This window comes from Emys orbicularis, chromosome 12 (assembly GCF_028017835.1).
Source record: "Emys orbicularis isolate rEmyOrb1 chromosome 12, rEmyOrb1.hap1, whole genome shotgun sequence".
In the NCBI taxonomy this organism is placed as follows: Eukaryota; Metazoa; Chordata; order Testudines; family Emydidae; genus Emys; species Emys orbicularis.
In genome coordinates this window covers 29,862,003-30,004,793 of record NC_088694.1, presented here as the reverse complement: position 1 = coordinate 30,004,793, position 142,791 = coordinate 29,862,003, and the positions used below count along the sequence as shown (strand labels likewise).

The window sequence follows — 142,791 nt, the reverse complement described above, 5'->3', positions numbered from 1 at the left end:
AAAACCCTATGCTCCACCTGTGCCCTGTGCCACTCCATTCCATCTCCTCCATCACTCTCCTTGAGCCGGACCTCCCATTTCCCTCCATTCCATGATCCCCCTCTGCAGTAGCCCTCCCCCAGAGCCGCCTCTCCTCTCACGCTGACTATGGTCACTGCCTTCCTATGGCCTCCCCTAATCCCAGCTCGCCAGGCTCCATGGCGTGCAGAATGCTGCTCCCCCTCTGCACACGGGCTGGTCTGAAACGGGACCCCTCCCCTCACTGCTATGCTCAGTCAGCCCCTTGGTTCCCCATTCGTTTTGTGCCCTCCACGTGCACCAGGACCGGACAGGAAAGGTTCTTTATCCTGTAACCACTCTCCTGAGCCACTCAGGTCACCTCTTATCTTTGCTTTTACCATCCCACTAATGAGCCTTTATCTAAGAGACTCATGTGGGCTGCACCAGCGCTGAGGTTGAATGAAACTGCTAGTGACTGACCAGTCACATTTCTCAATGGCGCAATGTGACCTGCTCACTTCTCCCAGCGGGGAGGAGTCGGACACCACTTGGCTGGTGTCTAAAGCAACTCCAACAACCTGAGCCAGTGCACAGCAAAGCCACCGCAGGAGCCTGGCTTAGGGATGATTTACTCCTGCGAGCAGGACCAGCTCTAAGTTTTTTGCCGCCCCAGGCAAAAAAGAAGAGTGCCGCCCCGCCGAACCCCCCCCGCGAGCGCCGCCGAAATCCCCGCCCACCCAGCACCACGCCGCCCGAAGCACCACCCCCGTCCAAGCACCGCCCCGCCCTACCCGAAGCCCCCACCCCTCCTCCGAGCGCCGCCCCGTCCGAAGCCCCTGCCCCCCCTCCGAGTGCCGCACCACACCAGCCCCCGCCCCCCCTCCGAGCGCCGCACGGCGCCAGCCCCCACCCCCCCAAGACCCCGCCCCCGAGCACCACGCTGCTCGAAGCCCCGCCCCCAAGCACCATGCCGCCCGAAGCCCCGCCCCCCAAGCGCCGCGCCGCCCGAAGCCCCCTCCCCCTCCGAGCACCACGCCGCCCGAGGCCCCGCCCCCTCCAAGCACCACGCCTCCCAAAGCCCCGCCCCCCAAAGCCTTCCCCCCTCCGAGCGCCGTGCCGCCGAAACAAAAAAATAAAATTAAAAAAATAAAAAATTGAGCGCCGCCCTGCCCCAAGGTGCCGCCCCAAGCACGTGCTTGGTCGGCTGGTGCCTGGAGCTGGCCCTGCCTGTGAGGAGCTGTGACTTTCTTTTATTTACACAGTTATGCTGCATATTACTCCACAAGGGCAGAGAAGTGGCTGGAGATAAAATTCCTATGTTTGTGTGCAAGGTGCTGAGCAGCCTCTACTCCCACTGGTATCAGTGGGAATGAAGGACACTGAGCACCTGGCAGGATTGGGCCCCCAGGCTCATAAAGTGGGATTTCCAAGCGCTTGTCATTGGCCTGACTCTGCTCCCAGTGAGGTCAGCAAGGGTGTTACCAGTAGATGGGTTTTGAGTAACAGTTATAGTAGGCAGGACACAACCCACGGGTTACCAGCAGTGCTGGATGCCAGATGCCCACCCATCTAACCGGGTAACCATTAACTGAGCCCTGGGTCCCCTTCTCTGCACCCAGGCTCTCCCAGGTGCAATGTGGCTCCCGTGTTCAATTGTACAGCCTGGCCCAGCGGTAGGCTCGGAGGGAAGGAGTCAGTCTCTGTTTGAAGGGGGGTTGATAAGGCTGATCTTGTTTCCCTTCTTTCCCCTGAAGTTTGCTCCAGCAGGAGCTCTAAAACCCAGCCACACTCCCCCACGGATTGGTTCCAGCCCAGCATCCAAAGGCCTCTGCAGGCGAGATTCCAAATGGAGTTAGGAATAAAATCATCCCACAATCAGCTTTGTGATGGCCAGCTGGAATGGGCAGCACACAGGGCCATGCTGCCTGCCAGGGCAAATGTCCCATGTGCTAACAAGTCAACTTCAACCCCCTCTCCTGCTGAAAACGCTTTCCCTGCTCTTGTTACAAGAGATCCTCGTAACACGATTACAGGCACAGCCCACGCTCTTTCTTCCCCTTTACTTCCTCTGCCCTCAGTTCATGGTTCCCCTTGGGCCAGCAGTGCCCTGTGCTTCTAGCTGGCTCTGCACCCATTGACTCCCTGCATGAGCCCTTGCATGGCGGCATTGCTGGGTGAGGCAGGGGCGTTCTGACATGGCGGGAGGGTGGCCACTGCTGGTGCTAGGCCTTTCTGGCCAGGGTGGAAAAAATCCCCTCAGCCTGCTCCCTCCCCCGGCGGCCGAGCAAAAAGAAAAAAAAATCCCAAACCAACAAACCAGAAAGCCAGCTGGCCAGTCAGCAGTATGGTGCCCCTGGGAGTTGGCATCCAGGGCAACCATCCTGTTCCCCCCAAGGCCCTACCCCTGCTCACTTCTCTCCCCCTGCCCTCCGTCGCTCGCTCTCCACACACCTCCTCGCTCACTACCCCCTCTCCCGTGACTCACCTGCTCCCTGCAGAGCCGAGCTGGGAGGAGCTGACGCGGAGCCTGTCCAATCAGGGCCCAGCAGGTGAGTCGATCCGCATAGTGAGGGGCCAGGGCCGAGGCAATCGGGGCAGGGTGGGGGTCGGCCCCTGTAGTGAGGGGCTGGGGCAATCGGGGCACAGTGGGGGCACCTACCTCTTGGAGCTGGTCCGGAAGCCAGCCACTGCTCTCTGTCAAGCATCAGCCCCTCAGCAGAAAGGAGCTCCACCCTGCGACTCCAGCCACAGCTGCTCAGTGGTGGAAGCCGGTTACTGCAGCCAACCAGACTTTTAGTGTCCGGTCAGTTGTGGTGACTGGACGCTGCCAGGTTCCCTTTTCGACTGGACATTCCGGTTGAAAACCGGACACCTGGCAACCCTAGGTGCACAGTCAGTCTCCCTGTCCCCCTGTAGAGTCAGCCAGGGCCTGAGGCTCCTCATGTGCGAACACGTGAGGGGGCTGGGCTCAGTCAGTCCCTTCCCCTGTGGACGGTCAATGTGCACACAGCGACAGAGGAGACAAAATGAGCTTTAACAGACAGGAACACGCGGCTGGGAAAGCACAAATGGTCAGGGGGCTCCGGGGCGGGTGGAGCACCTGAAACAACTCAGCTCTTATTTGGACATTGCCTAGTTTCACATCCCTCTGCCCCCCACAGGCTGTGGCACAGCCCGATTGGTCCCAACATGTACCAGCTTATGATCTTCCAAGTTTAGCGCTCACACCACATCGGTGCATTATTGTTATTACTGATCTCTATGCCAGAGGCACCTAGCGACCCCTACTGAGATCAGGGCCCCATCGAGCTAAGCTCTGTACAGACAAGTAGGAAGAGACCGTCCCTGCCATGAGGAATTTACAATTGAAGCAATCCAGGCAGGTCACATGCAGACAAAAGGGAACCTTAGTTCCTCCCATTACAGAGAAGGGGAGCTGAGGCCGGTGAGCCGCAGGGATTTTCCCAAGACCACAAAGGGCGTTCAGTGGTTCTCAAACTTTTTTTTCCGCGGACCACTTGAAAATTGCTGAGGGTCTCGGCGGACCACTTAATAATCTTTCCAAATGTTGTTTGTACCATTAGCTAACTATTGTAAAGCGCTTTGGATAAAAGCGCTATATAAAAATAACCTTAATAATAATTAACGTTTTTTTGTTCTGCAAATAAAAGCACAATTCATATTTTAATATCAGTAGTCTTACCTTTCTAATGCGATGGATGTGCCCTCTCTCCCCCGACGCGGCAGCCCCTGAGCTGGGGCTGGGAAGGAGGGGGGGTCTTTCCCTCTCTCCCCTGCCATGGCAGGCCCCGAGCTAGGGCTGGGAAGGAGGGGGGGTCTCTCCCTCTCTCCCCTGCCGTGGCAGGCCCCGAGCTAGGGCTGGGAAGGAGGGGGGTCTCTCCCCTGCCACAGCAGCCACAGAGCTGAGGCTGGGGAGGAGGGCTGTCTCTCCTCAGCAGCCGCAGCCTTGGAGCTGGGGAAAGTCACCTCTTTCTCTGGCCACCGCAGCCCTGCACAACTCAAATTCCGCCCACCCCCTCTTCTCACCCCACTGCCCCCTCCCACCTAGCCCCTACTCCCCCCAAGGCCACAACCTCATCTTACATGTGCGTCTTCTCCAGGGTCCAGGCACCTAATTAGGTGGGTGGCCCTTCATTCTCTCGTGTACGGCCACCCAGGTGTGCACCTTAGAGGGAACTATCCGTGGACCACCTGAATGAAGCTCGCGGACCACAGTTGGAGAAGCTCTGTGGTAGAGCCAGGCACTGAACCCAGCTGGCCTCAGCCCTAGTCTGGTGTTGTAGCCACAGGACGGTAGCTGCCTTTCCTCGCCCCCTGAAAGGCACGCCCTGCAACCTGCCAAGCATTCAGCCTGCACACTTAGCACAATCTCCTTCCTAGGGCCGGGCTCTAGCTCCCTCCAGCTTCTCTGTGCGTGCAGTGCCCAATGCCCCTGCTACCCACCTGCAGTTTGCCTGGCGTGTGTGCAGTTTGTCAGTACTTGGCCTCTGGGCCTGAATTTTTACCCAGTCCCAGAGCTGCTGAGTGTGTGAATGAAAAAGAACCAGTGGTCCCCACATCACTCCTTGTCTTAATGAACGTCGCTAAGGCTTGGGCTGAGTGCCAGAGCTACAGCGTATCGATGGGGACAGATATATAAATATAGGGCAGCGTCCTGCACAGAGGTGTGTGTAAAGATTCACCCATGGGTGCAACATCTCTATTGGCTCCCTGATGGGCAGGGCATGATCTGGGGGCTGCAGGAGTCTCTGAAGGTCCCATGGGAGCCAAGTGATTGTACAGTCACGGCTTGGCAGCCTCCCCAAGGAGGAATGAGTGATTTACACTCTGTCCCCAGGGGCGACCCATTGTTTCCTGATGACAGTAGCCACCACTGGGGCAATTCACCTAGCTGGGTTCTCAGCTGGGCCCCTCCACGTCTCCCTCCTTATTTCCTTAGTTCTGTGCCCCACGCTATCCCACGCCCTCCTTGGGTTCACCTCTGCAACCTGTAACCCGCCCCGGGCACTCGCCCAGCGGAGACACACTGAGCGCGCTCCCTCTCCCCCCTCCCCCCCAAACGAGTGCAGCTTTTCACTAAACTCCCCGGGCTTGCTGACAGCTTGCTGGGCTGAGGAGGCCAGAACTGCCAGCAGTATCCCCACCCTGGTTCCTTCAGAGGGGCTCTGGGACGTGATGCCTTTGTGGCTGCAGCCCCCCCCCCCCCCCCCCGCGTGCTGGCCTTGCACATCAGGCTCCTCGCCAGGACACCTATTACGCCCAGGTTTGCTAGCAGGAGAGTAAAGCTGCTCGTGAAGAGCCCCCCCTCCCCCCCACTTTCACCACAAACGTCCTCTGCTCGCAGGGCTGCTAAAGATCCCAGAATCGGGCCTCTTTGCACCCCTCTGGCAGGGCACGTGGCCTCTGTGCCCTCTCGACATCCCCTTTCCACTACCAGAATGATGTAAAGGGCCCTGAGCATCAGTGAGAATCAGGCCTCCAATTTAACGGTGACCTGCAAACGGTACAAAGCACCGGCGCAGGGCCCTGGTTTGCTGTGGCTTGGCAGAGAAGAGAGGGGGGGTTAAGGGTTTTGTTCCTGTTATTTTTTATTTTAGAACTATCAGGACTATCCTGACACCCTCCCCTGACTTTGCTGGAGGAGTCTTTGGAAGGAGCTTTCCTAGCCCTCCATTGAAGGGGGAAGGGGGGATGTCTGAGTCTTTCACAAAGCGCTTTTCTCCCCGGTGTTCGTCAGGAATTAGAATTAAGGAGCAAGGAGCAAGTTTTAAACTGTGTAACCCAGGCAATCACTTATGTCTCCTCCCAATTCATCACTTTCACCAGGGCCATCCTTAGGTATACGCAGCACATGCAGCTGCGTAGGGCACCATGAAATTTGGGGCACTGAATTGCCCCAGATTTCATGGTGCCCTAGGCAGCTGCATGCTGCATACACGGCAGCACCAGCCCCGGCGACCAGCCCTATCCCTCGGCCGGCGCCCCCTGCAAGGGGCAGGGCCGTCCCTAGGGGGATATGGGGCCCTGGACAACTCCCTCCACCCTGCCTCTTACTCTTCCCCCCTGCTCTGCCCCCGCCCCGCCCCCATTCCACCTCTTCCCCCAGTGACCCTGCACTCACCAGCAGCGGCGGGAAGCGGAGCAACCCGGCCCCAACCCACCCTACTTCGCCAGCTCCCAGCCGCGGCGCTCCGCTGCCGGTGAGTGCGGGGAAAAGATTGCCCCCGGCACTCACCGGCGGCGGGAAGCGGATGCGGCCCCAGCCTGCTCCGCTTCCCTTGCCCTGGCCTCAGCCATGTCGCTCAGGTTGGGGAAAGAACCGCCCCCAGCTCTCACTGGCGGCGGGAAGTGGAGCACCGCAGCTGGGAGCTGGCGGAGTACAGCGGGCTGGGGCCGGGCTTCTCTGCTTCCTGCCACTGCCAGTGGGGGGGGGATCCCTCCCCCGAGTGACACGGCTGGGACCGGGGCAAGGGAAGCGGAGCGGGCTGCTCCCGGCCCCCCGCTAATCCCCCAGGCCACTTTAGGCCTGTGGGACCCCCAAAAGTGCTGCCCCACAGCTCCTGCCTCCCAGACCCTGGCGGGGGGGGGGGAGGCCTGGAGCCCCACACAGCCCCCCCCATGGGGGGCTGTGTAGGGCACCCAAATGGCTAGGGAAGGCCCTGACTTTCACTTCCTTGCTGCTTGTGATGTCACAGTTCCATCAGATTTCCATTCCCCCTGAGAGTCTGCCAGAAAAACAGGGGTGCTCAGACCTGAATGTAATGTAAGGACGAGGCAGAGCCCTCCACCCAACTTTGTATCTTAAAACCCCTCACTTCCAGCCTTCTCTCTCCACCCTAATGTAGTAAGAGAGGCCCCATCCACTCTCCCCCGTGGTAAGTACCTGTAACACATGCAGAGCCCATCTGAACTGCCCCCGGCCCATGTTTTATCGAAATGGAAAGGCAGCTTTTGTACCGAAAACTCCAGCTTTCCTTTTTTGTTCCCCCACCCCCGGGACTGAAACCATTTGCACTGTAATCCTGGGCTGCTGGGAGGGATCTGCTAATGAACCCAGCCCCTAATCTCCATTACACCCGCAGCGGGCTGCAGAATAGCTCAGGGAAGGTTAAATGATAAACAAATATGGCAGACATGGTAAGTATTTGGCACGTATCTGCAACAAAAGATGAACAACAGCAACTGTGACATTATCTTTATTCACTAAAAATAGCGTCCGGCAAAGTGTTAAAAAAAGCACATTGTGCTGGTTAACCTCTCCTCTGTCTGTTAAAGAGCCTTCAAAGCCAGGCTGCGTGGCACTAGGATGCAGCGTCCCCTTTCAAGGGCCGCCGAGTGCTCAGACAATGGAAGCTCAATCTAGTGTCTGCAACAATAGGGAAGGAATGAGTAGCTGTCACATGACCCTGCTTGTCTTAAACACCACAGCCTGATGTGTTCGTGTGAGCTTTGCCACGTTCACATGCCGCACACAAACGGCTACCCCACAGCACATATAGATAACCCCACTGACAACACACACACCCCAGAAACGCCCCCGACACTGATCACACACACAGAGCACAACAATATGAGCAAATAGTTCCCCAAAGACACTGCCAAGTTCTGCAAAGGCATCTGACGCAGGAGCTGACAGGTGTCTCTTGCTGGGCTATGCTCCTGATTCCAAACAGTGACACACACACGGCAGAGGATGCATTCCCCAGCCAAAACACCCAATAAAGGAAAATGCATATAGGGGCAAAAAGAAACAACCCCCTGCTTATTCACCCTGCTGCAGGGGATAGATCTTAATAACGGCCATTTCTCTGAGGTTTCAGATAACACTGTTATATTATTGTATATTAAAGCAGAAGATATTTGGGCCTCTATGGATTTGGTAATAAATTCATTAGATTGATCACATAACTGGAGAGGATGACATCATGTTTGACTCCAGCTAAATAAAGCCAAAACAATTGTGCTATTTTTGCAGGAGAGGTTTCATATCAATCCACAGGGAGCCGGATCTTTGCGTGGCCAGTAATGCAAAAGACAAACAAGCAAAAGCTCCTGCAATCTGAACTCTCCTTTGTGTAAATACCAGCTTGATCGAGGGCATGAAAAGAAACCCATTGTCTCTAAGCTGCATTTCAATGTGAAATGTTCTTGTAAGGCCAGCAATCTTAAACCCCTAATGCATGTGCCTATTGTTTGAAGTGCAGGACAACAATTGGAGGGTGCTCTAATGAGCTAAAGATAGAACGGCAGCTGGTGCTGTCCATTTCCCAGTAACTGAGAATAAAACAATGCCCAAGTATTGTCTGCATTACTGGAGCAATGACATTGGAAACTCTGCCAACAGAGCAGCTAAAAGATCAATGAAATCTGAGTTATTTATAAATGGGTCAGGTCATTTCTTCCCCAAAGTAATTTCATTTCCTTAGCCTTTTCCATCAGGCCTCTTCCGTGACATTAAGAGGCAGTGAGCACTGTTGCAAAGTATAAATAGAATGGAGAGGGAGAGAGAGAAAATGGGATTCTGACCAAACACAGAAAGCGTCTTTGCAAACCACACTCTTGTTCACTGCCTTGCCACTTCCCGATACAGTCCGAGGAAGCGCCTGGCTACCTGCATTCCCATTGCAGGATGTAGCTAGCCATCGGAAATGTGGGCTTTCAGGAGTCTCCCCCAGTCTCTCCCATGCAGTGTGATCATCAGCACAGGGGTGCGGTCACACAGTGGTCAAGTGAGGTTCTAATCAAAGGTCAAAAAGAGAACAAATAACCTGCCAGACTCCCAAAGGAGTGTGGCCCCCAAGAAGTGACAATGCAGACTGTGCTGTGCTGTCAATGGAGCGTGTCTGCCCACAGTCCTGGGCACCGATTCTCCTCTCATTTACACCAGTGTAACTTCAGGGAGTTACTCCTGACTGACACCAGCTCTCCTGGCTGCAATGATGTAGACAAGGAAGAGCAATGAAATCCCTCATCCCAGCTGTTCACCTCTGTGATTCCCTCCAGGGCGACCTGAAGGTTTCACCCAGCAGCTAAGGGCAGGGGGCGTTATCTATGAGTCACAGTGACTGCTGCAGTCTTGACCCACAGAGCAGTGGCTTCAGGTGTTCTCATTCACAATGGCATCTGGATAGCGGGGACCACGACCCCACGTCCCACAAGCCAGGGGACTGGTGAAACCCAGTGCCATGCCAGGACCTGATCCCATCTGAGCAGAAGGGAAAGGGCAAGCCAAAGGCCAGCCCACCATTGCCTAAATGCAATCCCGCGTGCGTTACTATTTCATGTACACCGATCCCAAGTGCTCAGCCAAGCCTGGCACGAGCGGGCGGGGAGGGCATCGGCTGTGTCATTTGTGCCCATATGAGACTGCGCGTACAAAGAGGCCACACTATGCAAACGTATCCAGTGCGGGGGCATGTCCTAGAATGGGTGATCTCCCACAAGGGGCACTCCCCACTATGCTCAAGCAGGCGGGAGTCAGGCATTACCTGCAGGCTATCTGCAGTGTGGGAAATGCCAAGGATTCTTCTCAGCCTTCACTGCTGGAGACATTCCCCAGAGTGAGAACAGGAACAATGAAATAACTCAGGGTCCGCAAAGGTGACCCAGACACCAAATGGAGCCGTGAGATACCAGACAGACGTGCCTGGGCACCACGACATATTGACTGCAGCGCCTGCATCAGGGCCGGCTTTCCTCCCTCTCAGCCAGCGAATTATGAGTTCAAATCTCCACACCAGGACTGGGCTTGTGCCTAGCATGGCCCCTGATGTGCACTGCGGGGAGAGCTAACCCTAGATCCTTGCTCCCTGTCTCTTGCTGGCTGTGCTCACGTGAGTTAGGGATCCCTAGGAGCTGGCCAGCACCCCCTTCAATGCAGCAGGTTCTGCTCTCTTGACTGGTGTGAGCTATTGCCATTTTCTGAGTGTCATAGAATGGCAGAAAAGCAGGGCTGGAAGGGACCGTGACAGGTTGTCAAGGCCAGCCCCTGCACTGAGGCAGGACCAAATAGACCTAGACCATCCCTGGCAGGTATTTGTCAATGTGTTCTTAAAGACCTCAAGTGTGGGCATTCCACAGCCTCCCTTGGAAGCCTGTTCCAGAGCTTAACTACCCTGAGAGTTAGAAAGTTTTTTGTAATATCTCACCTCAATCTCCCTTGCTGCAGATTACGCCCATTACTTCCTGTCCCACTGTCAGTGGACACAGAAGCACAGTTCTCTTTGTCAGAGGTCTTACTTACCAGAGCGCTGGGGCATGCAGGTAGGGAGTGAAGACTCAGGGCCAATAAATGTAAAGCCCTGCACCGGGCAGAGGAAATAAAGCACAAAGCCAAGCAGCTGTGCCCAGCCCAGCCCAGCCTTTACCTGGATTGTGTTTCTTTCCGGCTTCTCCATGGAGCTAAGAACAAGAACCGCAGCAGGGGAGTTCAAGTTGGGAGGGCACCAGGGTGGATCCCCCGTTAAGGAATGGTCTCCAGTAGGGAAGTGTGTGAGAACCAGTGCGCTCCATCTGTACTTTGGGGAGCTGCAGGGTGCTGGGTCACTGGGGCTGGTGTGTTTGAGTGGCCCGAGCAGAGAAGAAGATGAGATACGAGAAAGAACAGAAAAGGAATGCTGCCCAGATGGCGGTGTGCAGTCAGAGGGGTAAGGCCTGGCTGTGAGAAGGGGAGTGCCAGTTCCCTCACAGGTCCCCACAGTGCAGAGGAGACAATGGAATCTCTTTGGAACACAACTGATACAAGAGCAGAAAAAGGTAGCAAGCCACAACTGTGATGATGTCCTAACTACGGACTGGAGGCAGCTGTGGTCTGGGCCTTGGGCATCTGTGGAGACCTGGGTGCTAATCTGAGCTCTGTCACTGCCTCTCTGTGTGACATGCCTCAGCGTCTCCATCTGTATTATGGGGATAGCACTGTTTAAGAAGCTATTACTACGTGAGATTAATTTGCCCCAAGATCCTGAAGCAGTGACACCAGGTCATATTATCAAGTCCACGTGGCAGCCCGCAGGCCCACTCCTTGGGGAACTGACTGTGTCTCCCACAGACAGGCAAACTGGATCCAAGGGCTTGGGCTCAGCCTGATCGCATATGCTGCATGGAAGCATCTCTGAGCCCTTATCCCAGAGCTGGCTTGATGCTGATGACACTCTGGAATGGCTAGATGTAGCTGGGAGGACTCCCTGCTCTGGAGCCCGTGTCTTGCCCGGACACTCATTGAATAACACACGTGACATGGCCTAGGCCAGGCTGCTGCAGCTCTAGACGTGGCCCTTGGATGCATCCCACCTCCTGCCTCCTCACTCAGCACAAGGCCAGCAATGGGGGAGGGAGCCCCCACCTCTTTGTATTCTTACCTGCCCACTCCCACCTGGGTCTGGGCACTTCCTGGGATGCTGCGTGCTGCAGGCAAACACAAAGGCAGGATACTGAGTCAGGAAACCAAGGGCCAATAAGCAGGATCAGTCATGGGGGTGGGGTCAGCCCATCCCAAGAGCCCCATTGAAGTAGCTTTTTGGGGGTGATGTCACAACTGGCTTGCCCAGGGGGCTGTTTAACCAGCACAGGGGCTGTGGCTGAGCAAAGACTACCTCTGTGCCCCGCTCGGTAGCCCCGCGTTGGCATTGCATGCATGATAATCTACAACAACTGTATGTTTTACATGGATGACACCCGGCTGCACTCCTGGAATCTGACACGGGCTGCTATTCAAAATAACTCTGGAGAATGGAGACCTTAGAATAACTGCGGGTCTTCAGAACAACAGTGGCCCCAGCCGCAAGTGTCTGCAGCACAGGCCTTAATTACACTGTCCAGACAGGAGTTTAAGGTGCTTAGCTGCCGTTCCCCAATGAGCGAGCGAGGCGCGTTAGTGGCTCGCTTTCATTCTGTATCAGGTTCCTAAAATAAAGTTGATTGACCCCTGGCCTGAACTACCCAATCTCCCCCTGATCCCTGGGTGTCTAACCCAGATGCAAGGCTTTTCTCCCCTTCTAGTCTACTTGAATTAAAAGGAGAATTCCTTTAGCCAAGTTTAGAGTCCACTGAGAAAATCACATGGGCTAGAGCTGGACCAGAACCTGAGCATCACTGGTTCTGGCCAAAGACTGAGATTAGACCTGCTGCCGTGTGGGGGAGCTGTCCTAGAAGCAGGACAAGAGTCTCTTCAGACAAGAGACTTGTTTGCATGGCCCAGAATTCTCTTTAGTAAAAAGACGTTTTAAATAGACACCGTCAGCTTGGAATAGAATCAGTTATTTAGAAACTGACCCGCGCCTGCCTTCGGGTCCCCCTGCTGAGCTTTGGGGTTTCACAATCACAGTCCTGTATTTTTTAAAATGTTTCCTGCCCCCTGCGCTGTGTGACAGTCCCACCCAAAATTCACCCCAGGAGAATCTGCCTGGCTGTAGGGGAAGCAGTGACACTGACTCTCACAGAGTAGCTGGAAAAACCACAGTAATCTAGTGTCTTCCCTCATCTCTCTAGGGCTAGGTCTACACTACCCGCCTGAATCGGTGGGTAGAAATCGACCTCTTGGGGATCGAATTATCGCGTCTCGTCGGGACGCGACAATCGATCCCTGAATCGACGCTCTTACTCCACCAGCGGAGGTGGGAGTAAGCGCCGTCGACGGGAACCCGCGGAGGTCGATTTTGCCACCGTCCTCACAGCGGGGTAAGTCGGCTGCGATACGTCGAATTCAGCTACGCTATTCGCGTAGCTGAATTTGCGTATCTTAAATCGACCCCCCCCTGTAGTGAAGACGTAGCCTGAGATATAGCGCCAGATCCTCCGCAGGTGCAATTCAAAGCAGCTCCATGTCAGTCATCTTGTACCAGGAGCCAGCAACAAACATTTCCGACAAATGTGATTTTTAAATTCAGTTTAACTTCACAATTTCATTCCCTTGGGAAAATGTCTCACGAAACCAACGTTTGGCAAACTCCCCCTCCCGCCAAAGATTTCACAAACCCCAAACACGCCCGGCTTCCCCTGCCTCATAGTCACTTTCTGGGAGTGTAGCTTAGCTGCGTCAGCTTTTAATGTCTCACAGAATTTCTCTTCCATGTGTTTTTCCTGCCTGTTAAAACTAGGACATTTTCAAGGGCCTCGGGTTTACAGTGGAGGCTCATTTGTGCACCTACATTTATATGTGCAATTAGCATGTTGATGTGTGCAAACTTTGTGCATGTGCAATCACAAGGATTGCATGTGTAAATGTAGGCATGCACGTGAGCACACAAAAAATGCACACAGACCTCGGGCTTCTCTTCTTTTAAAAACCCAGCCCTCACTGTGAGGCCCTCTGGGCCTATGGGGGCTAGAGCCGTGCATGTTTCTGGACTTCATGCTTGAACTGCTTTGTGCCTGACAGTAAAATTAACTATTTAAGGAAACGACCCCTCATTCTATTTAGCCAGGGTCTGGAGGTGTGGGTGCTGCTCACGCACTCAGTGCTGTTGTCATGGGAACACCAAGGGCAAGAACAACTTGGGTTTATTACTATTATTCTTCACTCTTCGTAGCACCTAGGCGCCCCACTTAGGATCTGGGCCCCATTGTCCTGGCTCTTATTCAAGCATGATACCCAAGCTATAAAGCAAGACAGTTTCTGTCCTCAAAAGCTTACACTTTAATTGATGTAGCATTTCTCCCCTCCCCGCACCCCGCCCAGCCATCATGAAGCTTTATAAAGTTAACCCATGAATATACACACAATATATGGATCTCTTCTCTCGTGACCGAAATGCAGCCACCTCTGGGGTGAGAAGCGGCAGCTGATTAACAGCACACACCACCACCACCTCACAACAGCTAGGATAAGAAAGAAAGGCAATTGCATTCTGCCAGAGTTTGACCTGGGTAGGACTCCAGGGGTAGCACCCCCACAACACTTCTCTGGGAAGTGCCATGAGATTTGTAATGACCACAGGTGATCTTCAATTTTACATTTCACCTCTGACAGCACATGCCCCTTTGGCCCCATGCTGGGGCATTGCACCCCACACCTCAGAGGACCGGTACCTCTTTCCAAGTCCTCAGCACTGTTTCCTACAGCACCAGCTGGCTGCCATCAAAGGACTCTCCCCACCCAACCTTGCTTGGTTTGGGAGCTCCGATGGTCTCAGCCTCCATGCTGGTGGGCCTGACCGTCCTGCACAAAAATCCACTTTTCATTCTCTTATAATCAAGAGCTTGGGGCCGATTCTCCTCTCACTCTGTCATAAGTCAGGCGTAACTCTGTTGATGTCAATGGAGTGACACCAGCTGGGAAGATCCAAGCCCCTTATCTCTTATTTTCCCTCTGCCCCAGTTCCCATGGTCAGAAGGGGCAGGGACTATGCAAGGTATATGAACGGAGCAGCCCCTGGAACAGGCTGCATTCCAGGCACTGGCACCTGTCATGCGGCGTTCCTGGAAGGTGGGATTGTGTTTAGGTGCACAGGGGTTTCCTAGAAACCACGGGCCAAGGTTTTGGGGGGCATTGGGTTTTTTTTTTTTTTGCAAGAATCCCACCTCCACTATCGCAGCTGCACATTAGCTGGGTCAGGATTCAGCCGGCTTGTCAGCCTGGCGCAGCGTTGGGGAGCTAGTGCAGGAATATATCACCCCAGCCTTGTCTCCCTTGAAGTAGGTACTCTTACTAAATGGAAATATGCCTAAAATAGCCCCGCTGCAGATTGGGTCTATCTAATCAGCAGCCTTAGCACTTGCTCGCAGCACATTTCATGGCAGCTGATACCAGCGACATGTTAAGTGTGGCGCTCTTCAGAGAACTGCCGGACACTTACAGTTTCTCCTTCCTGCCGCTAATCAGAGATGTCTAATGGGAACTATTTCTCCAGCAGGGATTCGGGGAGCTAGCCCTGGCTCAAGGGTGCCCTGGGAATTTCACGGGAGAGGTCGTTCTTATTCCCATCAAATGCCAAAGTCCCTCAGACACTAACTCTCCCAGAGGGATCGAAACCTATTTCGGGGCACGTGGCAACTGAGCTGATGGGAAAACATCTTGTTGAGCAGGGGCCTGTCTGGTCTCCTGGCCACTGCCCAGTGAAGCGCTAACTGAGGCTGGCCTCTTGTGGGAGGAGAGGATTGTGGGCCTGGTCATGTTCTGGAAGGAGAGGCCTGTTTGCTCCTCGGGCGGGGGGGAAATAGCCCTGTACCATCCCACTCACGCTACTGTCATCATCATGAACCACAGGCTTAAGCCAGGTGCCAAGCAGCTCCTGGGGGAGGGAGGGCCTGTCAGCCAAGACGTAGGGACACCAGACCCGCTGAGGAGAGCCAGGAGAGGTGAGTGAGAAGCAACTACTGTCTCCGGACAGGCTGCTCGTCCCAGGGACAAGCCCCAATATCACGAGTTCTTCTCCCCCCAGACCTGGAAGCAACGGGCCGGATTCCCCTCTGCATTGTCCCAGTGTCACTCCGCTGCTTTCAGTGACATCGCACCAGCATGAAATGAGAGTGCTGCAGCGTCAGCCGCTTCTTTCCCTTCCAACTCCTGCTTCAGCGCCCCCCACCCTGCCCCCAGCCGCAGCGACAGACCCCTACAAGCCCTCACCCTCCGGCCCTCACCCAGATCCACCCCCAGGCCTGCTTTTCACCACTCGCATGATGAGCTCTTCCCAGCCACACGTCGCCGAGCTCCCCACAGCGCCAGAACCACATCGCACATTCCGGCTTGACCAAGCCTGACGCCAAAGGGATTCCCTCCCGCAGCTGCTGGAGTTCCCTTTCCCACTCCCTCGGCCCAACAGACCGTCTGTGCGGCGGGGAAGGAACTGGGCTTAGCGGTAACAGCAGCAGGAGTCACCCAAAACACATTGACCTTAGCACTAAAGCAGTGGAGGGGCTGAGCGGGGGATGGTGGCTGCTCAGCCACGGTGCATGCGCCAGGGGAGGCAGCAGCGCCTGGACTGGGCTGGCTCCAGCCCTGAGTCTGCAGCTGATGTGCTGCACGACCTCGCGAGAGGCACGTGCCTCCCTGTGCCTCAGCTGCAAAGCGAGGCAAAGTGTGACCTGCCCGTGGGGGCTGGGCAGCTGGAGGAGTTAGCGGTAGGACAGCACTTGGACCCAGGCTTTACAGGGGCTCAGCCTAAACTCCAGCCGTCCATGGGATTTTGGTGCCCAAACCCCTTTTGAAAATGAGCGTTAAGCTCCTAAATCAGTTAGACGTTGCAATGCTGAGCACAGCGACACCTAAATACCTTTAACTATCTTAGCCTGTGGCTGTATAGGACGCAATTCTCCAGTGTAACTTCAGCAGTGTTTCTCCCACGCTCTGACAATGCAACGTATCATCACCATGTACCTTCTGGTGGGGGGGAGCCCAGGGCTGGGGCGGGACGGGGTGCGGGTGGGGGGGAAGAGAGAGCCCAGGGCTGGGGTGGCAGGGGGTGCGGGTGGGAGGGGGGAAGAGAGAACCCAGGGCTGGGGTGGTGGGCAGCCAAAAATTTTTTTGCTTGGGGCGGCCAAAAACCTAGAGCCGGCCCTGATCCCAGGATGCAGAACCTGAAGGCTTGGCAATACTCGACTCAAAGCCCCAGTCATAACAGAAGGTGTAAACCAGGAAGCAAATATTTCCCAAGGTTCAGTGGTAATGCTGCCTGTGCCACGGGGACATTGGGAATACAACCAAAGCCGGCACAGGAGGAAAAGCACATGGAAGAGCTGCAGGATGTGTGTGTGAGAGAGACAGAAAGACAGGGGCTGGAGGCACTATGTGGGGAACTAGAGCGACAGCATAAGAAAAAGTGATAAGAAAAGAATCTCACACTGAAGAGTCTGAGATGCATTTTCTTTGTGTCCGATTATTAGAGTGCCTTCTGGATCCTTAGACAGGAGTGTTCGGAGAAGGGGGAGAGAGCTGATAAATGTGTGGTCTATAGATTAATTAAAAAAAAAAGTCAGTTTCAGTGTGCCCCTTAGCAGAGACTACAATGGAGGGAGACCAAGAGGAACAGGTCACCTCTGGGATCAAACACCCCACCATAACCAGGCAAGTTATGGGCCTGCTGCCACCAGCCGTACTCCCCTGAGTAGCTCTCTGAGAGGGGCCCACTGGGTGGCCGCAGTGAGTTCTGCAGTGCATTCAGTGGCAATTCAGCCTTACTCCAGTAGCTCCTGGCCTTGGGTTGGGCAAAGTCTGGGCACGGCCCCTGCCACGCACACTCGTAGCCATAAACTCTGGGTTAAAAGAGGTCTGAGTGGGCAGCTCTGCTGGTATTTGCTGCTTCGGCGGCTGCTGCTGTTTGTTGTGCATGTGTCTGGGTCAGGGCCCACGTGCCCATGGACACACGTGGGTAAAAACATCTTGGTATCAGCCAAGAAGTGAAGCTGCTTTGCAAACAATGCCCATCCTCTGACTTGCCAGAGGATGTGTCTGAGTGACAGATGGTGAGCAGCAGCCACTGGAGCAGCTGGATTCACACCCCTGACTTTTTGTGACTGGGGCTGGATTACAAAGGGTGCTGCTCTTTGCCACATGACACCATGGCTATTGCAGAAGGGCCTGGCTTTGGAGGAGCAGGTACATTTCTCATGTGCTGGTATACACTGGTGGAAACACGCCTATTTTGACTTCCTTCTTAAACACGCCGAACCAAAGGTGCTAAAACCAGCCCAGCCCCTGAAATGCTAAAGGCTGCCCTGCTGCCAGCCCAGCAGTGTCTGTGTGCCCCTCCCCCAGGCAGTGCAGTGTGGGGGAAGCCTGTGGGCCAGCCTGCCAGCAGACATCCAAGTGTGTGGGCAGCCCAGCAGGGGCCACGTTTCACTGCCAAGGTCCAGAAACAGACTCTGGCCTGTTCTGAGATTGGGATCAAATCTAGCAGACAGATGTAGCTCCAGCACTGTGGGTCAAGAAGCCTCATGGCGCAGGGAGATGCAGACCTGACGGACTGTATCCCTATGCCCCATGGCTCAGGGGATGCCAGACCTGGGGGACTGGATCATAAGAATGGCCATATGGGTCAGACCAATGGTCCGTCTAGCCCAGTATCTTGTCTCTGACAGTCGTCAGTGCCAGATGCTGTTGGAGGTTTAGAGATGTTCGGAGCATGGGATTGCATCCATGACCCTCTTGGCTTATAGCCACTGATGGACCTGTCCTCCATGAATTTATCTAATTCTTTTTTTAACCCATTATACCTTTGGCCTTCACAGCATCCCCTGGCAATGGGTTCCACAGGTTGACTGTGCGTTGTGTGAAGAAATACTTCCTTATGTTTGGTTTTAACCTGCTGCCTATTAATTACATTGGGTGACCCCTGGTTCTTGTGTTGTGTGAAGGGGTAAATAACACTTCCTTGTTCACCTTCTCCACACCATTCATGATTTTATAGACCTCTATCATATCCCTCTTTAGTCCTCTCTTTTCTAAGCTGAACAGCCCCAGTCTTTTTGATCTCTCCTAGTATGGAAGTTGTTCTATAACCCTAATAATTTTTATTGCCCTTCTTTGCACCTTTTCCAATTCTAATGTATCTTTTTTGAGATGGGGTGACTAGAACTGCATGAATTTATACAGAGGTATTATGATATTTTCTGTCTTATCTATCCCTTTCCTAACATTCTGTTTGCTTTTTTGGCTGCCAATGCACATTGAATGGATGCTTTCAAAGAACTATCCAAAATGACTCCAAGATCTCTTTCTTGAGTGGTAACAGCTAATTTAGACCCCATCATTTTGTATGTATTGTTGGGATTATTTTTTCCAATATGCATTACTTTGAACGTAACAATGTTGAATTTCACCTGCCATTTTGTCACCCAGTTTTGTGACATCACTTTGTAACTCTTAAATCAGCTTTGGACTCAACTATTTTGAGTAATTTTGTGTGGTCTGCAAATTGTGCCACCCTACTGTTCACCCCCTTTTCCAGATCATTTATGAATACGTTGATCATCACAGGGCCCTATACACTATTATGTATCCCACTATTTACCTCTCTCCATTCTGAAAAATGGACCATTTATTTCTACCCTTTGTTTCCTGTTTTTTAACCAGTTACTGATCCATGAGAGGACCTTCCCTCTTATTCCATGACTGCTTAGTGAGGGACCTTGTCAAAAGCTTTCGGAAAGTCCAAGTACACTATATCCACAGGATCACCCTTGTTCAGATGCTTAACTCCCTGAAAGAATCCTAATAGATTGGTGAGGCATGATTTCCCTTTACAAAAGGCATGTTGACTCTTCCCCAACACATCATGTTTACCTATGTGTATAATTTTGTTCTTTTGCTATAGTTCAAATGATGCTTACCAGCCTGTAATTGCCAGGATCACCTCTGGAGCTGGTACAGAGGCTGATTTAAGCCATAGGTTACATACTAAAGTTAGTAGTTCTGCAATTTCATATTTGAGCTCCTTCAAGAACTCTTGGGTGATGCCATCTGGTTCTGGTGCCTTATTACGGTCTAATTTGATCTGTTTGTTCCAAAACCTCCTCTAACTGATACTTCTTTCTGGGACAGTTCCTCAGATTTGTTATCTAAAAAGAATGGCCCAGGTGTGGGGATCTCCCTCCACATCTGCAGTGAAGACTGATGCAAAGAATTCACGCATCTTCTCTGCAATGGCCTTGTCTTCCTTTTTTTTTAGCACCTTGATCATTCAGTGGTCCCACTGAATTGTTTGGGTGGCTTCCTGCTTCTGCTGTACTTACTTTTTTTTCTGTTAATTTGTGTGCCCTTAGCTAGCTGCTCTTCAAATTCTTGGCCTGCTTTATTATACTTTTACACTTGACTTACCAGCGTTCATGCTCCTTTCTATTTTCCTCACTAGGATTTGACTTCTAATTATTAAAAGATTCCTTTTTGCCTCTGCTGTTTAGCCAAGGTGGCATTTTTTTTATCCTCTTACTGTCTTTCTTTTTATTTAGGGTATACATTTAGTTTGAGCCTCTGTTATAGTGTTTTTAAATAGTTCCCATGCAGCTTGCAGGCATTTCACTCTTGTGACTGTTCCTTTTAATTTCCATTTAACTAGCTTCTTCATTTTTGTGTGGTTCCCCTTTTTGAAGTTAAACACTACCATGGTGGGTTTCTTTAGTATTTCCCCCCCTAAAAGGATGTTAAATTTAATGACATTATGGTTACTATTGCCAAGCAGTTCAGCTCTAGTGTCCTCTTGTGCACCACTTAGACCTAAATCCCGAATTGCCTCTCCCCTGGTGGGTTCCAGGACTAGCTGCTCCAAGAAGCAGTTGTTTATGGTGTCTAGAAATTTTACCTCTGCATCACAGCCTGAGCTGACATGTACCCAGTCAATAGGAGGAGAGTTAAAGTCACCCATTATTACTGCAGTTTCTGCTTTTGTAGCTGTCAGGATCCTAACAAGGACAGTTCTTGGGACCAAGCATCAGAGCAGGATCAGACCTGAGGCTAGAAGTAGCAGCAAAGTTTATAGTCAGGTTCCAGGCCAGGGTCAATACCAAGGGTCCGAGTCAGGGTCTGGAGGCAAAGTTCAACTCAAGCCAAGGTAAAACCAGGGGCAGGAATGGTCATAGCAGCTACAAGAGAGCCACACAGTAACCTGGACACTTCCTGGAATGCCCCTTGGGTTTATTAGGGCAGGGGGCCAATCAGGGGCCATGAGGCTGCTGCCTGTCAGACCCCTTGAGGTGGAAGTTCCCATAGTCTGTGTCCACTGTGGTTGTGGGCTGTAAAATACAAGTTGGTTATAGTGGCAGCATATAGCTGTTAGCTGCCTAGTAGCTTTACAAGTCTGGGGCTCTAGACCTGTAGGGGCCTCTCTGTAGCTGCTCTAATCTCCTTTAGTATTTCACCGTCACTGTTACCAGCGTAGGAGTGGTTGGTGATATATTCCTACTGCTGTACTCTTATTATTCAAGCATGGAATTTCTATCCCTAGAGATTCTACGCCACGGTATGGTTTGTTCTATCTAAGATTTTTGCCTTATTTGACTCTGTGCCGTTTTAGCACATGGTGCCACTCCCCCACTAGTACAAACTACTCTGTCCTTCCTGTATATTTCGTACCCTGGTATTAAGTGTGTCCGAATGATTATCCTCATTCCGCCAAGTTTCCGTGATGCCTGTTATATCAATATCCTCATTTCATACTAGGCACTCTAGTTCACCCATCTTAGTATTTCGATTTCTAGCATTTGTATATAAGCACTTGTACATTTTGTCAATATTCAGTTGCTTCCTTCATGTGTTATATTTAAATGGGACGCTTTTATGTTTGACTGCTCCTCACTGGCTCCTACCTGTACTTTACCAGCTTCTTTCCTATCCTCTTTACTAGGATATAGAATTCCTCCTTTAATAAATTCATCCCTAAGGGATGTCTGCACCCAGACCATGTGCTCTCCATACCTGTTGGCTTTCCCCCAGCCCTTAGTTTAGAAAATCCTCTACAACCATGGGTGGAAGGTGAACCCTGGGCTTGGGGAGGCTAGCCCCTGGCGCGGCCCACCCCTTCTGCCTGAGGCCCCACTTCCCTTCTGCCGCTGGAGCCCAAAGCCCCTGCCAGCCCTGGCCGCCCTAGCGCCCCCAGCCCCGGAGTGCCCCCCCCAAGCCCTGGACCTCCAGGCAGGTGGGTGGTGCTGCCTCCCCACAAGTCCTGGAGTGCTGGGCAGGCAGGTGGTGTGGCCCCCGCTCCAGCCCTGGAGTGCCGGGTGGGTGGCACGGCCCCAGCCCCGGAGTGCCAGGCAGGTGGGCGACATGGTCCCCACCCTCAGCTCCGGAGTGTTGGGCGGCCAGCCAGCGCAGTCCCCCCTCCCCAGCCCCAGAGTGCTGGGTAGGTGGGCAGCGTGGTCCCCACCCTCAGCTCCGGAGTGTTGGGTGGCCAGCCAGCGCAGTCCCCCCTCCCCAGCCCCAGAGTGCTGGGCAGGTGGTGTGGCCTCCGGCCCCGGAGCGCTGGGCAGGTGGGCAGCGCGAGCACCGGGTCTGGCTGCCCGGAGTCCCTGGCCACAGGCCGGCCCTGGCCCCAGCCCAGGACTCTGACCACGGGGGAAGAGCCGCAGAGCGCTGGGAAGCAGGAGGAGGCCTGGGAGCAGAGCATGTGTGGGACCACACAGGGCTGTTTGGGGAGGCACAGCCCTCCTGCACCCCAGGCTTCGATACCTGCCACCCATGTCTACAACCTTCTTAATTTTACATGCCAGCAATCTGGTTCCATTTTGGTTTAGATGGAGACCATCGTTCCTGTATAGGCTGCCCCTTTCCCCAAATGTTTCCCAGTTCCTAATAAATCTAAACCCCTCCTCCCTACACCATTGTCTCATCTGCACAGTGAAACCCTGCAGTTCTGCCTGTCTAACTGGCCCTGTGCGTGGAACTGGAAACATTTCAGAGAATGCCACTATGGAGATCCTGGCCTTCAGTCTCTTACCTAGCGGCCTAAATTTCACCTCCAGGATCTCTCGCCTACATTTCCCTGTGTCACTGGTACCTACACATACCACAGCCACTGGCTCCTCCCGAGCACTCCACATAAGTCTGTCTAGATGTCTCATGAGATCTGCAACCTTCTCACCGGGCAAGCTGTTCTCCCGGTCATCAGAACTCCCAATTCTCTTTATTTCTAATAACCAAATTCCCCATTACTATTACCGGCTCTTCCTGATAACAGGGGATCCCCAAACTGGGGTAGTGAATCCCAATGCCCCACAGCCCAGGGGGATCCCAGACCTTAGCTACTGGTCTGGACCAGCCCTATTATCTCCTTTTGATATGTTTTTCAGGAAGTGCAGTGACTGAACTGCACTCATTTATGCAGCTACCCTGTTGCATGTTAAATGTCAAATCTTTGTTTGTTAGTTGCCCAGTGATCTGTTCTTATATGACCACCCAGGCAGCGTCAGGGTTGGGAGAGCTTCAGTGTTATCAGCTAGACCTGGCCACACAGGACAATCCCAGATCCCAAGACCCCTCTGAAATCTGGGGCAGTTTGGATCCAGAAGCCCAGTTGGATTTCACAGCTGCCTGGTATATCTCCAAAGGGCTGAGCCAACTCCCTGGAGCCCATCACTGTCGACAGTTCACATCTGGGTGCAGATTTCAAGGCTACAGCCCATCTGTACTGCAGACAGTATCTGGGCGCATGGTGCTTTCATTCAACTGGCCTCACTGAATTCAGTGGGGTCGCCATGGTGCCATGGGAGATTCGGTCCCTTTTTAAAATATCACTTAAGGCGATTCTGCTCCAGCAAGAGAAAAGGCTCTCAGGTGTCTAACATTGGGTGCCAAACGTTCCGGAGTCAATTACCTTCCCAGGAACCAACCCGAGCCCTGTGAAAAGGAAAGCAGAAAAGAGCTAAAACGTATACTCCTTCCTTAGTTCTATGCCCATTGAAATCAGTGGGAGCTTGGCCTTGGGAAAGGCAGAGGAAAAAGCTCAGGGCGTGTGTGGCTTCGAGATCAGTGTGGGAGCAGTTGCGCCCGCCCAGGCAGTGCTTCTCCTGGCACTGAGGAGTGTGGCAAGACATAGACAATGTCAGGTGAAGGCAGAGGAGAGAGATAGAGCCCTTGTACCTCTGCTCCATGCTGCTCCCCTGCAGATTAGCAAGGCACAGGCTGGCTTGGAGAGCGGTGCTGACTCCCAAGACTGGAGCCTCCCTCTGCCTTTGTACTCGCCTGACAATACAGGAGTAAAAATAACCAGCCCGCATTCGCAGTGAGATAAAAGCGAGGTTTGCCTTTTGTGTCTCTCTGGGCAGGAGGACAGCAGCACCAATGGAGCTGCGTGGATGTGACACATGGGAATTTCTGACATATCTCTTCCCACTCTGACCTTGACAGACACAATAAAAAGGGGCTTCACTGCACACCCACAGCCAATCAGTCCTATATCCAAGGTTGGTAATAAAGAGCATGTCTGTGTGCATGCTTCTCTGTGCTGCTAACCCGCTTCCCCGCCAGCAGGACAGGAGCTCGAGAGGGACAGGACTGGGTACTAACTGGGGGGTGCAGAGAGGGTGGGTCGGAGCAGCCTGAATCTGAGATAGGTGGGACGTAGGAAAGAGCGTATTTAATGAGATCTGGGGAATCTGGGAAGTTCCTGGTACCAGCGCTTGTTACAATGCTTGAATCGATGCGGCATTTCTCAGTTCTGTTGCATGGTATTGTATTGTATGGAGGATAGGAAATAATGCCACAATATCGCTTGTCAGCGCAGCTGCTATGGCAGCCGCCTAGAAGGCACTCGAGAGCTTTCAGGGGTTAACGCTCTCACCCTTCTTTTTCCTGTTCTCCACTCCAATATTTACTTTGGAGCAGGGACCCTTGTATTCTTATGGGGTTTGCAAAAGTGGCGCCTGCCTCTGAGGAGCTACAGAGCTGGAACTGCGCTGCCAGAGGTGATCGTGAAAAGCGGGCTTCTCTCTGCCGCCTTGGCTGCTGGTGGAAATCCAAATGTGCAGTGGGTAGATTTCAGCAGACTCAGGATCGAAGCTCTGTTTCCACCCACTAAGAGAGACAGCCGAGATGTGCATTGCAATATAGATGGCAGGCGTACAGTGTGGTTAGTAATTACATTGGCAGATCTGGGGCTGTTTATTACTGCTGTTATTCTCCTGGGCCCTCTTAAGTTCATGGAATGTTTGAAAATTGTATCTGCCCTCTGTAAGCAGCCTGTGGACTGGCATTGTCTCTCTGGACTGACTCCGTGTCTCTACTTTCCCTCCATTTCAGGGCTCACAAGTCTTTGGCTTCTTCTTTCTTTGCTGCTGCCCAGTCTTCTCCCTCCCGGCAGGCAAGATGGCTATGCTGGACTTGAGCGAGTTCGGGGAGGCTGCTGACTTCCTCCGGAAGAGCTACACAGAGCAGCTCAAGCTTCAAACTATCCCATTCGATGGTAAGATCAGCAGCACCTTGAGCCTGGCACATGCTGGTCACATGGGCTGTCGTGTCCATGGCCTGGTTTGCAGAGTATTCCCAGCTCCCTTCCCAGTGCGGTGGACCCTGGTAGGGTTTTGTAGCATCATTTTGTTCCGTGCTTCTCATACGCTCCTGCAGCAGTGGAATCCCCCCACCTGCAGCCCTGCTCTTGTGCTCACTGGTAAGAAGTCAGAGGACCAGAATAACTCAGCGTTAGTGAAAGGCGGCAGCTGCTTTTGGCAGTCACTGTGGTTCTCAGTGTGGAAGGTAACAAGGTGGCTGTTTATCTGCGCCTAGGTAAAGTGCCCAGAAGGACTGAGGGAGCCAGCAATGCCTGTTCCACAGAAACAGATCTCAGCAAAGCCCTCCTCCCATTTCACTTTGGGGATGAACAGGGATCCTCATAGACAGATTCTTCACATTATCCTTCCACTCGTTCCATCGCCATTGCTGCGCAGCTAGAGTGTGCCTGGGATAAAAAAGCCCTGGATTTGTGCCAGGATACATTTTGGAGGGCTAATAAATAAATTGGGGAGGGGGCGAATTTTGTATTCCCTAAACTGTTTTCCACATGTCTCCCCAAAAATGCAGCAAACAACAGACCAAAATCAATCTTAGCATTAATTGGGGAAAATTAAACAAGCACCCAGCATGAAAACTCCCAGGAAATCCCGGTCAAATGACCACAAACACTGGAAGGAAAAAACAAATGTCCCTTAATATTGCTAGATTGTGTTCTTACTGCTCTCTGGAAGCTAGTGACAAGAGCAAACAGTTCCCTTCGCTTCAGACTCAGTTTTCTTCTCTTTTCTTTTGGACCTGAAGGTAAGAAACGAGCTTGGATCCCAGATGACAAGGAAGCCTATGTCGAGGTTGAAATCAAAGAAATCTCTGGTGGCAAAGTCATCGTGGAAACCAAAAATAAAGAAGTAAGCAAAACAATCCTGATTTTTAAAGTTTGGTTTTCGAAGGACGGCCATAGGAATGGGGGAAAGAAGCACAGAGGAAAGGAATGCATGGGGGAGGGGGGGCACGTATGTGTGAACAGCTTATCTCTGAAACTAGACAAGTTCTTACTTATAGCACGTAAGTGATCAACCTGTGATCAGTCAGCTCAGTAGTGTAAATGGATTTTGTTACACCGTAATGTACAATATGCTATCTGACTTGCCAAACATGCCAGGGCTTCAATAAACCAGCATCAAATGTTCAGTTTCAAAAAGTCCTCTCTAAACAACAGACTGCAAGAATGACAGTAGGGCTTCCCCAGCCTAGATCAGCTGGCATCTTAACAGCTGTAACAATAGCCAACAGGAGAAGTCTGCTCAGTTTGCAAACAGCCAGTTGCTCCCTTGGACGAAATTATTCAGCTAATCTTGAGAGAAAACCATTCAAAGCAGGAAATAAGGGAAACTGGTGTAAATCTGGAGTTACTCCGAATTTACACCAGTACTATAGAGAGCAGACTTTGTCCAAAGATCAACATTTTAATGAACTAACGACATTGCTTGGAGGGATCACCATAGCACTCAGTGTCGCTGTATCTGGGTACCTCAGTTTCATTACAGTGTTTAGATACATATGACTAAGAGGTTGTTAAATTGTTATACACATAGAGCCAGATTCTGAACTCTGCTCCACCCACATCAATCCATTGGGCCTGATCTCAGTTACACCACTGGCAATCAGGAGTGAGTCATCAGAAATCAAGGGAGTTACACCCGTATAGGGTAGCTGGGAGATCAGAATGAGACCCATGGAACTCAATGGAGATACTCCAGAACTACACTGGTGTAAGATCACAATCTGCTCCAGTCAATTTCTATTTACCAAAATAATATATGGTAAAAATAATTTCTGGGCCGGATTCTCCACTCCATTAGAACAGTTTTATGACAGTGTAACACCACTTCTCAACTAGGGTGACAAGATGTCCCGATAAAATCGGGACCGTCCCAATATTTCGGGGTGTGTCCCACGTCCCGACCAATCTTTGGTCGGGACGCAAATTGTCCCGATATCTGCCGGCAGCACTTTTTTTTTGCTCCGCCGGCAGGGACTGACTCGGCTTTTTTTTGCTCTCCCCCCATGTGTCCCGATTTTTTCTTTCCCTCATCTGGCCACCCTACTTCTCAACAGAGTAACACCAGTGTAAAACTGGAGTAACTGAATAGAGAGTCATGTCCTATGTACACAGTGAACTATGTATTTCTTTGTTTGCATTGCTATGGTGCTAGTCAATGTAATGAGCAATAGCTTACATCTGTCAAAATCTTGAACTGGTTGGAAAACAGATTTTCTGTCCCATGAAAAATTTCGAGATTTCAAAACAACTTTCATTCTGAATTGGAACAAAAAAGTAAAAACTCCGAAGTATTTCACAAAATGAAATGCCCTCAGAAACTGTTTCAGGTCAACCGAAACGTTTTGTTTCAATAAGTTTCATTCGATTTCAACCCTTTTTAATTTAAAAAATATATATAAAGTAAAGTAAATTTCAAAACAAAAAGTCATTTCAAAATGAAAAATCGAGATGGGATGTTTTGGTGTTTTCAAAACTTTTGTTTCCATTGTTTTCTAACTGAAACTTCATCAAAATCGATACAATTTAAACAAAAACAAAAAAATCCGTTTCATTGCAATGGCATTTTCCAACAGAAAACTGTTGTGACAAAATTTTTCCAAGCAGGTCTATCTAAATCTCTATGCCTGCCTAAATTCTGCTTCTGGGTAATGTGAGAGCTATTCCAGTACTTAGATGTATAGGCTTAAATCAAGACAATGACAAGGGATGGTCTGTACATGTCGGCTGTTTAACGCTCCCTGCACCATATTCTTTGAGATGACACGTAACCGGACTGCCCCATGGCCCCACTGCCCATGAAAGGAGTAAGGCACATAGCAGCAGGAGCACTCAGCACTGACCTGTAGCACTGGATGGAAAAGAGCTGTTAGAGCAGCCGGGCCATGTACCGGGGCCCAGGGCAGGCCCATGCCCTAGAGCATGCCTTCTCGTATTTCTGATCTCTCGCAGTGGGTTGCTCAGACAGTGCGATAAGCTTCCTCGAGAAGCAAGAAGGAGTCTGTGCCTGGGGGGAGGAATATGGCAATTTTGGCAGGTAGTAGGGGGGTCTGGCCAGATGCTCATCACCAGGGTGGCATGGTTGGCAGCTGGGAGGTCTGGCCAGAGGCAGATGGCACAGGGGAAGGGGTTGGCAGCTGGGGTGTGGACAGCAAGGCTGCTTTTCACGGGGGAAGTGGAGTGGCATGAGAGCTGGCAATGGCTGGTGGGGGAGGGTGAAATGCTGATCACTCCATGGCCCTCCTCTGTCCTGTGCCCAGTGTCCCTCCTCCACCCTCACATTGCTCTGCCCCAGCAGGAGCTGCACATGGTGCCCTGGCTTGTCCTACATTAGCTGCGTGCTCCTCTGGAAGAACCCTGGGGGGGGGCAAAAAAGGGGGAGTGGCATGTTTTACTGCTCAGTGCAACAACAAACCAGCCTTGTCTCAGCACTGCAGGCTGGGAACCTGATGCTTTATTTAACTGCAGAGTGGGAGAAACTCCCACTGGCTAAATAGGAGGTAAGGCAAGGGCGGAGCATGGCTCCATCCTATAATATGTTGGGTAACCCACTGACCCTATCATGACCACTTTCTTACAGCTGGGCTGCTGGAGACGAGGTGAGGGAATGGGCCCGGGCAGCTAGGGGACTGGGAGGGGAGCCCTGCTCTGAAACATACCCCTGTGAAAGGACAGTGCAGGGCAGCCCCTGTCTGTGCTCTGGGGGAGTCCGTGTCATGGGAGCTAGTTACACGGCTCCAGATGGGATTGGGGCTTGGTCTCCTGAGGCGCTAGGTGCTGCTGAAAATCCCTCCCCTATTTTTTCGATGTGCCAGCCCTGTAAAATCACCCTGGGCCCTGAGCCAGCCCTTTCCTTCCCACCCATCATTCCCAAAGATAGAGGCCACTGTTAACTTTGCTGGCTTTGCACGGCTGTCCCTGACCCGCATGGTGCAAGCAGCTCTGTGGGAGGAGCAGACAGCAGCGACCGCCCTGTTTTGTCATGTAGGCTCCCCTGTGCTCTGACTCTGACGCAGGGGGAGCAGGTCTGCAGAGCCAGACGGGGCCACAGTCACCCGGTGCATTCTCAGCGCAGTGCTGAGCACGCCTCTGGAGTGGAACGAGTTCACCCTCAGAGCAGGTCTCCTCTATCACTTACGTCACTGAGGGGTGTGAAAAAGACTCCTCCCGCCATGAGCAATTTAAGTGCTGTCCACACCGGCGCTATGGCGATGGGAGATGCTCTCCCGCCAACAAAGCATCTGCCTTTGGCGGAGGTGCAGTAATTACATCTCCTGTCAGCATAGGGCATCTTCACCAGACGCGCTGCAGTTACCCAGCTGCACTGGTGCAGCCACACCAATGTAGCACTTCTAGTGCAGATAGGGTGACCAGATGTCCCGATTTTATAGGGACTGTCCCGATTTTGGGGTCTTTTTCTTATATAGGCTCCTATTACCCTGCATCCCCGTCCCGATTTTTTACACTTGCTGTCTGGTCACCCTAAGCACAGACCTGCCCTTGGTCTCCAGCACAATTGTCTCCTGCTGGTGCCCTCTTGTAGCATGAGCTCAGGTGCCCAGCAAATACCCCTCGCTCCCTTGCGTTCCGTATCCAGATTAGGTCATTTGTGTCATTCTCCCCTTGGCAAAGGCCAAGCCCTGCTTTTTCAAACAGTCACCACTGATGTATTCAGGCACTGCACTTCCTCCCTAGCCTGGGGGCACCAGTGCCCAGCTGAGCAAAGACGTTTCACTGCCTCGGGAGGAAAGCAGGGATGGAGACCAGGCCGGGGGTGAGGGGATGGCATCAGAGATCTGCATTCTCCTTAGACACTGCCGGGGCAGCTAGAATCTGGCCTCGGAGAGTCACAGGAGGGTATGAGGCCCAGACACGAGACTGGGCCAGATGCTGCGTCCCTTTACACTGGAGTGAATCTGGAGTGCTTCCACCAGCAGGATTTACCCTAGTGTAAATGAGATCAGAATTAAGCCCTTTGCACGACAGATGGGAGCAAACAGCGTGGTGCCCTGTCAGTGCTAATGGTGACTGCGGGGCCTGGTCCCGGCTGGAAGGAACCAAGGACAAACTCAGGCTCCCCTGCTTTGCTTCCTCCCTGCAGACCCGGGTTGTCAAGGAGGACGACATACAGCAGATGAACCCTCCCAAGTTCGATATGATTGAGGACATGGCCATGCTAACGCACCTCAACGAGGCCTCGGTGCTATACAACCTGAAGCGCCGCTACGCCCACTGGATGATCTATGTAAGTGAAGCTGGTACAGGGCATGAGGGTGACACATAGAGCCCTGGCCAGCACAGTCAGAGGTCAACGCTGATTCAAATGGCACCAACTCAAAACTACCACAGATTTCTCCCCTTGATTGTCCCAGATTACTGGCTATCCCAGCCAGGGTCATGTCGAATCAGGATAGCTATGCCCTGGATTTGTCATGCCTCAGGAACCCCTCCCATTCAGTATTCCTCGTGACATGGGAGTCATATGGATGCATTAGAAATCCCCACGCAGACTTAGGTAGATAGAGGGGTAGATTTATGTGCACTAATTAGACGCACTTGGAAAACTCGCTTACCAGGGAGTCTGCAAAACAAAACACAATTCAAGATGCTTCCCAAAATTCCTAACACTGGAAGGATTTCTAGATAAGCAGGGGCGGCTCTAGCTTTTTTGCCGCCCCAAGCACGGCAGGCAGGCTGCCTTCGGCGGCGCGCCTGTGGGAGGTCCCCGGTCCCGCGGATTCAGTGGCACGCCTGCGGGAGGTCCGCTGGTCCCGCGGCTTCGGCGTACCCACTGCCAAATTGCCGCTGAATCTGCGGGACCGGCGGACCTCCCGCAGGCAAGCCGCCGAAGGCAGCCTGACTGCCGCCCTCACAGGGACCGGCAGGGCGCCCCCCGCGGCTTGCCGCCCCAGGCATGCGCTTGGAGCACTGGTGCCTGGAGCCGCCGTTGAAGATAAGGCTAAAGCTGGCTGCCCTGAGGACATCCGAGGAGACGCTAATGGTGGCTTTCCAGGAGGGAAAGCTGCCTGGGTGGAGGGGTTAGCGATGGATAGACCTGCTGCCCATGGGGTGGGGGAGGAATGTCACCATTAAGGTAAGGTAGGTTGGCAGCACAAGGGAATGTCACTGTTAAGGCCGGTTGCATCCTTGTTCTGTAATAGGCTAAGGAAGCAGCATGGTGCAGACAGGTGGGCTCCATTGCGGCATCTCTAGCTCTGAGCCCAGTGGCTTTGAAAAGTCTTTGTCCTGCTGTGTTGAGGCAGCTGTGTCCCTCTACACTCACTTGCCTCCTCTCTGCTCTCAGACCTATTCAGGTTTGTTCTGTGTCACCATAAATCCCTACAAGTGGCTGCCAGTCTACACCTCCCCTGTGGTAGCAGTCTATAAGGGCAAGCGGAGGTCAGAGGTCCCGCCCCACATCTACTCCATTGCGGACAACGCCTACAACGACATGTTGCGCAGTAAGCTTCTATCTTTCCTCCCTCTCCTCCCTGTGCTCGCCCCCCAGCGGAGGCGGGACCTTATTCACTGGGAGGGGGACTGCGGGGAGGGCATTGTGGCATCACCTCACAAGAGGAAACTAATGCACAGTAGCACAGATGGGCCTGGATCAAACCCAGCTCCAGAGAAACCCGACCGTCTGTGTCCGGACTGGGCTCAGAACGGGAGTTCTGGACCACTGTTAAAAACACTGATTACAAGCAAGTCTGACCAGTAACCAATAGCACCTTTCCTCCAGCAAAACAGACTCCGTGTGGGCATCAGAGCCTGTATCTCGAGGGATCACCACACGTAGCCCTGGCATTTAGCTGGCCTGAACCAGGCTGCCCAGCCCCCACGGTGCTGTGTAACAATCCCCTAAAAGGGGATATGACCAATAAATTACCTTGGCTGGACGGTCAGGGTGATGAGGAGAAAGGGCACCTACCTGCATGGACCCTGGGCTGCTCTGGCAGTGCTGAGGCCGGGGCCTTGGCAGCACAGTGGGCTGGCGCAGGCTTGTGCTGTGGGGCCAGGTCTAGAGAAGGAGGGGAAGATACAGCAGGATAAAAAGAAACACTCTAGAAATGTCAAGACACCAGGATATTTCTTCCCAGGGGTGTCAGTCCCCTGGAGCCTGAGGGAACTCCCGCACCCACAGCCTCATTTTGGACCTTTCGGACTGGGAAAGCTTGGTGTTAATAAGTCAGGTGAACATAGTCACTGGCCCAGCCAGGAGGGGCTGTGTATGAAGAGGGAATACCATGGTCACTGACCAGCCGGGGGGGGGGGGGGGGGGGTTGTATGAAGGGAGAATCCCCAGGGTCACTGACCAGCCAGGAGGGGCTGTGGATGAGGGGGAATACCCAGGGTCACTGACCAGCCAGGACAGGCTGTGGATGAAGGGGGAATACCACGGTCACTGACCAGCCAGGAGGAGCTGTGGATGAGGGGGAATACCTGTGGTCACTGATAGCCAGGACAAGCTGTGGATGAAGGGGGAATACCACGGTCACTGACCAGCCAGGAGGGGCTGTGGATGAGGGGGAATACCTGTGGTCACTGACTAGCCAGGACAGGTTGTGGATGAAGCAGGAATACCATGGTCACTGACCAGCCAGGTGGGGTTGTGGATGGACAGGGAAAACCCAGACCCACAGCAGCCCTGGAGTGTTCTCAGAGCTCCAAGCGATCTCGGTATGTTTCAGTCTAACACTGGCTCTTTCTTTTCCAGATCGTGAGAACCAGTCCATGCTCATCACGTAAGTGACCCATGCTTCCCTTCGTGGGCCATTGTTCCCTGCCTGCATTGTTCGTGTCTCTGGGTTAGGCTCCTGGGCCCAATTCTCCTGCGGGGAGGGGGGGGCAGTGAGGGGACTGCAGGATACAAGTTGTCTTTGGGGTCCCTGGCAGTGGTTTACTCTCCCCTGTCATTTGGACTGACTCATTGACTAGCAGCCTTCCCCCCATGAGATGTGATGCCCCCAGCTGCATCCCCTCATAACCATCAGACCACCTGGCTCCTCATGAGGTCCCCAGCCAGGCCTCACTGGCTGCCACCCCCCCCAAACAAGTCTCCGTCACACCCCCACCATCGGCTGCCAGAGCCCCTCCAGGGCAGCCCATCTGGTGACAATGGCAAGGGCCGCTGCTCACCCTGCGCTTGGTGCTGGCATCACAGGGCAGGAATCTGCCAAGCAGGTCCCCTGGAGCAATGTGTTTCCCAGCCCCAGCCCCGGGGCTGGCCACACGCAGTGTGGTGCTAGCCCACAGCTGGGGGAGCTAAGGCCTTGTGCCCGGGAGGAACATGCATGGTGCTCCTGAACAGGACTGGTGGGCAGAGGAGGCAGCCAGGCCCAGGAGTGTGATGGGGGAGGGGGCAGGCAAGGTTAAGTTCAAGTGACATATAGATGAGGGCTATATAAAGTTCTCTGAAGGGCCCTACCCTGCTGCCAGGAGCCACTGACATTTTTAGCCTCAGCCATGGCCTAATTAGGTAACGCAGGGGCTGAGGCGGGAGATGCTTGGCTCTTGTCCTGCGGCAGCTCCCCCCACACCCATCCCTGCTCTTTGTGATCTGGGATTACAATAGAAGAGCAGCTAACTCTAGGCATGAAATCACTGCAAGGCCTCGTGAGCCAGTGCCAGCGGGCAGCGCAGACCAGGGCAGCAGGAATTGCCCAGCCCGCCTGCTAAAGAAGCCAGTCCCCGGGTCTCACCTGGACTCCTGGCCCTCCTCTGTAAACCGGAGTGGGCTCCCTCTGGGGGGCGGGGAAGGGCAGAGTACATTCCACAGACCATAGGAGCCCCTCACTCCCCAGGGAACTGCAGGTGGAAGTGTGAAAGCCTGAGCTGTAGCAGGAGGGGGCTGGCTCCTTGCTGAGCCCCCGGAGCGCTGAAGTTCATACCAAGTGTGCAACAGACCAGGAGGAGCCTGGGGAGGGGGAGACTTCCCCACCTGGCACTGTGTGGAGTCACTGGCCGTGTCTGCAGTGGTGATTTGCCCCAGTGTCAGCCTCGGGGGAGGCTGCCCTTGGTGGAGCTGCCCCATTACAGCTCCCTAATGCAGCTGGGCAAAGCCCAGACGGGCAGTGGCGCCGCTCGCGCTGGGTTCACACCAGGGGAGGTCACTCACTCCGCTGCAAAGTCCAGCAGCTCTGCCCGTCTGTTCTAGGGGATTGTGCCAGTGCAGCACCACAGGGGCTGAGCCCAGTGGCTGAAACCCCCACATTGCCCCCGTGCAGAGCGTTAGCCAATGGGAAGGGACCACGGGCTGCCCAGGGCCAGACAGGGCTGAACTCCTCCCTCGGTGTTTTCCTTCTTTTACATGACACCACTGGGAGGGGGGGGGGGGGGCTGGGCCGTGTCCTTGGTTTTCTGAGTCTCTGTGTAAAGGTTTTGCCTGACTCTGCCTCATTTTCTTGATCTGTGTATTTCTGTTACCCTAAGCGGAGAATCTGGTGCTGGTAAGACTGTAAACACCAAGCGGGTCATTCAGTACTTTGCCATTGTCGCAGCCCTGGGCGACACGCCGGGCAAGAAAGGAGTAAGACCCTCATTTGAAACACACTTTGGCTGTTTTCTTTTTCTTTTTTTTTCTTCTTATTCTTTTTTTGTAACTTTTTGCATTTGGAAGCGTGTTTGGATCTGGCCCCTCACGGGCTTTGCTTTTCCTTTGACTTTTGAACAAGCAAGGCTTGAAACAACTGATCTTGGGGAAATGGAGTTTTTAAGTGGCTCACCAAACTGATCAGCCACACCGGGGACTTTTGGGCCCACCTTTTCTTTCACCCCAACATATTTTCTTTTTCAGACACTGTAAAGGGGACAGACCCCCCCCCCCATTTCCACCCCTGTCTCTTTTAAGCCTTGCTTTTTGCCTTTTTCCCCCTTTTTTCTTTTTTGTTCTTTTGTTCATTTTGGTCCTTTTCCATCTTCTGCTGTTTCTTGCTCTTGTTTTGATTCTTTCTCGCATTTCTTTGGTGTTGGTTATTTTTGAGATCCCTTGCAATTGCTTATTTCTTCTGGGTACTTGATGCCTCAGCCTGCTTTCCCTTGCAGAAGCAGACTGGTTGTTTCAGGTATTGGATAAGCAATTCTCCAGCATTGTTTTTCCTTTCCTCTTCCCTGGGTTTGGATTTAACTGTTCCTGCTTTTTGGTGCTTTTCTTCTTTTTCTTGAGCTAATCTATTTAACATATTTTTGGTGTATTTTTTGAAATTTAATCCTTCGATTTTTTTGGACCGTTTTAGTAACTAAATTTTAACGCCCTGCTATCTTGATTGATGCTTTCTGTGATTCTGACCTGTCCCTTCTGGAATTCTAAAGACAGTTTTCTTTCCTTTTTCTAGCAAGCTCCTGCCACTAAAACTGGGGTAAGTGTTACAGGGAATAGGGGCCACTCCTCAAAGGAGCGGCCAGGCTTGCTAAACAGCACCTTGTTAACTCCCACTAGTGGTGGGGAAGTGTTGGGCCCTTTCTGAGCTCACTTGTGCCAGTGCAAGTTAGGAGTAACTGCAGTGATGTCAATGGAATGGTATCATTGTGACACTGACACGAGATCAGAATCAGGCCCCCGTGTACCGCACTGCGTTTTGCTGAGGTGACAAGGCAGTATTGCAGCTGGAAAATGCTCTTGTGGTTGCTGAGAGGATCCAGGGAGGCTGCGTGTCTCTTCGTAGAGCAGCTTCTCTTTCAGTGGAGGGATCACTGTCACCAGGATTGGGATCTGCACATTGCAGGGCATTGAGTCAGGCTGGGATTTTCTATCCACTGCCCTGGGGATGGAGTTTCTTTAGCTCCCAGTTCACTGCAAGCCCTGTCCCACTGCCTCAGTGGAACGGGGGCTGGAAGTTATTGCCAGGCTGTGGCTCTGTGAGAGGTTGCATTGCAAACCAGAAATGTCTAAAAAGGGCCAGTCCTGAAGCAGTTACTCAGTGTCTGGTCAGGCCAAGCTCTCGCTGACTTCCTCAGGCATTGACCTGAGTACGGCCTTCACTACCAGCGCTTGGGGTCCAGATGGCAGTGGCTGCTTGCTTTGGGAGGGTACCTCATTTAAATGAGAGTAACTGTTAAACTTTGGGGCCAGAGCACTGAGCGGAACCCCGGGAGCCTAGTTTCACTCTGTCATGCACATCCCCTGCTTTAAATCTGGATAGTTTAGCAGTAACATGTCCCTAATCCCAGTGGGTAACAGTTTGTCGGTGGTGCTGGGTGAGGGGAGTGAGGACCTAGGGTGCTGCACAAATGGTTGTATTTACAATGGTAGCTGTACATCGAAAATATCATCGTCCAAAGCCCAAGTGGCTCCGTTATGCAGTATATAACTCCGGCTCCCATGTTATACCTGCCCAACGGACCAGTGTGCTGTGCTCCAGGGTCCCCCAGTCCAGCTCTGCATTGGAGGGTAAAGTGCTTGTGAATAACAGCATCATGTAAAGAGCCACGTAATCAAAGGGCTGCGAGCCCATGGTGGGCTGCAGGCAGTACAGTCAATAAGGCTGGATGAATTCGTCCAGTGGGAGCTGCCCTGAACCCGAGCCCGCATCTGCCCCTCCCCTCTCAAGGTTATACGTGAACTAGACAGCTGTTTTCTCTAACATATCCCTTCAAAGGCAATCTTTGTTGCATCTGCTCCAATATTATCAGCCAGCTATCTTGGATTCAATGTGATCTCAGAGCAACAGAGAGAGGATGGGAGGGAGTTAGATCATATTCCCAGGTAAGAAACTGTGCTAGCTGGAGTTAAGGAAGCTAATCTGGATCAGTGACCTCAGGAAAATAACCTTCAGAGCACACTGCAGTGACCAGAAACTTCAGAGTTAAGGTTCCAGTCCAACCCCAAACAACCATAAGGGAACATGCTGTGCACCCTGTATGCTAGGCAGAGGCATGTCTATGGCCAGGATTGCTGCTAGTTGACACTCAACCCTGGAAATCACAGTGATTTGCCTAGGGACCCTGATAGCTGAGATACTTTAAACCCTGTCCCTTGGTGTTTCATCTGTGGATGCAAACACCTGAAACCATGGCCAGTGCGGCTGAGACATCGGAGGATATGTAGCCCAGTTGCAGTGAGATAAGGCTTCAGCACTTCTGCTGGCTCAGGGAGCTGAGCCCTGTGGCTAGTAAAAGGTGCAAATGGCTGGCCAAAGTCCAGTGTGTGGTGTGAGGAGAGTGTGCTGGGCTGGCCAAGCAGGAGCTGGTCAGTCTTGGGCATGTGCTTGAAGGGAAAGGGGAGGGATATTGCAGATGGTGCCAGGCAGGGAGGTGGCCCATGTGTAGTGGGTTAATGGTAGCCACGGCTGTGTGCCTAGAATAGCAGTGCATTGGAAGCATGCAGCACTGGCGTACCCTTGTCTCAGGAGTGGGGGCGAAGGGTGGCCGGGGGTACATGTGCAGAGTTTAGGTTATTTGGGGTATTTTCCAAGAGTGGGGTGGGGTTTAAGCAAATTTCCCGGTTTGCTGACTTTAAATTATCGATAGAGATTTAAAACTTGAATTTCACCTTCTAGTTAGCAAAGTGTGTGTCTGGGTGTTTCTTATGTGGGCCATTTTTAACCCACGATGTACATTATCATTGGCTTGGAAGTGACAGGCTGGCTAGGTCCTGGGGTGACAAGCGAAATCAGCTCACTGCTAGTCTCCCTTCTCCCAAGCCCCCCATCAAACAAAGCCATCCAGGGCATGTGGGCTGCAGCCTCTCCACTCAGGGGCAGGTAGCACAGCGAGGATGCAGGGGGAGAGGTCAGCAGGGGGCGCCACTGAACATTTCCAGAGCTCCGGGCAAAGCAGGAACTAAGTCATGAGCCAGTCTGCTCTCCTGCACCAGTTGGTCCTGACTGGTGCAGTGTCCTAATAAATCCCCCGAGTTCTATAAGCAAGCATTGCAGTACTTAGCTACCACGCGTGGGGATCAGGAGACACAATTCACTCAGCTCTCTGATGTTCTTTGAGAGGAGAGGTGCTAATTAATAATAATTAACAAGGGATACACAGCCCTACGTGCAATATAAGGCCACATAGTGTGGGAAAGCTGGGAACAGGATACCCAAGTGCCTAGCTCCCAGCCCTCTCATCAGTCCACTAGAGCAGGCCACATGCTTGGGCTCTGCCCCCAGTTTTATGGCTCAGTGCAAGGAGATTTCTGGGTCAGAAAAGCCAGAGGGACTTACTCTAATGAGAGCCTTTGAAAAAAAGAGTCTTTGGTGCAACCCCAAATACAAAACCCCGCACCCAGCTTTGGAGTTTCCAGGCGATAGGGTTAGACTAACATTCAAACACTGAGATACACTTGTTTGAAAGGTCAGCGCCCGACCGTCCCAGGGATCCTTTCGGCTGGTACAGGCGCCGCCATGAGCTCTGTCAGGTGGATCTGCTGAGGCTGGAGGATATTAGGGAACGAACTGAAAGCTAGTGACAGCTTTGACTCTGGAGAGCCGGCTGCTTCTGTGACATGCTCTTACTGGCAAAACTCAGCGCTGTAGTTCTCGGCCCACGCCGCAGTAGTAGCTTAGCGTAGTTAGGACTCAGACGTTTAAAGACACAGTGATGAAAAACTCCAGCACTCTGTCTCCACTGTGGCTTCCATGGCTGGTGGCTCTGGTGGAGCGGCACCTGTGGAGAATTACACGTCTTGGTTTCCTGGTGTAGGCAAGGCCCTGCATCCCTTTGGCATGACTAGGGTATCAGGACAGCCTGAGCATTTGGGGGGTTCTGCCTAGGTACACCTGGCATAGTCAGTGTTCTGCTTGGCTGTATCTGGAGCAGTCGGCAGCAGTCAGATGATGAATAGTGTAAATGGACTGTAGCTTTATGGAACCATTTGGAAAGCACACCGTACCATATAGAGACAGTGGCTAAGACACAATGGTGTGGTGTTGTACAAAGTTATAATGCCATGGTCTAATTGCTAGGGCACTGGGCTCTGAGTCAGGAAACATGAGTGCTAGTCCCAGTTCTGCTTTTTCTATGACTTCACCGCTCTGTGCCTCAGTTTCCCCTCACACCCTTTGTCTGTCTCGCCTAGTTAGGCTTTAAGCTCTTAGGGCAGGCACAGTCTCTTCTGTGTGTTTGTACAGTGCCTGGCACACTGGGCTCCTAGAGGCTACTGTCATACAAATGTAATAACAACAACATGAGTCTGGGGCTGAGGCATTGCTGTGAAGAGGCCATCAGGGAGTTCTGAAGCTCCCCCCAGCCAATGCCTATAACACTGCACACCGCACCACAGCTCTGAGGAGAACGGTTCTGACACGTGTTTAAAGGAAAACTCACCTAGGAATGTTGCAGAGGGTTGTTAATGTCTCTTCCTGGGCTATTTCCTGGACCCCTTCGCTTCCAAAGGCAGGTTTTCTCAGTGCCACGAGCCTTCCTCTCCAGGCCTTTATGGCTATGGCCCCATCTCAGAGGACTCCCATGTACAGCTGAGCTATTAGCCCGGACCTTTATAGGCACCACTCGCAGGGGAGGAGATGGCCACAGAATTCATGGCCTCAAAGCCCAGCTCTGTTCTCCCCAATGTTAATTAAAAAAATAAGATGTGCTAGGTAGGAAGGCGCCACCCTGGAGACTAAGGCCTTAAGGGAAGCTAGTGAGAGTAGTGGAGGGTTGAAGTACACAGCACTTCCCCCTGCCCTGTGTCCTGCTGCCCCTTAGCTGCATCTGTAGCAACAGAGCCACTGTTACTAATACCACAGGCACAAGCTGACCCATCCTTTGGCTGCATTTTCTAGGGTACCCTCGAGGATCAAATCATTGAGGCCAACCCTGCTATGGAAGCCTTTGGCAACGCCAAAACCCTGCGAAATGATAACTCCTCGCGCTTTGTAAGTATCCTAGCAGGATGTGTTTGTTAATACACAGGGTTTATAGTTATAGAGCTAACAACGCTCAAGTTATCCATACCCACGCCTGTGTGAGGTGGCCACAGATATCCAGAGCTAGCTTTTACACAGGGAGCAAATCATTGTCAGAACTAGCAACTCTCTCTTCTTTAGATGGGTTGGCTGTAGGGCCAAATCCTTCACTGCTGTAAAGCGATGCCACTCCCTGATGTTAACTGACCAGGCTAGCTCACTGACTTGTGCCATTTAATTTACACCAGCTGAGGATCTGGCCCTAAAAGGTGAGGCTGGAGTTAGGGGCAGCCCAAGGTCCATCTCGGCTTGGATCAGGCTGTGGGTGATGACTGGCAGTGCCAGGAAGGAGCCTGGCACAAAGGAGAGCGGGGAGAGCTGGAAGTGCCAATGCTGGGAGGTACCTCAGTGCACCGGTGGTGCAGTTTCCCCTTCATCGAACCCTGGTCCTGGGTTTGGCTCAACCAAACCCTTGGTTCCCATTTATCTCCATACTAATGCGCTGGAGACAGTGGAGGCCACAGTGGCATTCTTGGTCCTCTCTGGATTCCCCGATGCACCAGGGACCTGGGAGTGTCGTGGGGTCTCCTGAGCTTGATCAGCAGTAGCAGGCCATGACTCTGCAGGTAATTGTGCTGCAGACCCAGCATCAGGCAGCTCTGCCCAGGAGCCAGGGGCTGTCAGGGGCCATCTGTGCCCATCCTCTGAGTGCTGCACGAGAGCACAGCCACAGGGAGCAAAGCTCAGGGGGATGAGCCCTCTGCTGAGCCAAAAGGGACCAGCACGGGCCCGAGAATTTCACCCAGACACCTTGTATTGAGCCCCAAAGTTGTGTGACATTAGCACAGGGCAGAGAACAGACAGACCCTTAGCCCTCCCCAGCCATCTGATTTGTAAGAGCTGCCCACCCGGGACAGCAGCTGTACCTGCCTTAGTTCCTTTGTCCAGCCTAAGCATTTACCTCCTTCCCTTAGGGCAAGTTCATCCGAATCCATTTTGGCCCCTCAGGGAAACTGGCCTCCGCTGACATTGATATCTGTGAGTAAACAGCCTTGCACACCTGCCAATTCAACACGCTCTTTTTCTGCCCTGACACTGGATCAGCTCCGGAAAAAGCCCAATCTGGTTTTTTTTCCTGTTTGTTTCTAGACTTGCTGGAAAAATCCAGAGTGATTTTCCAGCAACCCGGTGAGAGAAGCTACCACATCTACTACCAGATCCTGTCTGGGAAGAAACCCGAGCTCCAAGGTAAGCAGCTTCAAAGCAACCGGCCCAGGGGAAACCACAGTGTAAACACATCTGGCCTGGGCAACCATAGCCCCCGGTGAAATCAGTGCCCCCCAGGGGGAGGGAGCCCAACTAGATCCCTTGGAGGGAGGGTGCTGGGGGCAGAGGAGTCGTTACTCAGCGCTGCTCTCTGGGATCTCGCGGTGGGCCCAGAAATTATCCCAACTGGCCCTGCCAGGCTCTGCTGTTGAGCCACCTCTCAGGCACTGAGCGGGGCTGGATCCAGGTGCCGGGAGACAGGAAACCTTTCCACACTGGAGAGATGCTTGGCAGAGACACGGCATGATAAGCTTCTTGGCTGCCGCCTGTTGAGCCTGCTGCTGGATCGTGAGCAGCACCTTATTAGGCAGGTCTGGAGAGCCGTGGAGCAGTAATCTTATCTGGGGGTCACGAGGGCAGGCACAGCCGCTTCTAAATCAGTCTCCAGCCCAGCAGTATTGCGAAGATAGCAGAAGGGAGCTGGAGCTGCAGAAGAAATGGGCCTTGCGAGGGGCTACCAGGCGTTCCGGAGTCAGACCCACAAGCCAGTCCCATCAAGGGAGCTAGAGCTGAGGCAACAGACCAGAATGGGCTGGGAGTCACACCCAGCCATGCTTCCCTCTTCTGCCCTGGGCAGTTACCGTCAGAGACTTTCACCTCAGCCACCCAGCTCTCCCCCTGCCCTGCCCACAGAGACACAGCGAGCGCGCTGCTTAGCAGTGGGAACTGGGCACCAGCGGTACCTGCCACGGCACCGGGGGCCATTGCTGCAGTGAGGGGGCTGTATCCACAGCCATGCGATGGGCACACTGTGGTGTTAACGAGGGCCTGAGCAATGAGACCAGGGAAGGGGGAGTGGCAGGGCACTGGCACGCTGGGGCATTACCAGGACACATGGAGCAAAGGCAGAGCAGGGTAGCTTTCCATTGCTCTTTGGCAGCTGCTGCTCAGCAAGCTGCCTGAGATGGCAGCGCGCGGCCCAGCTGAGCCTCCCCAGGAGCAGTGGGTTTTGTGGCGTGCGCCAGGGCCAGCTTCATGGCGCATGTCGCACTATGGGCGAGGATCGAGGGAGCCTGGGAGATACCAAACATCCCACTGCACTTAGCCTGTGCCCAGAGCACTGCCCTCTTCATGGCACGCTCCAAGGGGCAGGGCTCCAGCCAGCCTCCAGCTACCTCCCGATGCCTGGGGTGTCCACCTGGGAGCCCAGCCCTCCGCCAGGTTTGCAGGCCAGAGCTCAGCCAAGGGAGGGCATGTCCCACCGCAGAGCCCTGGCTACACTGGGCCCTAGGGCTCATTCCTGAAGCTGTGCAGAGCATTAGGCCCCTCCGGTCCTGCGCCAGCCTTTCCAGTGGTCTGCTCTGGAACGTAGGTCAGCATGCGGGGGAGCCGACCGTACCTCACGTCTTTGCTCTCCTTCCTGCTCCCAGATATGCTGCTGATCTCTCTCAACCCCTACGACTACCACTTCTGCTCGCAAGGCGTAACAACGGTGGACAACCTGGACGATGGCGAGGAGCTCATGGCTACAGACGTATGTATGGGACCTGCGAGACAGAGCAGGGGGGAGGCCTGGGCAGAGGGGAGAATGGCTTTACATGCTCCTGGAGAGAAATGGGGCCGTGGCCCAGCTTTGCTCAGATACCGCTGAGCTCTGCTGATGTTTTATTAATAGTCACCCTGTGCACATCTCCAGCCCCTGTCCCGCAAGGGCCCCTGGGGTTTGCAGACATTCACTCCCCGGCACTCCCCTGCAGTGAGGAAGGGCGCATTCTCAGCCCCACTCCTAGACTGGAAAGCAAGGCACAGCATGGGTAAGGGCCATGCATGGCAGTGTGTGTCATTCCTATCACTGTGCACCCAGAGGGGGTCGTTCCCATGCAAATGGCCAGTGAGACGCATGGCCACCACTGACGCACGCAGCCCTAGACACGTAGGTGTGAGTGTCTATTTTGAAAACCACGGAGAGACAGAACCGGGAATAGAACCTGGAGTCCTGGCCCCTGATAGGGGGGCTGCTGGTGGGTGCTCAGCACCCACAGTTTTTCCCCTGTAGGTGCTCCAGCCCTGGAGCACCCATGGAGTCGGAACTTATGACTGAGGATACCGGAAGGAACCCCAGTTTTAGAATGAGACAGGTACTAGTAATGGTGGATTCAGTTATTAGAAATATAGATAGTTGGGTTTGTGATGACCAGGAAAAATGCCTAGTGAATTGCCTGCCTGGTGCGAAGGTAATAGATCTCCCGAGACATCTAGACAGACTTATAGGTAGTGCTGGGGAGGAGCCAGTGGTCATGGTACATGTAGGTACCAGTGACTTAGGGAAATATAGGAGAGAGATCCTGGAGGCCAAATTTAGGCCGCTAAGTAAGAGATTAAAGACTAGGACTTCATGGTAGCATTCTCTAAAATGTTTCCATTCTACGCACAAGGCCCATAAGGCACACAGAACTGCAGGATCTCAATGCGTGGATGAGACAGTGGCGTGGGGAGGAGGGATTTAGGTTAATTAGGAACCGGGGAACCTTTAGGGGAAGGATTAGCTTATACAGGAGGGATGGGGCTCCACCCAAACCAAAACTGAACCAGACTGTGAGCATGTAAAATTAAAAAGGTTGTAGAGGATGTTTTAAACTAAGGGCTGGGGGAAAGCTGACAGGTGTGGAGAGCACACGGTTTGGGAGGGGATGTCTCTTAGGAATGAAATGGGGAACTCTGTATCCTAGTAAAGAGGATAGGAAAGAAGTTGGTAAAGTACAGGTAGGAGCCAGTGAGGAACAGTCAAGTGTAAAAGAGTCACATTTATATATAGCACCTGAAGGCAAGCAACTGAATATTGACAAAATGTACTAGTGCTTATATACAACTGCTAGAAGTCTAAATTCTAAGATGGGTGAACTAGAGTATTAAATGAGCATATTGATATAATAGGCCTCACAGAGATTTGGAGGAATGAGGATAATTAATCAATCATAGAATATCAGGGTTGGAAGGGACCTCAGGAGGTCATCTAGTCCAACCCCCTGCTCAAAGCAGGACCCATCCCCAGACAGATTTTTGCCCCAGATCCCTAAATGGCTCCCTCAAGGATTAAGCTTACAACCCTGGGTTTAGCAGGCCAATGCTCAAACCACTGAGCTATTACTGGGACACAGTAATACCAGGGTTTAAAATATATAGGAATGACAGAGCAGGTCGTGCTGATGGGGGAGTGGCACTATATGTGAAAGAAAGCAGAGAATCAAATAAGGTAAAAATCTTAACTGAATCAAATTGTACCATAGAATTTCTATGGATAGAAATTCCAGGTTTGAATAGTATAGCATTAGGAATATACTGCCAGCCACATGACCACAATGGTGACAGTGATTGCGAAATGCTAGGGAGGTTAGAGAGCCTAGAAAAGCAGAAAGCGCAGTAATGGGTGATTTCAACTATCCTCATATTGACTGGGTAAGTGTCACCTCAGGGGGTCAGAGAGAAAATGCCTGCTTCTCGGATCAGCTAGTCCTGACCCTCACCAGGGGAGAGGCACTTGTTGCTTTCATCCTAACAGGAGCACAGGATCTGGTCTAAGAGGTCACTCTAGTTGACCCACTCCATAGCAGTGACCATAATGTAATTAAATGTAATATCCTTGTAGGGGGGATAATACCAAACCCCCCCACCATGGTAGCTTTTAACTTTAAATGCTTTAAGGGGAACTACATAAAAATTGGGACACTTGTTAGATGGAAATTAAAAGGAGCGGCAAGCGGCATGGGGACTATTTTAAAACACCATCATAGAAGCTCACACTAAATGTGTACCCCAAACCGGAAAAAGCGCTGAAAGGACCAAAAGACTGTCACCATGACTAAACAGAGAGTAACAGAGGCCATTAGAGGTGAAAGGTGAACTTAGATCCTAGTAAGGAAAATAAGAAGGACCACAAACTCTGCCAGGTTAAGTGTAAAATTATAATAAGGCAGGACAAGAAAGAATTTGAGAAGCAACTTGCTAAAGACACAAAAACTAACAGTAAGACATTTGTTAAGTAAGTGCACCAGAAACAGGACCTCTGTCAAACAGCCAGGGGGGCTGCTGAACGACCAAAGTGTTAAGGAGCATTCAAGGAAGACAAGGCCATTGTGGAGAAATAAATGAATTATTTGCATCAGTCTTCTCTGCAGAGGATGTGAGGGAGATTCCCACGCCTGAGCCATTTTTTTTTAGGTGACAAATCTGAGGAAATGTCCCAGATTGAGATGTCACTAAAGGAGGTTTTGGAACTAAATGATAAATTAAACAGTAATAAGTCACCAGGACCAGATGGGATTCACCCAAGAATTATGACGGAACTCAAATGTGAAATTGCAGAACTACTAACTTTGGAATGTAACCTACGGCTTAAATCAGCCTCTATACCAGATGACTGGAGGATAGTTAATGTGATGCCAATTTTTTTAAAAGGCTCCAGAGGTGATCTTGGCAATTACAGGTCGCTAAGCCTAACTTCAGTACCAGGCAAATTGATTGAAACTACAGTAAAGAACAGAATAATCAGACACATAGATGAACATGATTTGTTGGAGAAAAGTCAACACAGCTTTTGTGAAGGGAAATCATGCCTCACCAATCTATTAGCATTATTTGAGAGTGTCAACAAGCATGCGGACAAGGGTGATCCAGTGGATATAGTGTACTTGGATTTTCAGAAAGCCTTCGGCAAGGTCCCACATTAAAGGCTGTTAAGCAAACTAGGCTGTCATGGGATACGAGGGAAGGTCCTCTCATGGATCAGTAACTGGTTAAAAGATAGGTAACAAATGATAAGAATAAATGGTCAGTTTTCCCAATGAAGAGTGGTAAAGAGCGGAGTCCTCAATGATCTGTACTGGGAGCAGTGCTGTTCGTCACGTTCATTAATGATCTGGAAAAGGGAGTGAACAGTGAAGTGGCAAAGTTGGCAGATGTTACAGAAGTATTCAAGATAGTTAAGTCCAAAGCTGACAGTGAAGAGTTCAGGGGGCTCTCACAAAACTGGGTGACTGGGTGACAAAATGGCAGATGAAATTCAATGTTGATAAATGCAAAATAATACCCATTGGAAAAAATAACCCCAACTATACATATATAATGAGGAGTTCTAAATTAGCTGTTACTATTGAAGAGAAAGATCTTGGAGTCACCCTGGATAGTTCTCTGAAAACCAGCTCAATGCGTAGCAGTGGTCAAAAGAGCTAACGGAATGTTAGGGCATAGGCTTTCGTGGGCTAAAACCCACTTCATCGGATGCATGCAGTGGAAAATACAGTAGGAAGATATATATACACAGAGAACATGAAAAGATGGGTGTTGCCATACCAACTCTAACGAGACTAATCAATTAAGGTGGGCTATTATCAGCAGGAGAAAACATTTTTTTGTAGTGATAATCAGAATGGCCCATTTCAAACAGTTGACAAGAAGGTGTGAGTAACAGTAAGGGAAAAATTAGCATGGGGAAATAGTTTTTACTTTGTGTAATGACCAATCCACTCCCAGTCTTTATTCAAGCCTAATGGTGTCCAGGCTGCATCTGCATCTGCCCTGTTCTGTATGCTCACCTGAAGCTCTGGTACTGGCCACTATTGGAGACAAGATACTGGGCTAGATGGACCACTGGTCTGATGCAGTTTGGCCACTCTTATGTTCTAAATTAAAGTGCTGTGGCTCAGGTTTGCTAAGTAACGTAGATGAACAATGAGATAATTGGTAAAAGGCAATTTGTGCCATTGCGCCCTAGAAGTTCAAAGCAATGGCACGTGCATAGCGCACACTGTCCCAGTTCTGGAAAATGTTTTATTTTCTTCTGAAAATTTTGATTTTTAATCAGAATAAATGAAAACCAAAAATGTTTTGGTTGGGGGGGGGGGGGTTTGCTGAAAACGCAACATTTTCATCTGAAAGCAGACATTTTTGTGTGTGAAAAAGTTCATTTAAAAATAATTTTGTCAGAACTTTTTGGACCCACCCTACTCCACGTGATCATGCTGCCAACACTCACAATGATGTTATGAGTCTCGCAGTATTTAGTTTTTCTCTTAAAGCCCCAGCTCCTGGGGTCATGTGATTATGTGACAGTCTGAGCTTCTTTCTTTCTTTCTTTCTTTCTTTCTTTCTTTCTTTCTTTCTTTCCTTCCTTCCTTCCAAGAAGTGAGTTTCTAGCCCTCAAGGTTGCAGAGAAAAGATTGAAGATGTGTCCCAAGTAAAGGCTCCAAAACCAGACACCAAATGAAAATAGCCCCCAGTTTATGGTGTCTAAGCCAATCTCATGATTTCTCAGGGTCTGTCTCATGATTTTTGATCACTCGGGGTAGGCCACGCTGCACAGGGGATGCGTTATGACGGGGCATGTGAACATGCTGAGCCTGCAGCACCTGGATCACCTGTTCGCTGGTGGGGGTAGGTATGCTGGGACAATGGCTAGGCTTACCCTTGTTGCCTGTCACCCCTCAGCATGCCATGGACATCCTGGGCTTCAGCAATGAAGAGAGGTACGGCTGCTATAAAATAGTGGGCGCCATCATGCACTTCGGCAACATGAAGTTCAAGCAGAAGCAGCGGGAGGAGCAGGCGGAGGCCGAAAACACTGAAAGTGAGTTTGCCACACAGCCGAGTAGGGCTGGGAAAAGCTTTGCTGAGCCCAGCAGGGTGCATGAACTTCTTCCTCTGCTGGACAGAAAATCACAGGGCTGGAGCAAGGAAACAATCCCCGTCAAGTTTTCCATTCATTCACCTACTATCCCTTCCCTTTCCCACATTCCTCTCATGTGGTGATGCCTATTGACTAGGGGCCATGCCTCCCACAGTGCTCAGAACTCCCCGCAGTAGCCCTGCCTCTCTGAGCATCTGTTTGGTGCAGGACACTGTGTCTGCTTCTGTCAAATCAGCTGCACTGTGCAAAGGTTTATTGTTCTCCTTCATTGCATTGTCCTCTCTCTGCACAAGAGGGCAGAGAAAAGGCTGTGCAGGGAACCTTAGCTCAGGCAGTTCCCAATATTTGAGCACAGCACTCAGTGAGTGCTACACAGTTCAGGATACATGCTGGTGCTGCTGCACTGGCAAAGAGAATGTTGATCTAACAGGAAATGATTCCCCTACATCGTTAAGATGGAGCAAATCTTCCTAGACAGAGATTCTCGGGGTTGGTAATACCTCAGAGAAGCACATGTGCAAAAATCTCCAGATGCCAAAAGCCCCCTACAACTCCACCTTACACAGCACACCCTGGAGAACACAATACAGACACTGCCCGCCGGGGAGATGGGCAGACTACAGAGCATTTTCGGGTTAGTGAAAGCCAGCAGAATTAGGACAGCGTCATCTCAGCCATAGAAGCCTATATTTTTGTCTTGAGTATGCCCATCGCCTGGCTGCTTCCTCATGGTTTGATGATGTATTGCAGGTGCTGACAAGGCCTGCTACCTCATGGGAATCAGCTCAGCTGACCTCATCAAAGGGCTGCTCCACCCGAGAGTGAAAGTAGGAAATGAGTATATGACAAAAGGTCAGAACGTGGAACAGGTGAGTGTGCTGGGACTGTAGTCTCCTGCCTGCATTCTTACCTGGAATCCCTTGGCTTTGTGCCCTACAGGAGAGCAATGGATTTGGGTGGCATTCCCAGTGCAGGGCCCTTAGCTCTGGAGTTCACCCCTCTGGTGGCCCCACAAAGTCTGAGTTTGGGAGCCCCAAGGGCATGGTGTAAGCTGAGCCTGCTGTTGCTGCCTTTTAGCAGCTGTCTCGGTTATTCATTGCTAGTGTGACGTGGAAGCAGGGAGTGCGCTGGGTTGATGGCCGGATATTTTTGGCCATTGCATTTTACAGTGTTGGGCCAAGGCTGGAATTTCAATTCGAACCCCTTCGATTTGTGGAGGGTTTGGGTTCAAATCCCTGAACACTGTGGTTTGGCCTGGGCTGGATCCAAACACAAGAGGGGCCTAATTTCTGTGGTTCGTGCTTCAGCTGCAGCCCCAATCTCCTGAGAATGTTGGCTCAAGATGGTGGAAACCTCCCCAAGAGAGCAGCTCTTGTGAGATTCCCACGGTCGAGGGCGGGAAGACTGCAAGCACAGCTCATGAGGTTTTAGTACCCTCAGCCGCACACCCAAACCTTGGCCTGGATTGCACACCCACCTTGCACACCAGCCTGGGAGTCACATTTTTGATCATTCCTATCTGAGTCGTGGGCCTATGTTCCATCTTCAGAAGTGACTTAGGCACTTGGGAGCCTGGGGGTCAGAAAGTCCATGGGACACAGGCGCCTAAGTCACTGGAGAACTTTTGAAAATGTCACCCTAGATCTAATCTTGACCCCAGCACATCCTTGACAGGCTGCCCCAGCCTGGAGCTGCAGGTACACTTAGTCAGGAGAGGAGGGCACAAGATAAGTGGCTGCATGAACACAAACACACGGACTAATTCAGTGGCTGAAAATGTGAACAGCCCTTGGTGGGAGCAGCAATTCTCTTGGCTCTGGCTGGCTATTCCCCTTCCTGCTCTGAGAGTAATGGGTCTTCACTGCCTCAGGCTGGGTGTAGTAGACAGAATGAAACCAATAGGGAGCAAGTCCTGATGTGACGAGCCCTTTCCGGATTGCATTGGCAGGTGGTGTATGCAGTCGGGGCCTTGGCCAAAGCCACCTACGATCGCATGTTCAAGTGGTTGGTGACTCGTATCAACAAAACCCTGGACACCAGGCTGGCCAGGCAGTTCTTCATCGGAGTACTGGACATCGCAGGCTTTGAGATCTTTGAGGTGGGTTGCAGGGGTGGTGTGTATTAAACAGACTCAGTGCCATAGGCACACACGCAGCTTTCCCATGGCTTCTGGCAGTTCTGCCATGAAGATATGGGTGTCTATGGAGAATGGAGCTCATGTGTCAATTCATTAACCCAGAATACACCCACCACAGCCCCTGGGAATTGCTCTGCTGTTGCTGAGGACCAGAGTGCCGATTCAGTCCCAGCTGAGTTCCTTTCCAACTGTTCTGGAATGGGATCCCAGCTGGGCCTGTCCACATGGGCTGGGTGGAATCAGTGACGGACTGGTACCAGTGGATGCTCCCCTTTGCTGACACAGAGATTTGGTTTGTGCCTGCAGTATAACAGCTTTGAGCAGCTGTGCATCAACTTTACCAATGAGAAACTGCAACAGTTTTTCAACCACCACATGTTCGTCCTGGAGCAAGAAGAATACAAGAAAGAAGGCATTGAATGGGTCTTCATCGACTTTGGCCTGGACCTGCAGGCCTGCATTGACCTGATTGAGAAGGTAAAGCATGAGGCGTGGAGATGGGGGTCAGTGACTCTGCCAGCCCGCTTGGGTGGCTGTGTGAGACCAGAGCGGGCTGAGCATACGGTTTGGCTGCACAGGGCTCTGATAATCCCTGTTTGTAACCAAGCATCCCGCTGAGCAATACCGTTTGGTGGATCCTTTTATTACAGGGGTAGGATAGATGGCTGCCACCAGACTGAGCTGTAGGGTAAGCGTTCTAAACGGCTTGCTGAGCCCTCAGTGAGTTCTGGATTTCACCCTGGCCCTGACTGCTCGAGAGGGAAATGAAAAACAAGTCCGGGGGAGCGGGACGGCCTATGGGAGCAGGGAAAAATCCAGCTTGTGCCTTGGAAAATCCCCCCTGACTTTTACCGATTAGGGGAATCCCAGAAGGCAGTGGGCTGGTGGTAATGCGGGGGGGCGGGGGAGGGGCTTTCCACAATAGAGTTTATCCTGCCAGTAGGGAGGGAATGATGGGGAAATGCCATCACAAGGTGGTGACAGTTTGCCCCGTGGCACATTCTCCGAGCACCTCTCTGCAGAGGCCTGAATGACGACTCTCCCTCCCTGGCAAGGGCCTCAGCACGTCCCCAGCCAGTAGCGCAGAGCAAGTCCCCGGTGCAATTCAGGTGCTAGGATGGCTGCATTTTTGCCAGGGATTGGTTGGGGGCTGGGATAGGGCGGGAGCCTGTCCTGTCCTTTCCCCGCTGTGCCGAACTCTGAGCGGCTCACGGGTATCCTTTCCTGCAGCCGATGGGAATCCTCTCAATCCTGGAGGAGGAGTGCATGTTCCCGAAAGCCTCCGACATGTCCTTCAAGGCCAAGCTGTACGACAACCACATCGGGAAGTCGCCTAACTTCCAGAAGCCACGGCCAGACAAGAAGCGCAAATACGAGGCGCACTTTGAGCTGGTGCACTACGCGGGAGTGGTACGTCCCCTGCCGAGCCCTTCTCTTTCCCTGGCTTCTTGGGCTCTCCGTGCTGGGCTGCTGACCTGACCTGCTTCTCTTTGTCCTGTGGCGACAGGTGCCCTACAACATCGTTGGCTGGCTGGATAAGAATAAAGACCCCCTGAATGAGACAGTGGTGGGCGTCTTCCAGAAATCGCAGAACAAGCTCTTGGGCAGCTTATATGAGAATTACGTGAGCTCCTCCTCAGGTGAGCCGTGGTCCTGCCCCACTTCCCCCCTCACACACACCGTGACCTCACCTGGGAACACCTCACAAGCTGCCCAGAACTGCTCTCTGCCGGCACCAGCAGGCCTGCAGCGTGCAGCGGCTCTGACAGAAGGCCATCACCAGGGGTGGATTATGGTTTTGTGGGGCCCTGGGCCAGAGCAAGTGGGGGCCCTGGGCCAGAGCAAGTGGGGGCCCCTCCCCACCCCTTCTGCCTGCAGTCTCCCCACTTCCCCCCCCCCCATGCTCCTGCCAGGGAAATAGGATCAGGGCACAGGGGCACCCATTTTTCTGGGCCCCCCCAATTGGCTGGAGCCCCTAAGCACAGGCCTTGTTAGCCCAGTGGCTAATCTGCCACTGTCCATCCCCTGCTCACCAAGAGACCTGGGGTGTCGTGCTGCACTGATTCCTGGGAGACCTGGATTCAACTCCCATGCACAGTCTCTCGCTCCCTGGGCAATGGGGTGCTGCAGCTTAGTCCTGGGGAGCCCAGCGGGGGATGGTGTCATGGGAGTGAAGGGGAATCCCAACAGGAAAGCTGGGCAAAACCAGAGGGGAGCAGAGGTTTACCCTGGTCTGCAGGTGTGGTCCAAGGTAAGTGTTGCCATTTCCCCCATTACAGAGACCTGGCGCCCGGTGCTGGCGGGGTTGCTAAGATCTGCATGACAGGGAATTCTGCCTATGCCAGGACTCACGAGCCACCGTCCACTCCCCAGTGAGGAGAGAGACGGGGGACTCACACACAGCTCCGCCCCTCCGTTAACGTGCTCACTGATCCTACACACACTTCCACTCTCCCTCCAACGTCCCTGCTCACACGCTCCTAGGCCTTCTGCCACCGCGTCTGGGCCCAACACAAACCCCCTCCGCCTCCCGTTTCACACACCCATTCTTCCTGCCTCACACACCCACCTCCCGCCTCACACACCCATTCTTCTTCCTTGCACACCCCTTCCTCCCACACACCAAGTCCTTCCTCCTCACACACCCATTCTTCCCCCTTGTACGCCCCTTCCTCCCACTTCACACACCCACCTCCCTCCTCACACACCCATTCTTCCCCCCTTGCACACTCCATCCTCCTTCCTCACCCCCCCCCCCCGCCTCACACACTCCCAAGCCCAGAGCTGGCCTGTGGCTCATCTAACAGCACCAACATGGGACCCAGAGTCTTTCAAGTGCAGCAGACACAACAGACCACAAAGCAATACTTCGTTGGCGTCATTAATTTACCGTGTTTCCCTCCAACAGATGAGCCACCGAAGGCAGGGGTCAAGGAGAAGCGTAAGAAGGCGGCTTCCTTCCAAACGGTGTCCCAGGTGCATAAGGTAAGAGCGAGACCCACACCCAGGACTGGAGGGTGAAGACTCCCCTCTGAGAATCCATCCCAGCCCCTCACACAGCCCGGGGGCGTCTCCCTCACAAGCCCCTGATGCCGTAAGAGACACAAAGACCCTATAGGGTTGGTGTTTCTTGCTGCGTGGGCATGACAGGTCCTCAGCCCTAGAGCAGGTGCTAGCTCTGTGCCGGGTCGGGAACAGTCTCAGCCCCCGGCTGCTAGCTCCTCTCCGCGCTGCACTCGCTCAGCTAAGGACCCGTGGTCCCAGACGGAGAGAAAATACCCCCCTTTGAGGTGGGGCTTGTGCCGCTGCTGAGCCCGCGATGGCTGTGCTGCCTGGCGCCCGGCAGCGTCTCCGCCTTTGGGAGAGCGGCAGTTAAGACTTGCAGTGATGTTTAGATAATGTATTACATGAACATCACTTTAAGTCTGTGCTACCTCTCTCCTCATTCTGGACTGCGGGAAGGACAGCCCTTGGCAGAAGACAATGAAGGTGGATCTTACGGGGCTCTGAACAGGGGCGGATTATGGAGCCGCCCTGCAGCTCTCCTGCCTTGGTTGATGGCTAGAGCAGATTGCTAGCTCAGTGCAGCACAGGGCTCTGAACCCCGTTCACAGCACTCACTCCGGGGGTGTCTCTGTCCAGGCAGGGACTGAGGCAGCCAGGGGATAGCTGAGAACCAGACCAGACTGGGGTTCATAAGCCGAAAGCTAGATCCTGCTGGAAGAGTCTCGCCCTGCAATGACAGGGGAGCAGCAGCTGTGCCAGTCTCCATTGGCTCCAGGGTCAGATGAGGGGGCTTTCAGAGCGGAGGGCCCCAGGTTCAACCCACTGGCCTCTTTCCTTGTGCCCTGGGAAGGCCTCTCTGCCTTAGAGTCATGCTACTGTGAGTGGGTCAGTCTAGCTGCTGCAGGGTGTCTGCTACCGAGAGCAGGGGGCTGCCTGCCTGAGCCCTTGGCCTAGGAGAGGGGGTAGCTTGGCATGGCACAAGGAAGGGCAGGGCTTCAGGGTGGCTTGGGCCATTGCTCAAAGGGAAAGGAAGTCCCAGAAACAAACGTCATGCATCACCCATGCTCTGAGCGAGACAGGGGCGGGGGGAATGCCTCCCCCCAGGCTGTGCCCTGTCCTTGCACTTTTCACAAGGAGCGTGGCTGGTGCGGGGGATGCCGGTGTGGCTGGCTCTTGTCTCCAGACTCCCAGGGTCAAATCCATCCCCAAGCTGCAAATGAAAACGTGCTTGGGAGCCCCTACCGTGCATGGCAAACCCCTGTGGAGAATGGCACCACCCAGAGGCTGCTCAGGAGAGCCTCAAAGGAGTGCAGTGCCGAGCCCCCCCGCAGGCTGCAGGCCCCCAGTGCCCAGAGACCTCTCTATGGAAACTGGGCTTAGGGCATTGTTCCCACAGCCTTGGGAAGGTACAAAGACCCCTGAGGAGACATTCCCAGGAAATGAGCCAGGCCAGGGCGAAGGGACATCGGCAGAAGAGGGCTAGGGGGAGCCCAGGGCTGGGCTAGCAGGGCACTGCTGGTGGCATTGAGGGGCATGAGTGGGAGCTTGCCCAGCCTCTGCACACACTGGGTCTGGCTCAGCTCCTCACTGTCACCAACCCTAAATTCACTCCTAAGAACAAGAGCATCTGGTTCCTTGCCCCGCTCCACAGCGCTGGTGCTTGTGACACCCAGCACCACTGCCGGCCCCGGCCCCTGTCTGAGAGGGGGGCAGGCCCTGCTCTGGGCTCAGACTGGTGCTGGCGTCTAGCCAGGGGCTCGGCCCAAGCAGTGGGACAGCAGGGTGGGGACTTTTATACTGGGTACTGATGAGGGGGCAGGGGGACGTGAGGCGAGTGGCGACACCCGGCAGGGCAGAGGCAGCATGTCCCGCCTCACCCTCGTATCTGCCCTACAGGAGAACCTCAACAAGCTGATGACCAACCTGCGTGCCACCCAGCCTCACTTCGTCCGCTGCATCATCCCCAATGAGACCAAGACCCCAGGTATGCAGCTGCAGGGCTGGGGTGGGGCAGGGCTGGGCTGGGCTGGGAACAGCACTCGGATTAATGGCAGCCCATCATTATCTCCTCTGGGCTGTGTGTGTAGGGATCCCACCTGTTCCCACCAGAGCTCTGAGGATCCCATCCCCCACCTCTAGTCACTGATTCCCAGCTAAGGAGGCCTGACAGGTGTCTCTCATGGGCCTATGAATTCCAGTTCCTGTCAGGAAGGGTGAGGGGACGCACTCCCCTCCAGCTGCACCATGTGCCCTAGGGCTGCCCAGAGGGGCCATAGGAGAGCTCCCTGTCCGCATGGGCCCCTTGGATGCAAAAGTGACAAGGACCTTTACAGGGGTCTAAACCCAGAAGCAAGTGGGTTGCTCCTCAGGAGCTGTGGGTAAAACACCTGCGCTTTGTGGATGCTGCTCTGACCCCTCCCAGAGTCTCCTGGCAGGAGCAGCAGAGATGGAAAGCAAATCCTTCCCTAGCTACGTGCGAGCCTGTGTTCTGCCATCGCACGGGCCAGTCTCAGAGAGCAGAGGGGGCCCAGGCCACAGCACTGGCTTTCAGTCCAGGCCAGCGAGTGGGGTAAACCTGTTATTAAAACAGGGGCCATGTGCAAAATCCAGGTCCAGCTGGAGGCTCCGCTTTCAGCTCCCCGGCCCCACTGGCCATGGGGTTTGGTTCAGGCCCCAGCCTGGCCGACGTGGGCCCTGCTGACACAACCCCGGCTGCTTTCTCTCCTCTGCAGGAGCCATGGACGCCTTCCTGGTGCTGCACCAGCTGCGCTGCAACGGCGTGCTGGAGGGCATTCGCATCTGCCGCAAAGGCTTCCCCAACAGGCTCCTCTACGCGGATTTCAAGCAGCGGTAATGCCTCCCCTCTCTCTCCCCTGGCTGCTGGGGACTAGCTCAGGCAGGGGGCAGATCGCCCCAAGCTCTGCTCTGCTCCCCAGCGCGTGGGGGTTCATCTGAACCCAGCACGTACGTCGCTTGCCCCCTGCCACTGGCCCTGCTGCTCATGGTGCCTTCATCCTGCTTCCCAGGGCAAAGCCGTCCGAAATTCCTTGATGCACCTGGGCTAACGTGGATACAGCAGGGTCTTGTGCAGCCCTCCCCCAAATGATGGTGTTCAGAGTGAGAGGCCGGAGCCCAAGGCAGAGGCTGAATGTCAGTCAGGGACTAATGAGGCTCGCCCCATCAGATGCACAGAGCCCAGTCAATTCCTTCCCTGCTTCTGTGAGCCGAGCTCGGAGCTGGGTGGAAGTGTTGGCCCAGGCACAATTGGCCACCTGCTGGCCTGGCTCTGATCCTGGCAGTTCAGCCCCATGGTGCTTGTATCATGCAGATCCCAGCATGGGGGAGGCAGCTCTGAGCTGGCCAGGCATGCTGGGTACTGGTGCACAAGCCAGGACACGACCTGTGCCGTGGTGCTGCCGGTGTCCAGCGTGGCCACAGCACGTGTCGCACAGACGTGTTCCTGGCTGGGTCCCTCCGTGCGTGGAGTAAGGGGGAGCTACCCGCTCGGTGCTATGGCCCCTCTGCCGTGTCTCTGCAGCTATCGGATCCTGAATCCTGCTGCCATTCCTGATGACAAGTTTGTGGACAGCAGAAAGGCCACAGAGAAGCTGCTGAATTCCCTGGAGCTGGACCACTCCCAGTACAAGTTTGGTCACACCAAGGTGAGAGGGGAGGGCAGCTGGGCTCGGGCAGGCAGGGAGGGAGCTGGGGCTGGGTGGTCTGCCCCGGGGATGGGACTCCTCCTTGCAGAGCTGCAGGGAGGGGAGGGGTGAGAGCTCCCAGTGCTCTCCTCCAGCTCCAGCTCACTCTGCTCTCCCCAGGGCTCATCGCCTCCAGAGCTCTTGCTCCAAACCGCCCCCAAACTAGGCCCTCCTGCTGCAGGCCCCTGCCCTGCCTGCCTGCTCTTCCACTGGGGGTGGCTCAGTGTGGCAGTTGGAGATGGGTAGCTAGGGAAGGGCAGAGAGGCAGGTGGGGAGGAGGGTCCAGCAAGGACTCCCTTTCCCCAGGCTCCCATCACCCCAGTCGCTGGCTCAGAGCTCCCCTAGGCCCTGCCCTAGCAATCGGGGCACACGTCACCGAGCGGGCTGTGGTGCACTAGCGCTGTGAGTCCACACCAGGCAGCGCTGATGACACACACTCAGGCGCTGAAGAAATGGCGTCTAGGGGTCTGCCCTCCGAATGGCTGCAGCGCCTGAGCATGTACCGCAGCCACAGAGAAACATGGCGCCCTCCGCAGGGCAAAGAGAATGCAGTGGCTGCTTCAGGTATCTCTCCTGAGCAGCCAACAGCTGCCCTGAGCCCCTCTGTGGTGGCACTGAATCACACGCACCTGATGGCTTCTCAGAGAGTTCGGGTGCCCGTTAGTTCCATAAGCTCTGCTCTTATTCCCCTGCTTGCAGGTGTTTTTCAAAGCTGGTTTGCTGGGCCATTTGGAGGAGATGCGAGACGAGCGTCTGGCCAAGATCCTGACGATGCTGCAGGCCAGAATCCGTGGGCGGCTGATGCGCATTGAGTATCAGAAGATCATCAGCGGGAGGTAGAGCAGCTAGAGGGGCGGCCCGCCCTGCTAGCACCGCTCACCCTTTGCCATCCAATCAGAGCAGGCAGGGATGAACCTCCCACCATGCCCGATTGGTCAGACAAGCCCAGGGGTGGAGCTGGATGGAATTCCAACGAAACCTTTGCCAATCAATCAAAATGGAACCGTTTTGTGGTGATGGTTTGATGTGGCTGAAGTTCCAGCAGAGCCCTGCCTGGTTTCGGTGCAGCTCGCCCGCCCAACTCCTGGGCAGCCTGCCTGGAGGACGGATGGGGAGCCGAGAGCCTAGAAGTCCTGGCTCCCAAGCTCATGGCTCTGGGGCAGATCTGCCCAGCAGCCTGCCTGCAGCTCCGTTCCCTTTTAAGGAGAATTTCATTCCAAATCAGAATGAAACCAAATTCTGAAATATCACATTCTTCCATGGGACGGAATGCCCTTTTCCCCCTGCCCTGCTCCACCCAGGGGATCGCTTCTCCCATTGCTGTACAGGCAGTAGTGCCATCCATGGGTGTTATTACTCCTGGCGAGGGAATGGAGACTGTATAAGGCAGATCAGTTACCTCCTTGGGCCGCTCAGGCTGAGCGGTGGTGGATTCTCCAGGCGTCAGGCAAGGACAGCATCCCAGCAACTCAGGAGAAGTGCATTCGTGTCAGCTGTATTGCCAAAGGAGTGTTTTTCCATGGCTTGCAAAGCGGGGCTGAGAGGGGCCTGGCAGCAGGAGACAAAAAGCCACGTCCCCATATTTGGGAAGTCTCCTACAATCAGTGTTGAGGGCTCGCGAGGGATGCACTGGGATAGAAACCCCTGGGAGGGTCAATGCATTCCAGGCCATGGACCAGACCTGAGGCCATAGTCGACCCTTCTGTTGCTGTACATAAGCACCATGGACTGGCTGGGCAATCACGGCAATTGCTGCCGCCAGGGCCAGATTCCCCAAAGAGCTCAACCCCTGACATGCACCCGACATGCTGAGCTGTTGTGAAAACCTATCCCTGCACGTGCCAGCTAAGGAGACGGGGTTTGTGGGGTGGGAGCCAGCAGGGAGTCCATGAGTGTCATAGTTTGACTAAGCCTGCCCTTCTCGTGCCTCAGGGAAGCGCTCTACACCATCCAGTGGAACATCCGCGCTTTCAATGCTGTCAAAAACTGGTCCTGGATGAAGCTTTTCTTCAAGATCAAGCCTCTGCTGCGGTCGGCGCAGACTGAGAAGGAGATGGCCACCTTGAAGGAGGAGTTCCAGAAGCTGAAGGAAGCTCTGGAGAAGTCAGAGGTTAAGAGGAAGGAGCTAGAAGAGAAACAAATTACCATGATCCAGGAGAAGAATGACCTGTCTCTCCATCTTCAAGCTGTAAGCCCCGTGTACAGCTCCTTGGCAGGGGAGATGTGGGTGTGGGTGGTGAGAGTGGGGGTAGGCATGGGCATACCCCGCTGGACAGGTCAAGTGTAATACCACAAGCCAGAACTGTCCCTTAGATGGGAACCACTAGCCTTCTGGCCCCTAGCACCCCAGAGGGCTCAGAAAAGGATCTGACACTGTGCACAGGATGGTTCAAAGGAGCGAGGCTCAGGAATGGAGAATTTCTAGGTCACTGCTCAGTCTGGTCTAGGCAGCGATGGTCCAGTGTCATCTGCTGGCCATTCAGCGGCCGGCATGAAATGAGATGGAAGGCCTTAGTCCAGTGCTGAGCAAATGCCCGTCTCACAAAAAGTCCCTTCATAAGGGGAACCCTTGTGTCAGGGCAGAGACTGAGGAATGAATGGGCCGCTCTGCGAAGGTGACCCCACCAGAACAAGCTGCAGCACATGGGTAGGAAGCCTGAGTGTCTGCTGGCCAAGCTGTGCCTGCTCCCTGGAGTGCGGTCTCCAGGCACTGTCAGTCCAGCACCTCCCACCACCTGAAACACCTGAAGCAGAAGGACCAGCATCAGCTTCAGCAGCTCTCCTGTTCCCCTCTGGCCCTAAGGGATGGGAAGAAAAAGGATGAGAACGTGCCAGAAAGAAACAAAAGTTTCCTTCCATCTGCCTGAATGGCTTGTGCTTGCTCTCTACATTAAGTGAAGAGCATCAGCAGCTAGTGTCCAGGAGAATGAGGGTGTAGTGGTCTCTGCCAGGGGCTAGGACCCCTGCCTGGCTGGTAATATTTCCTGGGGGAAATGGATGAGCATGTGTTTCCTTGTGCACTCTTCCAGGAACAAGACAACCTAGCTGATGCAGAAGAGCGCTGTGACCTGCTGATCAAAACCAAGATCCAGCTGGAGGCCAAGGTGAAAGAGCTGATGGAGCGTCTGGAGGACGAGGAGGAGATGAACGCGGACCTGACCTCCAAGAAACGCAAGCTGGAGGATGAATGTGCTGAGCTGAAGAAGGACATTGATGACTTAGAGCTCACGCTGGCCAAGGTGGAGAAGGAGAAGCATGCCACAGAGAACAAGGTAACCAGCACTGCATGTGAGAGGGGTCACTGTGCAACTGCTGCTGCCAGTTACTGGGGGCTCCACAGAGCTCTGTGGCCATACTCCCGATGGCTTCCCTGAGCGTCGTGACTGTAGGGGCCCAGGGATCTGCTCAGGGAGAGGAGGTTGCTGTTAGGGTGTGAGAGGAAGGGCTGAGTCTCTGATAGGGCTGGGCAAAATGCAGCCGGGCTCTGTAGAAGGTAGTATCTGAAAGAGCAAAAACCTCTCTGGCTCCAGAGCATTGCACAGTCTGTGCAGCAATAAGCGAAGCTGGGGGTAATGCCACGATTTTCCACTTGCAAAAACTGCCTTCAGTTTTGCCTGGTGTAGCTGGTGAAAGCCTTGGAATAAGAAGCAAGCCCATGACAGACGTGCAAGAGCAATGGGGCTAAAGGCAGTAATGGTGACAGTGACGGTGAGGATGCTGATGGTGATGGAGGTGATGAAGGCAGTGGTGGGGATGGCAGTGCTTGTGGAGATGGTGGTGGTGCCTAGGGCAACCCTCACTGGAAATGCCAAGGTCAGGGCAGGCTGCAAAAGGGAGAGCAGATAATACCAAAGACTGGTGGGTAACACTGAAGTACATTCACTGGTCACAAACTGTGCTTCTGATTCCCCACACTGGTTATCAAGAAGCTAAAAAAAAAAAAAAGGAAATCACACAGCCCCCTGTATTGCATTCCAGTTCTCTGGCTCCCCATCGGCACCTAGGTCCAGTACAGTGAGAAGTTATTTAAAAACTATACAAAATGTTCTTCTGATCCCCAAAGGGCCAGCCACATTGCCAGGTCAATATTAGTTTGGCTCTTACCCAAAATACCATGTTGCCAGCCAATCCTTCAGTATCTAAAACTAAGGGTTTATTATAAGGAAAAAAGAAAGAACAAGAAGAGATTTATTAAATGTAAAGCACTCAGATACATACAGAGACTTCAGAGTCCATATATCAGGTTCTTAGCAGTATTGGTGAGTTTGCTGGCTTGAAAGTCCCCCTGGAATATATATCCACAGCTTGGATAGGTCATTCAGGCCTTTGTTCAGAGCTTCAGTTTGTAGAAAAGTTACTCCAGTGGGAAGCAGGCCTGAAGACAAAATGGAGATGTTGCAGTTGCCTTTTATATTCTTTTGCCATGAGGCTTGTATTTTCTGTGGCCCATACACAAGCTTCACAGCACATGGAAAAGCCTTAGAGTTCTTTGTCCATAGGCATGCCCTTACATGGCTTGCTGACTCATCAGGTGTGTTCCCTGGCTTTTTCATTTGGTTTATTGTACAGCTGATGTCCCTTGATGGGCCATCAAGCTGGCTTAGTGCTGATGCCAATCTGTCTGGGGGTGTCACCCAGAAACACAGCACAAGATTGGAAATACAGATATACCCTACCTATCTATAACTCACAATACAAAGGTGCTACAAACATATAAACAAGATGATCATATTTGGCAAATTGTAACATTTTTGTAGATACCTTACGTGGCATATCTAGCACGATTCATTGCAATTTTACAATATTGGTATCCATAATATCATTAAGTGTCTCCCATATTCCATACAGCATCACACAAGGTAGTGGAGGTCATGGTGGTGGTGGTGGTGAGGATGATGGTGAGGAAGGTGGTGGTGGGGATGGTGAAGATGGCAGCGATGGTGATGGAGATGAAGGCAGTGGTGGTGATGTGGTGGTTTAGCTCTCCTCTGCTCCCACCCCCTGACTCCTGAGGAGTTAAGCTCTCTTCTTCCTCTGCCGGCCTAGGTTAAAAACCTGATTGAAGAAATGGCGGCTCTGGATGAGATCATTGCCAAGCTGACCAAGGAGAAGAAAGCGCTGCAGGAGGCGCATCAGCAGGCCCTAGATGACCTGCAGGCTGAAGAGGACAAAGTCAACACGCTGACCAAGGCCAAAGTCAAACTGGAACAGCAAGTGGATGATGTGAGTAAAACATGAATGAAAGACCAGTGACAGCAATCCCATTGTATGAATGGGTTGTGTGTCCCCAGGGGAACTGCCCCAACCCATGCATGGGCCGTGTGCCCCCAGGGGAACCGCCCTGACGCAGGGATGGGCCGTATGCCTCCAGGGGAACCGCCCCGATGCAGGGATGGGCCGTGTGCCCCAGGGGAACTGCCCCGATGCAGGGATGGGCCGTGTGCCCCCAGCGGAACTGCCCCGATGCAGGGATGGGCCATGTGCCCCCAGCGGAACTGCCCCGATGCAGAGGAGATATGTTAGATGCCATGCTAGGTTTCTGCCAGCAATGGAGAAGGGACCTCTCATCAGAGGCAGGAGGAAGTGGAGAAGCAGGAGATGTCAAGGGCACTGGAGGGAGTATTTCCCTTCCGAATTTACATTTCTTCCTTCTCTCCAGCTGGAAAGTTCCCTGGAGCAGGAGAAGAAGATCCGAATGGACCTGGAGCGAGCGAAGCGCAAGCTGGAAGGGGATCTGAAGCTGACCCAGGAGTCTGTGATGGATCTGGAGAACGACAAGCAGCAACTGGAGGAGAAACTCAAAAAGTGAGTGTTGACAGTGCCCGGGGAAATACCCCGCAGCCAACCCCAGCAGGCGCCACTCCTGCCACCTGCTTCCTCCTGCACTGAGCAGGCCCGTGGGTGCAGTGGGCTGGAGTTCTCACTTCTTGGGGCTGTTTCCAGACTAGAAATTGCTGTTCTCCTTTGTAGCATCTAGTGATCCCAGCCATGCTCAGAACCCACTGTTCTGGGCACTACCCAGAGACCCAGGGAGAGGGTCTAACCAGCCCAGCGCAGGAGGGGTTCTCATCCCCATGTTGCCGTGGAGCCTGAGGCTCAGAGGATGCAGTAACTTACCCAGAGGAGCCTGTGGCAGAGGCAGGAACAGAGGCAGATCTCCCGACTCGTGGTCCAGAACTCTACCCAGCCCGATCAAACTGCCTCCCAGCACTCCAGGCTTTGGGGAGAAAAGCACCCAAAGCTTTAAGAGAAGCTGCTGTGCTGAGCTGTCACCTGCAGCCCCCAGAGGCTGCAAATGTAACCGACAAGTTGGCAGGGTTGATATCACCTACCGCATCCCAATTCATGGATGGGCCGTGTGCCCCCAGGGGAACCGCCCCGACCTAGGGATGGGCCGTGTGCCCCCAGGGGAACCACCCCGACCTAGGGATGGGCTGTGTGCCCCCAGGGGAACCGCCCCGAGGCAGGGATGGGCCGTGTGCCCCCAGGGGAACCGCCCCGACCCAGGGATGGGCCGTGTGCCCCCAGGGGAACCGCCCCGACCCAGGGATGGGCCGTGTGCCCCCCAGGGAACCCGATGTAGAGGGGTTGGCTTAGGTGCTCTGCTAGAGTTCTCCGAACAGTATAGGTTGCAAGTACAGGTTCATTCCTCCTTTGGTACAGGACAAAGCACGAGTCACTAGCTTGCAGGGAAGTCTCCTGCACTGGCCCCTGGGGGATAGGCTAGGAGGGGCCTGGCAGCTGTTCTCTGCCTAAGTGCAGGCCTATGTCCTGGTTCTTTGCAGGAAAGAGTTTGAGACAAGCCAGCTGAATTCAAGGATTGAAGATGAGCAAGTGCTTGGGGCCCAGCTGCAGAAGAAGATCAAAGAGCTACAGGTAAAGGAGTGTTGTGCAGCGAACAGCCAGGGGGCTGGGGAGGAGAGTGCACCAGGGCGGACAGAGAAGCTTGTCCCTGAGCGGGCAGAGCACTGCCTGCCTCCCTGGGCCTGCTGCCTGCTCTGGGGAGCTGTGTGGAGAGGGCTCTGCTTTCCACCATCCCTTCCTGCCGGGACGTCCGAGCTAGTGTGTCTCCCCCGCCCCTCTCTCCAGCCCTGGGGACTCGATCCCAGTTCAGCTGGGCACGTTTCAGATCTAATGGAGCCAGCTGGCTTCCCCAGAAGCCCAGGAGCACCTTACAGGCCGACCCTGTGTGGGGCCTTGAGAGAGGTGTTCTTGTTAGCAGCGCTCTGAGCACTGACCTCACTGAGCCCCGCAGGGATGCCTGGGGAAAGCCAAGCCAGCGCAGTGGGGCTGGTGCGCTCCAGACCAATGCCAGGCAGGATCTGTAGGGGAGGCAGGTTAAATGGGGTTGGGTTTGCGGGTTTTTTAATTAAAAACTCAAAGACAAGCTCCTGGCCTTTTGAGCCGGGAGGGAGCTAGCCCTTTGCCTGCACACCAGAACCTCAAATCCAACCCCCCAAACCCTGATGTCACAGTTTGGGCCCGTCTCACAAAGGGCCAAACCAGAACCCCAGGGCTGGATCGCCCTAGCTATGGGGGTGGGGCTGGGCTTGGAATCCTGATTCACAGCTGGACCCAGATTGGGTGGCTCAGACCCAGCTCTCCAAAGGCTTTAGGGGTGATCGTGTTAGCAGAGTCAGCATTGGGACTGCTGCTGGGACATTAGCCCAGCCCGGGAGCCTGGGGCACTGGCTGCCTGTCCCAGTGGGGTGGCTTGGTGCTGCAGTGAGGCTCTCGCTCCAGCTGGGACGGCGAGGATGCTGGTGCTGCCAGCGTTTTGCCTGGCCCCATAGCACCTGCCACGCTTTGTCCCCCGCCAGGCCCGCATTGAGGAGCTGGAGGAGGAGCTGGAGGCCGAGCGAGCGGCGAGGGCCAAGGTGGAGAAGCAGCGCGCGGAAGTGGCGCGGGAGCTGGAGGAGCTGAGCGAGCGGCTGGAGGAGGCGGGCGGCGTGACGGCTGTCCAGCTGGAGATGAACAAGAAACGGGAGGCAGAGTTCCTGAAGCTGCGCAGGGACCTGGAGGAGGCGACGCTGCAGCACGAGTCGACGGCTGCGGTCCTGCGCAAGAAGCACGCCGACACCGTGGCCGAGCTGGGCGAGCAGATCGACAACCTGCAGAGGGTCAAGCAGAAGCTGGAGAAGGAGAAGAGTGAGATGAAGATGGAGGTGGACGACCTGTCGTCCAACATTGAGTATCTCACCAAGAACAAGGTGAGGGGTTGGGGAGCTGTGAGCAGGGCTGCCCCCCACTGGGTGGAACCAGACCTGCTTAGGGGTGGGGGATTAGGGTGCCTGAGAGCGGCTGGAGGCCGAGGCAGGCTCTAAGTTCTAGCACGGCAAGTGCAGGTGGTTTGCGCAGGAGCCTGGGGCTCTGAGCTCAGCTCTGATGTTCGCTTGGCCAAGTCACTAACCTCCCTGCCTCCAGCTGCAAGTGGGGATAACGACGGGGGAGGGGGGGCTCTGAAGCTGCTAAGATCAGAGCAAAGGCTGGAACCGTTGGTGTTGAAAGCCCTAGATGCTGCATGTGTGCAGAACAACAGCTGAGCTGTCTGAAGGCAGCTGCAGGTCCTGTTCCTCTACCGAGGGGGACATGCGAGGGTCCCCTACTGGCAGGGCTCTGGGTGAGAGGCTAATGGGAATCCTGTTTTGCATCACTCAGCTGGGTCAGAGAAGGGGGGATGACCCAGTCTCAAACCATAGCCTAGGAGACAGGACAGTTCCCGGGGAGGTGTGTTCAGCAGCTGAGCCTGTTTGGAAGAACAAAGTTGTCTAGCTCAGGGCTGCCGATCTGACGCTGCCCTGGCTGCTCGCTGCAGGCAAATGCAGAGAAGCTGTGCCGAACGTATGAGGACCAGCTGAGCGAGGCCAAGTCCAAAGTGGATGAGCTGCAGCGCCAGCTGGCCGAAGTGAGCACCCAGCGCGGCCGGCTGCAGACTGAGAACGGTAGGTTCGGAACGCCTTCGCCCAGCTCCGGGACTGGCTGAGAGGGGCCCCGAGGCTGGGCTTGCTAAACCGGGGGTCTGGGATCAGCCACTTGCAGTTTGTCCTGCCTCTCGGAGAGGTCAATGTGCTATTCTGGCAAAGCGGTGCCCCTGAGGAGCTGAGCAGCTGCTGAACGTACCCGCCGGCCCCACTCAGGGCGGGCAGCGTGGCCAGCCGAGACAGAACAGGAGAGGAGTAGTGTCAGCATCCGTGTGGCTATGGAATGTGCCATGACCTCAAGTGTTAACAGCAGGAAGCTACCTGCTGGCAGAGTTCCCCCTCTGCCCCAGCAGTGCAGCTGCTGCCTTTGGGTCCAAGGATGCCAGGCTGGAGCCCCGGCAAGGCTGGGTTCTGCCCAGATTCTCCTGGGATCTGTGCTGAAAGGGCTGAGTGCATCAGGGAGCTGGGACATTAAGCTGAGGTCCCTGCTGCCCAGGTGAGAGGTAAAGAGCCCCTGGCACGAGGGATAATAGGCCCATTGCCCAGGCCAACACCCCCCCTACCAGCAAGCCAGGTTCTGCTACCCTAGACCATGTGGGGACCATCCAGGGTCCAGACTAGCTGCCAGCTCCTCTCAGCCTGTCTGAGATCCAACTCATTGCTTGGGGGATGGGAAGTGCTAGATAAAGTCCATTTTGACTGACTCTGAGCTAGTGATGGGCCATAACTGCAAGGCCGGGTCCAGACTCCTCCAGCTCTGCGGGAGCTCAGAGATGGGCTCAGGCCTATTGCTGTGAGTGAGCGCATCACCTTGGGCCCCCTGGAACCGTAGGCAGTTGGGGGTCAGTTCTGCGCCACATCAGTCAGGGGCCCCAGGGAGCTGAAGGACATGAGCACACGGCCTTGCACGGCTTCCATTTGCCCAGCTCCATTGCAGTTGTTTGGCTTTGTCTGCACCAGGGGAGCTAAGCCGGCTGCTGGAGGAAAAGGAGTCGTTTATAAACCAGCTGAGCCGTGGCAAGACTTCGTTTACCCAGACTATTGAGGAACTCAAGAGGCAGCTGGAAGAAGAGACCAAGGTAAGGCTGTGTGAGGGAGATGACTGGCTCTCTGGGGCCTCTCTCCTGCGGGAGGGAGGTTTGCTGGCCAGCCAGGAAGGGAGCTGGGCAGCCCAGCAATGCGGATTTGCACCTGAGTCCCTAGAAAGGGATGGAAAAATCACAGAATCATAGCAGATTAAGGTTGGAAGAGACCTCAGGAGGTCATCTAGTCCAACCTCCTGCTCAAAGCAGGACCAACCCCAACTAAATCATCCCAGCCAGGGCTTTGTCAAGCCGAGCCTTAAAAGCCTCTAAGGATGGAGATTCCACCACCTCCCTAGGTAACCCATTCCAGTGCTTCACCACCCTCCTAGTGAAATAGTTTTTCCTAATATCCAACCTAGACCTCCCCCACTGCAACTTGAGACCATTGCTCCTTGTTCTGTCATCTGCCACCACTGAGAACAGTCTAGATCCATCCTCTTTGGAACCCCCCTTCAGGTAGTTGAAGGCTGATATCAAATCCCTCCTCACTCTTCTCTTCTGCAGAATAAATAAGCCCAGTTCCCTCAGCCTCTCCTCGTAAGTCATGTGCCCCAGCCCCCTAATCATTTTAATTGCCCTCTGCTGGACTCTCTCCAATTTGTCCACATCCTTTCTGTAGTGGGGGGCGGGGGGGGAGGGCCCAAACTGGACGCAATACTCCAGATGTGGTCTCACCAGTGCCGAATACAGGGGAATAATCACTTCCCTCGATCTACTGGCAATGCTCCTACTAATGCAGCCCAATATGCTGTTAGCCTTCTTGGCAACAAGGGCACACTGTTTACTCATATCCAGCTTCTCGTCCACTGTAATCCCCAGGTCCTTTTCTGCAGAACTGCCACTTAGCCAGTCGGTCCCCAGCCTGTAGCAGTGAATGGGATTCTTCCGTCCTAAGTGCAGGACTCTGCACTTGTCCTTGTTGAACCTCATCAGATTTCTTTTGGCCCAATCCTCTAATTTGTCTAGGTCCCTCTGGACCCTATCCCTATCCTCCACATATCTACCTCTCCCCCCAGCTTAGTGTCATCCATGAACTTGCTGAGGGTGCAATCCATCCCATCATCCAGATCATTAATGAACATGTTGAACAAAACCGGCCCCAGGACCGACCCCTGGGGCACTCCGCATGACACCGGCTGCCAACTAGACATCGAGCCGTTGATCACTAACCGTTGAGCCCAACGATCTAGCCAGCTTTCTATCCACCAAACTGCCAGTCATTGGCCAGACCGACACTGGGCCTGGCCATGCTCAGGGGCACCCAGCCCAGCCAAGCCCGGCAAGGGGCTGAAGCCACTGCTCTGAGCAGGAAAAACATGTCTTGGAGGGTAGCTGTGCGTGGGGGCCTTGGCCAGCACAGACCCTGGGAATGGGACCCTGCGCCTGGTGCTGGGGTTGGATCCAACCCTGATAAGTCGTGAGCAGTAGCTCAGCCCAGGCAGTGGCTTTCTGGGGCCCTGTGTGAAGGGAGCTGGTGGGTGTTGGTCTGTCACCCAGCAGGCTGCTCTCTGCACACCCCCACATGCACCCCCACCACTGCACAACTTGGGGTCAGTCTCAGCAGAGTGGCCAGGGAGGCTGAACCCGCTAGGCTGCCCCTGCAGGGCCGGTTTGTGGCACACAGGAGGGGAGACCAGCACTGCTGCTGCCAGTGCGGGACGTGCCCTACACAGAAAGCACCAGTTCCCAGGCCAGCAATCCAGCATCCTTCACTGGAGCTAGACTCCCCGCGCTAAAGGAGGCACTGCCCCAGTCGGTCCCGGCCTTGGGCAGCACTGGTTAAGCGTGAAGACTGACTCCCACCCCAGGCCTGGGGGGAGCCCGCTGCCCATCTCGGCTCTCCTGCCTTCCCCTTTGCAGTCCAAAAATGCCTTGGCTCATGCTCTGCAAGCCTCGCGCCATGACTGCGACCTGCTGCGGGAGCAGTACGAGGAGGAGGTGGAAGCCAAAGGGGAGCTCCAGAGGACCCTGTCAAAGGCCAATGCTGAGGTGGCCCAGTGGAGAACCAAGTACGAGACAGATGCCATTCAGAGGACAGAGGAGCTGGAGGAAGCCAAGTAAGTTCCAGCAAGGTTCATGCACTGGGCACTGGCTGCTCCATCCTCCTGCTGGGGCCGCTTGGGAGCAGATCTCCTGGGTGGCTGCAGGTCTCTGCAAAGGGATAGAGCACCTCCTGAGCTGACACTCCCATGTATATCTGCAGAGACATCTCTGCGTTCACACAGAGACGCAGCCTGGCTCAGCGAACGCCCGCATGCTGGACCCGGCCAAGGGATACGTTGCCTGTTGGCACTGAGTGGGAGAGCAGGGTTCTCTGCCTCAAGCTGCCAACCACCAGTGCTGCCCAGGGACTGCCCTGAACGTCCAGCATGTTGCTCAGTGGGGGCTTGCATCAGCCAACATGTCTATGGGTGCACACACAGCCATGTGCCAAATGGGTTTGCATGGGGGCCGGCAACTGTCCAAGGGGTGGAGTGGCGTTTGTGGAAGAACATAAGAATGGCCATATGGGGTCAGACCAAAGGTCCATCTAGCGCAGTATCCTGTCTTCTGACAATGCCAAGTGCCCCAGAGGGAATGAACAGAACAGGTAATCATCAAGTGAGCCACCCCCTGCTGCCCATTCCCAGCTCTGGCAAACAGAGGGTAGGGACACCATCCCTGCCCATCCTGCTAATAGCCATTGATGGACCTATCCATGAATTTATCTAGTTCTTTTTTGAACCCTGTTACAGTTTTGGCCTTCACAACATCCTCTGGCAAGGAGTTCCACAGGTTGACTGTGTGTTATGTGAAGAAATACTTCCTTTTTGTTTGTTTTAAAACTCCTGTCTATTAATTTCATTGGGTGACCCCTAGTTCTTGTGTGTAAGTGGGGGAATTGTCCCGCTAGTGTGGGGAACTTTCCTGGCTTATACGCTACCCTGGTGGAATTGGCTAGCGAAAGGATCTGAGTCCTCGCTCCCACTCCCTTTACCCAGAGAGGGAGGGCTCCACTTCCCCTCTCCTGTGTGGCAGAGTCCTCGCTCTGGGGCACGGGGACATCACAAACAGCCATCTCTGGAAAGGAAGGGAAGTTCACAGTCTGTCCCTCACATGTCCCAGGCCCTGGCTGTGCTGCAGGGATGCCGCAGGTCGGACACTTGCTCTGGCGGTGGCCACATGCCCTCAGGCTGTAGGTGGCAGGACCCTTCTTCCCAGTGTCGCACCCTCCCTCCTCCCCGCATCTGGGTTACGATCTCCCTCCCAGTGTGTCCTGCAAGGCCTTGTGGCTGGGGGCGTCTCCCTGCGCTGGACCCACTGCCCAGGCTCCCCCCCTCTCTCCCCAGCCGCTCACTGCACTTGGCTCTGGCCTGCTCCAGCTCCACTCTGCCTCAGCGCTGCTGCTGCTGCTCTGCCTCCAGCTCCCTGGGCTGCTCCTCAGGTCCCGCTCCCCAGCTCAGCTCGGGCTCCTGCCCTCTCCTTAGCTCTGCCCCATTCTGGCCCAGGCAGCTCCAGCTCACACGGAGGACAGGACCCCCAGCCTCCTGACTCCCTCATTGGCCTGCTTGCCCTGTCAATCAGGCTGACCTGGAGCTTTGGCCTCTCCCCATTGGCCCTGGGGACTGTCAGTCTCACGGTCCTGATTTCTCATCAGCCCTTCCCCCTTCTTTTGGTACTGGGAGAGGGCCAACCCAACCCCCACTGCGTTTAATGAGAGGCCAGCAGCCCCCTTACGTCTGGGCCCAGAACGCCTTCCTTCCTTCCTTCCTCTCCGGGTCAGGACAGGAGAATCCAGAGGATGGGCTTGAGCCCAAGTCCATTAAGGTCAATGGCAAGATTCCCCCTGATTCCCCGGGCTTGGAATCAGGCCCCTGTTGATTGAATTGGCTTGAGGCGCATGCCTGCTGGGGTCTGTGTCCACGCGTGGGAGCTGCTGTGCCCAGCCTCTAGCTCACCCTCTAACGGCGGTTGACAGGAAGAAGCTGGCCATCCGGCTGCAGGAGGCGGAGGAGGCTGTGGAGGCAGCGCATGCCAAGTGCTCCTCCCTGGAGAAGACCAAGCACCGGCTGCAGACGGAGATCGAGGACCTGTCCATCGACCTGGAGAGAGCCAACTCTGCGGCCGCCGCGCTGGACAAGAAGCAGCGCAACTTCGACCGGATCCTGGCTGAATGGAAGCAGAAGTACGAGGAGACCCAGGCAGAGCTGGAGTCCTCGCAGAAAGAGTCACGCAGCCTGAGCACAGAGCTCTTCAAACTCAAGAACGCCTACGAGGAGTCCCTGGACAACCTGGAAACCCTCAAACGCGAGAACAAGAACCTCCAAGGTACAGCCGGGCTCCGGCACCCAGCTCCGCATCCTTGGGGCTGGGCACAGCCGGGCTGCGGCCCTCAGCTCCGCGTCCCTGGGGCTGGGCACAGCCAGGCTCCGGCACCCAGCTCCGCGTCCATGGGGCTGGGTACAGACAGGCTCCGGCCCTGAGCTCCGTGTCTATGGGGCTGGGTACAGCTGGGCTCCGGCACCCAGCTCTGCGTCCCTGGGGCTGGGCACAGCCGGGCTCCGGCCCTCAGCTCCGCATCCCTGGGGCTGGGCACAGCCGGGCTCCGGCCCTCAGCTCCGCGTCCCTGGGGCTGGGCACAGCCGGGCTCCAGCCCTCAGCTCCGCGTCCCTGGGGCTGGGCGCAGCTGGGCTCCGGCACTCAGCACCACCCCTCTGCCTGTCCCTGGGACTGGGCAGTGTTTGTGTCTCTTCCTCCCCGGCTCAGTGTAGAGCACTGCACTAGCAGCACTGCAAGGCAGGGCACTTGCGCTATGAATCCCTGGGATAGTCACTTGTGTTGAGGGATAGACTTGCCTTCCAGGCAGGGATTTGACCCCACCTTGGCTGGGGTGTGTTTGGCCCTGCCTGGCCCTCGGATGGGTGTGAGTTTCGCCCTGCCTTCCCCTTGGCCCGGGTGTGTTTGGCCCTGTGTGGCAGTTTGCACCACCCCAGGCTGGGCCGCTGGACTTGGGGGGCCCCAGGCCCCATCCCACTGGCTGCTAGTCTGAAATCAGCGGTCGTTCATCGAAGCTGCATTGTGTCCAAGGCAGCATGGGGCCGCCCCCAGGCCAGCACTTTGCCCCTGCCTGCTGAGCACAGCCGTGTCTCTGGGCCCACTGGCCAGTGTGGGGGCTTGAGGGGTGGCTGGCAGAGCCCCTGCCCAGCTGCAAGTGCCCAAACAGCCCACTTGAGGGCCTGGGCCTGCAGGTAGGGCTGGGAGGGGTCCAAATCCACATCCCATGGCTGCGAGTCTGGCCGTTTGCTGTTTGTCAGGCAGGCCCAGGATGGGGGGAGGGGGTCGAAGCCGGGGGCTTTGCTTGACAGTCGTGGGAAAGCCGGCGGTTAGGGAAACGCAGGCCCTACGTGCTCACGCTCTGGCCTCCTGCCCAGAGGAGATCGCCGACCTGACGGACCAGATCAGCCTGAGCAGCAAGACCATTCACGAGCTGGAGAAGGTGAAGAAGGCCCTGGAGGGCGAGAAGAGCGACATCCAGGCAGCGCTGGAGGAGGCTGAGGTGGGTTTGGGCCGCACTGAGGGAAGGGGTGGGGCTCATGCTAACCAATGCCCCATTCCATGGCCTTGCACACTGCAATGCCCTGTGCAGCCCCCTCCCTGTGGTGCCCCAGGGCCAGGGCTCCGAACACAGCACTCTCTTCTGGGTGCCGTCAGCCTGTCAGAAACGCTCTCCGAGCCACTGCCGCCCCGGCACCCCTTCACCCACGTTGCTTTTGGGCAGTCATCACACACTCCCCAAACAACCACCCCTGCCCAGCACGATGGCTGCCACCTGCCCAGAGGCCTGTGGGTTCATGGGGGCTGTGGGGCAGGACTCCTGGGCTCTGTCCCTGCTCCGGCACTAACGTGTTCTGTGACCTTGGGCAAGTCACGGCATTTGTCCCTTGGGTTCCCCATTTGCCAGTGGGGGGTTGCAAGGATCCCCAGCGAGCCCGTCACTCGCAGTGCAGCCGACGGCCGCTGTTCTCTGTGGCTGAGTGCGCGGCCGGCCGGTTCAGCCAGCTAGCACCGGGGCAGGGCGAGGGTTACCACCTCTGACCCAGCAACTCTGCCCCTCGGTCTCTTTGCCCCGCTGCACCCAGCGCAGGCCGGCTATAGCGCCCGACCTCTTGGTACAGCCACGTTTTCAAAGGGGAGGCAGGGCCAAAGCCAGCCAGGAGAGGGACCCCACAATGCATGACACTAATGCCCATCTGCTGCTGCCTGTAGGGGGCGCTGGAGCATGAGGAGAGCAAGACCCTGCGGATCCAGCTCGAGCTGTCCCAGATCAAGGCTGACGTGGAGAGGAAACTGGCCGAGAAAGACGAGGAGTTTGAGAACCTCAGGTAGGGGGCCCCGGGCAGGAGCCCTGGCAGCGCCTGCCTGTGCCCACCTCCCATTGCTATCTAACCCACGGGCATGGCTTGGCAGAGCTCTCTGCAGAGCTGGCATAACCCCAGGGTAAAGGCAAAGGGCAGGGGGCCCAGGCCGCCTCTGGGTTAGGGGCTCTGGGGCTGGCCCCGAACAGTAAGCTCTCAGCACTGGCGGTGGATTAACCCTTCTCCTCGCGCAGGCGTAACCACCAGCGAGCCATGGACTCCATGCAGGCCACACTGGACGCAGAGGCCAAGGCCAGGAACGAGGCCATCCGGCTGAGGAAGAAGATGGAGGGCGACCTGAATGAGATGGAGATCCAGCTGAGCCATGCCAACCGCCAGGCCGCCGAGTCCCAGAAACTTGTCCGGCAGCTCCAGGCCCAAATCAAGGTCAGTGGGGGGCAGGGCGGGGGGCAGGGCTGCAGCTGCTGCGCTGGGTGGGGGTGATTACAGTGCTCTGGAGTTGTCCTAGGCCCCAGCTGAAGGCAGGGGCAGGGCCAGCTCGTGCACCAGCTGGCCCTGTCCTGCCCGCTGCCAGCCAGAAGCTGATGGCCCCGGGCCTGCATCCAGCCACGCTCTGGGTGGATTAGGCCCTGTCCATCTCCCTCACCCCTTGACTGTGTGTGTGGCCGCTGTGGGCAGGACTTGCAGATCGAGCTGGACGACACCTTGCGCCACAACGACGACCTGAAGGAGCAGGCGGCAGCCCTGGAAAGGCGCAACAACCTGCTGCTGGCCGAGGTGGAGGAGCTGCGGGCAGCGCTGGAGCAGGCCGAGCGGGGCAGGAAGCTGGCTGAGCAGGAACTGCTGGAGGCCACCGAGAGAGTCAACCTGCTGCACTCCCAGGTGAGCGGGAGCCTGCGCAGGCCCAGCCCACGGGACAGGGGGGCACACACAGCACAGCGCCCTGGGCCACTGAGCTGCGAGTGCCAACTCCAGGCCCTTCCACACTGTGAGGACAGAGACTTTGGAGGTGACTGGAACCAGCCAAGGCCCTGCCACTGCCCAGCCCAGTCCAGTCTGGGCCTGCCCTGTGGGAACAGCCCTGTGCCACCCACCCCCATTTGAACAGCCCACTCTGCCCCTGTGCAAACAGCCCCGGCCCTGTCCCATCCCACGCGAATAACCCGGCCCTGTTGCTGCTCCAGAACACAGGCCTGATTAACCACAAGAAGAAGATAGAGGCGGACCTTGCCCAGCTGAGCTCGGAGGTGGAGGAGGCCGTGCAGGAGTGTCGCAATGCTGAGGAGAAGGCCAAGAAAGCCATTACCGACGTAAGGGAGTGGTGGGGGGCGGGGTGCTGGCCGCAGGCTCAGCAAGCAGGCGGGGCCCTCAGGGAAAGGCCCTGCATGGTCATGCACCCTGGTGCTGCAGCAGGCCGGTATTCATAGAGTCCATGGCCAGAAGGGACCACTGTGATCCCCTTGTCTGAGCTCCTGTATAACAGGCCAGAGACCGGCCCCCCAACAATCCCTAGAGCAGAACGTGTAGAAAAACACCCAGTGCTGATTCAAAACCTGCTGTGCTGGAGCCTCCCCCAGGGCCCTTGGTAAATTGTTCCAGTGGGTAATTCCCCTCCCTGGTAAACACTTACGCCGTATTTCCAGTCTGAATGGGTCTAGCTTCAGCTCCTAGCCACTGGATCCTGTTAGACCTTCCTCTGCTAGACTGAAGAGCCCAGTATTAAATATTGGTTCCCTAGGCAGGTACTTGCAGACTATGATCAAGTCACCCCGAACCATCTCTTTGTTAAGCTAAGTTGATTGAGCTCCACGAGGTTCTCACAATAAGGCAGCAGCTCAGGTTGTTCGGGGTTCACTGCTGCCCTCCATGTACCACCTGTGGTGAAGGGGGGGTCACGGATCAGCAGCCGGTGTGGGATGGACAACGAGCCTGCATCCCTCTCCAGCACTCCTGCCAGCGGCACTGACTGATTGCACGAGGCCTGGCCCAGGCACTGACAGACCCCCCTTCCTTTGGTCCCCTCAGGCAGCCATGATGGCGGAGGAGCTGAAGAAAGAGCAGGACACCAGCGCACACCTGGAGCGGATGAAGAAGAACATGGAGCAGACCATCAAGGACCTGCAGATGCGCCTGGACGAGGCCGAGCAGATCGCCTTGAAAGGGGGCAAGAAGCAGATCCAGAAGCTGGAGGCCAGGGTAAGTGCTGGCAGGGGCCCCAAGTGCAGACTGGGCTCAGGTGGGGTGGTCTCCCCCAGCTCCTCCCCCGCTGCCAGGCCAGGGCCTGGCCCTCCCAGCTCAGCCTGATCTGGGCAGCTGGGAGCCCAGAGCTGACCGCCCTGCTTCTGCCCACAGGTGCGCGAGCTGGAGGGGGAGCTGGACATCGAGCAGAAGAAGAACGCCGAGACCCAGAAAGGCATTCGCAAATACGAGAGGAGGGTCAAGGAGCTGACCTACCAGGTACAGCCCTGCAGGGATCCCATCCCCTCCCCTCCCACCAACCCCGACAGCCAGTTCCCTGCCTCCCCCTGCTCCCACACCAGGCTCCCGATGTTCCCCCCCACTCCAGGCTCCCAGCCCCCATCCCCTGTACTGAGCTCCCAGCCCCACCTGCCTGCCCCCACACAGGACTCCAAGGCCCACCCACATCAGGTGCCAAGCCTCAGCCCCTGCCCTGCAGGAGGCCCCAGTCCCTGGGCACAGCACACGTCACCTGCAAGAAAACCCACAGACTCTTCCAGCCCTCCCAGGGCAACATGGGGCTTCTGGCCCAGTCCCCCAATTCCTCCTGACTTCTGCTGCCCTGGGGTGGCCTCCTCCTTGCCCCAGGGTAGGAAGCAGTGGCTGAGCAGCCATGAGCGAGCCTGGGCTCTGTGGGGAGGGGATGGGAGTCTGTGGCAGTGGAGCTTCACTGTGGGTCCATGGGGAGGGGAGATCAGCCAGTAAGGGAAAGTGGGGGAGGGGAAGCTGTGGACAGGCCAGGGGCAGGCAGCAGCCTGGGTGGCAGGGGCGGACGACTCACTAGCAGTCCTGGCTGGGCTCTTTCAGACTGAGGAGGACAGGAAGAACCTGGCACGGATGCAGGACCTGATTGACAAACTGCAGAGCAAGGTCAAGAGCTACAAGCGCCAGTTCGAGGAGGCGGTAAGTGCCAGGCCGAGATCCCACGCCCCTGCCCTCTTAGGCAGGACACACCTGGCCCTGCGCCTGCCGGGCTGGAGCCTGGACCCCTCTCCTGCCAGGGCTCAGCCTGCTCCTGAATAGCCTGGGCTTCCCCATAGCCCAGCACTGGGACCAGAGCGACCCCAAGGCCCAAGCCAGCCGGGGTCCTCGCCACTCCGCTGGGGAGCCCTCCTTGCAGCAGAGGTGTGAACATGCTGGCAGGGCAGGAGGGGACAATTGTACCAGCCCTGCCAATGCCCAGTCTGTGGAGGGGGCCTAGGCTCCAGGGCTGGGATCCCAGCACCGCCCCTTGCTGAGGGAGATGTACAAAGCTGCCCAGGAAGTGAGGGGCTGGCACCTCAGTCCAGGCCGCGGCTTGTCTTTGGAGTCTTGACCCCCTTTGCACTGCCGGGCGCAGGAGCAGCAGGCCAACTCCAACCTGGTGAAGTACCGCAAGGTGCAGCACGAGCTGGACGACGCCGAGGAGCGGGCCGACATCGCCGAGACACAGGTGAACAAGCTGCGCTCCCGCACCAGGGACGTCATCACCTCCAAGGTAAGGCACTTGCTGCAGAGCCTGGCTCTGCGGAGCACTGGGGGGCCCAGTGAGGCCTGAACTAACCCGGATGTGGGCCCTGAGAAGGGAAGGGGAGGGGCAGAGAAGCTGTCCGGGGCTACAGCCAGCTCCATCTTTGCACCAGCCCCATAGGCAGCAAGACCCACGGCTGCAGGCTTATCAAATGGGCCCATAGACCCCCGCTCCTCTCAACTGCCAGGCCCCCTGGGGCGAGGCTGAGACCAGCCAGGAGGAGCGGCTGCATCGGGCCAGGTCCATGCATGGGAACAGCAGCCACTCCAGGGAGTGAGCCATGTACCTCGACTCAGACAGGTGCCTGGCCCAGACCTCTGCAGAGGGCGCTGCCGCTGGCAGGACAGTTGCGCCCTGCTCCACCCCAGCAAGTCAAACCTCCTGAGTCCGTGTTTCTTTTCTGTTGCCAGCACGAGTAGGAGCCGCAGCGCCCGCCCCGCCACCATCACACCTGCCTGTTGTGTGTTAGGTGCAACTAGCTGCAACAGTCATTGCATCTCTGTGCTGAGTGAATAAACAGCTTCCAAAGAGCACAGGCTCCTTGCCGTCTGTGGGGTGGGAGGGCAGCCCCAGCGGGGCTCTGCGCACAGGGGCTTACATCAGCCCAAGAACGGTTGGCAGCAGGCCTGCGAGAGGAATGTGCCAAGAGCTAGGCAGCAAGGAGAACTGAGGCAGGGAGTTTGCTACCAGCTAGGACCTAGTTATCCTTTGGGATCAGCCCCAGAGGGGGCTGTGGGAGGCTGCCTGACAGCACACGTGGCTGTGCGGGGAGCAGCCCGCTGGAGGACGTGGGAGCGAAGGATGGGACCATGGAGAGTTTGGTACTAACCATTAACTCTGGTTTAGATCGCCCAGGCCAGCTCCAGTACCCAGGTTCATATCCCTGTGGCGAACAAACCCCAGCTGTCATTTAGCCCCTATGAGCAGCACTGGCTGGGAAGTCCCAACCCTCAGTAGAACAGGCCCAGCTTTGGCAGCAGCTCAGCAAACTACGCTGGCTCCCCAGCACGGTGCTTCAGCCCTGCTCCTGCTCGAGGGGGACACGCGCCAGGGGAGGGGCAAGATCAGTTATTGGAGCAGGCCCCAGAAGGAGCCAAAGGAGTGGCTATTTCAGTGCAGAGCCAGGTCCATTGTTGGAAGAGCTCCCGTTACCCCTGCCCCAAGGCTGCCTTCATCAGGACACAGTAAGGCAGCGACTGGGGCAACGTTCTAGTATCTCAAATGTGTGACTCACGTTCACGTCCCAAGATTGCTTTTTGCAGCAAGCATGGCCTGACTCTCTGTCCTCAGGGCGAGGGAACAATCCCAAGCGGCATTGGAGGGAGAGGGGAACACAGGGCTGCTGAGGTCCCCGGGATGCAATTCCAGAGTCAGATCAGATAGTGAAGGAGAAGCTACTGCAGACCACGCTCCTGTTCTCCAGCTGCAAGGAGTGGGGAGATGCTACTGAACAGGCCCTTTTTCTGGGGCTGCATGGACAAATCCACGCAGAGTAAGGGTGCAGCTACGCTGCAATAAAACACCCACAATTGGCCTGTGGCAGCTGATGCAGGCTCACGTTGCTATTAAATTGCAGTAGAGACATTCGGGCTCAGAGCCTGGGATCTAGCGTGAGCCAGAAGGTCTGATACAGGCCAGCCATGGGCGTGGTGTTGCAGTGTAGACAGGCCCCAAGAGGGCAGGGCTTTAGTCTCCTTTTCTCTGCTCTGCAGGGCAGCTCCCAAGGAGGCAGCACTCAAGGACATTTAAAACCCCGGAGAAACAGAGGGCGACAGAAGAGCCCTGCTAGGCTCAGCCAGTTTTCATGTTCCCCTGTGCCTGGAACAGCCCTCCTTCCCCTATGTGTGAGGCAGCCTCCCACTCCTTAGGGCCCACCTAGCAGCTGGCCTTATTTACCCCCATCTTTGCTCAGCCTCTCCCCGCACCCACCTGGCCGCTGCGGCAGGAGACTTTCCAAGACAGCCGTAGCTCAGAAGCACTTTCTCCTGTTCACAGCTGTTGGCAGTTGTTTAGACAGTGAGTTTTTTGGGGTCACCACCCTGGGCCTTGCAAGTGTGCAAGGCAGTGGGCAGGCTTGCAGTGCTCTAGACAAGTAAGGTCACTGCATAAGGCCCTACCCACCAGTGGTTCAGAAATGGGGTACATTGAACTGCATGCAGACTGTCTGGACCTGGTTTAGATAACTTGTGCACAGCCAAATTGTGCAGGGGATGAGTGTTCAAAAGTGTTAAAATGTCAAGCACTCACCCACCATCCAGCAGGGAGTTTAGACTTCAGCTGAGAGAGCACCCTAGGCAGGGGCGAACACCAGAGCGAGCACAATGCCAGCGAGCCCATAGGCATTTGGAGAGGACCACAACCTAAGAGGGAGCGTTGCACTCAAGCAGGGATGGGGCATAGATCCTATCACCACTGTAGGCCAGACCCCTATAAAGAAAGACATCTCTCCACCCATTTCTTTTAAAATAGAGTTCTTTAATAGTTTCCATTTAATACGCTTGTTTGCAGTTAGTAAATTGGCAATAATCCGGGCAGCAAAAACCTCAGCAATGCATTTGGGATAGTGCAGAATTCCAGGAACATTAACCAGCTGGGATCCCACCGCCACCCCCAACAGTCCCAACAGAGCTGCTGAAAACCACACTAACGACAGCAGCAACATCAGCGAGCTCTCTGGTCCATCACGTTAACATTCCTGCCCTCGCACCATTCCTCAGACATTTTCATTGAATAACAGGTTGCTACCAAAGTAGGAATGAAGGATCGAGCCACCTCTGGCCACTTGCAGGGTAGGTTTATACGAGCGGCTAATGCCAACGAAGAGTTCCATGGAAGCCAAGAGAGCGTGAGTGTGAGCTTTAACCCCAGCCTATTTAGTGCCTTAAAATGAAGCTAAAAAAATTGTTAGAAACGCTCAGTTTATGAAGGATCCTCTGTCCTGTCTCATAAATCAGACAGAGCCTTCCCTCCAGGGAGACCAGACCAGCTCAGCTCCTTCGCGGGAGGAGAGATTGCTTCTGTGCACCTGTCCGAACCAAGCCAGTTCAATCAGAACCAGGTGATGAAAGAGTCCTGGCTCCAAGATCAGTCCCTGGAGCTGCTAAAACACATGATGAGGGGGATGTCTAAAACAAGGGCAAACAGCTTGGCCCCTACCTGCAAGTTCCAGAAATACACAGATTAAGTTAAGAGTAAAATATATTCTCTGCAGATTTATAGCATCAATCTTTGGATGCAACAATTAGCTGGATTAGGGAAAAGGCATTCTTGTAACTTAAACGCCTTTTCATCTGAAGCATTTATTTTTAAGTGTACATCTATTACAGTTAAGAATAAGCAAAGATTCACAAACCCACAAATATCCCAAGAAAAACAAACAAACAAACAAACAAACAAACAAACAAGGACAGATGGAAAAGAAATTTGCTCCCGAGGGAAAGCTGATGAAGAGAGTTGCAGCTGCCATGGCAAAAGGTTCTCCCAATGTGTCGACTCGTTTTGGAGGAATGGCATCTGCTGGAGCTGTGTGTTTAAGTAAAATCTCCCTCGGGGAAGGAAATCCCTCAGGGGGAAGACATTAATAGCTCCTTATAAACTCGGTTAAAGCTCCAGTTGGATGCACTGGCTCAGCAGTTTTGGAACTTGTTGGCCCCTTGCTCCTGACTCTCCGTTTTATCGGTCAGTCTGAATGTGAACCGCACGGGGCGGACACCAAAGTGTGGATTAAGACTAGCCTGGGCATTGCAGCATTCACTCAGTTCTAACAGTATAGCCATTTCAAAGACAACTTCAATTACAAACAGGTCAACACTCTTCAGAATCAAGTTTTTCAGACGGTACAATCCAATGTCAGGGGCTGACCATCTGCCCTGCACGTTCAAACCCTGCTTCAGGGATCCAAAGATTTGTATTCCCTTTGCTGGCAAAGGTCCTACACATTAAGACAACCATTGCCCAGACTGGCTACACTGTAGTTGCTCTCCTTTCCTTCTGGCTGCAGATCAAGTCTTGGGGAAGGAGGTGCTGGTCACAGAAGGGGAGGACACTGCAAGTCAGGGATACCCTCACTTGCACTCACTGCAATATGTTTGAAGGATGTTTCCCAGTAGCTGTCTGAGCTACCAAATATTAGTGTAAACTTAACATCTAAATAATTAAAATTCACATGTACAATTTGGGGGAAGAATAGGAAAATGGGTCTCAATGTAAGCCACACAGAGGCATGAGATTTGCTTTAAATGCAGCGGCTCAACACTGCACTGACTTATTTCATTCCAAGAAATCTCGGGCCACATCCAGCACCTGGCCTTTGAACGACCTGGTCTGATACTGTTGATTAGGAATCGCAAGCTCAGGCAAAGCAGCCAGATTTTTGCCAAACTTGTTTTTTAAAAACGTACTTTACAAAGTTATTTTGACCAAAGGGTCTTTTATTCCCAGCATCTAGCAGTGTTACTGTGATTAAAACAACAACTCTAGGAAAAAACTGACATCTCCAAGTAAATATTGCACTTCAAAATTAATGTTGGTAGGCGGATTCAAGGTATTGAAGACTGCAAGCTTAGACTCCGGTGTTAGGTTTCCAGGCACAGCTGGTTAGCATTAGCCGTGTTCAAGAATGGAGAACCTTGCAGCAAAAGCAGTGCTCCTGAAGGCAATTTTAAAACCAGATTAGTAACCCAAGAAGGGACAAGCCACAAGTTTAAAAATCAGTAAATTTTAATCTGTTAATGCCTGGTCAAAGCTAGTCCCCAGACTGCAATTTCCCCCTCACTGAAACGTTGCTGCTCTCTGCAGCACTGTAGAACCCCTTCCGACAGGAAGGAGCCACTGGAGGAGAGCAGGAGCAGAGGTTACCTCCTAATGGAACAGCACAGACAGACAGACGTGGGCTAAACAGATTTATCACCAAACAATCCAAAAGTGGATGGTAAAAAGGTGAACAGAGCTACAGCATCCAGGAATTCAAAACCACACACAATCTAACCCACCCTGATCCCCACACCCCAACACACCCAACCCTGAAAAGACTGCTCCTAGTAGATGTGTGGGGGGCATCTGCATGCGTTTGGCCTATCAGGCCTTGGTTTGGACAGCCTGGGGCCTTTCCTGTGCTTTTTAACCTGCTAATTCGGGTGGTCACAAGGAGAAGCCACAACTAATGTGGAGTATCCTTGTCTAGCCACGCTACACTGGGGGTGCCAGAAAAAGGCTAGTTTTTGCAGGTGATTATTTTTATCCCAAAACAACTGGAAGCTCCGTCCCTGAATATGTCGCCCAGATAGCTTACGAAGTCCTGTCCTTCAGAGATCAGAGGTGGGGGAAGAGTCTTTAACAAAGCAGTAACATCCATGGTTCCAAGCCTGCGCGCACACACACACACACACGCACACACTACGCAGCGTATCCCTGAAAATCCATCTGCCAGATACCCTCCAAGCGCTGTCCATTCGAAGCCAGTCTGAAGAATCACTCCTCAGTAAAATCTCTGTCAATGTCCATATACGCCTCGTCAATATAGCTAACTATGGCACAGGGTGATGTCCGGTCGGGACTAAGCAGTATAGATACAGTCTCTTTCCAGTAGGTAAAACTAATACATGAACTCTGTGGAGAGAGAGAGAAAGTCTAATTAGGTGACAGGCTGCAAATAACCCTGAAGTTCATTAGCGTGAGCCTGAGTTGCCCCCAAAATATGAGCTATGAACATGAACCAGATCTCCCTCCTCCTGTGCACCAAGGAGAGAGAAACCTGAAAGTCATCTTACATTCAGGTCTACATCGTAACTGTCAGTTTACCATTACTCCTACTCGGCTTTAGGAAAGCTATCCCACACAATGGAAATGTATCCGGCACAAACCAGTGAGCTTCACGGGGTGAAGATTAATTTGACAGGACAGAGGGGCTACCACCTAAGGAAGAGGTCTCTATGTGACAGACCGTAGAGCTGCATGCAATGCACAGAACCTGCTGTCACAGACAAGGCGACAGGCCTCTCCCAGGCTGCAGGAGCAGCCGACATACTGCCCCAGTACTCTAAGGTCCGAAGCATGGTCCTGTCTCCTAGGGCGTGTTCGCTCACAACGGGGTAGCAGGCACCTACCCCTGCTGTGGGACAGCTCCGCTCCCACTCCCTGGCAGGTCGGCAGCAGGGTAGGTGGGCATGAGGCAGAGGGTACTCCAACAGCCCACACAAAGAAAGCCACATAGGCCTGAGGTGATGGCTCTGTCCCCTTATGCAGAGAGCAAGCCAGGGGGCGGGGAGGACACAGGGTGGGGGCACTGCTTCTGCCAAGGACGTGACAGCTGTGAGGAAAGGCAAGTTGTGCTGCCATGCGCACAGTGGAGCACACGGCTTCCCTTACACAGCGAACAGGACCAATCCGGAGAACTCTGTTTCTGTTCACATGCGGGATTTTTGCCTGGTCTACCGCAATGAGCACGCTCTCCTGTGGTATCCGAGTCAGGCAGCTTGAGGCGGTCTGCACTGGTGATAACCAGTTATATGGTTCAACCCCAGGCCCAACTGGAGCTGAGACACCGTCACCCTCCACCTGAACAGCTGCATATGCACAGCGCAGGCACTGGATTAAGCGCACATTTTCATTAACATCATAGATCAGTCAGTTCCTTCATATGGCAGACAAGGCACCAAGAGAGCAACGCAATGGTTATGGCAGACAATACCGTACTCTCACGTAGACCGCTCTCAGCTGGTGCCTACATGAGAAGGACCAGGCATGCCAGCGTGTCAGTTTCAAGAGAGAGGATGGACGGACAGCCATGTGCCAAGCTGAAGTGGAACACAACATTGGCAGAGCGATATGCTGTGGCAGTTTCAGAGATGTGCTAGCATCTCTAGCAAGACACTAAAGCACACAATGAGAAGCAGTCATTGTGTATTAACTGCACAAGCAGATAAGACAGTGCAAAGCTCCATTGTGCACTGAGCAATCTACAGGCTTGAAGACTGGTTTTAGTTTGTAATTCAGCTCCAGCGAGGAATGCCAAGCAGAAGTAAAGATCAGAAACTTCTCAAAGAAATTGCATGCAGGATAAACTCAGCTCCTGCCCATCGCCACATCCTTCCACTGTCTCTCCCTCTTCCGTTTTGTGGCGTTCAAGTGCCTCACCTTACCGTCCCAGGCCCTTCTAGCTAGGTCCCCTCCCAGCCCAGGCACACGGCTTTAGTTGTCTCAGGTAAGGAACACAGGCTATTACGCAAGCTTGCTAGCCTGCTCCTAGGAGAACAGCGGTTTGGGAGGGGACTCAGGAGTGGGGCTCTGCTTACCCGGGTTAATGTACAAAAACCTACACTGATAGATTTTGTAGGGAAACCAACAGAGCAGCATGTTGCAGGCTGCTGACCCAGATTCTTTCTGGTGCCTCGCACCCATCCCAGGCACTTCAGTGGCTAGATGCAACAGCTAACTTACTACTATACAAATAATTGCATAGGTAAGGACACTTATTTCTTAAACATCCATTAAGATGGATTATAGGTAAATATTATACCATCAATACTGGAAGTGAATTATTAGTATTATATATATTACACAAACCATGGGAAAAGAACAAAGGCTGCTAGGTCAAACACTCAGGTTAGGAAGGGTTCCCTGGGTAACCCTAAATCAGCCCTCTCCTGCATGTGTGTTAGGATACAGACGGGTGGGGGAGGAGGTATCTTATTGGACCAGGTTCTGGTGGTGAGAGAGACAAGCCTTCAAGCTATACAGAGCTCTTCCTCAGGGCTGGGAAAAGCACTCAGGGTACATCTAAACTAGAAACGCTGCACTTCTGGTGCAGACGCTCTAAGCCGACGCTCTAAGTCATCAGCTTCATGACTCCACCTCCGGCGAGTGGCGGTAGCCATGTTGGCAGGAGAGGCGCTGACTACACTGGCACTTAGGTCGGTGTAACTTGTTGCTCAGGGTGTGGATTATTCACACCGTTGCGTGACGCAAGTCATACCGAAGGAAGTTCTAGTGTAGACAAGGTCACAGCTAAATACAAGATTAAATGGATCGTTTAGTAGAAGTCGTTAGCATATATTCTAAGGGACCATTCAAGGTGATACAGACTAATTGCAGTTTTACTCACAGGACCCCTTTCAGTGCACAGGAGGGACAGTGCACACTGAATGAAGTGATTCCATCTTTTGATTTCTCATTGTTCAAGGTGGGGCCCAGGCCTTACTGGGCACTATTCAAGCCCTGCTCTGAAGACAGAATTATTAATTTCCTCGTGGGCTTTCTTATGGCACTCATCACTATAGCACTGAGTGCCTCAAACAATTTATTTTCATAACACACAGTCATCTAAGAGGTTGGTATTGTGATACAGATGATAAATATCCCATTTTACAGATGGGGAATAGAGACACAGATTAAGGTAAAAATCCTCCACTAATTGTGGATGCCCAATTTGAGACACGGAGGACCTGATTTTTCAGAGTGCTCAGCATTGTATAGCACTTAATGTAGTCACACAGCTCCCAGCCACTGCAGCTGCAAGTGCCCAGCACTTCTGAAAATCAGGCACCAGCGTTTCAAGTTGGGAACACAGAAAATGAGGATCACAGTTAGTGACGTCCCTGTGACAGGTTTGATTTAAGGGACTTGCCCAGCACCACACAGGAACTCAGTGGTAGAGGCAGAGAGAATACAATTCCCAGTGCTTTAACCATGAGATTGGCCTTGCTCTTTCTGCAATGCCCAGCCTCATTCACTACACACCTTCTGTGATCCAAGGACCTCTCGGTGCCAAGGGGCACAGGAGTGCATAAGGCTTACAGGGATCCTCTGGGGTCTGGTATTTACATACAAGTTTAACAAAAAGGGCCATGTATGGTTTGTGCTGAAAGCCTGTCACAGCGATCATCTTAAATCACTGCAAAGTGTGTGCGCGCCTATGTATTATATGTAGAAAATTATGTTCTTAAAACCGGGCAGTTAATGGCAGCTCACCCAGAGGTAACACGCCTTAAGACAGGTTCCACCGGACAGGAGGTGGGAGACACTTCTCTCCCTGGCTGACCATTGTGCGTCTTCCAATGGGAGTCTATTTGCATGTGAGGAGAAGAAATGAACAGGGTTGGGAACGATGATGCTGTTTACAGGTGGCCCAGTGTACCTAGAGGTGCAGAAAGATGCCCTGGCACCCTTTCTCAGGGGAGGCAAGCTGCCAGCAGGGTTGGATTTATGAAAGGAGGGTCTCAGCCATCCAGGTTGAAAAAGCTGTGAGAAGGACTTTAGGTAAGCAGGACCTTTTTAGACAAGAGGGCATCTTCTCGGTCAGTTTTAGGCTCTAGAAGGTGTGTTATTATTTTACTGTATATGTAACTCTGATCCCAGCATTTCTGTTTGCTGTACTTTGACACACTGTTCTTTATTAAACAAACAGATTTGTTTATAAAGAAAGCAAGTGTCAGTGCTGCATGTGAAGCGGAGCTGTGTCCTAAGGGGTAACTAGTAAGCTGGGCTTGTACTGTTCCTTGGGAACAGCGGGTCTGGTAATTCTGTGAGCGTCCAGTGGAGCAGGGGCTGGACATCGCATGGGGATGCTTGGAATACTCAGGAGTTGGAGTGCGCCTGTTGATTACCTGCACAAGCACAGCGGAGCCTGCCTAGGCTGAGAGGGGAGTGCTTGTGTTGCCTGTTGCTGGTGGAGACAGGGGGCTGACCATTGGCAGGCACAAACAACACTTCCTCAGGCTAAGGGCAGGTGGCAGCAAGGTGCCTCGCAGCCCTGGGCACCCCCAGGATGCATCACACCTTCCCACGTCTGCCACAAATGAAGCAGGATCCCACAGACAACAGCCTCTTTCACTACACAACCCTGACTCATCCCCAGAGAGGTCCTGCCTCTGTGCTGAATGAGGCAGGGGTCCAGTGGGGAAAAAATAGTATGTGATCATGTACTGAAAGAGTATCAATGCATATGCACAAGAGGGCCATGTAAAGGTTGGACCAACAACCTTCATCCTGGCTTTTCCTATCTTTTGAGTGCTTGACTTTGCAACTTCATTTTTAAGCGGATAATTTCCTATATATATATATATATATATATGATTTTTAAAGAAAACCAAAAACCAAATTTCATCATGTGTCATCATACTGACACCCCCAGAGTTCATCAGCAGGGCTGGAGCCTTTAGATCCCCGCCCAGAGCTCTGCTGCTGGAGGACAGAGTAACTGGGAGCAGGAGTAGTTTGTGGACCAGCACTTGGTGGATGGGACACTTGGCCAGTAGGTTCATAGACATATGCTGACAGCAGAGGGATGGAGAGACTCGGGAACCTTGGGTTCCAATCTAGGCAGCAGAAGGGAGTGTGCTCTAGAACAGGGGTTCTCAGACTTTTGTACTGGTGACCCCTTTCACATACCAAGCTGCTGAGTGTGACCCCCCCCTTATAAATATATAAAAAAGTGTTTTTAATCTAACACCATTATAAATGTTGGAGGCAAAGTGGGGTTTGGGGTGGAGGCTGACAGCTCGCAACCCCCCCATGTAATAACCTTGCAACCCCCTGAAGGGTCCTGACCCCCAGTTTGAGAACCCCTGTTCTAGAATATCCCTTCTTGCCCAGTCCTCTTCAAGCTGTCCCAGTCCTGTCTCTTCCTCCACCCCGGCACCTTGTCCCAAGCCGGTTCCAGTCTCAACTCCTCAGATCTGTTCCCAGTCTCCTTGCTGAGCCAGTCCTAGCTTCAACCCTCTGTTCTCCTCCATCCCAGTGTCCCCACCCCTTTGTCCCCAGCCAGTCCCAGTTTCCTCTGTCCCCTGGCTCCCCATCCAATCTGTCTCCCTCCGTCCACAATACCCTGGCTTCCAGTTGTGCCCCCAACCCACGTTTCCCCATCCCCACCTCCCTCATCCAATTTCATTCTTCTCTCACACACCCTCGTTCCAGTCTCTGCCCATCTCGTCTGGGTCTCTTTCCCACACTCATACACATGGCTTCACATCTGATCAGTCTCCTCCCCCAGGCTCAGAGACCCAGACACCCCCCCCAGCTCCCTTCCCTCCTCCCCCCATCCCCACCAGCCTCCAATCGCAATTTCCCAGTTGGTGATTGGTCCTGCTTTGAGCAGGGGGTTGGGCTAGATGACCTCCTGAGGTCCCTTCCAACCCTGACATTCTATGATTCCCCCTCCCCACTAGACTCCTTGCCACCATCTATTTCCAACCACTCCCACCTGTCCAGCTAGGTCCTCTGCAGCCATCAGGCAGCCTCCTCCCCCTAACTGCCTGGGCACAGCAGGGGGTCATTGAGAGCACCAGAGAGGAAAGGCTTCCTCCCTGCTTTCAGTTCAGATGCCTGGAACTGGCAGGGCCCACAGCAGCCAGGAACTGCAAATGCAGAGGAAGTCTTGCAGGATTATAGCTGCTAAAATCTACAGTCTCTATTGATCAAGTGTGAACTGATTTTTCCCCCCAAAAAACATATAACCAGATTTTGGTGCATTTTCACAGAAATGGCAAAAGGCACATCCCTGACACAAAGACCAGCCTACTGCCAAACTTCAAGTCCCTGCTCTAAAGCATGGGTGCCCTAAGCTTTTGAGAGGAAAAGGGTCACTGGGACTTTAACACGAGGGAAAAAAAATTCCCCTAGGCTCATTCTCAGAAATGGCTAAACCTTTTTGGCTGAAGTTCTCCCAAAGAAAATCAGCCTGAGACAGACACCTGGCATGAAAAATTTCAGCCCAAACAGTTAAAAGTCTGGCAAAAAAGTTAAGAGTCACTGGAAAAAAGGGTCTTATAATAGGAAGTGTTGAGCAACTTGCCACCATGCTGCCAAGAACACTAATTTACATCCATGATATATGCTGTTTACATTTGTATCTCATCCGAGCAAGCAACCCAGATGGTCAGGTTCGTATCTATTTATAGCCTGTCATTCCTAATCTCTCTCTCATTCACTTGCAGGAAGTGTGGACGCCGGGTTAGATACTGCAGAGGATGTTTGCTTGTAAGTTTCCCATTGGATATTTTACTTCCTTTTCATGGAGATTAGGGCTGTTGATTAATTGCAGTTAACTCACGTGATTAACTCAAAAATCAATCACGATTTAAAAAATTAATCACGATTAATCACAGTTTTAATTGTGCTGTTAAACAATAGAATACCAATTGAAATTTATTAAATATTTTGGATGTTTTTCTACATTTTCATATATAATGTATTCTGTGTTGTAATTTAAATCAAAGTGTATATTATTTTTTATTACAAATATTTGCCCTGTAAAAAAAAACAAAAGAAATAGTATTTCAATTCACCTCATACAAGTACTGTAGTGCAATCTCTGTCCTGAAAGTGCAACTTACAAATGTAGATTTTTTTTTGGTTACATAACTGCACTCAAAAACAAAACCATGTAAAACTTCAGAGCCTAAAAGTCCACTCAGTTCTACTTCTTGTTCAGCCAATCGCTAAGACAAACAAGTTTGTTTACATTTACAGGAGATAATGCTGCCCGCTTCTTATTTACAATGTCACCAGAAAGTGAGAACAGGCATTTGCATGGCACTTTTGTAGCCAGCATTGCAAGGTATTTACATGCCAGACATGTTAAACATTCGTATGCCCCGGCCACCATTCCAGAGGACATGCTTCCATGCTGATGACGCTCATTAAAAAAATAATGTGTTAATTAAATTTGTGACTGAACTCCTTGGGGGAGAACTGTATGTCCCCTGCTCTGTTTTACCTGCCATATATTTAATGTTATAGCAGTCTCGGATGATGACCCAGCACCTGTTGTTCGTTTTAAGAACACTTTCACTGCAGATTTGACAAAACACAAAGAAGATACAAATGTGAGATTTCTAAAGATAGCTACAGCACTCCACCCAAGGTTTAAGAATCTGAAGTGCCTTCCAAAATCTAAGAGGGACGAGGTGTGGAGCATGCATTCAGAAATCTTAAAAGAGCAACACTCTGATGCAGAAACTACAGAACCTGAACCACCAAAAAAGAAAATCAACCTTCTGCTGGTGGCATCTGACTCAGATGATGAAAATGAACATACATCAGTCTGCACTGCTTTGGATTGTTATCGAGCAGAACCCATCATCAGCATGGGCGCATGTCCCCTGGAACGGTGGTTGAAGCATGAAAGGACATATGAATCTTTAGCGCATCTGGCACATGAATATCTTGCGAGGCTGGCTACAATAGTGCCATGAGAACACCTGCTCTCACTTTCAGGTGATATTGTGAACAAGAAGTGGACAGCATTCTCTCCTGCAAATGTAACCAAACTCGTTTTTTTGAGTGATTGGCTGAACATGAAGTAGGTTTGAGTGGACTTGTTAGGCTCTAAAATTTTACACCTTTATTTCTGAATGCAGTTTTTTTGTATATAGTTCTACATTTGTACATTCAACTTTCATGATAAAGAGATGGCAATACAGTACTTGTATTAGGTGAACTGAAAAATACTATTTCTTTTGTTTTTTTACAGTGCAAATACTTGTAATCAAAAATAAATATAAAGTGAGCACTGTACACTTTGTATTCTGTGTTGTAATTGAAATCAATATATTTGAAAATGTAGAAAACATCCAAAAATATTAAAATAAATGGTATTGTTATTGTTTAACAGTGCGATTAATTTTTTTAATAGTTTGATAGCCCTAATGGAGATATCTATGGGTCTTGGGTTGGGTCAAAGCTGATAGACAAATGCTGAATTTTAGACTTGTTTTGAACACTCCTCCAACCTCTATTATAGAGGAGTTTAGCTTGTGTACATGCTTTAAAAGAATCATTTACACATAGTGCTTAGGAAGAATATAAATGGCATTGATGGCATGGAGGTTGAGAAGCGAGCTGTCATACAAAGGGGCAGGGAAGCTAACATGAGACTAATGGAAAGAAATTGAGCACAAGGAAAATTAAGGCTTAATTTAATATTAGACTAAATATCAGGAAGACTTTGAACACCTAAAGTGGTTGAACCTACCCGGCATTTGATCCAATTAAGACAGGATTTTCTGTAAGTAAAGCTATTGAGATGGGGCTAGTCCCTTCAGGACTGTCCAAGCTACCAATGACTACTGCCACCAAGGTGCACAGGACAATTCAGCTGTTTCTCCAGCCAGGGCACATTACAGTACTTGGTACAGATACAAAGGGGCAAGGAAGAGTTCCATTTAGACTGTTAACGGATCAGGATTTATAAGCCACCGAAGAAGAGCATCATTTACTTTTAGTGTTGGAATGTTAACCCGTACAATCCTAACACTGAGATATTGACAAGTTAGAGGGAGTTAAGAGAAGAGCACCACCAACAGATTAATGAGCAGGAAGGGCTGTGTTAGAGTGAAAGCTTAAGAGAGCTGTATTTGAATCGCTTGGCTATCCGTGGGGCAAGCATGACCATGTGGGACAGACAGGTGCATTAGCATAAGTTAGGGAAAAGCTGGGCTGAATAGTATGAAAAGCTTCCTGATATTGAAATCTATGAAAGTTGCATAATGGCTCCTCACATACGCACACCCCTTCCTGCCCCCCCAAGGAAAGTGGCAGAAGCCCATTGCTTGCGACCTTTATGGCACAGCTCTAGAACAGTACACTTTCTAGGGAACAATTCTGCACTGACTCCTCAGGAATCTGGCCCGAGTGCCATCTCTGATCTGATCAGAGGATAGAACAGATCCAAGCCCTACAGTTGCCTCACACTCTTCTGATCATGTGCACCCTGGCACTGAATTGCTAAGACACTATAAAAGCACTTTAGGAAGTTCCATTTCCTTACTTCCCTCAAAACTTCTCATTTCTCCATTTGTGCAAGCTGGCCCACTAAGACTACCATGGTTCTCCCCTAGGGCAGCAGGAGATCAAACATACATTTTCTAAGCAGGTGCTGTCTTTGTCCTTGTTGAGGTAATGCTGTTGCCAGAATCGCAGGAGACTGTGAAAGTTGTTCAGGATGAACCCTGGGTATTTTTCCGTATATTCCATCTCTTGCAGTGTGTGCAGGTAGAAGGGTAGCTTGTCTTTCCTTCGGGCCAGCATTAAGATAACTAAGCTCGTGTTCAAACAACTGACATTTTCCTAAAATAAAGGAGACATGGGAAATCAAGTTACAGAAAAATGCAGAGATCAAGTATTCCATGAAATGAAGACACAGAATTCATTTAGGGTCCAAATCTATCCAAGATAAATGCTTCTAACTCCTAGTGCACAGTGAAGACAAGCACGTCTTGAAAAGAAGTCAGACCCCCAAACCCATTAATACACATAATGAATGATTACAGTGATCATATTTTAATGTCAGCTCTTTACCTGTGTGAGTGTCTGTACATGAATAATATTAATGAGGCGGAAAAGGAAGGACATTCTCATGGACATCTGAGACATGTAGGATAACAGGCGGCACTCGGACAAGACTTCTGCAACTATAGGGAAGACAACCAGATTATTAGATTTGCAGAGTTTAGATACAAAAAGAATGAAACCGTCACTTAAAAACTGGATGTAAGTGGAAGACAGTAACTCCTGAACCTAATGCAAGACTGGGCATCATATTCAGAGCTGCAGACAGGTTGTGCTTCGCTCTGAACAGAGCCAAGGGAGACTTCTGGTTGAAAAAAGATGGTTGTCCTGAGGACAGATTGTCTTCGGCCACAGAGTTCTTTTACTGCTGGGTGATCTGCAGCTGAAGGCCATCCCAGCTGACAACGTGGGTAGCCCAGCAATAAGAACTGGTGCTCACACCCAGTAAGTACATGGGCTATGTCATGCATCTGAGACACACACTCCTACTAAGGATTTTAAAGCCTGATTGTAAACTCTCAAAGAGCTGCCAAGTCTTCCTTTACCTTTAATATCAGACTGGTTCTCAAATCGGTCCAGAGACAATGTAATGCAGCGAACCAACATGTTTGAGTCAACCAGTGAACTGTTGATCTGATTCAAAAAGATCTGAAACTAAAGACAGACATTTTAGTGCTACGTTTGCAAAAGTGATATACTCTATAGTGGTAGGCACTTGTGGAGCAGAGTTTCATACACTTTGAGAGGATTGTATGTGGCTAACAAGCTGGATATTACCCATGGTGTGAACAGTAATTAGGATTAACTGCCCATTGCAGGTAGGTCTGCAAACAAGGCCCTGTGATGAGTACAATTATGTGACCATGCAAATGACCTTTGGAAAAGTTACTGCATAACTGCGCTCATGAATTTGAGCTTTTGTTTTAAAGGACTAAGTCTCTAGCCACATTGCTTGCAGTGATGCCACGTCACGTTCTGAACAGGGGTTGTGCATCAAAGTCTGTAGACTACCTCAAACAGTACCTCAGAAGTACAAATGCCCCGTTCATTTCAGAGGTAACTATGAGCCCCCAAATTATAAATTGCTTCTGCCCAGAAAAAGGAAAGGGGCAAATTAACCCATGTACATCACAGCACTGCACCTAGTATTTGGCACAGAGCAGGGTGGTTGGATTTTTTTTTTTATATATATATAAAAAGATTTACCTTCTCATCTGTGTTGATATATTTGTTGAACCTCTTGAAAGCATCAATGTTGAATTTCATCAGTTCTCCCAGCAGATCAAAGTAACTCTGAAGCACATCCCGTGATTTGCACTCACTGTCAACAATGCAGTAGAGAATATGCTGGCAAGAAAGGAAAGTGTGTTACCATCACATTTTAGCCTAAGTCACCAGTAAACTCAGATTCAAATGCTTGTGATCCAATTACTGCTTCAAAAAGTTTATCCACATTTCATTCTTTTAAGAGTAGGTAAATCAGGTGATTTTTTCCATAGCACCCACAAATGGAGTATCTAAGATCTGAATCTAAGGTAGATATAAATCACTTAGAATCTGGATACTGCAAGTACCTGTACCAGTTCCCAGAGTTAGATTTAACCAAACCTAACAACTATGATCACGTACAACATTTCAGGTTCCTATAATCACAGATTTACCAAATGTGATCACCCCCTTAAAAGTTTATCTTGTTGTTGAAACCAGAGCTACACCTCTCAAAGGTGTTGCATTAGATATAAGGTCTGCCTATTGCTGCAGTGAATTCTAGCACCCATTTTTTAAGCTTCCTGGATTTTCTTAAAAATTAAACCCACCATGGAGATACATGCTAAGTTTGTTACAGTGTATTTGTGCCAGAGCAGATATCTAGGTTATTACCTCCAAGAGTCCTCTCTTTAGCAGGAACATCTGGTCTGCATAGGAAGTGGCACCTCGTAGAAAACTCTCAACTGCCCTTGCTTGCCAAAACCTGAGACAAATATAAATGAAGTTTTACTAATTCAACAAGGCTATAACAGCTCATTGGGAAAAGTTACTTTACCACATACACCTCTACCTCGATATAACACTGTCCTCGGGAGCCAAAAAAATCTTACCGCGTTATAGGTGAAACCGCGTTATATCGAACTTGCTTTGATCCACCGGAGTGCGCAGGCTCCCCCCCGAGCACTGCTTTACCGTGTTACATCCGAATTCGTGTTATATCGGGGTAGAGGTGTACATCTCAGGCTAAACTAAGTTTCCCTGTCCATTTAGTTTCAACATGAAAGTGAAGCGGTGTAAAGCAATTCCATAGAATAGTCACTCTATTCCACTCACACTACCAGAGAAACCGAATCAGAACATTTTAAGTCTTCTCACGATGGATAATAAAATACTTCAGCTGTCATGAACCCTGAAGACTAGCAAGTCTTTCCACCCCACCAAAAAACCACATACATCAATGTAAATGGAACCCACCTGAAAGAGGATTCAGCTGGTTCCTTCTTCATGACCTGTAGTAGCCTGGTTAACAAACCTCTTTTTCCATCGCAGACTAGACTTCTAAAGAATGTGGGGGGAATATTACAAATATGAGTGGAAGGATGGCAAAAGCAGGTCACTACAGAGCATACTTCTGGAGATGAAGCTACATTCTACTCACAAAGCTTAATATGAAGAGTCCAGAATCACACAGCAATGTCATGCATGAGCATTTCACATTGCCCACAAGAACGGATGACAACGGCTCCCACGTAGCTCTGATGTTGCAGTCTGCAAGAGCTGCAGTGTAACTGGCTTTCAAGGAAGTTTCAAACAAAGCATTTTTGTTGAAACATTACCAAATACAAAAAATATGAGCACTGATCAGGAGCAGCAGCAGGCCTGACAGTTTTGAATGAGAATGGAGGGGGCTGGGTCTCACTACACATTTGTAGAAAGGAGAGTTTGGTTCAGCAAGCACAACATTTTTGTATCGGAATTCAGACTGAGGCAGCGGCCTAAATAAGTTGTTAGTCTCCACAGGAAAAACCCATCAAACTGAAGCACACAAACATGAACAGCACCTTGACACAACTGGGAGATGTATTTATGCAGGTGGTATATGCAGACATGCTGCCAGAAAAACTCTGTTTATTTAGAAAGGGCGTGGCACCTGAAAACAATAAGGGCAGGAAATGGAATGGTTCTGTTCATGTGCTTAGACCATGAGCCAACCTGCAGGTGTAGGGCAAGATAGTTTAGGGTTTTTCTACTGTTCAAAAAGATAGGCAGCATGCCTGCTCAGTTGGTCCATGCTGGTCACTGCTTGTGTACCGGCCAGCTGAGGTGCTGGATGCAGTCTGGAGCCTACAGAACAGAGCTTTTCACAAAGGAGGGCACTGGCTGCGGGATAGCTGGCTCCCCTTACTAGTGCTATCAGAAAATAGGGAAGGTTCCTCTGCAAATTACACAGGATGGAAGAGGTTATCTGTGGCCTCGCCCCTCCTCCTTCTAGCACACGTACAACACAGGGCAGCATTTCCCTCTGAATGGTTGAAGCAGGGCCGGAACAGCAGCATTGCTCAGGAAGAGAGGATCTGGTCAACACCGGTGGTGGTTTCTCACCAACAAGGCAGATAACGAGGAAGTTGGCAACATTTAAGAACTGGGAAATCCCATCATGTGCCAGAGATTCCTTTTCAAAGCCAATGGCACCTTTCCACTCACACCAGCTCCCTGGTCTGAAACATTAGCTATAGGGTTTAGTGACCCAAATACGTTTGTTGGCTTTGTCTTCCGAGCCCTGCAGAGGGAGTGAGCTGGATTCTTTTGTCTAGCACATGAAGAGAACTGTTTACCAAGGGTTTGTCTTCAGAAGTCATATTGATTTAACTAGATCAGTATCGTAGAACACCTTTGTAGGGCCACTCAAATGGGTTTACATATGTTATGTCAATTTAGCTTAAATTTGGTTATTAGCCACTTTTAAATCGAACCCCTTTGGCAGGTACTCGTATCTTCTAAATCAGTTTAGTGAAATAATCAGTTTAGTTAAATTGGCGTAATGTGTGTGTAGGCCAGGCCTAAATCCCAACTGCAAAATATTACTGGTGGCTATTCATGAGCTAGAAAGATTCCCGCTTGCTTCACAACACCCAGTTTGTGAGGCTGGCAGTTAGAAAAGCATATAACATGGAGATCATGGACACAAACGTCAAACTCCATAATGCCATTGTCACAGCCTCTTTTTAGAGTATAAAGTGCATTTTAAGAGGTCAGCTAGTCATTACTATGAAAATAGGGGTAGCTATTTCTTCCTTTGAAGGATCTGGTTCTCCACCTGGCAATGCAATGGCCTTATAGAGCAACACTATTTGATACTGATGTGGCAATTTCACCTAGCTTCTTTCACATGTGATATATGGAAAATGCAATTCTTTGCATTTCCATAATTTCCTAGTGGTTTTGCTAGTGCAACTTATTGCTGAAGTTAAGGGAACGGGGCTTCATGGAGGATTTCAAACAGAGCAGATAAAATAAAACCTCTAGTGTAAGTACTTACCAAACGTTCAGAGTTTAAGAGAGCTTGAAATAGCAGGCTACAAAACCTATAGCTTCCTCCCTACCTGTCTGTGTTGACAACTGCGTCTACTTCAGGGATGTTGGCTTTGAGGGAGATTGCACTCAGTTCATTAAGTTCTTGGCTGTTTAACAGAAGATACTTGTTCCTGAAAAAAAATCATTGAGAGAAAAAAGGAAAAATGAGGCTGAGCACATCCATTTGTTTCCTTTATTCATGATTTATGTAATGTTGCTTGTTATATGTACTGCATCTGCAATCTGCAACTCCAAGCCAAACAAGACAGTGTGGCTAAGTTATTTGTGAAACTGGAAAGATGGGAACAGACATTTATTTATGCAGCCCACTAACAGGCTGTTGCCCTGCTAAGAGTGCATGCTATCACATTGCCAGTCCTCCCAAAATTCAGTCCCTGTCACTAATCATTAAAAAAAGCAGTGCCAGGCTTCTTACACTTGTCTTTTTTATTATACCATAACCATCCAAAAGCAAATTAGAGAAAAAGATACAATACAACAAGGATAGCCTTTCAGCACTTACAAAATAGAGGTATTTCACCTACAATAATTGCTATTTAATCTGTTGGAAGCTAGGACATTAACTTTCAAAAATACAAAATGGCAGCTTAACAGATTTCAGCAAATTCAGATAGCACAGCCTTCCAAGAACCCCTCAAAAAGAGTCTCTATGCTGCCTATCAATAGCTGCCCAATAATATGAAGATTTACTAGTAACATTAAATTGTATAAGGCACTAAAATTTTTCAGTACTTGGTTACAATTTACTTGGACTATGTTATTATCTTATTCCTGGAAAGTGCCAAAAAACATCAGGAAACAAACTAGAAAACAGGGACGGGTATAGCAATGTAAAGAACTCGCACAATAAAATATTTAGCCAAGTAACTACATAAAAGAGAAAGTGTTTTTCCAATGTCATTCAAATAAACCTGAATTGCCCATTCACCATTTTCGAGAGAGCGAAAATCGTTTATATACTCTATTCTACAATATTCACTATGAAAGAAATTTTTTTTTGATCTAACAGAAATGCACTACAAGAACTATTCTTTCAAATGCAACACACTCATTTTTTCTGTAAATCATAACTTTAGTCTGGTTTAGTTGCAAGTGGCCAACAATGGTTTATTGATTAATTTTTTAACTACAAACATAACCTCCTCGCCTTCATTATCAGGACTATCTAGCTATTTTCTAGGCCACACCAATTCCAGCCACCAGTCAGTCAAGGTGACTTCCAAGACTACAAAAGGCTTTCCTTTCACTGGCTATAGTAATGATTGAGATCTCTCTAAAAGTATTGTTTAGCATCTGCCAACACTTCTCCCCTACTTTAAGATGCTGGAGCAAGACAAAAATATAAATTGTTCCTCAGATGCCTTATTACTTTTAACACCTTACCCTGCTGATTAGCATCAGCTGGAGTTGCCACATGGTATCTCTGTTTCCTTCCAGGTCAATAGGTTTCTGCAATGGAATTCTAACATCTCTCACTATTAAAAATGGAATTCTCTGAATCCTTAGCCAGTAACTCAGGGGTTTAGCTGAGTCCTCTCTCCCTGTACCAGCTGAGTTCAAGCACTCTTCAGTCTCTTGCTTTCATTGGGTTTTCAGGTAACTCAAGTTTACCAGTCATTTTACATGCCTTAACACAGAGATTTTACTTTACTATTACTTAATTTTAATAATCCATTTTCTCAAGCATTTCTGTTTTAGATTCCACACTTTCCATTCAGTTTCAGTGGATTCCAATTTTCACGATCTAAATATGTTCAACTTTTAGATGTTTAACTTTATTATTTTTGTTTCAACCACGCTTGAGGTTTTTATAGTGATCGCTTTAATACGGACAGCATCTGAGGAGATTTAGGGTACGTCTACACTTACTTCCGGGTCCGGCGGCAGGCAATCGATGTTCTGGGATCGATTTATCGCGTCTTGTCTAGACGCGATAAATCGATCCCGGAAGTGCTCGCCGTCGACGCCGGTACTCCAGCTCGGCGAGAGGAGTACGCGGCATCGACGGGGGAGCCTGCCTGCTGCGTCTGGACCCGCGGTAAGTTCGGACTAAGGTACTTCGAATTCAGCTACGTTATTAACGTAGCTGAATTTGCGTACCTAAGGCTAGGTCTACACTGCAGCGGGGTTCCGACCTAAGATACGCAACTTCAGCTACGTGAATACTGTAGCTGAAGTTGCGTATTTTAGGTCGGCTTACCTAGCGGTGAGGACGCGGGAAAGTCGACCGCTGCCGCGCTGCCGCCGCCTCCGCTGCCGCCTCCTGCCGAGGTGGATTTCCGGAGTCGACGGCAGAGCGATCAGGGATCGATTTTACCGCGTCCTGACTAGACGCGGTAAGTCGATCCCCGAAAAACCGATTGCTACCCGCCGGATCGGCGGGTAGTGAAGACAAAGCCTTAGTCTGAAGTGGGGGGTTAGTGTGGACCAGGCCTTACTGTACCATCTGGGAGTTGTTGCTGGGCTAATAGTGGCTGCAGAGGGAAAGTTTTTGATGGGCTGAGATACAGATCTAGGTCCCAGTTTTCACGGCAGGAGATCTCTCAGTTTTGGCCTGGCCATAGCAGAACAAGGAGAATGTGACTTTTATAGAATAAGAATTGGTATAAGAGCATTATTTACTGTCTAGACCAGAAGCTTCTGAGGATACAAGAGAACAGCATCCGGGTTCCCTCCACCTACCCCATTCTGACCTTTCGAGATGAGATGTGTGTTCCCTCATTCTGAGCAACGTGTGCGTACTCTTAGGACAGTTTTGGTATTTTTTTATCCTTGCATTTTTCCCCCTGAAACATTACAAACAAGTCAGAATCCAGTGCTATAGGTGTAATTTAGATTGCTCCTTGAAATGGAAATTACCTGCACTGTCTGTGTGTAGAAGTGAACACTTTATTTATCATTGTCAGAAAGCACTTCTGCATTAGTTCTTATTAGAGCTCGACACCAGGCAGCACTTCCTTTCCCAGTCCCTGTTTTCAGGAGATTATGAAGTGGCCCACAGAAAATTACATTACAAATAACAGATTGACATTTTTCATGCAGTGGGATGTTTGTTGAAAAGGTATGTAATCAGAATGTAATTAGCGAATTATCGGATAAAGGCATGTGACACAGAACACTTCTTAAATTAAGTTAGTTTTCTCCACGTAGGTGTAGTTTGGCCTTTCCTGTACATTCTAATAATCTATATTTGTTGGGTTTGGTAATTTCATGTAGCTATGCAGTGTGTCCCATAATTACATGGGTTGGAGCCCTTAAGCATCCAATCTAAAAATCTTATGCATTTTATAAAGCGCAGCTAAAATTTACATAGCAAATGACATTTGATGGCTCTGACACAATCCAGAGAAAATATCCTACTTAGCTAGTGAGATAGGATGGTTACATTAATACCTCGTGGCTGGAACTGAAGTGCTGGCATCAAAGATAATGCCTACAGTTAGATACAAATAAATGTCACAACACCAAAAGTGAAAAGATGTACCATGGGGAAAAGTGATCTGGCCCTATCAAACAAGAATACAAAAAAAATCTTATAGATTCATAGATTCTAGGACTGGAAGGGACCTCGAGAGGTCATCGAGTCCAGTCCCCTGCCCGCATGGCAGGACCAAATACTGTCTAGACCATCCCTGATAGACATTTATCTAACCTACTCTTAAATATCTCCAGAGATGGAGATTCCACAACCTCCCTAGGCAAATTATTCCAGTGTTTAACCACCCTGACAGTTAGGAACTTTTTCCTGATGTCCAACCTAGACCTCCCTTGCTGCAGTTTAAGCCCATTGCTTCTTGTTCTATCCTTAGGAGGCTAAGGTGAACAAGTTTTCTCCCTCCTCCTTATGACACCCTTTTATATACCTGAAAACTGCTATCATGTCCCCTCTCAGTCTTCTCTTTTCCAAACTAAACAAACCCAATTCTTTCAGCCTTCCTTCATAGGTCATGTTCTCAAGACCTTTAATCATTCTTGTTGCTCTTCTCTGGACCCTTTCCAATTTCTCCACATCTTTCTTGAAATGCGGTGCCCAGAACTGGACGCAATACTCCAGCTGAGGCCTAACCTTCAAAGAATGGTACGCCTGGATTCTGCACATTATAACCCAGAGCAAAATACACACTAGCAAAATGTGTGCAATTTCCTCAAGCTGTACCACTAAGAAATATTTGCATCATCCTATAGCTCTCGCAGAAAGCAAAGCCATGAAATGTATCTGTTCACAGGCGAGTTACCACCTTACATTTCTATTAGGACTGTGCGTGGAAAGGCTTTAATAGTCCTAAATTCATACATTTCAAGGCCAAAGGGACCATAATGATAATCTAGTCTAGTCTGACCTTCTTCATAACAGAGACTACACAATCACACCCAGTGAATTTCTGCATTGAGCCCACAACTCCTGGTTACGCTATAGCAGATCTTTTAGCATACATGTACACTACAATTAATAACCCGCAGCTGGCCCGTGCCCGCTGACTTGGGTTCATGGGCTGGTTTAATTGCAGTGTAGATGTTCAGGCTCTGGCTGCTGCCTGGGCTATAGTACCCTTTGAGGGGGAGGGTCCCAGAGCTCGGGCTCCAACCCGAGCCTGAATGTCCACACAGCAATTAAACAGCCACTTAGCCCAAGGCCCGCGAGCCTGAGTCAGCTGGCACGGGCCAACTGCGTGTGTCTAACTGCAGTGCAGACATACTCTTAGAAAGACACCCAATTTTTGACATCCAATCAGCAAGTACTAGAATATTGAGACCACCTTCCTACCTTTTGGAAGGAAAAACTGCATACACAGTACCTGAGATAGTGTTTACAGGATGGTACATAATGAATAGTTTTATCAATTTAAGCTACTGGAAGAAATTTAGGATGATTAAATACAATTCCCCAAGCTGAGTTTTATCAGGACTAAACTGTCACTTGTGAAGAGTTCCATGGGATCCTTAATGATCACAAGTTGCCTAGACCTTGATTTTGCTATTTAAAAAGATCTGCAGCAAAACCCCTGTGCTACACTACTGCACTGGCTCAGTACTCACTCTGAGGGAGGAGAGCCACCTACTGACTCATGAAACCTACTTTCACACTGTTTTTCATTTACCAAAAAATTCTTTTTATATCAGTAGTGGGACATTTAAATATAATAGGTCAGGGCAAGGCATCTAAATACATTTGAGGGTGCTCAATAATTTAGTTAAAAGGGAACAAGAGATGCCACTAAATACAATTTACTGTAAGCTTATTTTTTCCATACTTACTCATGATGATCACTAAAACTTTGAAGAAGCCTCAAAAACTGTATCTTTAAAGTAATGTCCTACAAAAAAACAGAAGGGTGAAAAAAACCTTTAAAATATATATTGTACATATTACAGCATCATCACTAATGATAAGCACAGAAGAAATAGGTATCTCAGACTAGGCTGGAGTTGGAAATCTTTCAAGACTGAAAAAGTATTTACAACATCCTGAGTGTGACAAGCAATTGGAATAAGGAAGGAACGAACTTCATCATGAGTTTCCCAAAACAGAAGAGAATGGAAAGGGTGATGGGATGTGTGCAATTTAACAAAGCTAAGTTTATTTAAAATAAATAAATAAATAAATACTAAGTTTACCTCCAAGTTTCCAGGTATAAAGCAATGCTTCGTATCTGGTATCAAGGCTCTCAAATCAATGGACTACAGCAACTCCAAGGGAAAAAAAAATTACTACAACTGTAGCATCTAAATTACCATGCAAAATGTGAAATTAGGGTACTCACTGGACTACAGTCACAATTTTGGTTATGCCCATGCAGAACAAGGGCTGATGCTGAATGTTTCCTCCAGATCAGTTTGTCAAACAGGTTATTAAGGCCAGGAATCAATTTGAATTCTGCTATCATTTTGTGAACCTGGAAAAGAAAAATTTTAAACTTGTCTGGTTGTTTCTGGTGTCTTCATAAAGGGGAAAGGGGCAGTTTAGAACACAGATGGGCATAGCTACATCATCTCGTGTTAGAGACACTGAAATGCTTTACTGAACAATGTGGGTTTTACTCCACACACAAGAAGTGGTGAATCCCAAGGGGAAGACTTCAGTCTCCTCCAAGAATTAAATTGTCCGCTTCCACTGAACAGAAACATTTGATCCAGTTTCTTTGGAGACAGCCTAAACTGATGCTTGAATTTATGGAGGTTCCTCTGATGAAGAATGAACTAGGGGAAACAGTGTACTCTGGAAGAGGAAATTTAGCACACTGAAGGTAAAGGGACACCCAACTATATATATCTATTCTAAAGTTCTTCCTGTAACATTTTAGTGCCAGTTCCCTAGTGTCTTTTCTGCTGATCATAGGTCAGGCCACCGATTCTAGGGTGGCTCTTTGCAGGCAGGAATGGAAAATGCCACAGGCACTATTTTCAAGTGTCCTAGCGTGTGATACTAGGTGCTGTGGAGAATGTTGTCCTGCAACACTAGTAGGGAACTGACCTGCAATGCACAAGCAGCACATGCTTTAGTCAGCAAACCAGTATGTTTTTCCTGATGCTTCCCACACTCCACCCCCCTTTAAAAAAAAGAAAAAGAAAAAAGAAAATGCAGATCATCATCTCTCAAGCACGCTTCTATGCCTGCCAAGGCCCAGATGTGGGACACCATGTGACAAACCCAGAATGAGGGAGTCAGTCAGTCATGCAGGAAACTTATGCTGTGGGATTTCTTCCTTCTGAGTAAAGGACTTCAATTAACAACTCAGATTCAGGATTCTCCATTTCTGATGTAAGTGATTTGGAGGGGGGGAGAGAAGGCCAAGTGTATGTGTGGAATGTCGGGAGCTTTGGGACTAAAATGAGCAATGCCCCTGGAGATGAGGTGCAAGTCAGAGTTCTACTCACAAGCCTAACTAGGACAGTCTTGTTCCTGTGTGCCCTCCCCTACCAATGTCAGGCTTCCTCTGGACTCCCATCACCAACTCTAGTAGACTGTTCAGTATTTTAGTTACCAGTTTTATTAAAGATTGTGGATGATGCAAATTATAACCTTACAAAAGTATTAAAAGAGGTTGACAGGTATACAGGGCATGGGCTGTATTATAATTACAGCAGAGTTGAGACAGCACAGGTTATGAGTTACAGGAAGTAAAAGTATTTTATTTTTGTTTTTTAAAATCAGTCCATCTCATTTGGCCCATCTTTCCTCAAATAGTTACACTGTTTAGATTAACCCAAGCAGCAGGTCATTCCAGGTTTCTTAATTTTATTTGGATCAATCATTTTCATAGCTGCCATTCTGTTTAGCAGTCATAGTACTGAAATCCACGGACTGCCTGCAGTCACATTTTGACATGATTTCAGCAAATCGGGACATTTCCCTAACAGGGAATGAGGGATCCTGTTTTTGCATCAGTTTTCTAGCACCACACATGAAGTCTATCTCAGCAGTCCCAGAAAGTGGAATCCTCCCAACATTATATTTGCACTCTGTCCAACATTTCACTCAGCCTTTTACCTACCCCCACCTCTGCCTTCACATGCTCCCACACACCAAGAGCCTCCTGCACAGAGCAAGAGACTCTCCCAATCATTTCCGGAGACACTTATGTAAGTTGCCAATACCGGTCAGCAGAAAGTACTTTGGATGCACAAGCCCCTCACAGTGGCCAGTATGGCATAACCACAGCAGGGTGAACTATAAAATGCAAAAGCTGCATGTGAAAATGCAGACCATGCATGTGAAAGGAGCAGCTCCCTTTTGTCTCCACCAGTGTTCATTGTTTAAACAGGAATCAGATTCTGTCATACCCAGTGCCTTTGTGTCCTGTGCCAACCAACACACCCCTAGACACTTTCCTGCCTTCTTAATGTTAGCCTGCTGAACTGTAAGACCTAGCGGAGCTAACCTTTGCATGCTAGAACACCCATAAACCATAAGGGTTGACTTCTAATTTCACTGTCCCTCCTAGAGGCCCCATTTGAACTATAGCTATATAGTTCAGTTTAATGCCAGAACAAATCCTATTTTACAGTACATACTTCAAATCCTCTTTGGCATCTTCCCACTGCTGCTCAAGATTGTGAAGACGGTTTAATGCCCATTTCCAGTTCTCTAGCTCATTATGCTAAACCCCATCACACTTCCTCTTAACGTGTGCAGCTTGGCTCCCCAAGAAAGGAGCAGGCAGAACAGCAGAGTATCTTTCACCACTTAAGTAGAACCATGTAAGACAACCTAAAGAAATATGTGAAGTGACTACATGAGGGTGTGGTTATAATTACAGGGCAATAAAAGCCAAGAAATGAAGTAAAGCACCACTTCTCTACTAGGGTGTGATCATCCCAAGGCAGCAGTGAAGTGTGGTAACTGAGTCACTGCTAGCACTACAGAGAAGAATTGAACAGTGTACAACATAACCAGGAAGAGAATTTAGAGAGAAGCTTCAGTATCAGAGAATTTAGTTTATTAGAATGTTCCCTTACTGAAAAATTAAATGCCTGTTTACATTTTTTCTCATAAATCAGTGATCCAAAAAGAGTCTTGTAACCTCCTGACACAACAGCATAATTCTGCATGGAATTTCTGAAGCAAGATCTTTGGTTGCCCAAATTGGAAGACTGAGGTCACAAACCTATGACCTTTAAATCCCCTCAGCCTGGCAACTGCTGATCTATACGGTGGTTACCATGGCAGAAACAGCAGAGGGAGAACACACTGTTTTCTTGCTGGCATTTCTCATCATAGCGGAATTATAAAGAAGTATTTTCTTACAATGTGCCTTGATTTCAGGGGAACGCTTGCTTCTCAGACAGCCATGCTCAACAAAAATAGTATTCAAATGGACACCTGTATGCAGCAAAGTTTGCACCTTATGATAGCGAAAGGGGTTGGTGTGGGATAGAAATCGGAGGCAGCTTTTTACAGCACATTCATGTATATTATGAAAGCTGCATCCTTGCAATGGAAAAAGTCAGAAATGAAGTCTTTGAATTACACAATACCCCCCAAAAAATTCAAAGAGCCTTTCACAGAGTCCATGATTTTCTTGATGCCATAGACCCAGCCTATATATATTATATTAGTTTCACCCTCTCTGTAGATCCTTGAACTGTGAACTCCATGCAATAGGGACTGTGCTTTGCCCAGAAAGCAGCTAAGTGCACACTGGGAACTACCATGAACAATTCTTCTGTTCATTTTCATATTCTTTTGTATCCGTATGTAGGTTTATAAAGTACCAGTTATTTGTGCTTATAGGATTGTGCTTAAAATGTATATTCGTTTGTAGAACTTTCTCTAAATAAAAAAAAGTGTTTACAAACCTCACCATGAGGACCAGAAGTAAAGGAACTCTATATGGGAAAGTACTGAGTACTTTCTAACCACTGACTCCAATAGAGCTTCACTAAACAAAAACTTGGAGCGCATGGTGGTGGGTTCAAGTAGGCTAAACTGAATGCTTGGATTTAAAGAGACAATGACTATTCTATGCACACATGAACATTTAGGTAGACACTCACCTGATTCCTCTGTCTCCCCATCAGCAATACACAGAGGACATACAACACCTCCAGCTTGTACATGATCTCATGCATGATCTTCATGGACTGCGGAAGCTGAGTTCTTGTTGAGGTGTTGGCTAATCCACTTTCATCTGAAGATTCTAAATGAGAGATCAGAGACATGAGCCTGAGGTAGTCCCCACAGGAAAGGATTGTTTACTGCTTTATGTAATAGCAAATACTAAAGTACTGCAAATGTATGACCAGCACATTTAATTGAAGATCTTCCTAGCAAAAATGAAGATGTGTCATGAGACTGAAATAAGCAATTGCAAGTTATCTGCGAGATGTTTTTCTCACTATGGGAGATGCACCACTGAGGTTTAGATTAGGACGGTGTTAGGATCCTTACCTCAAATATTTTTTTAAATAGCTCACCTTCCGATAACAAGCCAAACAGCATTTCATACACGAAACTAATGGATTACAAATGTGAAATTCCTAATGACATTATGTCACTTCTTTTACCCTTGCTCTCTTCTTTGTACACAGGAAATCATGAATTAGGGGTGTGATTTTCAAAAATGCTCAGCTTTGGCCTAACTCTCCTCTAACTATCTCCAGTGGGGGTTACAGGTAGGCCAGTGCTGAATGCTTCTGAAAATCCATTCTGTAAGTATAATGTTGAAGGACAGAGCTAAGAACGTAACATGTTTGGGATGCAATGGAAGCCACGATTTGGAATTATTTAGATCACAAAATTGACACACTTTAAATAAAACAGGCTAGGATTTAAAGTTAGACCCATCATGGTGGCTTAACTTAAGGAGGTGCAAGTCATGCTGTCCCCATACTTCATTTTTGTGAACTGGTTAAACATGCATGAGTGCTGGGAGGCATGCAGCCAGAGTCAGAGAGATGCTCACATTGCCCAGAAGAGGAAGTTGCAGCCCTTATTCTGATGATCACAGAGATTATCCAAGATCGAGAGATCTGCGAAATGTGTGCACTCCTTTTCTGAGAGAGCTCTCTTTTATAGTAGCAAGCTTTCTCCACTTTACACTAAACCAAAATTGTGCACACATACGGAGATAGCACACTGCTCAGAGACAGCTCTGTGTGTAAGACCTACACTTAATTTTGTTTTAGTATATTTGCAGGATTTTTAATAAGAGTTTTTGCCACAATTCTGATCAAGTAAGATCAAGAGGACAGTTGCTTCTATGTATCTTCAGAAGCTATGTAAAATTTGGGGATCTAGAAAACAACCTTATAAAGGTCTACTCCACTAAGGAGAGTACGTTTTTGGGAGAATAGTCCACCTCCTGTGTTATACAAGTGGTCAAACTAAGAAGATCAGAATGGTTTCTTCTGACTTTATAATCTATGTATTCCCATAGTGAAGGGAGTGTGTATGCCATTTTCATAACAATACTTCAGGGCTTACATAACATCTTTAAACAAACATAAAAAGGGGCAAGGAATGCAAGCAAAAATAGAGAAAGAATGGGTTAAAGAATATTTCAATAAAGTAGATGTATTCAAGTCAGCAGGGCCTGATGAAACTCATCCTAGGATACTTAAGGAACTGGCTGAAGCAATCATGGAACCATTAGCCATTATCTTTGAGAGAACACATGGAGGATGGGTGAGGTTCCAGAGGACTGCATAAGAACAAACATAGTACCTATCTTTAAAAGGGGGGAAATAGAGGGCCTAGGGAACTACAGACCAGTCAGCCTAAGTTTGATACCTGGAAAGACAATGGAACAGCTTATTGAACAATCAACTTAACTGTATTATCCTGTGCTTACAAGGAAAAGCCATCATGGATTTGTCAAAAACAAACCATACCGGACCACTCTAATTTCCTCTTTGACAGAGTTACTGGCCTAATGGATGGTGGGAAGCAGGAGACATGATATATCTTGAGTTTAGAAAGGCTTTTGATACAGTACCCCATGACACTCATAAGCAAACTAGTGAAACGTTGGTCTACATGAAATTACTGTAAATTGGGTGCACAAATGGTTGAAAGACTGTACTCCGAGTAATTATAAATGGTTTGCTGTGAAACTGGGATGGTGTATCTAGTGGAGTTCCATGGGGGGCAGTCCTTAGTCTGGTACAGTCAGTATTTTCACTAATGACTTTGATAATGGAGTGGAGAGTATGCTTTTAAAATTTTCAGATTACACTAAACTGGGAGAGGTTGCAAGCACTTTGGAGCACAGGATTACAATTCAAAACGACCTTGATAAATTGGAGGATTGGTCTGAAATCAACAAGATGAAATTCTATAGTAAGTGCAAAGTACTACATTTAGGAAGGGGGGGGGGAATCAAATGCACATCTACAGAATAGGGAGTAACTGGCTTGGTGGTAGCACTGCTGGATCACAAATTGAATGAGAGTCAACAACGTGATGCAATTGCAAATTGAGACAATATCATACTGGGGTGTATTAACAGGAGCGTTGTATTTAAGACATGGGAGGTAACTGTCCTGTCTACATGGCACTGGTGAGGCCTCAGCTGGAGTACTGTGCCCAATTCTGGGTGCCACACTGTAGGAAAGATGCAGACAAATTGGAGAGCGAGTCCAGAAGAAAGCAACAAAAATGATAAAAGGTCTAGAAAATCTGACCTGTGAAGAAAGGTTACAAAAACTGGGCATGTTTAGTCCTCAGAAAAGTCTACTGATGACGACAGTCTTCAAATATGTTAAGGGCTGATACAAAGAGAATGGGGACCAATTATTCTGTGTCCACTGAATGTAGGCCAAGTAGTAATGGGCTTAATCTGCAGCAAGGGTGACTGAGGTGAGATATTAGGAAAAGCTTTCTAACTACAAGGGTAGTTAAGCTCTGGAGCAGGCTTCCAAGGAAAGAATGACGGAATCCCCATCATTGGAGATTTGGTTGGACAAACTTGTCAGGGACAGTTGAGGTTTACGTGGCCCTGTCTCAGCACAGGGGGCTGAACTTGATGACCTCTCCAGGTCCCTTCCAGCCCTACATTTGTATGGTTCTAACTCCTCTTAATTCAGACGGAGATAGCAGCTAAGTAATTTGTTGAAACAATTAACAGTTTATCCAAATTACTTACCATTGTGTGAAGAGGAATCACTGAGTTGCCTGAACATGGAGAAGGATGCAAGAAAGCTTGGATTCTAATCCCAGTGCTACAGCCAATTTGCTGTAGATTTTGAGCAAATGGCTTAACTTGTGCCTCAGGTCCCCCTTCTCCCCCATCTGTAAAATGGAAATAAAAAACTCTCCTACCTCTTGTGAGAGGGATTCTGAGGGTTGTAAGCATAACACTATATAAGGAGCTCTTCGGACAGCTGAGATGTAAACTTTGCAACAGGATATATTGATTAGTACAAAAATCCACTCATCACTTTGCAGTAAAATAGGAGACAGATCTAAGCATACTGTGCTCAACATGTTTTTTTTTTGTGTGTGGAAGGGGGAATGGGGAGGAAAGAGAAGCGAAACCCAGCTATTCTACAAGCCATAAAGCAAAACTATAGATTAGTAAATAGCAACAGATACCTGTGCTGCTCTGCTCTGCCTCCTCATTTGCTACCCGCATCAGGGCATCAAGAACAAGTGCATTGTCCAGCCAGGTGTACCACTCCTCTAACTCCTGAAGGAAATTGGAAGTACCCGTTGTTTCCGATACTTTCCTCGTTGCCAGTTTGCATAATCGCTCAACAAAGCCTGGAATATTCAGGAGTGTAGCTACAACAGGAAAACAAAACAACAAGTCAACAAACAACAAAAGACTCCACGCCAGATGGCAAATTCACTTTTCAAAATGCTCCTATCAAAGTATACAACAGTGTACTCAACTGTATTCTATATAGCTGACAAGATCCAAATATTGGATTTTTTGATGAGCACTCAACAGCAGCCAGAGGGATCCTAGATAGTTAGACACGACAGGTTGGGTAAAAATAAATCGTTTTTAAAAAATTGATTTTTTTAAAGCCTAGAATGTCTGCTAAATCAGCATGAAGCGATGGAAACAGCTACGAGTATGGTTAAGAGCTCCTCTTGTTCAGAATATCATCAAGTTGCATGATCACTGGGATTCAGTCTGTTACTGTCCCATTTTTAAGTTCTCAGCCATTTTGACTTTATGAATTACACCCATGCGACAGCAAGGGCTTTCAGCTACTAGTTTCAAAATTAACAGATGCGGTTATAATTTGAGTTTAAGGCCTAAACTTACTATAAACTACTTTCTTAAATGATTTTAATAAGTAAATAAAAGTCTGCCATATCAAGAGTCCTAGTCTACTGTGATATCAGAAGTAACTCAACCAAACACCGCCCTTACTCAACAGCTAATTAGCAGGCAACAATTTCCCCGGTTGTATGAGGAAGACTCCATAGATAATGGATTACCTGGCCCACTGCTACAGTTCTTCAAAACCATCCACAGGACTACAACCAGTACATACAATAGTCTCAAACACACTTCGCCTCACTGGAGCACCCTGTTCTCATTCACCACCTGCACAAAATCTACACAACTCTCCCAGGACAACACAAATACAACCACCCACACCCCACCACCATCAGCACATAGAATAACCCAACCACAACTCTGAACATCCGCTAAGTCAGTGTGAAGTGATGGAAACAGCTACTTGTATGGTTGAGAACTCTTTTTGTTTAAAATATCACCAGATTCCCTCATCACTGGGATTTGCGGTCTGTTACTGTCCAATTTTTAAGTTCTCCACCTTTTTTTTTTTTTTTTTTAAACAACAAAAACACACCCACACACCCCTTTACAGATTACATCTGTGCAACAGCACAGGTTTTCATCTACTAGTTTAAAATTAAACTCAAATTACGACAACCTATGTTACGGCCTAAACTTACTATAACCTACTAAAATAATTTAAACAAAACAAAAACATCCACATTAATCAATACATTTGCTACTGAAGTTTTAAAGAGAGGCAGACCACTGAACTGGTGGAAGTAATTGGATAAGGACCTGGAACCAGAGTTTGTTGAAGTGTTAAATTGGCTTTAACAGTAGTTGCCTCTTCTGCAGATGCAAAGAGAATTTTATTTTCATTTCACTTTATTCAGCTAATTCAGTTCAATGACCAGCTCATTCAAAGTTAAGAAATTGATTGGGAGTTGAAAAAGCAGGAAAGCTTGTTTTCTTTCGCCAGTATATTAAAAGAAACTAAATGAGAGAGCATGGTATCTACTAGCTCAAAAATCATGAAGGACATGGCGATCAAACAATCAGTACAATTCACAACTACAGATAATACTTCCTTTGTTTAATAAATCAATTAGTTTTAAATGCACGTTTTGAAAAAAAATTCTCATATGTATAGGACATTTAAGTAGCTTTATTTAATCAATAAAACAATGTTTTTGCACATTTTTAATTGAATTCCAATTTCCATCCAACTAGAGCTTGAAACAAGTTAAAAAACACATAAGAAATGCATCATTCACCATTTTCTAACATAACAAGGAAATGTAAAAATTAAGAATCTATATAACTGCTTAAATAAATCTACAGATATAATGTATCCTTCTGGTTGGCAAAAAGAAGTACCAAATTTAGCATAGAGACTATATTTAGTTGAAAATCAACGTGTTTTAATGATTACCAACCAATGGAGAATCAACTAAAGGAAAGTAACTAAAAAGCAGAAAAAAAAAAGATCAAAATCAAATTATTTAAATCAAGGTTTCCGGCTTTCTGGTTTAAATCATGATTAAAATTGGTAATTTACATCCTTTCCCACCCAGGGTGGATTGATGTTGCTGAATTACACATTGGATTTGTTTTTGTCGATTCATATGTCAACTTTGAATAAAAGCTGCACTTTGCCCTCAGTGTAAGGCTCTCACAAAGGCCTGGTGTTCACTATGAGTTTAGGTCAAATTTAGCAGCGTTAAATCAAATTAACTCTGCACCCGTCCACACAACGAAGCCATTTACTTCAACATAAAGGGCTCTTAAAATCGATTTCTGTACTCCTCTCCGACGAGGGGAGTAGTGCTGAAATCGACACTGCCGGTTTGAATTAGGGTTAGTGTGGATGAAATTCGACGGTACTGGCCTCCGGGAGCTATCCCAGAGTGCACCATTGTGACCGCTCTGTACAGCAATCTGAACTCTGATGCACTGGCCAGGTAGACAGGAAAAGCCCCATAAACTTTTGAATTTCGTTTCCTGTTTGCCCAGCGTGGAGAGCACAGGTGACCACGCAGAGCTCATCAGCACAGGTAACCATGCAGTCCGAGAATTGAAAGAGCACCAGCATGGACGGTACGGGAGGTACTGGATCTGATCGCTATATGGGGAAAAGGATTCCGTGCTAGCAGAACTACGTTCCAAAAGACGAAATGCCAAAACATTTGAAAAAAATCTCCAAGGGCATGATGGAGAGAGGCCACAATAGGGACTCATATCAGTGCCGCGTGAAAGTTAAGGACAAGCCGTACCAGAAAACCAAAGAAGCAAATAGAAGGTCCGGGGCAGAGCCGCAGACATGCCGCTTCTACACTGAGCTGCATGCAATTCTAGGGGGGACCGCCACCACTACCCCACCCCTGACCGTGGATTCCGAGGAGGGGGTACTCTCAGCCATGCCTGAGGATTCTGCGGACGGGGAAGATGAGGAGGAGGAGGAGGACAAGCTTGCAGAGAGCACACAGCACTCCGTTCTCCCCAATAGCCAGGATCTTTTTCTCAGCCTGACTGAAGTACCCTCCCAAGCCTCCCAAGCCAGTACCCAAGACCATGACCCCATGGAAGGGACCTCTGGTGAGTGTACCGTTTTATATTTACAAAATGGTTTAAAAGCAAGCGTGTTTAATGATTAATTTGCCCTGAGGACTTGGGATGCATTCGCAGCCAGTACAGCTACTGGAAAAGTCTGTTAACATGTCTGGGGATGGAGCGGAAATCCTCCAGGGACATCTCCATGAAGCTCTCCTGGAGGTACTCCAAAAGCCTTTGCAGAAAGTTTCTGGGCAGTGCAGCCTTATTCCGTCCTCCATGGTAGGACACTTGACCACGCCATGCTAGTAGCAAGTAATCTGGTATCATTGCATGACAAAGCCTGGCAGCGTATGGTCCCGGTGTTTGCTGGCATTCAAGCAACATCCGTTCTTTATCTTGCTGTGTAATCCTCAGGAGAGTGATATCGCTTAGGGTAACCTGGTTGAAATACGGGAATTTAATTAAGGGGACAGAGGTGGCCGTTCCTACTGGGCTGTTTGCCTGTGGCTGAAAAGAAATCCTTCCCTGCAGTTAGCCAAGCGGTGGGGGGTGGGGAGGCCCATTGGCGCTCAGCTTTTCACGTTTGGCTAGCAGGGATCTTCCCTGATACCAGCCACGCGGTGGGGGGAGGGGTAAAGTGATCATCCCAGAGAACTGGATTGGGCGGGGGGGGTTAGTTTGGTTTCTGCTGCTGCACATTAACAGGAAAACCGCAGCACTCAACAGGCTTTGCTTGGTATGGGAAAGGAGGGCGCTGCTTTAATGAAGGTTGCAGAAGCCGAAAGACAATGGCTTACGATGGCCGCATGCAAGCCGAATTCTGTTGCCCGGCCCTGCGTCTGTGATCTCTAAACACCAAAGCCGCAGGCACTCAATAGAAGATGCAAAATGCGACCTTGTACCGAAATCACATGTGCTATGTAAATGTGAATAGTGTCGTTCACCGTGAAAGAGTATAAGCATTGTTCTGTAAAATGTATCTTTTTAAATATTTCTCTCCCTTTTTTCCCTCCCTCCCGCAGCTGCAAATTTTTCAAGCCTCCTTCCTCCATCCCGAAGGCTCTCTCAGATAAGGCGGCGAAAAAAAATGCACGCGAGACTAAATGTTCTTGGAAATCATGCAGTCGACCCGCGATGAAAGAGCTCATCTGAATGAGTGGAAGGACACGGTATCAAAGTACAGAAAAGATGCCAGTGAACACGAGGACAGGAGGGACGCTCGAGATGAGAGGTGGCGGCAGGAGGATCAGAGGAGGCAGGATGCAACGCTGGGGCTGCTGCATGAGCCAACGGACATGCTCCGGCATCTGGTGGCGCTTCAGGAACGGCAGCAAGATCACAGAGTGCCGCTGCAGCCCCTGTATAACCGCCCTCCCCAAGTTCCATAACCTCCTCACCCAGACGTATAAGAACGTGGGGGGGGGGGGGGGGGGGGGGGAGGGGGAGAGAGAAAGAGGCTCCGTGCACCCTGCCACTCCACCCCAGTGGACAGCCCAAGCAAAAGGCGGTCATTGTTCTGAACTTTTGAAGTGGCCTTTTCCTTCCCTCCTCCCCAACCCCACCCAGGCTACCTTGTCAGTTCTCTCCCTCTTTTTATAATCAATTAATAAATACTACATGATTTTTAAAACAATAGTGACTTTATTTCCTTTGAAAGCAAGCTGTGATCGAAGGGAGAGTGTGGGTTGCTTACAGGGAATGAGTCAATCAAGGGGGCGGGTTTTCATCAAGGAGAAACAAACAGAACTCTCACACGGTAGCCTGGCCAGTCATGAAACTGGTTTTCAAAGCCTCTCTGATGCGCAGCGCTTCCCGGTGTGCTCTTCTAATCTGGTGTCTGGCTGCGCGTAATCAGCGGCCAGGCGATTTACCTCAACTTCCCACCCCGCCATAAAGGTCTCCCCCTTACTCTCACAGAGATTGTGGAGCACACAGCAAGCAGCAATAACAATGGGGATATTGGTTTGGCTGAGGTCTGAGCAAGTCAGTAAAGTGTGCCAGCGACCTTTTAAACGGCCAAGTGCACATTCCACCACCATTCTGCACTTGCTCAGCCTGTAGTTGAACAGCTCCTGACTCCTGTCCAGGCTGCCTGTGTATGGCTTCATGAGCCATGCATTAAGGGGTAGGCTGAGTCCCCAAGGATAACTATAGGCATTTCAACATCCCCAACGGTTATTTTCTGGTCTGGGAAGTAAATCCCTTGCTGCAGACATTTAAACAGATTAGTGTTCCTGAAGACACGAGCGTCATGAACCCTTCCCGGCCATCCCACGTTGATGTTGGTGAAACGTCCCTTGTGATCCACCAGTGCTTGCAGCACCATTGAAAAGTACCCCTTGCGGTTTATGTACTGGCTGCCCTGGTGCTCCGGTGCCAAGATAGGGATATGGGTTCCATCTATCGCCCCACCACCGTTAGGGAATCCCATTGCAGCAAAGCCATCCACTATGACCTGCACATTTCCCAGAGTCACTACCTTTGGTAGCAGCAGCTCAGTGATTGCTTTGGCTACTTGCATCACAGCAGCCCTCACAGTAGTTTTGCCCACTCCAAATTGATTCCCGACTGACCGGTAGCTGTCTGGCGTTGCAAGCTTCCACAGGGCTATTGCCACTCACTTCTCAACTGTGAGGGCTGCTCTCATCTTGGTATTCTGGCGCTTCAGAGCAGGGGAAAGCAAGTCACAAAGTTCCATGAAAGTGCCCTTACACATGCGAAAGTTTCGCAGCTACTGGGAATTGTCCCACACCTGCAACACTATGCGGTCCCATCAGTCTGTGCTTGTTTCCCGGGCCCAGAATCAGCGTTCCACGGCTATAACCTGCCCCATTAACAGCATGATCTCCAAAGTGCCAGGGCCCGCGGTTTGAGAGAACTGTGTGTCCATGTCCTCATCACTCTCGTCGCCATGCTGCCGTAGCCGCCTCCTCCTCGCCAGTTTTTTCAGGTCCTGGTTCAGCATAAACTGCACGATAATGCGCGAGGTGTTTACAGTGTTCGTGACTGCGGTCTTGAGCTGAGCGGGCTCCATGCTTGCCGTGGTATGGTGTCTGCACAGTTCACCCAGGAAAAAAGGCGCGAAACGGTTGTCTGCCATTGCTTTCACGGAGGGAGGGGTGAGGCTGTACCCAGAACCACCAACGACAATGTTTTTTGCCCCAGAAGGCATTGGGATCTCAACTCAGAATTCCAATGGGTGGGGGAGACTGCAGGAACTATGGGATAGCTACCCACAGTGCAACACTCCGGAAGTCGACACTAGCCTCGGTACATGGACGCACACCGCTGAATTAATGTGCTTAGTGTGGCCGCATGCACTCGACTTTATACAATCAGTTGCCAAAAATCAAATTCTGTAAATTTGGAGTAATCCCGTAGTGTAGACATACCCAAAGATACATAGTATCAGTTCTTCATTATCAAATAAAATAGAGCTGTTAGATATAATACTATGCTAAATCTTCATCCTTATACACTCAAAAGCCAAGGCCCTTAGTTAAAGTACCATCATTTTGAGTGGCTGCAATTCTATCGACAGCGCACGTCAACCATGAAATTCTGAACTTAGAAAAAGAAAACCTAAGTTAAAATTATATTTGAAAAATAATATTTTAGGTTTGGACATTTAGACCCTGACCCTGCAAACAAACATGCAAATGGCTCACTTCAAGCATGTGTGAAGAGACTACTGAAATACTCAGATTTAAGCATTTGTAGGATCAGGAACATACACCTCTACCCCGATATAATGCTGTCCTCGGTAGCCAAAAAATCTTACCGCGTTATAGGTGAAACCGCGTTATATTGAACTTGCTTTGATCCGCCGGAGCGCACAGCCCCCCCCCCCCGGAGCACTGCTTTACCATGTTATATCCGAATTAGTGTTATATCGGGTCGGAGGGATAGCTCAGTGGTTTGGGCATTGGCCTGCTAAACCGAGGGTTGTGAGCTCAATCCTTGAGGGGGCCACTTAGGGATTGGGGGCAAAATCAGTACTTGGTCCTGCTAGTGAAGGCAGGGGGCTGGACTCGATGACCTTTCAAGGTCCCTTCCAGTTCTAGGAGATAGGATATCTCCATTAATTTATTATTTATTTATTTATTATTTTTATTTATATCGGGGTAGAGGTGTATTCAGTTAGTTTGCTTAAACAGCCTGAAGATTTGCACATTCACTTTAATGTATTAGATGTCCTTGGATCTTCAGCCATAAGGGCTTATTTGCGGTAAAGAATAGCCATTTGTCACCATCCAGTGGCCACCACTCTCATGCATACATACACTTTACAAAGAGCTTCTGAAAAGGCCACTCTGCTGCCCACAGCCAATGCAGAATGCAGCAGCATGATTGTTGAGAGGTGTGAGGAGAATCTTTTTGGCCAGCCCATTGCTTCATACTCTGAATTTGCTACTTGTAGATGTGGGCTAAGTTGAACATTTAGATATTGACACTGAACCCCCTAAATGGACTGGATCCTAATTACAAGAGCTTCCTGGAGTCTCTATATATCAAAGCCCGGGCTGCTCATATTTCAAAGAGTTTCAGCACAGCAAAAAGTGAAACCAGTTCACCTTCCCTTTGCTGGCATTTTAATTGATTACATGGTTTGATAAAGCCTAGAAGACTTACAGCAACGTAGGAGCTTAAGAGAACATTCAAGATATAAGTCAGAAGCACTCAAGGCAACAAGACAGCTCACATAGTGGCCTGAAGTTCAAAGATGCTGAGCACCTGCAGCTACCAATGCCTCCCAAAAGGGCATCATCAGGTGTTCAGCACCTCTTGAAAAAAAATTACAAACCATCAGGGACTTTAACTGTAAGTTCTATATACAAATCTCTCAGCTATTTGTTTAATTGAGTATACTTAATAAACGAGTCATCATTATACCAAAAAACTGAGGTCAAAACGTGAACCAAGATTTCGCCTATTATGATTTGAAACTCCTTAAAATATTCAATCCTCAACATTGGTTTATTACGAAAATGCCAACTCAGTCTGAAAAGCAGCACACGTGTGGCTTCAAGATTTCCAGCAAGAACTTAAGATTAGACAGATTTTTGAAGTTTTGCCCAATACAATTTCTAGTTCAGACTTTGGTCTAGACTGTTCTCTTACAATGGTTCTCACCTTCCGATATCTAATATAAAAGGGTACTTCACATAACGTGGAAAATTAACTCCTGAAACTCTAAGGAAAGAGGCATTCTATTTAGATCATCACAACAGTGTCTTCATAAACATGACTAAATGCAGGCTAGAAATCCTAGGTCCACAAATAATAGTGGTAATAGGTAACCGTTATGCTCTTCTTGATACAGGAGAGAAGGAATCACCCCCTAAAGTAAAGGAGGAGAAGCCTCGTACCCCTAAGGCTGGGAGGTCTGCTGCCACCACTGCGAATAGGAAACGTAGGGTAGTGGTGGTCGGAGACTCTCTGCTGAGGGGGACGGAGGCACCCATCTGTCGCCCTGACATTTCATCTCGGGAGGTATGCTGCCTGCCGGGAGCCCGTATCCGAAATGTTACGGAGGCATTGTCAAGGATTATCCAGCCCTCTGACTACTATCCCATGCTACTCATCCATGTGGGCACAAATGATACTGCGAGGTGTGACACTGAGCGGATCAAGAGTGACTACAGGGCTCTGGGAGTACAGGTGAAGGAGTTTGGAGCGCAGGTGGTATTCTCTTCGATTCTTCCTGTCAAAGGTAGCGGCCCGGGCAGAGACAGATGCATCATGGAGGTGAATGCCTGGCTGCGAAGATGGTGTCGCCAGGAGGGCTTTGGCTTCCTCGACCACGGGATGCTATTAGAGGAAGGACTGCTAGGCAGAGATGGCGTTCACCTTTCGAGGAGGGGAAAGACCCTATTTGGACACAGACTGGCTAACCTAGTGAGGAGGGCTTTAAACTAGGTTCGACGGGGACAGGTGAGCAAAGCCCACACGTAAGTGGGGAACATGGAGACCTGGGAGATGGGTCGAAAACGAGAGGGAGTGTGGGCTATATTGGCAGAGAGAAAGGAGGGTCAGGACAAAACTGGGAGGCAAGATCAAACCAGTATCTTAGATGCCTATATACAAATGCGAGAAGTATGGGTAATAAGCAGGAAGAACTGGAAGTGCTAATAAATAAACACAATTATGACATTGTTGGCATCACTGAAACTTGGTGGGATAATACACATGATTGGAATGTTGGTGTGGAGGGGTACAGCTTGCTCAGGAAGGACAGACGGGAAAAAGGGAGGAGGTGTTGCCTTATAAATGTACACACTTGGACTGAGGTGGAGATGGACATAGGAGACGGAAGTGTTGAGAGTCTCTGGGTTAGGCTAAAAGGGGTAAAAAACAAGGGTGATGTCATGCTAGGAGTCTACTACAGGCCACCTAACCAGGTGGAAGAGGTGGATGAGGCTTTTTTTTTTTTTTTTAAACAACTAACAAAATCATCCAAAGCCCAAGATTTGGTGGTGATGGGGGGACTTCAACTATCCGGATATATGTTGGGAAAATAACACAGCGGGGCACAGACTATCCAACAAATTCTTGGACTGCATTGCAGACAACTTTTTATTTCAGAAGGCTGAAAAAGCTACTAGGGGGGAAGCTGTTCTAGACTTGATTTTAACAAATAGGGAGGAACTCGTTGAGAATTTGAAAGTAGAAGGCAGCCTGGGTGAAAGCGATCATGAAATCATAGAGTTTGCAATTCTAAGGAAGGGTAGAAGGGAGAACAGGAAAATAGAGACAATGGATTTCAGGAAGGCGGATTTTGGTAAGCTCAGAGAGCTGATAGGTAAGGTCCCATGGGAATCAAGACTGAGGGGAAAAACAACTGAGGAGAGTTGGCAGTTTTTCAAAGGGACACTATTAAGGGCTCAAAAGCAAGCTATTCAGCTGGTTAGGAAAGATAGAAAATATGGCAAAAGACCACCTTGGCTTAACCACGAGATCTTGCATGATCTAAAAAATAAAAAGGAGTCATAAAAAATGGAAACTAGGACGGATTACAAAGGATGAATATAGGCAAACAACACAGAAATGCAGGGGCAAGATTAGAAAGGCAAAGGCACAAAATGAGCTCAAACTAGCTACAGGAATAAAAGGAAACAAGACTACTTTTTATCAATACATTAGAAGCAAGAGGAAGACCAAAGACAGGGTAGGCCCACTGCTCAGTGAAGAGGGAGAAACAGTAACAGGAAACTTGGAAATGGCAGAGATGCTTAATGACTTCTTTGTTTCGGTCTTCACCGAGAAGTCTGAAGGAATGCCTAACATAGTGAATGCTAATGGAAAGGGGGTAGGTTTAGCAGATAAAATAAAAAAAGAACAAGTTAAAAATCACTTAGAAAAGTTAGATGCCTGCAAGTCACCAGGGCCTGATGAAATGCATCCTAGAATACTCAAGGAGCTAATAGAGGAGGTATCTGAGTCTCTAGCTATTATCTTTGGAAAATCATGGGAGACGGGAGAGAGTCCAGAAGACTGGAAAAGGGCAAATATAATGCCCATCTATAAAAAGGGAAATAAAAACAACCCAGGAAACTACAGACCAGTTAGTTTAACTTCTGTGCCAGGGAAGATAATGGAGCAAGTAATTAAGGAAATCATCTGCAAACACTTGGAAGGTGGTAAGGTGATAGGGAATAGCCAGGATGGATTTGTAAAGAACAAATCATGTCAAACCAATCTGATAGCTTTCTTTGATAAGATAACGAGTCTTGTGGATAAGGGAGAAGCTGTGGATGTGGTATACCTAGACTTCAGTAAGGCATTTGACATGGTCTCACATGATATTCTTATCGATAAACTAGGCAAATACAATTTAGATGGGGCTACTATAAGGTGGGTGCATAACTGGCTGGATAACCGTACTCAGAGAGTTGTTATTAATGGTTCCCAATCCTGCTGGAAAGGCATAACAAGTGGGGTTCCGCAGGGGTCTGTTTTGGGACCGGCTCTGTTCAATATCTTCATTGAAGACTTAGATATTGGCATAGAAAGTACGCTTATTAAGTTTGCAGATGATACCAAACTGTGAGGGATTGCAACTGCTTTGGAGGACAGGGTCATAATTCAAAATGATCTGGACAAATTGGAGAAATGGTCTGAGGTAAACAGGATGAAGTTTAACAAAGACAAATGCAAAGTGCTCCACTTAGGAAGGAAAAATCAGTTTCACACATACAGAATGGGAAGAGACTGTCTAGGAAGGAGTACGGCAGAAAGGGATCTAGGGGTTATAGTGGACCACAAGCTAAATATGAGTCAACAGTGTGATGCTGTTGCAAAAAAAGCAAACGTGATTCTGGGATGTATTAACAGGTGTGTTGTGAGCAAGACACGAGAAGTCATTCTTCCGCTCTACTCTGCGCTGGTTAGGCCTCAGCTGGAGTATTGTGTCCAGTTCTGGGCACCGCATTTCAAGAAAGATGTGGAGAAATTGGAGAGGGTCCAGAGAAGAGCAACAAGAATGATTAAAGGTCTTGAGAACATGACCTATGAAGGAAGGCTGAAAGAATTGGGTTTGTTTAGTTTGGAAAAGAGAAGACTGAGAGGGGACATGATAGCAGTTTTCAGGTATCTAAAAGGGTGTCATAAGGAGGAGGGAGAAAACTTGTTCACCTTAGCTTCTAAGGATAGAACAAGAAGCAATGGGCTTAAACTGCAGCAAGGGAGGTCTAGATTGGACATTAGGAAAAAGTTCTTAACTGTCAGGGTGGTTAAACACTGGAATAAATTGCCTAGGGAGGTTGTGGAATCTCCATCTCTGGAGATATTTAAGAGTAGGTTAGATAAATGTCTATCAGGGATGGTCTAGACAGTATTTGGTCCTGCCATGCGGGCAGGGGACTGGACTCGATGACCTCTCGAGGTCCCTTCCAGTCCTAGAATCTATGAATAGTGATAAATCCACACGTAGCTCTTACATAGCCCTTCACAAGCACAGCTCACTTGGAAACTGTGACAGAGGTCAATGAGTTGGCTCACAGTCACAAACCAAGTTAGTTCAGGGACAGACACAGAACCTAGGTCTGCTTCCGAGTCTAATGTTCTAATGCACTATGCTACCTCCTCATCAGTATGTATGAAATAGATCGAGAGTATCCCTCCTCAGGGAAGTTGTATTTTCCCCCCACACTAGCATAGCAATTGGTAGGTGACTGTGGCCAGAACCAAAAACTGGTATTAAAACATTTTTTCCTTAGTGAGAGAGGAAAAGACTGACATATTGCTCTACAGCAAGATACTGGATAAACCCATCTGACACCACTGTAAATGCTTGCCTGGATAATAGACAAGCACTGGCTACACCTATGGTACTGAGACATTATAGCCTGTCACAGCATCAAAACATCTTCCCTCCACCACAACCATCAATACCTACTCAACTAACTTCTAGGGTGCATGTGAATCTATGACGATTATAACCATCAACAAAAAAGAACAGTTTAGTTTGATGATGATAGTTTTGGTAAGAACCTCCATGGAATGCAGAATTAAAGGAATAAGCATCATAAATGCAGAAGGCTTACAATATCACAATACAGAAGCCTCAGACTCTTGACAGGATGGAGAGAAGGTTTATTACTTCCTTTTTGATTCCTCTGGACTTGTGTTTAGAATGCAACACTCTAGTAACTGGGACACTTTACCTTGATTAACTTCAGCTCGAGAAGGACCCAAATTTTTTTTCTGCTGTGCATTTTTAGCAAGAAGCGTGTGTTTGTCATCACTCCCTGTGTCAAGTTCTGAAATTGTGACTGCAAGGATCCTACAGAAATTGGCAAGTTGCTGTTGATCAAAACTGGATACTAGACTTGCAAGATTGGGAATATCTTCTAATTGTATCATTTCCTATAGAAGACAAAACAATGCATTGATTGTTTGATGTAATAAACCAACAGTCTTTTCACCAAAGTCAACGTTAACAGAGGGAACATATAAAAATTAAACAGCCTTCCCCAACAGGATTAAATTGTTTTAAATTTAGTCAGACACAAGGGTAGATGGGTAGCACAAGTTCCTCAGAGTTTGAAAGGGGCTGTGAATCCCAACCTAAGGCTAAGATCCCACGAGTTCACCAATTCATGAGAGAACATTATTCTCAAGTCATTTTACTAAAAAAAAAAAAAAAAAGGTGACAAAATAAGTATTAAGCCAATTTTAGCTATTTTGAAGTTTCGATATTTTGTTTGTTTGTATCCCCAAATTTATTGAAGTTAAATGCATCTATAGATGGACTGCGCTGTCGGATATTTTTAAATTATAGTTTCATCGGTGATAAGGGAAGATTCTGAAAAGTAACCAGAAGGAAGGATCAGACAAGTGTCTAAGCATCCTTCAGAAAAGGTAAACATCAAAATATACGTCTTAATAATTAGTCAGAATTTACATAAGTATTGAATTTCAGGAAAAAACTAACCCTATAACCCCAAAACCCTATCTAGAAGGCAGTAATTAGCTGGACACAAGTCCAATTACTGCATTTCACCGCTGCAGAGATATTAGCAGAGGAAAGGGAATAATTAGGTATGCAGCAGTGACACCCGCTAAGAAGGGATACTGGTCATATTATTCAGGGCTACCATTTAGAATTTATTAAATGAGTACTACAGACATTTTTCACTGCATGAGAACCAGCGAGTAAAACTGACAAGCATATTTTCATTGTTCAACCTATCATATATGCTGTTTCAACTTTAATAGAACTTTTTCTTAACACAAGGAAGCTTGGCTACCAATATTTTAAATATTACATCCCTTTAAGGCAGAACTGTTGTTCTAATACCCAGTGACATTGCACAGAGTCCCGAACATTAAAATTAGAGCAGACTAAAAGCCACCACATGACTGACAACTTTTAGCAAAAAGACTCCTTTTAGGTCAATTTGGAAAGCAGTTTAGTCTGACATATGCATTCTTCAGTACTTAGTGATGAGAATGAAATTCCCAAAGTTAAGACAGAGAAGTACATCTACTTTACAAATGCAACGGTGTCAAGAGATCAATTTACCACATTGGTCCCTGACCTGATTATAGCACCTAGTATAGATGAGACCTTAAATGTATCCTGCCCAAGGTTTTACAATGGTTATATGTCTCCAACAATATTTTATTTGGAACACTAAATAACATGGTAACAAATGGCAAATTTTCTTCAATGCATGTTCACAAAAAAAACCAAAAAACCACTATTAACATAGCTGACTTTTCCCCTCTAGCACACAACCCTGAACAGTTACCTGAACAGTTATGCAACCACGATTATAGGAAACATCCACAGACCTTTTTAACTCCTAGGATATCTTCAATAAGCGTTGCTGTTTGCAGAAATGTTTTTTTGTTTGTCATCAATGTAAACAGGAACAACACAAAATCATTTCTTTCTGCCAATCGTTTAGTGACTCCTTCAGTCTAGAAGAAAGCGAGGAATGGTAAAATACACCCAACAATGGCAGGCGGCTGCACTGGCAAATCAGATGTGATAATCATACGTTGCAAGCCAGTTTCACAAACACTCTCCTGGTTACCTATTTGGCAATTCCTAGAAGTTGGTGACATGCTGTCCAGGGAGATGAACAATTCAGCTAATCCTCATGGGGCCTGCCGAAACTACAGGTCCCAGCATGAAAAACTCCATTTTGACTTGAATTGTTTGCCTGCTTGGAACAAGTTTAAATGTTGCACAGCTGGACCCTGCGTTGCCTGTGGGCTTTAGCTCTCTATTGGACCTGAGAGCAGTTGCCTTAATCTCTATTTTAGGGAAATTAGATGTGGCCCTCAGTCTCTTGTCCAACTGCTAACATAGTTCTCAGTTGAACAGAGTTTTCTCAAAGTTTCCACTGACTTCAATGGGGCCAGGATTTCACCCTGATCACTGGTTGGAGTAAGGTTGCTCTTTGGTTTAATTCAGTATTTTTTATTCCAGAAAACGTTACCCCAAATGCTCGAAAAGCTGTCTGGTCAGAGTTCAGCAAGACCGACCATGTACTAGTGGCCGTAGCATAGAAACAAGACCTCAAGAGGTCATCAAGTCCAGGCCCTTATGCTGAGGCAAGGCCAAGTAAACCTCGACCATCCCTGACAGGTGTTTATACAAACTATTCTTAAAAACCTCTATTAATATGGTGTTGATCAAATGGATTAGATATCAGCATAGATATCATACCTAGATATAAAGAGAATTAATCCAGAACTGCACCAAGACTTTAGACAGTCTTACAATCCTGAAGCAACCCTCCATTCAAATCCATCCCAATAATCCAGAGAGGGCACTACAATTGAAATGAGTTAAGTCAGCCAGCAGCTATTCTATGGATTGCAAATGCGATCGTTTTTAGATTAAATGCAGCTATCATAAACTACCTCTATTTTTTCCCCCTTAGTAGATCAAATAATGAATGCTCAAACACCAGCCCTTGCCACTTTTACAGGGTCTCTGTACTGTTTAGAGAACACGATGTACTAATACTTTTGTAACGTTAAGAGAAAGTCAGTTTCCCTAAAATGGCTCCAACTCAGTGATTACATGCAGCATTTCATTAAAACTACTGTATTTTAAATGTGCTCTCAGGCTTGTGGTCATTTATCCACTAAAGGGTGATGACTAACTATACAATATTGAAAATACATTACTTATTGACAGTGTTTTAATAATTAGATATGCACTTTAGGCCTCAATTTTTGAGCCAAGTTCTCTATAGACTTCTAACCTGCAGCCCTTCCCCGGCACTCAGGCTCCAGTGATTGACAAAGGATGTTCTGCATATGAATTGTCTGCAGGATCAGGCCCCTAACACCCTTGGTTGACTAGGCTATTGAACGGTGCACAGGCAGAGATGCTCAAATTAAGATGTGGGCGTACATTTTTCTAATTTTGATATTTCTGTTTCTAAGTACAAGAGCTGAAAATAGCTCTCAGATGGGAACATGAATATGTGCAAATGCCCACAATAGTGTGTCAGAATTACTGGGCACTCAGCTACTGCAGTGGTGCATTATAGAAAGCCCTATAAATAAAACACTACTTAGACAAACGCCCAAACACAGAGAGTGGCTGAATATATTAGGTCTAGATATGTAACCAGACTTTGGAAAATGTTGCAAACTAGAGTTGCATTATGTCTTTAAATTATGTTTTAAAAGCAAATATGCTTTCATTCCTGGGGTATGTGCAGCCAATGCCGAAGCGTGGAACATGTTTGTTTGCCAAGAAGAGTAACATACATATTTTTAAAAAGGTAATACTTACACATATGCAAGTGTTGTACAATATGCTTAAGCAGTCCTTGATCAGGTCGTCACTTACTACAAAGCAAAAGTAAGACCAATTCATTAGTTTCCAGAACACTTAATTTCTATGCTATAATCAGAGCATTGTGTATGACATTTTAAATATTCAATTAAACAGCCAGAAACGGATATGCAAAAAAATTAAGCTGCAATTAGCAACCAGTTAGAAATGATTAATGAGATACCCGACCACTATAGTCCAAGAGATTTAATGGCCTGAGGATGTGTTATAGGGCATGCTAATTCTGACCTACGTTCAAAAAAATCATCAATCTTCTAGTCTTTCCCTCCTCGGATTAACCACAACCAACTAACATTGTTTCAAAGAGGACACATTTTCCCAGCGTAAACAAAACCTTTGACAGATTTTATCTTGTTATTTCACCTGTGAATCTCAGTTTCTTCACTTGAGAAGTGGGGAGGATATCATAATACTTTTCCTTCTCAGAGGTATTGCAAGGGCCAGATAGTGTCAGGTAGACATGGAAGATGAAAGATACAAATATTGAGCCTACTGAGCTGCTCCAGCAGACAAAATGCTATTCTGAAGCAACTTGTTAGCTCACTTTGGCACACTCCCTTTATTATATAGTTAGGAAATTACTATTCATTACATGTCTGGAAAAATGAGATTCTCTTCACTGACTCACTCAACAGGTCTGTACTCTAGGGACAACATTCTGGAGGGATTGAATAGGAGCTATATAGCCACCAATAACTTCAGTGGAAGTTTCTAACATTTGTTGACCTGCCAATGCCTGGAAACCAAATCTATGCACTGGAAAAAATATAGACACTAACAAACTATGCCTTAAACACATACTGACTATAATTCACCCCCTCAAATTAGCACCACAAAGAATGACTGACATTAGTTTTTCTATTTCAGGAATAGTGAATCATTTGTTTAGTAAAGTAAGGGTGAAAGATATAAATGGAGGAGGAAACAAGGAGAGACACTGAAAAACAGCTATTTAATCTTAAACCTTATCTACTTACTTTTCTGTTTCTTTTTCTGTGTAATAAGAGTTGGTCTCATAAGAATTTCCACTAGAAGCTGTGAAAATAAGAGAATGAACTGAAGTGTAGAGTCATTTTAACAGACTCAATCAAAAAGCCACCCAAGACCCATGGATTTTATCATCTCTAAATAGCAAGCCCCAAATCAGTCCGATTTCCTAAAGAACTATAGATAACAGTGTGAGTGAACCACTACAAACATGGCTGCCTCAATGTATCTCCTTTCTGGTTGCATGAAATATCACGTGGCCTGCTGTTAAGCTATTGATCTTGTTTTGGAGAAAGTCAGGCACTGCAAACGCACTTGTAGCGCTGCACACATTCATACACGTTGCATTTTCCAAGAACAAAATAGCAGAGATAGCACATGGCACTACGGGATCCCACTACTGATTGGCCCTTCGGAACGGAAGTTATAAACATATTAAATGAAGTATTTCTTGAACCAAGTGTCCTTTTCCACCCCCAAATAAGATCCCTTTTAACAGCTATTCAAGGTCACAGATTGCAGGAATGCCTAGCCCACCAAATTTTAGCATCATTTCAATTCTACGGGCAATCACCCACAGCCATTGCCCTTACAACTGGAAGCAAAAAGAATTTTAGATAAAAAAAAAAAAGTTTTCCCTGACTGATTATGATAATTAGAGCAAGCTGATTCTCCTCCTTAACAGTGAACAAAGGTAACTAACAGGAGAGATTTGGAGGGAGTTTAGAGAAGGAGCATGAAAGGCTTTCCTTCCAGGTTCAACACTTGAGATTTCAAACTGCTTAGTGATGCAACAGTGGTGGTGACCTGCTACACATGTGCGCCATGTTCTCTTTCCTGCCTGAAGACAGAAGGGATTTCCTGTGCATGAAGTTCAAGTTGGTGGCTGTGCTGGAGGAGAAAATTCTTGGATTGGAGCAGGAGTAGAGATGTTACTGAGAAACAGAAAAGCTGAGTAGTTCCCTAGTCAACCAGTTTCACAAAACATCAGTACTCCAGGTCCTGAAAGAATACTGTTGGGGGGGGGGGGGAGGGGAGGAGATGTGTCATCAGAGCCGCTATTTCCCCTACTCTCCTAGCCAAGGTGATCACCACCAGGAAGGCCGTTTTCATTGACAGGTACGTAAGCGAACAGGTAGCCATGGGTTCGAAGGGAGGTCTAGTCAGGCTTTTCAATATTAGGTTTAGGTCCCATGTTGGGGTGGGATGTCAGGGTTGGGAGAAAAGATTTACTATGCCCCTGAGGAATTGTTTTGTGGTAGGGTGTGATAGCAATGAGTATCCCTCTACTTGTTGGTGAAAAGCTGCTATAGCTGCTAGGTGGACCCTGAGTGAACTGAGAGAGAGAGAGAGACCCAATTTTTTAAGAGTCAGTACATAGCCTAGGAACTTTGGAAGAGCAGCAGATAGAGAAATTTGTTGGGAATTACACCACGTCTGAAACCTGGACCACTTTTGCAGGTAGAATACGGAGTGTTGTGGATTTTTTACTGCATAGTAATACCTCTTGTACCTCATCTGAGCAGGAGCTTTCTATGCGTTGGAACCATGAAGGAGTCAAGCCTTGAGGCAGAGAATCCTCCAGTTGGAACGTAGAGTGCATTCTTTGTTCGGCGAGAGGAGGTATGGTGTGGACTAGAGAGAGGTCGGCGAGCACATCGCAAGTTGTGACAGGTAAAGGTACCAAGTCTGTCTCAGTCAAGTGAGGGCAATCAGTACAACATGTGGTCCTTCTCGTTTTATTTTTAATAAGACTTTTGACAGATGGGGAAATGGAGGAAAGGCATAGAGAAGGTCCCTGTCTCACAGAAGAAGTGTTGCGCAGGGAGTGTTGCCCCATCCCTGCTTTGGAGCAATGTCATGGACATTTCTTGTACAGGTAAGTGGTGAACAGGGTTGTGGTCTGTCTCTCTCCCACCTCCACCTCCCACCGCCTGAATAGGTTGTTGCTTTATCTCCCATTCCTGGTCGTGTGGGAATTTGCAACTGAGACTGTCCGCTATAGAGTTTTGCGTTCCTGGAAGGTAGGCCGCTGATAGTGTGCTGTGGGAAACGCACCAGTTCCATAACCTTAGTGCTTTTGTGCAGAGGGAGGGTGACCTGGCTCCTCGTCAATATATGTAATACATACATACTATGTTGTCTGTTAAGACTCGTGTGTTCCCTTGATCAGTGGGAGGAAATGGGTGCAGGTATTCCTGACCACCCTGAGCTTGAGGAGGTTGATGTAGGAGGATATCTCCATAGACGACCATTTGCCTTGTGTTGTAAGGTTGTTTAGATGCACGCCCCATCCTATAAGGAATGCACCGGTGGTGAGAAGTAACAACAGGGAAGTTTGCAGAGCGATCTCCTTTTTGCAAACATTTGCTGGGTTTTTCCACCAGTCCAGGGAGTTTTTGACCTTGGTGGACAGTGACGGGGGTTTGTCTAGTCTGTGTATTTGGTCTGTAGACTGAGCTGAACCAACTCTGAAGACACTGCACATGAAACCTGGCACGAGGTATCACCACTGTGCTGGCTGCCATATGTCCCAGGAGTGGGAGGCAGTGTCTGGCTGATATCTGGGGGCTGTTTTCTACTGTCTATGAACGTGGCCAAGGTGCTGAGGCAGGAGCATTTTGGCCTGTAATGAGTCAAGGTGGGCCCTTATGAATTCCAGGTGCTGTACCAGGGTGAGGGTTGAATTTTGGACACTGATCTTCAGACCCAGTTCCATGAACAAGTCTATTGCAGTCTTGGTAATCCAACAAGCCTAGTTGAAGGAGCGGGCTCGGAGGAAACAATCGTCCAGGTAGGGGTAGGTCATGATCTCCTGGGAGCGTAGGTGAGCAGCCACTACTGAGAGGACTTTGAAGAATACCGTTGGAGCTGATGATAGCCCAAAGGGGAGTACTCTGTACTGACAGTGGTCTTGTCTCAGGGTAAATCTGAGGAACAGCATGGGGAACAGAAGGATTGAGATATGGAAATAGGTGCCCTGAAGGTTGAGGGCCGAAAAATCAGTCTCCCTGCTCCAATGCTGGAATAATTGTTGCTAGAGTGGCCATCTTGAATTTTTGAACTTTGACAAACTTGTTGCGTGCTCTGATGTCTAGTACAGGTCTCCAACCTTCCTTCTTCTTGGGTATTCTGAAATAGCAAGAGAAAAAAATCTTTGCCTCGTAGATGTGGAGATATTTGTTCTGTGGCTCCTAACAGGAGGAGAAGATCTATTTCTTGTTGTAGTAAACTCTCGTAAGAATGGTCCCTAAAGATGGACGGAGAAGGGTGTTGGGGACGGGGGTAGGTAAAGTGGATGGTAATTCCCCACTGAGAATTATTTCCAAGACCCATTGGTCCGATGTTATATGTTCCCAGGTGCTGTGGAATGTGGCAAGGTGGTAGTCAAATGGGTAGGATAGGTTGGTCAGCTGTAGTGGTTGAGGGGAAATGGTCTGTCGACACCTCAACTGACGTGTCAAAATTCCTATATGGAGGGGGATGGCTGTGACATGGAAGGCTGTGGGGGTTTACCATATAGTTTTTGCAAGGTCCAGGAGAATCTCATTGATAGGGAAGGCCTATTCTGGAGGACAAGGAAAAGTGTAGGATGTCAAGGAGTTTGTGGTGAGAGTGTCCTTGACTTCCTCCAGGTGTATCTGCAGCATATCTGCTACTTTTTTGCCAAGTCCTGGAAGAGCTGGAAATCATTGGCTAAGGATGGTGGCGGACGCATGACTGCCTCATCCGGAGAGGAGGAAGATATTAGTTCTCAGTGTAACCTCTTCCTCAAATCTGTTCCTCCATAATCTCCTCTGGAGATTCCGAGGTTCTGGATGCCGTAGCCAAGGGAGAACGTCTCGGGGGCTCACAGGTGAGTCTGGAAGCCTGAGAAGTGTGGGGGCGATATGCCACCCAGTAGGGCCACTCAGGTGATGGGATAGAGTTTGGTGGTGGTGCCCATGGCTGGCCATATCATGGTGGTGATGCAGTAGGCTGAGGGTATGCTTGAGGAGCCTCTTGATAAGGGGCATCATAGAGAGCATGGGAGGAGTGGTGGGAGATGACCTCCTCTGGCTCACTGTCTGATTTGCCACTATACAGTGGCAGGTGCGTGGCAGGGTACCGGAGAGGATTCCCACACTTGAAGACGACTCAGTACCAAAGTCCCAGTGCTGACAAGAGGAGACTCTGGTGTATCAGATACCCTGACATCTCGAGTGCTGGAATTCCACTGGAATTGAGTGTGGACCGATCCGGTGCTGTTGGCAGTACGGAGGGAGTCAGGGATCTTGACTGCACTGAATGCTCCAGTGCTTGCTTGCTCACTGATGACGGTGCTGACGGTACAGTGCATACCAGCAGTGTCTTCTTACTGGTGTGCTCTCCCTGCCCCAGTCTTTGTCAATTGGTACCGTTGGCTTGGTGCCTGTGCACATCAGGTCTTTGAGTGTGTCTATGGCACCTCCCTCTCCAGACCCTCATGAGCTATGGGTACCAGGCTTGGATTGTCTTGTTGCCAACAGTACCGAGCTTGTCGGAGATCTTTTGCAGCTAGCTCACGGCTCACTCTGGAGACTCACTGCTCTCTTTTTTAGATATCTTACAAGAGGGGATTTCTTCGACCCATAGTCCCTGGATGTTGAGGCCTATGGGGAAGACTCATGCCTTCTGGGTGACTCTTGGCATGGACTCAGGGAAGGTTGGCAGGCTGCCTTCATCAGGATGATCTTCTGTCTCAACTCCCTATCCTTTTGAGACCTTGGTTTATTAAGCCGTTGACAGAGACCACACTTCTGCAGAATGTGGTCTTCCCACGAGGCAGCATATGCAGCGAGAGTGTTTCTCTGCCACAGGGATGGCCTCCTTGCAAGAAAGGCACTTCTTGAAGCCTGGTGAGCTTGGCAAACCCTGTTAGAAAAAGGGGTCCCCAATAAACAAGGGGGGAAATAAAGGGTTTTTCTGTTTTCAAAGAGAAAATAAAGAGAAAAAACAATTAAGACTGAAGGAGACTAACTACTAAAAATGCTAAAGAAGTTAACAATCATGAACAAACTGCTAATGGCTCTGTCCCTAGCCAGGGGCAACTGAGAAGGAACTGAGGGGGTTAGCTCCCACATGCTGGTTAGCCTTGTGGGGGGGCGCAAGGAGGACAGTGCACGTGCAGGTCTAATGGAGAACTTTAGTAGTAGTGTCCGATCAGTTGCATAGGGACACAAGCACACCTACAGTAGAGTATCCATAGAGACACTATTCAAAGAACTTCTGGCCTCAATCCCCAATTCTGCCCCCACTTCCCTACCACACAGCACAGAGATCCTTGGACAGAAGACACTCAAGGAGTGCCCAATATCATTTGATTAGTTTGGGGGGGAAAAAAAAGTTTTGCAGAACTTTAAGCATAAAAAGCATTGTTCGCATTTTCTTTTTTAAAGACAGTGATATTTGCTTCTTTTCACGTTACGTAAGTCATGTATGTAATCAAAAATCGATTTCTTTAACTTCGTCTGATATCTGTTTATCATTTCCAAGAATTTAGCTATTTTCTTAAACCCCACGGAAATATCAGGCAGCAATGTAAAAGAATATCATCTTTGTTATGTGCCCAAGAGACTGAACAGAAACTCACCAAGTCTTTTTATACCACATGGAAAAGAAAGTCCCTTGCTTTTGAACATGTAATATCTTGGAAAGTACTTGCAAACCAAACTGAAAGCAGATGTAATCTTGTGGTGATTCTCTTCTGAAATCTCTTATGACAGTACAACCAAAGCATCTAATCATAAGTGATTTGCATTTATAGTCCCTCCAAATTATTTGATTTAAAGACACTTCTCCCATTTACTCTCGCTAAAAGCCTCAGGAGGTTTCTTGACTATAGCCATGTTTAACAAAAACCCCAAACACTTACATCTACTCCTCCAAACAAATCAAACGTGTATGTGTTTGGGAAAGTGGATTCTTGAGCAGCTTTTCTATCCTCTGTGACAAATGCCATGGCCTCCATTGAGAGAAGTGGAGAAATTTCCTGAGAAGAGAGGGGGAAAAAAAACAAAAAACCCCACCACATTCAGTCAACACGTTAGCAATGTACAATTTCTGTAACTGCCCTAGAATAACTGGATGATCAACTGATCCCTAATCGTGATTACATGCATTTTTACTTACTCCACTTCACAGATGGGCATTACTCCATATGCCCAATTTCAAGGACTGAAGCTACAACTGCATGAAGTCAAGTTTCTTAACATGCAACAGTTGAAGAGACTGGCTTCCAAGAAAGAGGGTGGTATTTCAATAGAGTCAGTGACTGAGTATATATTACCTTGAGGATGCTTTGGCACTGAGAGAAGTCGCTGTTCGGATGGCTGTTCTCATACAGTTTCTGCAACAGCAGGGGAATTCCATTCCATTTTGCTTGTTTATCCCTTTCCTTTAACAAGGCTTCTGTGATCTACGACAAGGGAGAATACCATTGGCTTTCGGACTAACATTTGCTTATCCCTTCCCCATACTACATGCCACCATTAAGTGACCTCATGACTCACCATCGCTATGCTCCCAAATTTGGCGAGCGCTCGCTTATTTTACTCCATGTTAAACCACTGAACATTTCTATACAACACAAAGGAATAACTGAAGGGGTTCTCTAATTTTAACATAAGTGAGGCATAAAAAGGAGAAAAAAAAGCTATATTTGGGTACCAAGTAAGATTAGTCCAGCACAAACAGAGTGAGAACACATCCGTATCAGAATACCCAATAGCAGAGATCAGCATTTCACCTCTGAAACCACTGGTCCAGGACCGGTTTCAGAGTAGCAGCCGTGTTAGTCTGTATCCGCAAAAAGAACAGGAGTACTTGTGGCACCTTAGAGACTAACAAATTTATTAGAGCATAAGCTTTCGTGGGCTACAACCCACTTCTTCGGATGCATATAGAGTGAAACATATATTGAGGAGATATATATACACACACATACAGAGAGCATGAACAGGTCGCAGTTGTCCAGGACCAGCATCTGAATAATCTTACTGGTCCTGAAAGGGTTCGTACTGGTTTGCCAAGGTGTTGTAGGCATTACAGGATGAGAGATCTTTGAGCATGGGTGTTCCTTAGTATATTAAATATTTCTTTCCACACTTTATTGTCTATAAAAATCTCAATAGTTCCATTAAATTTAGTAAGTTCATATTTCTCCCTGTGACATTAGTAAAGCTTTGAGTCATATGTTGTTGCTGCCAGCAACATAAGCAGCTCTTGTTTCCTCTTTCAGGAATTACACAGGCCCAGTGCAGTGAAGAGAAGGTTGGAGTTAAAATAAAATTAGACAGAAAGGCTCTACCAACAGCAAGTAACAAGGAAGAATACCTACACTCCCCAAAAGTCCTCACCACTTCTTTGGCTGAAGTGATCCACACTTCCTCAAACTTTGGAAGTTCCCTCCAAAATGATGTACCAACACTGCTTTGAGTATTGTACTCGATAGACTTGGCTCAATAGGTGGGAGGATCGACAGCCAGGGAGATCAATAGGAAACCAGGTTAGTGACTTGGGAGGCTGCCTGAAACAGTGAAGCTAAATTCTTGCTGCTGGAAGGTCCTTTCTATTTGTATAAGTTTTCTTTGGTCTTGTCTGAAATCTGATATCATAAGGTTCCCCTTGATTGTGGGTACAAACTACTGTTTCTAATGTCAGAAGCAACACTGGACAGATAGCTTTGCAGATATCTACGGCAAAAGATTCATAGTGAAGATGTAAACAAACTACTGAAGTTTTGTGGAACTACGAGAGGTTTTCTAGTCATCAGGTAACAAAAGTGACAAAAACAATCCAATGGAAAAATTAAATTACATGCCATCTGTGCTTAAAAGATTATCAGTTACCATATTGCCTTTGGTTCTCCCTCTCCCCCGAAGACTTCAAGGGAACACAAGCTACTGAATGCTAGAGTCATTAACACTTAGAGCTGAAATTTCAAGCTGCTTTCACAAAATAAAGAAGAGGCTGCTAAATTTATGCTGAAATTCAAGAGTGGGAGAGGAAGGATTCCGATAAATAGAGCCCTGCGTGGATACAAAAATGTGGATCCGCAACAGTCTTACCTGTATCCGCATCTGTGCCCACAGCAGCAAGCCGTCTCAAGGGCTAGCGACTGAGGGGGGAGGAGGGGACTGGGTCTTGAAGAGAAGAGGCATCACGAGGGAGTAAGTGGCAGCGCAGGGGCGGGGTCTCGAGGAGACAGGGCAGCGCAGAGAGGGGCTGGGGGGAAGGGGCATCGCATCACATGCTGTTCCCAGGAGCTTGCGAGTGACGGCACACGGCAGCAGCAGTGCGGTGTTGCGTCACAGTGGGGTGGGACATTGGGGCCCAGCCCTCTCCAATCCCTGTGGCTGGGGGCAGGCCCTGCTGCTCAGGAGCTGGTGGGCCGGGCCTGGGACTGGGAGTGTGGCCAGTGCTGCCAGGCCGGGCCATGGTGGGGACGCTGGCGCTGCCAGAGAGTAGAGCCCTGCGTGGTTGTATCTGCATCCGATCCACTATCCGCAAAAATGGTGCGCGGATGCGGATATCCGTGGATTTGCAGGACTCTACATAGAAAACTATCATTGTTTTCTATCTAGTTTAAATTTCTCTCATGGCCTCTATCCCAGGTGATACTGTAACAATGGTTTTAAGGCATTTTGAGCAAGTTCCTGGCATTAGTTTATTACTCAATATTTAAATATATCTCAGTCTAAAGACATCCATCAAAAGCTCTAGGCACCTTTGGCCTATGTTTAACATACATACTCCAACTAGTATCCAAAACAGTAAACCCAGCATCCTTTCCAAAACCAGTGAGCCAAGATACCCACACCCACACTGTGCCCAAAAGACGGCCCTCAGCACACCCCTGCCACTCCAAAAGCTCAGGAAGAAAGATTGACTTTGAAGGTTAATACGGTTTGGCTGTTATGGACTGGTTTACTGGCAGCAGGGCCATCAGAAAATGAATTCCAAAGCCAGAGGCCCCTCAGGTCATCCTGGCAGCAGTCCTTCAAAGTCACCAGTCCACAAATCATAAAGTGGTAGGCCAAGCAAAGCAATGCCCTACATTCAACTCAATGGCATTTCTGTTTGTATGCAATACAATAACTTTGGGATTAATCAGATGCAATTTTCAAAAGTTTCAGGCAAGTTTGAGGTTGATGAAAAAAAAAAAAAAAAAAAAGACAAAAACCAGAAAAGCCTATGGCCACAAAAACGAGGGGTTCTGATTTTCACTAACACCAATAACAATAGGGTTCTGTCCAGAGAGGGAGGGGCCTGGCTATAGTGGGGGAGAGGAGGGCTGTACAGCTTGGCCTATATAAGCAATTACATATTCAACCCTCTAGTAAGTTACAGTGCTTTTCATGACCCATTTGAACACTGTGGTAGAGTCCCAGATTCTAAGCTGTTGTTTTAATGAAGGTAGCAATATCCTATACCTCCACCCATATGTGGCACTCTTTCTTTAGTGAGCCACCAACATGCTCCTGTCCACATTCTGCAAGATTGAGCATTAATTGCACTTCAAGGAGTAGAAAAAGGGCCTGCTTATGAAATCAAATTTGTTCAGGGATAGAAGCTTCTTTTCTTAGTAGTTCTTTTTGCTGGTTATGGCAGGAGGGACCACACTCAATAACAAAAGGCTGGATAGTGTTGATTGGTACCAACCTTGTCAACTATCCATTGTAGGAAAGCCTAAAGAGCATTGTAATCTGCTGCACTTGAGTCAATTTACACTATTGTCTAGCAGTTAGTCCAAAATAGAAAAGTGCTGTCAAAAATTAAATCTTATTTAAAGACCTTAATCCCAGCGAACCAGAAATGGAAGGGGTTGGGGGGAGAATTGGAGATAGACTTTCAAGATTAAGGAGATATTAAAAGAAAGGGTTATGAAGATTCTGAATGCAGTTTGATGCAGATTCCAGTAGGGATGCATAGCAGCAGAGAAAATACAGATCTTTCCCAGGGTGGACTACTTCTTGAGTGGATGGAGGGGGGAGGGGAAGTTCTTGGCAGGCTGTGAGGGTTTGATAACAGGGGCAGTGCCCCAAAATTAGACATACCAGGAAAACACCGAAGATCTCCCGATTTAAAGTACAGAGATGGAGGAATTTCAAGAGTGTTTAGGTATCTCACAAACTAGGACCTGAAGAGAGTGGGGGGGGGGGGGGGGGGAATGGATGCTGAAAAACATATATAAACTGCACCAAATACTCCTGCAGCAAGGGCACAGATTTATACTCACTGTGCGAAACCTTCTACAGATTCTTATTTCTAAGTCTCTCAATTCCAGGAGGAGTATACACCACAACAAAGAGCACTTGCTGGAGAGTCTGAGATAGAAAGAACCTTTATTCAACTCAATACTAACCAGCTGTTTGTTTTTAAGAGAGTTTCCTGAGCCCTCCTGCCATTACCAAGAAAGAACTAGTCACAAAAAAGAGTAGGAAGCAAAGCTTCCTAGAACCTGGAAGTGGAGGACTCAGTATCATCCACCGCAATGTGGTCTGTGGATTACACCATGCAAATCTAAATTACTGTATTGAGCACTTCCATACCACAATGATGGGCACTAAAATTTGTACATACAAAAAACTACATTCAAATCTACCATAAAAAGAACATTACAGTTGCTAATTCAAGCACTGAAGTTAGGAAATGCCAGAATTAAGGTTTCCCAAGCAATCTTAATTTGGCTCAATTTAACTTGTGTGTATGCATTATGGTACACTCTAATTACAGGATCATATTCTATTTTTCCCCCACAGCACCTGTCTCATTAAATTCACAAGAAGCTTCCAACCTGGTAACGCTTATGCATATGCTCAACTTTGCTACCATGAGTACTCCCACTGACCTGGGCATGTTGTGATAACTGGGTCTATAAATTTGCCCTAATTGTGAGCTCAGCCGTGAGGAGTGTACATTCATAAAATGTCATAACCGCCTATAACAAATGTTGAAGGGAAAGTGCAAAAGTGAGACAGAAAAACTGAATTAGTCCAAACAAAAAAGGCCTACAGATCTAACTCAAGGACTGTATTATGGCAAACAAGAGAAGTGTAGAAACAGAAATCAGTAAACCAAAATTGGTGTGTCAGAAATTAGGCCTAATTGGTGGACACCATAGTAAGGGGAATGGGCTATTCCACCCATTACTCCCTTTAAGGACCCAAAAGAAAGACTTTGGGGGGAAAAATTGGCTACTGGAGCGAGCTTCACCATCATGACTTCCACCCCCACCATCTCCTGGGACCCCAGGCCTTTGTCCTCCTCTTCCTGAAGGATGTCCTGACCAGACCAGGCCAGAAAGAGGACCCAGATGACATCACCACCTCTACCAGCTCTGGCTGAATCCCCAACTACTGCCTGGGATGTGAGATTTCATTCCCTCCCTCCCCCATGTCCTTTTCCTTCCCAACCTTTTCTCTTCTCTTCTCTCTCTCCCTCCCTCCGCCTTCTGTTTAATAAGAATCTGGCTTAGCCATCCAAGACTATATATTTTGCAACACTGCTACAAGCCTGTGACCAGAAAGAGGCAGCTAAAAGCAATGCCCTAAACAGCCCCATCCTGGTACAAGTTTGCCAGGTCTCAGTGTCCCCATCCTTGACACTACAGGAATATTCCTACTGATACCTTTGCCAAATTTCAAGTCTCTGTTACAAAGCTAGAGCGTCTCAACAAAATGGTTGTAAGATGTTTTTCCCTAACCTCATTGTGAGAAAAAAGCTGAACTGCTTTTGCTGAAGTTTTCCAACAAAATTCAGCCTGAAGCAGACATCTGGCATGGAAAATTTCAGCCCAAACATTTTAAGTTTGGCTAAGTTTAAGCAACTGAAAATATGGCCTTACAATGGAAAATGATGAGCAACCTTAACTAGAGGTGTCGCTACCAGCATGACCCATAATACATTAGATAGGAAGAACAGTACAAAACTAAGCAGCTAATTCCTGAGACTTCCTGAAACTTTGAGCGTTGGAAGCGACATGCCAGCAAATTTCTTAGTAGAAAGGTTTCAGCTCACAAGGTATGCTGATCTCACAACACTGTTGTGGGGCAGAGGCTTACCCTGTGTAAGGTAATTACAACCAGGTAATTGTCACTCAAATACTTCCTGAATCTCCCTTCCAAGCGCTCTACAATCTAAGGCCAAGTCTATGCCAAGGAATTACGTCAACCCAGCCACATCCCTGAGCAATGGAATTACACCAACCTAACTCCTGGCACAGACAGTGCTGTGTTGACAGAAGAACTTTTCCATCAACCTAGCTACCACCTCTCGGGGAGGCGGATTAGCTATAGCGACAGGAGAACCTCTCCCATCATTGTAATGGATGTCTACAGTGCAACACTGCTGCTGTGCTATCGCATACCGGTATAAGGCCTGGTCTACACTACACAGTTGACATAAGGCAGCTTATGATGGCCTATGTCAGTGTACACACTACAGCCTTGCTCCCGCCGACGTAAGTGCCCTAGTACACTGGCAGGCATAGGGCTTATGTTGGTGTAGTTGGGGCGAAACAGTGTCAACGGAACATTGCATTACTTACATTGGCTGTTGGCAAGAAAGCCAAACTTGACAAGAAAGTCCTGCTCCCCAGCTGGGCTGCTGCCAGGTCTTCGCTCCAAGCCAGGCTGCCACCCAGGCTTCCAGCTTGGGCTGCACCTCCCCCCCCACCGGGTCCCAGCTTGGAGCCCTGCTGCCCTGCCCTCTCCTCCAGGTTCCTGGCTTGGAGCCCTGCTTCTTCCCCCCCCCAGGCTGCATCAAGACTCCAGTCAGTTCCCTGTTGGGAGCACGGCAGCTGAGTGGACTCAGGGTGCCTGGGCCAGCCCCCACAGGGGGCGGGGAGGGAGCACCACCCAGCCCCACTCTGCCCTCAGCTCTCTATCCCCAGCCCCAGTCCTGCTCCTGGCTGCAGCCCCAGCTCCGGCCCCGACAGCGGCTCCCCGCTCCCAGCCATGGCCCCCAGCTCCTGGCCCCCGGGAGGCTGGGGGAGGAAGGGAAGCGGGCCAGGTAATGGGGGGGCGTGACCAAAAAAGTTTGGGGACCATTGCATTAGACTGGGGCGGGCAAACTTTTTGGCCTGAGGGCTGCATCGGGTTTCTGAAGTTGTATGGAGGGCCGGTTAGGGGAGGCTGTTCCTCCCCAAACAGCCATGCATGGCCTGGCTCCCGACCCCTATCCGACCCCCACTTCTCGCCTCCTGACGGTCACCCCGGGACTCATCCAACCCCCCTCCCTTCCTGACTGCCCCCCCGGGACCCCTGCCCCATCCAACCACCCCTTCTCCCTGACTGCCCCCAACCCCCTACCCCTAACTGCCCCCCACCGCCCCATCCAACCACCCCTTCTCCCTGATTCCACCACCTACCTAGGTAACCAGTGCTTCACCACCCTCCTAGTGAAAAAGTTTTTCCTAATATCCAAGCTAAATCTCCCCCACTCCCCCTTGTTCTGTCATCTGGTACCACTGAGAAAAGTCTAGATCCATCCTCTTTGGAACCCCCCTTCAGGTAGTTGAAAGCAGCTATCAAATTCCCCCCCCCCCCCCGCCCCATTGGTCTCTTCTGCAGACTAAACAATCCCAGTTCCCTCAGCCTTTCCTCATAAGTCATGTGCTCCAGCCCCCTAATCATTTTTGTTGCCTTCCGCTGGACTCTTTCCAATTTTTCCACATCCTTCTTGTAGTGTGGGGCCCAAAACTGGACACAGTACTCCAGATGAGGCCTCACCAATGTCGAATAGAGGGGAATGATCACGTCCCTCGATCTGCTGGCAATGCCCCTACTTATACAGCCCAAAATGCTGTTAGCCTTCTTGGCAACAAGGGCACACTGTCGACTCATATCCAGCTTCTCGTCCACTGTAACCCCTAGGTCCTTTTCTGCAGAACTGCTGCCATTCGGTCCCTAGTCTGCAGCGGTGCATGGGATTCTTCCGTCCTAAGTGCAGGACTCTTCACTTGTCCTTGTTAAACCTCATCAGGTTTCTTTGGGCCCAATCCTCTAATTTGTCTAGGTTCCTCTGTATCCTATCCCTATCCTCCAGTGTATCTACCACTCCTCCCAGTTTAGTGTCATCTGCAAAGTTGCTGAGAGTGCAGTCCACGTCATCCTCCAGATCACTAATGAAGATATTGAACAAAACCGGCCCCAGGACTGACCCTTGAGGCACTCCGCTTGATACCGGCTGCCAACTAGACATGGAGCCATTGATCACTACACACTGAGCCCGACGATCTAGCCAGCTTTCTATCCACCTTATAGTCCATTCATCCAGTCCATACTTCTTTAACTTGCTGGCAAGAATACTGTGGGAGACCGTATCAAAAGCTTTGCTAAAGTTAAGGAATAACACATCCACTGCTTTCCCCTCATCCACAGACCCAGTTATCGCCTCATAGAAGGCAATTAGGTTAGTCAGACATGACTTGCCCTTGGTGAATCCATGCTGACTGTTCCTGATCACTTTCCTCTCCTCTAAGTGCTTCAGAATTGATTCCTTGAGGACCTGCTCCTCCTTTTCCATCAGAGAATGCTGATTTGCCAGAAGTGAAATACCTGTTTCTCTGCTCCAAGATGGAATTTTGGTCACCATCTGAGACACCCACCCCAGAATAGCCACTAGTCCTGTGGTTAAGGGATTCACCTACTATGTGGGAGACCCAGATACAAGACCAGTCTCTGAATCAGGCAAAGCAGGGATCTGAACCTGGGTCTCCCACATCCCAGGTTAGGAACTTAACCACTGGCCTATGGCTATTCAAGGGCGGGAGTCCCTTGTTTTTCACAAAAATTCCAAGAGGTGTTGGTTTCATTCTGATGCACAACACCGAGGTTCCAGCATTTCGCTTTGTTTCACAAATCAGAACTTTTGCTTTCCACCTTGCTCTATTGTCAGCATCTGATTTAGGCTTGAGCTCCTTTGGGCAGAGACCTTGTCTCCATCTGTATGGACAGTACAGTGCCAAGCACACTGACAGCACTTCCATAGCATGCTCTTCAGACAAAACTACATCTTATCAAGCTGAACTGAAGCTCCCGAGATAGAAAAAATTCCATCTCTAATTAGAAATCCAATAGGCATTCGCTCCTGTAGTCCCCCCACCACACACACAGAAGGGCTCCTTTCTCATTGCAGTTCTTAACCCAAGGTAAGAAGCCTGTTCAAGAGGCTTACACTAGTTAACTAAAGATAGAGCTTGAAAGCCATGAAATGTATCAGAGCTTTGTGAGAGCTACTTCCAAGAAGCCTTAAATGAGTGGATACTAGCATAGAAGTAAGCTAAGAAGAAGAAGGAAAAAAAAAAAAAAAGAGTTTCAACATGTCTGAGGCAGAAATTTGAAAACAGTAACCTAAAAGGGAACATTACACATTGAACAATGACAAGAGCTCACTTTCCTTTGAGGGGGACAAACTTTATTTTAAAAAATACATTAGGCCTGTACACTGTGATTGCTTGGCAGAAGTCCAATGGACCTCGTGGTAACCTATTGTTAAAAGGTATAATCTGATTGTGAATTTGTTGCTGAAAGGAGGAACTGAAGCAGACAGTTCAGTTTACATTTGAGAATCACATACTCAGTCAAGCTCAGCACAGCAGCGTGAAAGAGGAGTATTTTCACCATGAATAAAGAACACTTTCAAGTG

The 142,791-nt window shown here is 49.8% G+C and overlaps 2 protein-coding genes across 2 annotated transcripts; one reads left to right on the top strand and one right to left on the bottom strand.

Annotated features, from left to right (window-relative positions):
• The first annotated feature begins 23,748 nt into the window (after positions 1–23,748).
• MYH7B (myosin heavy chain 7B) lies at positions 23,749–76,716 on the top strand. The gene is made up of 42 exons (XM_065414739.1): positions 23,749–23,847; positions 24,683–24,845; positions 25,694–25,797; positions 30,052–30,195; positions 31,255–31,411; positions 32,665–32,692; positions 34,380–34,476; positions 35,282–35,305; positions 39,665–39,757; positions 40,762–40,825; positions 40,937–41,035; positions 42,484–42,587; positions 47,537–47,675; positions 48,486–48,604; positions 49,684–49,833; positions 50,179–50,349; positions 51,103–51,282; positions 51,380–51,512; positions 52,781–52,857; positions 54,775–54,862; positions 55,611–55,728; positions 56,417–56,540; positions 57,279–57,415; positions 58,512–58,767; positions 59,609–59,851; positions 61,626–61,802; positions 62,239–62,384; positions 63,365–63,455; positions 64,400–64,789; positions 65,395–65,521; positions 66,461–66,579; positions 68,446–68,642; positions 70,544–70,893; positions 71,997–72,121; positions 72,832–72,947; positions 73,175–73,367; positions 73,620–73,823; positions 74,126–74,251; positions 74,967–75,137; positions 75,294–75,398; positions 75,987–76,082; positions 76,519–76,716. The coding sequence occupies exons 1-42, from the start codon at positions 23,749–23,751 to the stop codon at positions 76,714–76,716; spliced, it is 6,042 nt and encodes a 2,013-aa protein (XP_065270811.1).
• Positions 76,717–79,158: 2,442 nt separating this feature from the next.
• Positions 79,159–133,557, bottom strand: TRPC4AP (transient receptor potential cation channel subfamily C member 4 associated protein). Its single transcript, XM_065414347.1, has 18 exons — positions 133,430–133,557; positions 133,016–133,132; positions 127,113–127,170; positions 126,073–126,128; positions 124,107–124,235; positions 122,474–122,675; positions 109,592–109,780; positions 106,054–106,196; positions 102,321–102,452; positions 101,815–101,873; positions 96,567–96,668; positions 94,438–94,521; positions 93,856–93,946; positions 93,181–93,321; positions 92,520–92,628; positions 91,984–92,096; positions 91,546–91,752; positions 79,159–82,296 (listed from the first exon to the last, which is right to left on the bottom strand). Exons 2-18 carry the CDS (start codon positions 133,109–133,111, stop codon positions 82,159–82,161), a joined length of 2,049 nt encoding a protein of 682 aa, XP_065270419.1. The 5' UTR covers positions 133,112–133,132; positions 133,430–133,557; the 3' UTR covers positions 79,159–82,158.
• Positions 133,558–142,791: the final 9,234 nt, after the last annotated feature.

Excerpts from the sequence above, each read along its gene's own strand:
- MYH7B (XM_065414739.1), top strand. The coding sequence starts at position 23,749 with ATGGGAATTTCTGACATATCTCTTCCCACTCTGACCTTGACAGACACA. Across the intron at positions 41,036-42,483 it reads GAAGAAACCCGAGCTCCAAG|ATATGCTGCTGATCTCTCTC; the intron begins GTAAGCAGCTTC and ends TCCTGCTCCCAG. Across the intron at positions 57,416-58,511 it reads CAGAAGATCATCAGCGGGAG|GGAAGCGCTCTACACCATCC; the intron begins GTAGAGCAGCTA and ends CTCGTGCCTCAG.
- TRPC4AP (XM_065414347.1), bottom strand. The coding sequence starts at position 133,111 with ATGGAGGCCATGGCATTTGTCACAGAGGATAGAAAAGCTGCTCAAGAA. Across the intron at positions 124,236-126,072 it reads TGTACAACACTTGCATATGT|ACTGAAGGAGTCACTAAACG; the intron begins GTAAGTATTACC and ends GCTTTCTTCTAG. Across the intron at positions 106,197-109,591 it reads GGCAGAGCAGAGCAGCACAG|AATCTTCAGATGAAAGTGGA; the intron begins GTATCTGTTGCT and ends TCTCTCATTTAG.